This window comes from Mercenaria mercenaria, chromosome 8 (genome assembly GCF_021730395.1).
Source record: "Mercenaria mercenaria strain notata chromosome 8, MADL_Memer_1, whole genome shotgun sequence".
Lineage (NCBI taxonomy): Eukaryota > Metazoa > Mollusca > Bivalvia > Venerida > Veneridae > Mercenaria > Mercenaria mercenaria.
Window position 1 is genome coordinate 57,244,991 of NC_069368.1, and position 144,179 is coordinate 57,389,169.

A 144,179-nucleotide genomic window follows, 5' to 3' on the forward strand; every position below is an offset into this window, starting at 1 on the left:
TTTACGCGAGGAGTAATGTATCAGACGTCATGCAGCAATTTGACGTCATAATTGACGTCATAATGCTCTCGCGCGTCAACCGTTGTTTATCGCAGAATATATAGAGCTTGATTTTCTTCTTTGTTTATTAATAACTGGAAATCAAATCAAGCCATGTTAGAATAGTGTAATAAAGCTTTGACGTCGACGTCGTTTAAAGTATCGGAGACGTTGGTCAAATTGCCTTGTTTATAATAGTAAAAGAAAGTAGATTTTTTATGTTTCGGCTGGAAAAGCTTACATGTGATAAAAAGAATATTACATTTGTGACTTTTCGTATTGAATTTATTAACCTCGTTGAATAAAATTGATAAAATGCTCGGCAGAGCCTCGCATTTTAATATTTTATTCAACTCGTTTTATAAATTCAATATGAAAAGACACTCATGTAATATCCTCTATGGGAATATAACGAGGCTCGACCAAAACAGTAGCCAAGAGCCGGATATTCCCATCTGCAATCGGTGGTAGAATATTTTTCTTGCATACCGTATTTTACAAACTAAAGATTAAATAAAGCAAAACGAAATACGTTTTTGCAGCACACAATAGCGTATTATACAAAGCGCGGGAAGTGACCTCATGACATTTCAATTGCACGCAACAACAGAGTTCTACTTGAATTGTAGCGTTATGTTTTTTCCCATAAAATGGCAATATACTATGAGTCTATCAAGATACTTCATTTTTATCTCATTTTTACATGAAAATGTATAATCAGTACTCGAATTGTTAGTTGTCATTCACAGCATGAGAGTCATCTGGTGCTAGATTATAATATTCTGTCATTGATTGTAGCTGCAGATCGGAATTCCGGGTTTTGGCGGTAACGAGGCTCTGTCGAGTTACCGCCTAAACAGTTGTCTTTAAGCCGGATATTCCCATTTTCTTCGGCGGGACAACGTTGGGCGTTGCGCCAAAACGACGTTCTGCAAGGGCACCATAACGTTGTTGTGTCGCTGCGACAGAACGAAATAACGAAATTGCACAAATCACCCCGCATAGGAGTCAGTCCGAATATGAATACCTATACATGAATTAAAATGCTGTTATACTAGCTAATATCAAATTGATTCAAAATACAAACCTTTTTACAAAAATGTCATTTGGCCATTAAGCTTATGTAATTACGGAACTATTGAGGCAGCATGACTATCTGCTGCCATGCCTTCCTGGAGATCCAGAGTGGAGTTATCATAATATGACAAAACCATGTATTCCAACGCAGGGTATAGGATATTACGAAATCTGACATTTGTCTGCCATTACTGAACTTGGCCTGGATCATATCTACGTCACATTTTAAGTCGCCTGGTACAAATGTTTATTTTACGGTCTTTGAAACACCACGCCGCAAAGGAGTTATATTCAGGCTGGAGGTTCAACAAAGGAGCTATGTATTACGAACGTTTGCTCCGAATACTGCGAGTCCTTTATCAACTTTGGAGTCGTTTATATTTATAATGGATCGTGTACCTAAGAATAAAATGGGTAATATGAAAACATATAGGAAAACATGGAAACCTGTACAATTAACCCAGTCCCAGAAACTTTCACCCTAGCCTAAAAAGGAACTACAGAAATACGTACTGTAAATCAATATACATTGGCTCTTCCTAACCTTAAAATAGTTTTTAAACAATTATAGATCTACCCGAAAAATTTACAAGTAAAAAAATCTACATGTACACACATGTTTATTTGAAATTTAATCTTCTTCTACTCTCCTTCCTTCGTTGAAATGATTTAATCCATTTTCAGCTAGATCTACGACAGACCACTCTTGCATCCAATCCAAGATAATCATGATTTGTTCAACTTAAGGTAATATGCGCCACCTACTATTTTTGAACGGACATCCAAGATGGAACTAACTCGATTTGACTGCCAGTTTGGTCCAGTTAGGTATATTCTGCGATAAACAAGAGGAGCGGTGATCTAGTGGTTAAGGTGTCGGCCGCTGAACCCGAGGGTCGTGGGTTCGAGCCCCACTGGGGTCACGACCATGACTTCTCATATGACACCAGTAATGGTTTTTCCAGGAAGCGGACTCGAGTGTGGTTCAAATAAACTTTAAGCTTTCATCACAATCGAGCTAAAATAAATTAGTATAAACTAAACAACGTTTGGCGCGTTGACCGGTAAGTGAACATTATGACGTCAATTATGACGTAAGATTGCCGCATGAAGTCCGGTTCATTACTTTTCGGATAAATGAAGTGCAGCATAATTAGATCTATTACATAATTATCATCTGAATATTTTAAAACAGCATGTAAGAAACATCTTCTTGTGGTTTATCATTCAGATGCTTGGATATTTAACCGCTCAGGCTAACGCCCTCGTGGTTCAATTCCTGCGAATCTGAACTTTGGACCGTAATAAAGCAGACGAAAAACCACTCGAAGGCCTTTATACACGTCTACTAAACTCTAGCCCCACTATAAAGGAAAGAGCTATCGACATTTCCCTGGTGCAACTATTGCCTGTTTCAACTTGTAAACACGTGGATAATATTTCTATTTTATCTTATATTTTTATTAATAGAACTTATTCGAAAATCGGAGAATGTAGTGCCGTATAACAACAGCACATTGTGATGCCAAGAGCTTTTCTCCCGAATCTGACATTGGAACATTTTGGTATCGGCCAGTATTCAAACACGATAATACCGATGCATAGAAATTGGTGGTGGCGCTGTGTTATTACTCGATAAGTAAATGGAGTAGCGCGACAGTACGATGGTGACAACACGACAGTGCGATGGTGAAGCGCGACAGTACGATGGCGAAGCGCGACAGTACGATGGTGACAGTCCGTCTTACTGTCGCGGTTCGCCATCGTACTGTCGCACTTCACCATCGTAGTGTCGCGCTTCGCCATCGCACTGTCGCGCTTCACCATCGTAGTGTCACCATCGTACTGTCGCGCTTCGCCATCGTACTGTCACGCTTCGCCATCGCACTGTCGCGCTTCACCATCGTAGTGTCACCATCGTACTGTCGCGCTTCGCCATCGTACTGTCGCGCTTCACCATCGTACTGTCGCGCTTCACCATCGTACTGTCGCGCTTCACCATCGTAGTGTCAACATCGTACTGTCGCGCTTCGCCATCGTATTGTCGCATTTCACTATCTTTTCTCTGTTTACTTAAGGGCCGACTTTAGTTAAACTCTTTATTGTATAGTATTGTCAACTCTGTCCAATGATCAAATAATTGGACCGCTTTTCGGCACGGACCGGTATTATTGAAATGAATATCACCAGACCTGATATTATTCAAATGAAAATTCCCCGGCAGAGTGTCACTCAAATGAATATCATCTGGCATGATGTCATGTCTTAATATTGTTTGAAATGTATTATTCCAAAATAGGCTCCGTTGGTCTATGGCTATTTAACATGGATAATAAAAACGAACATCACCCAACCGAGTGTTATTTATGAACAAAATAACATTGTTTTCAAAATTGCTCTCTGTGTGGAAAAATAAATGATAATGTATTTACATGTAATTAACTGTTTTGTGAGAAAATGTTATTTAATCAGCTCATATACGTTAAAAAGTATATATTGTCAGCTAAAAGTAATAAAAATGCACTGTTGTACACATTTTGCTTATAAAGCTTTTGAGTAAATTTTATGCAAAAGTGTTAATTAGGTCTAGAATACACTTGTTTGTTCCGCTTACCAGACCGACCCTGTCTTTTTACCACTGACCCTAAAGATTTAACTGAAGACACGTATTGGATAAAAATGTAGATTTATGTTAAACAAGATTATTAGTAAGTAATTCCAAAGCACGTCCCTCCGTCTGACCGTACAATTTTATACATTAAAGTCGGCCCTTAAGTAAACAGAGAAAAGTTGTTTAAGCGCGACAGTACGATGGCGAAGCGCGACACTACGATGGTGACAGTACGATAATGAAGCACGACATTGCGATGGCGAAGAGCGACAGTACGATGGCGAAGCGCGACAGTACGATGGTGACACTATGATGGTGAAGTGCGACAGTGCGATGGCGAAGCGCGACAGTACGATGGCGAAGCGCGATAGTACGATGGTGACACTACGATAGTGAAGCGCGACATTGCGATGGCGAAGCACAACACTACGATTGTGAAGCGCGACAGTACGATGGCGAAGCGCGAAGCGGACTGTCACCATCGTACTGTCGCGCTTCGCCATCGTACAGTCGCGCTTCGCCATCGCACTGTCGTGTTGTCACCATCGTATTGTCGCGCTTCGCCATCGTACCGTCGTACCTTCGCACTTCGCGTTGACAGGGAGCAGGCGCTGGCCCTAACGGAGCACCGTAAGCACACACATAAGACAATTATATTTTAAATATTTATCTTCTGTTCTTTTGAAATACAAATTGAAAATGATTTAATGTTAAATGCACCATTTCAATAGGGATGTCTGCAAGAGGAAAATGAGACTGGTATTAATATTATCGTTCGAATGATTTATTTAGAAGTATAAGTTAAAGTGGAAGATCTTTGACGCAAAAAGGCGTCGAGTTTCGACAAAAATTTGCATATTAATGCAGGAAAAAATCAATTTCAGCGTTGATACATCAAATCAAACTTAAAAGTTTTGCTATCAGATCTGCGAACTTTAATTTCTCCTATCCCTTGCAACAAGTGATACGTTTTCAATCCACACAATTATATTTCCTCGGAATGTTTTGCATTTATCTTCAGATATAATATTTATCAGAAGGAACAGGATATTAAAATATGTATAATTGCAATGATAATAGTGATAACAACTACAACGAAAACAACAACAACAACAACATATACAGCAGCAATATTAATTACAACAGTAATTTCTAAATGTAGGAATTCATAAATAGCTTTATGGAACCCTCTAAAGAATGTAGAGGATGAGTTCGCTTGTTATCATCAAAATAACAACTTCATAGGCACATCCAGGATTTTGTGGTAGGCAAGGGAAAGGAATGCTCAAACTAGAGAACGTTTTCATGATGATCGGTATGTACAGCGATGCCTGACTAATCGGAGAGCGCAACTGAACAGCGGTGTCCTCTTATTATATGCCAGAAACCCATAAAAGAATAATGTAAAAAAGCAGGAGTGATCAGTAGATATCGCGGATATCGATCCCTAGATTAAAATTCCGTTAAGATAAGACCAAGATTATTCTTTCTGACAAATAACGCAATTGAAAACGCACACAACTGTACGTGTCGAAGTTTTTAAGGAAAACATAGTTTTTACTTTTGGCCGGAAAATCAAAGGGTACGCACCGGCTATGACTCTCTATGATTCTTCCCTCAAGCCCTGTTTACTAACCATACTTTACGAGTCTTAGACTGCGGACAAATCAAAGATATGATCGCGTAAAATGTAGTCGCGTGCAGTTTATTTTTCTGATTTTTTTTAATTTCTAGTCAAAATAATGTGCAAGTTCGAATCTGAGGTAGATGATACCACAACATGTTTAATGTTCTTTGTACATTTACCTTTTTATATAGGTGAAAATTCTAGTTCTTCTGGTAAATGAACAGATTGATATTTTGACTGTAGTGTAGGTCAATCTTCATATCTTTCAAATTTTGCAAATTCAGAAAAAGTTCCATCTCGTGCAATAAAAAAGCCTCCCGGGCAACTCCACATGTAGACCACAATACTTTAAAAGGACACAGTATAATATTTCGTTCGATACCCGGACCTAGTGACCGTTCTCAGTTACGATTTGATAAAATTAATTTCAGTGAATGTCTGCATTCATTACCTTTTCATATGAGGAATGTGTCATTTACTCCTGAATTTTGAGTCAGTATTGGGATATTGAAACTCATCAGAATCCTAACAAACAGGCTAAAAGCAAACAAGAGAAGATATATCTATGCAGAGGTGTACTATGAAAAAAGTCCGCCATTTCCGCAACAATGGTTAAATACAAGACATAATCATTCATATCATATTTCATTTTAAAAAGGTCTGATGCTGTTAATAAGAACTTTTTAACCTTTACCCTGCTAAATTTCTAAAATGGACTGGTACATCAGTCAATTTGGGCAATACCACTTCTTATTCGAAGGGGAGAGGGGTCATTGCAAATTTACTGACGTATCGCAAAGAAAGAATCATTTGCCACCAGCAGGCTAAAGGGTAAAGGTTCAAAATACCTTGCTCAGTTTTGTATTGTCAAAGACATTGTGATGAGGTATTTTTCATTGACAAAAATTTCAGTCAAGTGTTCCCCCTATTGTTTTTTTTTCTTTCAAATTTGACTTATTTTAGATTGCTTGCTATAAAACTTTCAGGATATGTTAGATAGCATAAAGGCAACATTTCTATGCAAACATTTGGTAAGAAATCGAAATAAAATGTTTATGGGTCAAAATTTGACATAGTTTAAACTTTAATCTACCAGTTGTATTTTATCTTATCCAGATTAAGTTTAGAAACGTTCTAAAACGCATGATAAAATAAGCTGCATTGTACGGACAGATATTTTGTGAATTATGAAAAATTAAGCACAAGAACCTATACATTATATCTGGCGGCCGTATGATTGAAAATATATAAATATACAATTATGAAAATTATGGAACTTTTTCTGTACCCGAAATGTCATCAAAATGCGACTTACCCATTTTCAAAATTGACCAAAGGACCAATATCAAACACAACCTCAAGTACACGACCCTATCGTTTTTCTTCTGATACAAGTATTTTTTAATAAAATTTACATTGTAGGGCAATGTTTCTGTCAAACGTTGCAGAGCTACCTTAATCAAAGATAGGTTATAAACGTTTATAAACATTTTCTAGATGATGATTGCTGGCGACTTTTGCTTGCAAAATGTACAAGCTGATAATCTATGCCGTAAATGTACGTTTTCTGGCATGTGTATTATTCTGTCATTAAAAGAACTTGACAAGGAAGTTTTTTTTTCAACTAAATGTAGTCCCTTATCATACACACATGTTTTGAAACTGTAGGCGAAACTTGAATTCGAGCCTCACTCGAGGCGTTGAATTCTTCGTGTGAGAAAGGTCGGTTCTACCAAAGTGCCCGCTTGGCGTCCCCCCCCCCACCATCAAATATAGAAAGTCGCCATATGACATATACTTGTGTCTGTGTGACGTTATTATTATACCAGATTTATATCACGTTAAACTAGTTTTAAACTTATATTGATGTACTATAAATTAAAACATGTTGTCTGTGACATACGTGTACGCCAGTGGTCATGCTTGGTATCAAAAGAAGCAAAAGTGAATTAAAAAGGGAGGAAGTTTTTTGCTAAATTAAAGTGACATTATGCGCATCTAATCGCAAACAGTGTGTTTTTGGTGAATGTTTTATAAAAGCAATTTTCGGTTGCTGTGCATTTAAATGTGTTAAATTAACGACAATGCCGCATAAGTATTTAAAGTTGATTCTTTAGAAATAAAGAAATCGGACTAATAAAATAATAGTTCTTTTCTTCAGTCTTCTGCGTAGTGATCTCCCTTACATGTAGGTAGAGATTTCTGAAGTTGAAGGGAAGCAACTCCTGCGCGCAGTTTGACTTTTCTTAAAAAGACTGCCCCAGTCAAAATAAGAAAAGTCATATTTGGAAAGTTATTATTTCGTACTGGCAACAGGAAGAGTTTCGTATAGTGGTTTGAAAGCTACAATTTCCCCCACCCTTTTTACACAGACATCTATTTCAGCTGGATTTTTGCTTGAGAAATGCGTATAATTCCACTTTAATAAATTACGAGTGTACTTCATGTTGAAATGTGAATACTGTCGGGGAAAATATAATATTGAATGTTAGTATTTGCGTGCAGTCCCAAAGGACCCTTCTTGGGGAAGCAAAATGGCCGGATGGGGGAGGTGTGTAAAACTAACTCTTGATTGATGAACGACGTCGATTTCGCGGGTGCGTTTTTAGATATATGAGACGAAACGCTAGGTTATTTCCTCAAGTTGACAATGATACCGTACGATTTAAACAATTTAATAAAAAAAATTAACAGGAAAATGGTTGCTATGTCTGACAAACATCCTGATCCGGAAATATTAGACACAAATACACTCCTCTTGTTTATAATTTGAAGCAGACACATAACTTCTTAGTTGGATACAGTACGCATTGTATATGACATAATGCTCAGGAATCTGGTAAGGTTGCTTAATGAAACTATTCTTCCTCATAACATTCTTGTCCGGTTTGAACATCGCTATACATTGGACTTTACCAACCTTCTTTAAAAATATCTTTTCTCGATTGCTAACCGTCGACTTATTGGGGATTTTCCCCTTATTATTGAACTATGTTTTTATGAAAAACACAGTTTCCTTAAATACACTAGCGAAATGATTCAAATACAGAATGGGTTCACGAACAAATTCCGTCATTCTAGAGCATCCTTGTGATACAAGCTATATTATATTCACATGCTTCATCAAGTTTCTTGTTATCTAAAATAGGCGCGTATAGCTGATATTATATCATAAATTGTTCAAAACCATGTAAACATTCGGCTCCAAGGGATTAGGGCGGACTCAAGTTTGGTCATTCTGTGGTTATATACATTAATTGAATTATCATTAGATTGTTCAAAATTATTTAGATCAGTAACTTCAAATTGTGTTAAAGACTAAAGATGTAAATTTGACATTGTTATTGTCAAAGTGTGTTGCTGTCTGAAGATTGTACCGTTAACCATATTTTCTCCTGTCCAACTGATAATATTTGATTTTCCCCCAGTACTTGTGTACTTTGACATACCGGCCAATGGTGAGAAAAAAAATAGCATATGCGTTTTAAAGTAGAAAAAATTTGTTTTATTAGAAACCATCCATTATCATTGAAAAAAAATGAAACATTATTAGGGACGCAAGTAATACGATAGTTTCACAATTTCCCATTCGAGTAACATATTGGACTTTTTAACACTCCATAAAATTCAACGTACAGATGCAAATTTCAAAAAGAGGGTACCATGTTTACATTAAGCTAGATGTTTTTCTTTAACATTGACGGAATAACATATTTTTTCTTAAAAAATGATAAATATTTGATAAAGTAAAAATATCAATATTACTAAGAAGAAAACAGTTTTGAATACACATGTATATATACATAAAAATGCCCACTTTATTCAAAATTCCAAAGCAGTTTTGCACATTTTGTACTGCAGGGGCGCATATAAAATATGAATGATATTTAGGCCAATATGAATACACTAAGGAAGGTCACTGAATACAAAGATTAAAAAAAATGAAATTTATTGTACCAGAAAATGTAAAAGATTTTCACGAACTATTTTTAACAACTGAAAATGTATATTCTTGTAATATTGTTCACTAAAAGATCTTTGTTCTAAACGCAGTTGATAAGCCTCAGTTTTGGTCAGGCTACAGTCATATCATTTTACTCAAATGTCACCGTCATCAAAAAGGAAGCATAATTTGAATTTAAAGAAATACAAGCCAAAAGCCTAATTTTAAGAGCAACTTTTCTGAAATCGCATTCAATACTTTAGGCTTTGTCTGAAATTCTATTAAAATTTGATAAATTACAGGCAATTTCTTTTATTTTCTATGATCGAACTAACGAAATATTTCTTTGAAAATTAAGTAAAACTTATAATAATATTTTTGTAACTTTTTGGTATCTTAATAATTTACTTCATTTTTTTTAAACAAGTTTTTAAAAAAAAAACTTTTGTCACTGTGTTAAACCTGTAATATATAATATATGTCTTAAATAAGCGTTTCAATGAAGTGGTCCTACAACTGATTGCACGACAAATGGAAACATAAAGTAGAAAATTAACTGAAAATATACAACTAAATGCTTTCTTAGAGTTATGAATATTGTTATTTCAATAAACGGGAATATATTACTAATAACACGAATAATGCCGTTATCGGTTATCGGTCCTGTGTGCGATGTTTGGTCAATTTATCTAGCCGCGTGACGGTGTTTTAAACGTCTAAAGTGTGTTTATACTCTCTGTAATATATTTCCATGTGAATTCCATCATAGCTTGAATATCTTGCCAACCAAGACATACCATACGCCATTTCTAAATTGAAATATGGAGTTTGTGGTGTTTTAACTTCATTCCTGAAGCTATAAAGGCGACGCAAAACATAACATAAGGTCGAAGTTTGAACATCAGATTGTAAACATCTTGTTTGATCTTTGAAATGAGTCTGTCTACATTCTTTTAATAGGATAGTGTATAAATTGTAAGAGTTTGTATGAGAGGTATTATCTAGACAAGGATATCAAAATTCTATTGGATATAACATTGCGCTGGGTGATAACAGATTAGGAAACAAGAAGAAAGATGCAGCGAAGGGCGCAACTGTTTGCGTGTAGATAATCATCCTCTTAACATACGATAACTTACACTAAGTAGAGGATTTGAAACAATAAAGTGCTGTTGAATTTAATTGGAAATTAATTGTATTCCCCTTTTGCGCTAACATATCGCGAAGGTGTCACATTTTAGAATTTCCATAAAACTACATAACATTTGTTTCTAGACGTAGACGGACCCGTACAGTATCTAAGGCAAGATGAATAATTCAAAGCAGGTGTATTTGGTGGTTGTCTGTCTTTTGTCGTACATTGTAAGCGCCAGTGCTATGTCACAGTGCTCATTGAAGGTTCCAGTTCCAGATCTAACGTATTGTGACGCAACCGGCACGCTAGAGGAACACATCGATGCGGACGTGCACGAGACACGGGGACGGGTAAAAGCGGTACAAGACTACCAACACGACTCGTTCAAGTTATTTGACCAGCAGTTAAACACCATAGTAGAGGATTCCACTACTGATATGGATATTCTGGATGTGGTGGAAGAAATTCAAACTTTAAAACGATTTGTAACCAGTTTGTCTGAACAACAGGAGCTACCGGAAATAAGCGACAAGAGACAAAAACGAGCAGCACCATCGACTCCTAACCAAACGCAACAGTTGCTAAATTCGGCTCAAGCAACTTTTCAAAAGAACTTAGCTAGCATTAAACAAAAACTGGCAAGCATTTCCAGCTCCATCGCAAAAGATGCCGCTCAAAGTTCGGCAATTCATACAAAACTCCTGCAAGACTTAGCTAAAAATCAGCAATCACTGACTGCCACAGAACAACAACTACAGACACTCGACACAGCAGTCAGGAATGCTCTTACATCTACAGGAACAGGTATCAAGTTTCATATTGCTTTTCATGATTGTACGCCATTTCTATTAACAGAGCAAGCATCTACAAATAAAGTGGCGACAAGTGAGGCGTCTGGTTTTCATCACGGCTCTGTTGACGCCACCAGTCCTCTTATAAATGAACAAAATCTTCTGCGGGGAACTTTTAAAAACGGAAACTAATATAACAAGGTTTTTTAAACCAATACAATCTTTAAGTATGCGTTCTATACTCATTATGTTCACTATTGGAGACAGAAAGAAACGGGGATCTCAAGCGTTAATTAGCTCATATTTTTCTGACGATTAACTTTTCAGATTGTCTTTTTAGAAATAGAAGTAAACGACTTTGCAAAAAAACAAAAAAAAAAAAAAAACAAAAAACCCCGAATTTGTAAACTGGATGTTTATCATTTCCAAATTTGACATACGCTCATTCTTATTGAACAAGTCCAGTCTATTTTAGATATGTATCAAACTGAAACTGAAGCTTATTTACAATGTAATTGATTAATTAAACGCCTATTTCTATACAACGACATATTCAATAGCGTTGAACATTAACAAACCTTAAAGTATTAATAATAAAATGCAAAACTATCAAATTTCAGGTGTGAGCGGTGTAAGTTTGTCGACCGTCACCCAAGAAGTCACTGATCTGGTAATTAATGCCACAGTATCAGAACAGATAATACAACGACAGCTTGATGACCTGGAAAAACTGGTACTTTGCTAAGAAATAAATCTAGTTTAGCTATGTATCAAACTGAAACTGAAACTTATTTATTTGATTAAACGCCTATTTCTATACAATGACATATTCAATAGCGTTGTGCATTAACAAACCTTAAAATAGACATTATATGGTAAAGTACACATCTCATTTGATGGCGTAAATATGTAAACAATCAAATTTTCATCGAAAGAAGCGTGTTTTAAACGGTAGATATATAACGATGGATAAAAAAATCCCGAATAAAACAACAGTCAACACGCAAAAAGTGTCCATAAATAAGAGAAATATCAGCTAGCAAACCAATAAAACACATGTATCTGACACTTTTTCGAAGCTTTTGATACTTAATTTTGTAAAAGAACGTTGGATATGCTGCCCTTAATCGATAGAAATGGGTTACATTTAGGCTGCTCGTTGGTAAATTAATCAAAGATGCAAATCTTTTCATAATGAAAATACCAATTTCCTTGTGCTTCATTGTGTGTTTGCTGTGTTTTGTTAAAAGCTTAAAATAAATTACAAATGTTAAAGCTATTAATATCGCAAGATGACCTTTGTTATGACAAGTGTTTGAAAAACTTCACTTTCTGTTTCTATGGCAAATCAATACAACACAAAAATTCTCTGGCATCTAGTGGGCTTTCAAGAACATCTTAAACGCAACATAAAAATGTGAACACAAACACTGTGATATAACGAATATTATGTCACATAAAACTGGGGCGAAAGCAAAAATAAACTAAACAATTAAAGAGCATTTTGCTTTAAATGTTCTTTAAAACTTTGCATGATGATTGTTTAATAATGCTTCTGTTCGTTGAATAAAAATTTTGACTGTGCTCGTTTGGTGAAAAAAAAACACTGCATGTTATACCAAATAGCGACAGTCACTAGCATTATTATTTACATTCGCTATATATTTTGTATGGAAAGAAACGAGCGTTTATTATCGTATGAACAACATTGATGTAGACTGCCCTTTCCGTGAGATTGCACGTGCAACCTGACGTCATTCACAGAAAACATTTACAAAATGGCGTCGTTCGAAAAATTATTTCAAAATTTTACGCCAAAATTTCAAAAATAACATTACATTAAGCTGAAACTAATTTTCTGATGGTAAAGATCAAAATTGAATCAACATGACTGTATGATTTTTCACTGGATTTACCGATATTTTACTGTATTTTCATCGGAAGGCAAATTTCAAAACGTGGGCTGGTCTTTTTTTATTTTTCTATTTAGATGTTGAAAAGATGGATATTCTGATATTTATTATAATTTTCTGATACTCTTGGAAAGTAAACCACTTATTTATATAGCAAACTACAGTAAAAATGTAAATATAAGAATTGAATTCTATTTTTTGTGCGTTTATAAGTGAACAAACCACATTGGGACTTCTTGCGAATCATTCAAGAATCGCTAGCGCGATTCGTGATATTGCAAGAAATACCACTGTGGTTTATACCCTTATAAACGCGCAAAAATAGCAGAAATTTTATTCTTAAATGATAGCACTGATACGATAGAAAGCAATGTTTGTATGACAATGCCTACGTATTACATGTTGAATGTACTGTTTGTAATTTTGCTTACATCCTAGCATCACATATATCTCAAGTATCAACGAAAAAAAAATTATTATGCGGAACACATCTGTAAGACATAACTTATGATATATTACATGTACACAATATGTGTCCGTATTTCAGCTTTTTTGACAGAACTGTTATATTTTCATCGACATGCAGGGAGTAGCAAGAAAGTTTCACCAGGTTCTAACATTGTTCTATGAAGATTTTTTTTCTGAAACAGAGACCTGAAAACGCACATAGATTGAGAAAAAAATCTGGAATTCGATATATGTATTTCAGGACAAACAACTGGAAGCGAGTGAACAGGTTACTACGTCAAGGCTGGGAACATTGACAACAGACTTGAACGATCTTGACAAGCGGTTAACTAATGCAACACAACAGACAGCGGTTCTTAAAGGTATATTTGTTGTACATTGTAGTTCAATTAATTATATACAGTTAAACGCCTTTACTTTTTGTATTGCTTAAGATTTAAAAAGTTAAAATGAATTATATATGAATCATACTGGTTCTACCACTTTTTACCAGTATTATTTTTTTATAATTATCTTAAAATGCGTGTTGTACCAGTTGTGTCGCTGTTTTCGGACGTTTTGAATACTTTAAATTCTACGTCATCCCGTGTTTAACAGAAATAGCTTCAGTTGATATAATAATCTGAGCCGCACCATGAGAAAACCAACATAGTGCATTTGCGACCAGCATGGGTCCAGACCACCAGCCTGATCTATGCTGTTCGCTTTCAAAACCTATTGCAATTAGAGAAACCGTTAGCGAACAGTATGGATCCTGACCAGACTACGCGGATCCATGCGCAGGCTGGTCTGGATCCATGCTGGTCGCAAAAGCACTATGTTGGTTTTCTCATGGTACAGCTCAAATTTATTATAATTTATTAACTATCCAAAACACTTCACAGAAATCTGGCGACGGGGGAGTACGCGCATTTGTTTTATTCTATACTTATCTGCAGTTCTCTATAATTCCTGTATAGACAAATGTTACTGACTTACGTAATATCAAATACTGAAGAAATTGCTATGTATTATAGGTGGTGAACATATTTACGAAGATCGAGTTGGCACATTTATCAGCAACACGACACGTGACGTGGCCAACCTGAGAGCTGAACTAGCTTCAGCACAGCAGTCTGTATCACAGGTTGGGTATATCTAATTATCAGCTATTCTATTTTTTTTCGTTGTCAGCTAGCTAGACCCCGTATTCATAAATATTTACTGGTCTGAAATTTAATTTTGGACATAAAAGTAAGGTACTCGTCACGTTTGGAGTTTTAACATTATTGTAAATACACAAAAGGTATCAACAACTTATTACAAATATATGCACTCATAACATAAATCCTCAATATATGTGTGAAAATATTTAATTACAACATTGTGAATGGCCCTTGTTCGTGTCAGGGGATTAAAACAGTGGGAATTCTTTTGTGATATGTATAGAGTAAATTGCATTAAAGTGACATTATGCGCATCTAATCGCACACAGTGTGTTTTTGGTGAATGTTTTATAAAAGCAATTTTCGGTTGCTGTGCATTTAAATGTGTTAAATTAACGACAATGCCGCATAAGTATTTAAAGTTGATTCTTTAGAAATAAAGAAATCGGACTAATAAAATAATAGTTCTTTTCTTCAGTCTTCTGCGTAGTGATCTCCCTTACATGTAGGTAGAGATTTCTGAAGTTGAAGGGAAGCAACTCCTACGCGCAGTTTGACTTTTCTTAAAAAGACTGCCCCAGTCAAAATAAGAAAAGTCATATTTGGAAAGTTATTATTTCGTACTGGCAACAGGAAGAGTTTCGTATAGTGGTTTGAAAGCTACAATTTCCCCCACCCTTTTTACACAGACATCTATTTCAGCTGGATTTTTGCTTGAGAAATGCGTATAATTCCACTTTAAGTTAGCAGCCGATTACTTTTTTTTTCAATTCTTGAGTTGAAAGTTACACTGTAGGAGGACCTTTTAAAAATTGAATAGGAAAAGTAGAAATGATAGCAAACTTTAGATTACGCTATCAGTCATCTGGTACCTCTCCTTTTCTTCGTTTGCATTGTTTTTGTAAATAACTTGGTATGGGGGTGAAGCGTATAACATCACAATACATTCAATATAAATATATCTCTGCTTGAAATTCTTTTGTTGAGCTTAATGCGTATGAATGGTTCCTTTCTGATGTATAAAGAAAACTCATTTGGTTGACTTTTTATGTTTTCATTTCTAGAAACAACTTTTTGTCACTTAAAGGAAGCTTTAAGTGTGACGCGACCTTAAAGTAGATTCTGTTAGATTATTGCAAATATTAACCGCGAAGACATTAAAATGACCGGGTATGGATCTACGTTGCACACACAGAACCAGTAACTATTTAATAAAAATACATGTATATAAACCTTGCACATTATAACTGTTTTTTTTTAAAGGAAAATAAATAATAATCCAGTATTTGCCACTCCGCTTAATTTCCCCTCAGAGGTAAGGCTGATCCTGTAGAGTCTGCTGCATATACCCTAAAACTGTAAACGTGTTTTTTTTTTTTTTTTTTTTTTCCAAAATAGTTAATTTTCGTTTGAACTCTTCCCCGTAGTGTTCTTTGTAATCTTCCGTTATTATTTGTTACAAAATACGCTATTGTTGCTAATCATTTTCTTCTTAATATTTATTGTTTATTCTTAAATTATTTAATATCTTGTAGGTGGGGAGATCCGCGTTCAACACAACAATGGCAGTTGGACAATTTGAAATCAAGTTAACGGCGTTCAGGTAATAGTTATTAGTGTTTCTGTAACTTTTAAACAGATTTTAGGGTCATTTTTTTTACTTATTAGTCCAGTTAACATGTTGCCATACAGAACAAACTATGGACCGGCGATATAGAGTCATGTCATGATATACACTTATTGAGTAACTTGCCGATCAAAACCATTGCCCGGGTCCGATTTTTTACTTATTAGCCCAGTAAACAGACTGATTATAAAACACAAACTACGGACCGGCAACGGGTCATGTAATAATATCTCATATGCATATGTTTTATACAATTATTACTCTGATGAAGATATTTATTCATTTATCTATAGGAAAGATGTAGACGGCATACAGAGCGCCGTGACTTTCTCACAGCCACTACAACAATCACAGATAGGGCAAATTCTCAAATTGAAGAAAACACTAGCAGACGACATTAATGTTCTGAAGTATGCGTTCGGACTTACGAAAACACCGCCATAATATTGTGGTTTTTTTTTGTCAACACCATCTTCAGTTTAAACCTCGTTTGTGAAAATTTAATTGTATATATTTGAAACTGTAATAGATTAAATTAACACTTTGTTTTTATCGTAATTGTTATTAGGAGAAATTACGAGTTGTTGGCAAAGTGGTTCAGCCGTAATATCCTAGAATTAGTCGTAAGACACTGAACTATGCTGCTAGAGGCCGCAGGTTTGATCCACACTACTTCAAACTTACATGACTAATACTACTACAGTGCTGTGCAAGCGTGTTTTTTGTTTTGTTTGTTTATTTAGCGCCGCTTCTCAACATTTACCAGGTCGTCACCAAAGAGATAATACACGCTTTTTTTGGTTATTAACGTTTGCAGAAGACCTTGGGATATGTCTGTGACCTCGACCGCAGAAGCCCTTGGGATAGGATATGTTTGTGACCGAGACCAAAGGTCGAAGTCACAAACATATTCCAATGGCTTCACGTTAATACAAAAATCAAACGTGTATTGTCGATATTCTTGCATAAAAAGGACATGACACGACGACTAAATTTATTATTTTCATATGTGATGATTTTACGATTCCGGTACAATTTTTAATGACCATTCTGATGTTCTTGGAAACGGTAACATATTAGATAAAAACATACCGACTGATACTTCCCAAAATCATTAATATGATTCCTAAAAACAATGCAATACCTTCACGGTATTCGACAAAACCTGAACCGTCGCGCGGAGTTAAAAAAAAAAGGGAGTAAACAGAGGGAGAAGCGTGTAAGTTCACTGTCGGAGCAGTGCGTTTAGGGTTGGTAACTAATACAGTAGCAAAACATAATATGGATTAGACAGCATTCTTTATGCTACTAAGAGGTAATTATGGAAGAAATAAGACGTAGTGATCAGATGTCCATCAGCGCATAGGCCCGTCCCTGGCAACGCATTTCAAAATTGACAGCACGCGAATTGCCTTTTTTCCCCGCTAATGTATAGGCGAATCCAGTATAAAAAGTAGTTTTAATGCATGAGTTAACCTAAACAAGTTCTTTTCCGATTACAGACTTGCGCTTAACCTACTGAGCCAACCGCTCTTGTCTTTGCACGGATGTTTTACGTCAATCTTGAAAAACGTAAGGTAATATTTTTCTGACTGAGTTTTCTTCCATATCATGCTCGAACCTTATTTATCAAAACGCTAAAAATAGAAATTAAACTTAAACTATCACTGAATTAATATCTCTGCAGAAACGATTTGTTTGATGAAGTCATTGTCAAATCGCAATCTAATACCGATTTTATATGCATATTTTTTAGACTCTAATTGCGACAGAGCAGACTAAGAAATTGCGCTTTTATACCAAACACTCCGTAAATGCTATGTACAATGGCAGATCTGATCTGCCAAGAACTATGCATAAGCGAACGTGGACTGAACCTCGACATTGTCAATTCAGCAATTTTTACGTTTGTATCTCGCGTTTCTTGTCACATTATGGCATCTTTTGTAAGCAACTATATCCAGTTTTATTATATATACATATTTAGAAAACAGTGATGGCTTTATCAATTTATTTCGTCATTTTTTGTGCATATGCCGTTCCAATATTTTATGATATCATTATCGTTTAAAGTAAAACTACATATTTTTAAACTGAACTGTTCATGTTGTAAGTGTTTGAAGTTTAAAAGATATTTAATATAATACGAAAGTTTATTTTTTATAAGATGTAGCTATTTACATGCACATTATTTTCGAGGTCTTTTTGTGTTCTGGGTGTTTTGACGGACCCGAATTCTTGTAGTTTGCATGGGCACCATCCGCCAACTCCTTTAAACTTAATGACCGGGGTAATGACCGAGAAGGGCTCCCAGTTGATCCAGTAATTGTAAACAAGTGTTGTTTTTTTTTGTAGAAATAAAAATTTCTGTATAAACTGTTTTTATACTGTGAGCTCGAAAGAACGAACCGGTAGTGCGAAAAGTCAATAACGAAAGTACGATGGTGAAAACTCGAAACTACGATGGTGAAATGTCGAAATTATTTCGTACTTTTCACCATCGTAGTTTCGATTTTCACCATCGTAGTTTCGAGTTTTCACCATCGTAGTATGACTTCCTGATGCCCATGCGCATGTCTGTTTACCAATACACGAGGAAAAACGTTAAAATGGTACAGCTTCTTTGCAAATAGGGAAACCCATCACAGGCACATCCTGCTAAATTTCTATAATGAACTTGTCCATCTTTCAACTTGGACAGTACCGTTAACTGTTAAAAGGGATGCTTACCTAAAAGATACTGACTGAATAGCGAACAGTGCAGACCATGATCAGACTGCACGGATGTGCAGGCTGATCTTGGTCTGCACTGGTCGCAAAGGCAGAATCCCTTGCCGCCAGCAGCTAAGGGTTAAACAAATATAGCTTATTCATGACAAAGCGTCCGCCCATACAGTCAGATTGTACACTCATTCTTAGAACAAGAAAAGCTTATCCAAACTTGAGCATCCACCTTATTCTCCTGACCTAAGTCCCTGCGACTTTTTTCCTATTTCCCTGGCTAAAGAAAATTTTCGCGGATAAACGCTATGCCACTAGAAATGTCATTGTCTCTGCAATGTTTCAATGCTTAAGAAACTACGATGTTGAAAACTCAAAACTACGATGTTGAAAAGTCGAAACAACTATGGTGAAAAGTCGAAAGTACGATAATTTCGACTTTGATCGTAGTTTCGACTTTTCACCATCGTACTATCGTGTTATCATCATCGTGGTTTCGACTTTCACCATCGTACTTTCGTTATTTTGACTTTTCAACATCGCAGTATCGTTAACAACACACCAAGAGACTACTTTGCAGGGTTTAATTCGTGAAAAGTGTGCTTTTGTGACGTGAGAATACTTTGAACGGATAACGATCTAACTGATAATTTAGGCTAACGGAGACCGATGTATATTTTCCAAGCCACACAAATACTAAACCATGACTGCTACAAGAGGGCGATCAATTCGTAGTTTGTTTTTGTTCAGCACCGTTTTTCAACAGTATTCATTTATGTAACAGTTGGCAGTTAAACTAACCAGTGTTCCTGGATTTTTCACCAGTACTAACCTGTTCTCCGCAAGTATGTGTCAACTTCTTCACATGAATCAGAGATGGAGGACGAATGATTTCAGACACATTGTCTCATAAACAAATCGTCACGGAGAACATATGCCTCGCCCGGCAATCGGACCCGCGACCCCGCTGTCCGTAGATTTGCGCTCTCCCTATGAAGCTAAGCGAGCGGGCTATAAACAGCCATGCAAATACTAACAGTTGTACATGATTTATATACAAAATGATTTATTTACATGTTTAAGAACGGTTTGAACTGGGAGGAAGATAGCAAACAGGCAGAAAACAATTCCATATTGTACCGTGTTGAAATCCAGTCCCGTATCATGCGTGTGGGCTTCTTTAATAAATGTTCATGACCGTTTGTATAAATTGTTCGAACATAAAATGTTTAAAAAACATAAATACTGAAATATTTCACCATTTCTGGAATTCGAGTCCCTACCACCGGAACATACCATAGATGTAAATGTAGATATATATATATCTTGGATGCAGTTTGAAATCTGGAGGCAAGGGTAAGTCAAACATCGATGTATTGTAGTAAATGGTCAAATCATTCATATTGATGTGTAGGTACATGCATCAACTTTACATTTTTACTGTCGAAGGGTCAATGAACGGTAGAAAATTAACATTTTGCAGCTTTTACAGGTGGACACACGTTCAAATTTTGCAGTATAAATAAGATACCAAATATCTCGGATTTTTGGGTTAATACATAATATTCACCTGGCACTAATACTTTTCTGTAATTCATTTTAGAAATAAATCCCATTATATAATCGGAGCAAGTGAATCCAACGCGTGATACTGGCCGGATGTAGTATTCGGTCCATTTTCGGCTCTCGTAGATTTTACCAGACCGGAATACAATTCACCAGATCAAACAACTGTTAAAGCAACCCCATTTTATTGTACAGCTTTGGATATTTTCACAGCTACAACTACATTTTGTACTAGTATTCTACAGATGTAAACTGGTGGCCATTTTGATGATCAAGACTATCTATTCTGTTGAAAATGGAACACCTTTAAATGACTGTACGGCAATTGTGTGTGCATTATTGAATACTTTCAAACGCTGCCTATTCTTATGTATGGTTCCTGGCCTTTTGAAATGTACGACCATTAATTAGCACATGAACTTTGCTCACATATAATATTATCCCCCTTGACCCAGTAAAAAGCTTGTTATTCAAAAAGCATTAAAATTAGAATCACCATACCTCACATGATTAATTAGCACAAGACATTATCCCCCTCTATCCAGTAAAAGCACGAGTTTTCTCCTTGATTTGATGGGAAGTGGTTCAGCACAATTTTGTCAGGATCTTCATTAACCATAGTTGTGCCATAATATGACCAAACTTCAATTTTAAGGAAAGATTATTTTTAGCCAAAATCTGGAGGTCTGCCTTTAAAGAGGGACCGTTTTGGTCCACCTCAAATTTGAAACTCAAAATGTCACGATAAAGCTGTTATGTTATTACCATTAGCACTATTTTACCAGCAGATTCTATGATTCATTAGTTGATATGTATTATATTTATATGCATGTTGTCTCTAAACATGTTTCATGAAATGGTTAATTAATTAATTTATTTATTTGGGTTTTACGGCGCACCAACACAGTATAGGTTATATGGCGCCAAACAGGACTACAAATTTTGGTTTCTCATCTCATTTGCATCGAAATAAAAACATGAGGTATGGAACATGAAATCGTTAAAGTCACTGACAAACACATACAGGTACACAGAACAAGTTTTCAAATTTCAGGCTAAAACTAGAACTGTCACAGGAGTGACTCATACCCCCACCATACGGTCTTGTCACAGAAGAATGGAAACCATAAGGAATCTTAAAAATACTTTGGAGTACTTCATCCTGGGCTTCCACATGTAAGTAATACTAGTATAATACTAGTATAGTAATACAAGTAAATATATTAAATCTCTAATATTAGAGATACACTAAAAGTGAATACAAAAAGGGTCTTACCGACCTATGTTACCACAGAAAAATGTTTTTACTTTCTACATAGGACTTATAATAAAAAAGTTAGAAAAATACATAAAATACTGAAAATCTAAAAACAGGGTTTCTAAAAATAGACTAATTCCTGGAATTTAAGGGGAAGAAACTCAGTACAAAAGTTAAAAAAAGGTTACTTCCCTTTGGCTCTAAGCCAATCAGAATGAGATATAGTGAAAATACATCAAAATTAACCTTAAATTCTAGGTAAAAGGGGAAACAATTCAAGAAAAATTAGTGTCAGAGTTATGCACCTTGTGTCACATGATGTGGGTGATGAGGTGGAACATCTATTTTAAGTCTGGATCGAATCCATTCAGTAGTTACTGAGATATAGTGAAAATACATCAAAATTTACCTTAAATTCTAAGTAAAAAGGGGCATAATTCATGAAAAATTGGTGTCAGAGTTATGCACCTTGTGTCACATGATGTGGGTGATGAGGTGGAACATCTATTTTAACTGTGAATCAAATCCATTTTGTAATAATTGAGATATAGTGAAAATACATCAAAATCAACCTTAAATTTAAAGTAAAAGGGGACATAATTCATAAAAAATTTAAGTCAGAGTTCAGCACCTTATGTCACATCATCTGGGTGATGAGGTGGAACAACTATTTTAAGTTTGAATCAAATCCATTTAGTAATAACTGAGATATAGTGAAAATACAACAAAATTAACCTTAAATTCAAAGTAAAAGGGGACATAATTCATGAAAACTTGGTGTCAGAGTTATGCACCTTGTGTCACATGATGTGGGCACATGATGTGGGTGATGAGGTGGAATATCTATTTTAAGTTTGAATCAAATCCATTTAGTAATAACTGAGATATAGTGAAAATACAACAAAATTAACCTTAAATTCTAAGTAAAAGGGGACATAATTCATGAAAACTTGGTGTCAAGAGTTATGCACCTTGTGTCACATGATGTGGGTGATAAGGTGGAACATGTATTTTAAGTTTGAATCAAATCCATTTGGTAATAACTGAGATAATAGATTTCGGGACGCGACGGGACGGGACGCGACAAAACTGCCTCCTATATACCCCCCCTCAAACATGTTTGGTGGGGGTATAATAAGAAAGAAGTAACACATTTAAAATCACTAATGATTTTATGCAATAAATATATAATTGTGTGACATTTAATTCAAAATCTTTCACAACTAGAGTAAAAGTTCAGTAAAGGCTGCATTAGATGAACTGGATGAAATGACTGAGAAATTAGAGCGAGAAAAACCGTCACAATGAATCTTTCCTTAATGGAACAACAATAACAAGCTGAATACATTGACAACTGTAAAGCAATCTAAATACTAATGTTTCACACTATTTCTATATATTTTCTTTTATGACACTTAAGGTAGGGCAAACAAGGAAAACAACTAGGTCATGAATATTCCTATTTGACTAAAAAGTGGAAATTTGAGCAGAATTACACTAATACTAGACATACAAGAGGTAAGAAAGCAACAGTATACAGTAGAAATACAGACAATGGATGAATGTAAAAGGGTGAATTTTACAGGTAGATAGGGGTGTTCTTGTGTGTTTATGGTTAATGAATAATTTAATTAAAATGGACAGTGACCTTATCCCATGATTACATAACAACAATGTGTATTTCAAAGCTAAAAATATTACAATGTCATACCTTCCTTTAATTCACAAAACCTGTCTATTGAAGAAACCTTTAAAATACCAGAATGTCCTATTTTATGATCTGAAGGGCAGAATCACAAGAAAGGTCTCCTCAGAAACAAATAAGTGTATAAAGTATTGCTACAGAGTCCCCTACTGGAAGGGAACTATTTATCGCAACTGTATTTTAACCTATCTGCCAATAATGTATATATGTATACAGTTTTATCCTAAAAATACAATATGCTATAATGCAAAATGCTTGGATTTGAATGTGCATGTCTAAACATCTACAACAGATAACTGCTTTAAGCATCTATCAATATATAACATTTAATTTTTAATTAAAACAGTTGGACAAACAGAGCAAGAATATCTAATCAAAATAAAAAATTCATCAAAATTTTTTTTACATGACAAATCATGTTCTGTTTTTAAATATTCATACAAGCATAAAAAGTGACACAATAGACAAGAAAAAGCACCTAAAATCTTTTTAACAAGGTATCTTTAAATGGATAAAGGAAGTAAGCACTTACAAAGCAATCAACACAAAACACTGATGCATTATTTAGATGTAATAAAATTAACATTAGCAAACTATTATGGTATAAACAACTGCTATTTAAATTACAAAAAAATAACACTTCTTTTTTTAAATTGTCTCTAATGAAGTTTTAACTGATATTATTTATGTTATAATGAACAGCCTTGAATCATTTCTATACAAACTTTTAAACACATCGCTGTTTTACTTAATAAGATACATGTGATGGATGCAAAATACAATAAATGTATGTTTAAGCCATATTTTGCAACCTTGTACAAAAAAAGTTTCTAAACGATTATATTTTGAAATTGTGTAAGTGTCTTCATACGCAGGTTTTCCCATTTGGTAACTGCCATTTGCGCCAATATGCCATTGTTATTTTCATTCACGAATTACGTCTTGCTCAACTGCTGAGATATGGACTAATTATACAGTTTCCATTGACAATACATTTAAAACTGTTCCTCAGCATCGAGACATCTGGTTTCCTTGAAACTGTTAAATCTCTCTATGATTTTTTCAATAGAATGTTCCCCATGCACTTTGTTGTCACGTGTACGTACATTTGCTGACTTGGATTCCACTTCTTTCTCTCCAACAACTGAAAACACAATGAAGTTATTCATACTTTAAATCAAACATGAGAGGATTCTACATCCAAAGTGAGGTTTGAAATCTAACTTGTATATTGAAAACAAAACTTTATCCAAAGTGTGATGCGGACCACACATCAAAATGGATATCTTGGCAAGTAGAACAGCTCTCACTATACTTCGAAGTCATTAGCTAAAAAATCATACTAGATGTCTTGGAGCAGCAGCTGAAACTTGACAGATGTAATAAGTCAAAGGGTTGAAAATCAAGCCGTCAGAAAGCTGGACATATGTAAGCACATTTTATTGGAAAGCATCATTTCACATTGTCTGCCTGTTTCTTTTTAAATAGTAAGTTTGACTATCTGTCTAAAACATTTTGTGTCTCAATTATAACTTGCAAATGATTCCAATGAAACTTTAAACAAAAGTTAAAAACAGACATATGTCATGCATAGGTGTCCAGTCTGTAGCACCAAGGTCAAGATCACAGGCAAGTGCCCAAATCTACAGACAAAGGGATGTTAGTCACTTATTGTGACGTTTCGTCCGAAAATGCTCGTATCAGTTATACAACAATCTAGACATTTAGTTTTTTACTTACCCAGAATAAAATTATACTGTGCAAGTTGCGAGTTTCTAACTTTTTTGTTGAGTGTATTTGATGGATCCAATTCTGCATCACATAAAAATCCTGCATCAAAGATCTGTTGCTTCACCTGAGAAATATAAAAACATCAGTAAAAAGTATCTTCTGAAACAAGCTGTAATCATGAAGAGATTCCCTGGGTGGATATACATAAGTTAACGATTGCCCGTCACTCTGAAAGTTTGAGTTAAGCTAAAATTTCACCAATGCTTCTTTGATACACAACCAATATAAGCAAGATGGCATATGCATTTTGTGAACAGTAGACATTTTTTTTTTAAATTGAACTGTTAAGTAGCTGCCTTATCAACAAGGTAACATAATATTCTGTGAACTGCATGCATGTTAGTAGGAAACACATAAGCATGTAAGGTGTGTGTTTTGACGTCAGAGTAGCTCCCTATCTAAGATACCAACTGAAAATACTGCCTGTCAGTATGTATACTGTATGCACACTGTCTGTATCATACCACTTATAAAAGTTTTAAGAATATGTATTCCACGTCCTCACCTGCATTGCATATTCATCAAAGGCTGATGCTACAGGTATAACTATTGCTTGTCTAGGTGATAACCAGAATGGCCTAAAAAACAAAATACATCAGTTCTTAGATATACATATGGCAGTACTTCTAAAAACATGACTGTTATACAGTGCCCAATTTTTGCACAACTATTCCATACTTAAATTTATATTTATCAGTTTACAGTATTCTAAAAGTTCTGTAGAATTTATTATTCTCATACAAAGGGGCATTTTATATGTACATAGTAACATACATATCCTTAAAATAGGACCTAAGGATCTATATTTTTCAATACTGATGTGCAAGTTTCATACAAGATGTATTACATCATTTTCTTGTGTCATATATTATGTTGCACCCCTAAAGATGAGCAACATCTCCGGAATAGAACTTATGCATACTTTACAACACAAATCAAATAACCTATAAACATTTTTGTAAGAAATAATTATTGAAGCATATTTCTGACAGAAATGAAAACCCTCGTTTTATCCCTAGAACCATTTGAAAGCCAAATATGAAACATCATATTCTATACTGCATCATATACAACATACCTGCTTATGTTCAGATTTAACAAAAGGCTGAAATGAGTCGATGTAACCAAAGTTTTGGTTTTGGCATGAGCAAGTCTCCAACTTTATTTGTTGGGTTAAAAGTCACATCAACACAAATAAGGTTATATGGTGATAGTGACTTTCAAGATGGAGTAAGTATGTGGGTATCCTGGCATTATTTCAGGGAAGGGCCAGCATCTGGGTAGAACCATCAACCGTCTGTAAACCAGTGGGATTACCTCCTCACATGTATTAATTCTACATCCAAAAGCGAGGTTAACTAACCCGTACCGTTGACTGGCAAATAATACAAATAACAACTGTGTCAACATTAACAAAGTCCACATAGTCCAGAGCTCTTGTTTTGTCTAATACTTACCACTTTCCACCGTAACTTTCACAGAGGATAGCCATCATTCTCTCTACAGAGCCGAGGATTGCACGATGTATGATCACAGGTCGCAGTTTCTCACCATCACCTGATGCACTGTGAAAACAAATAAATCTCTACATATTTACACTGATTCTGTAATTGCAACTAAAATCATAAGTGACCAACATGTTTACAATTTCTAATGAATTAAGAGGACTATGATGTTAAGTTGCGGTGGTCAGAATGCTTCACTGGCTAATAAAGTTTACATATGCCATGTCATTGTGACATTAACACATCTCACCAGACATTAACAATGGGAAGTGGGCATTGTGATGCATCCCAAGAATGCTTGCTATCTAACAGCAACTTTGTTACATAATTTTGTCATTTCAGAGAACTTTAATTGCTAAATGCATGTATAAACTTTGGTATTAAAACAATTTCCATTGATAAATCCAAAACTTCATAATCTCAACAACTTAAAAATGTCATATTCTGTTAAGTCATTTAAATTCATGGGCGTGGATTTTCATGGTTTAGGCCAAAAATGATTATTCTGTGGGGATATGGATTTGTGGATTCCAACCTTTGAGACAAAATGAACAGAATTTTGTGAATTGGGATTTTATTTCATAGACTTCGCAAATTGTATTCATCAGGTCAAGCGGATCATTTTCAACAATATTCCCCTGATATGCTCACAATCATCAAGTAAGCTCATCATTTGTTGCAATAATTGCCTGACTGATCAGAAATAGTAGCAATATGTTTTAGTTTTGGTATAATATCTATGCCACTGAACAGAAGAAAACATACCCAATGTAGCCAAGGTTGAACCTGATTGGTAGCTGGAAGTCAAGCTGTATAGTGGCACACTGGTGGGGTCTTCTCAATGCATCCGTAATGGTGATGTCAATCTATGGAGATAATGTAAAAATTCAGTTTACAAATTTCAGGTTACTTTAATAACTTAGCACTACTTTTTGCCATTTTTACTGTATTTTAGCCTCTTTTGTGTCCCTACTTTCTTGCGTTAGATGCTGCTACTGCAACCTGTTCTTAGGCATGACTTGACTACACTTATTTCTCTATGTTTAATACATCAAACACTTACATAGCCTGTTTACACATTTCTAGCTCTTAAATTCTCTGTGAATTGGTTTGATCAGTTTTTATTTATAAAACTGCATAAACAATACCAATTAACTTTGTATATGTATGGATTAGAAAACATAAATAAACTTTTCTCCATTAGGAATATAATTATGTTTATACATGTAAGCTTTACAAAGACATGTTTATAACATTATCATATGACAAATTAAAAGGCTGCATTAGCCCATGAGAAAACAGATCTAGAAAAACCTTTTTATGTTTTTCCCTTGTCTGCCCATCAGAAAAGATTAAAATCTATACATACCTTGGGACCATAGAAAGCTCCATCTCCTGGGTTCAACTCCCACTTATAGCCAAACTTATCCAACGTGGTAGCCAGATCCTACAATGAATGTATTCATTCCAAAGTTCAAAAACATTGTTTATAGTGCAAATTAACTTGTAGCCACATGAAGTACATTTTCAAAATGTTTACAAGACATTAATGCAAGAACCTCAAATTTTGTTGCACACCTGCGATATAATTATAAGGTTTATCAATTTAAAACATTCATCTGTGACAATTGGGAAGATACTATATTATGCACATTTTGTACATGTCTTACTTTTTCTGCTGTTTCCCACAATGCCGGGTCACCAAGGAAACCGTCAGGTCTGGTGGAGAGCTTCAACTCAAATGTGAAACCAAACACACCGTACACAAACTTGAGGAATTCTAAACATCCTAGAACTTCCTGCTCAATCTGTAAAGTCAACAAATATTCTGCTGTAAGGGTATGATATGTACCATGCAAATATGACAACCGAATGAATAAGTAAATCTGCGCCTTTTCATCATCCTATCTGCACTAAGCAAACTAACTACTTTCATATAACCTTGGGTTGAGAGATGTAAATCATCAGGGGGGGTGTTGGGGCATACAGATATTATAAATCATTAAGAAACACAAGAAACTGATGGGAAGGTAAGCAAGGAGTGGGGATTGCACAACTTCATATACTGAATAACATTCCTGTAGCTTCATCATCCAAGGATATGCATACAAGAGAAAAGAGGCTAGCTAGTAACCAAAGTCACACTTACCTCATTTTTCGGAAATGATATTAATCCAAAACTTTTTTGAAAGATCATTAAAAATTCTAGAAAAACCTGTAGAAGCAAAGTTCACCTACCTGTTCAGGCGTACAGAATATATGAGCATCATCCTGCTGGAACCTGCGTACACGTGTCAGCCCACTCAGTGCACCAGACAACTCATTTCTGTGTAGAACACCAAAATCTGCCATCCTCAAGGGTAACTCTTTATGTGATCTTATACGGTGGTCAAACATCAAGCTGTAAGATCAATTAATACTTTTTAAGCTGCTTACATAGAATGCTTGCCAAAGTATGAGCCAGTCAATCTGACTAAAGTACATCTCCTATTACGCTACGCATAGGATCTGAAAACGACCTATTCATTGCCTCGTTCTGACGGCCCTTTCACTAGCCAATCAGAGCCTAGCTTACAACATCTTGCAAATCTACCTCTAGCATTGACTTTTGATATTTACAATTCTTATGTCGTAATGTATCAGATAGCCGGTTAGCTCAGTCGGTAGGCCACTTGCTTTGTAAGCGAGGGGTCCCGGGTTCGAGTCCTGGAATAACTGCATATTTTTCTTACTCTTTGACAATCGAACAAGTCGCCTGATTGGATAACATAAAAATAGCAATAATGGAAATCCAAAATATACAGAAGACGAATGTGAATGGGTCGTTCTCAGATCTTCGTTTAGAAGATCAAGTACTTTAGTCAGATTGATGAGCCAGTTGTTTAAATGACCAAACTACTGGCATTTTATACATGTGTGGTAAGTTATAGCCATTCAGTATGTATGAGGAAGCAGTGACGTTGCCATAGACTTCTAATGCAGAGGTAGCTGGTCTGACTCCCAGTATGAGCTGAATTTGATCATTGGTCTTCAAATCCCTTACCTAGTCACAAACAGATTATACTGGAAAATCCAGGATGCAGCAATCAAGAGAAGTTAACTGTTAATTTCAGAAAGCAGCCATGGAGGAAAGTTAATTGGTTATTCCAGGAAGCAGTCACTGAAAAAAGTTAATGATTAATTTCAGGCAGCCATTACAGAAGGTTAACTGTCAAGGAAGCAATAATCTGGAAAAGTTAATTGGTCATTCCAGGAAGCAGTCATCTGGAGAAGTTAACCAGTACTTTCAGGTTGGACATATAACTGGTAATTTCAAGAAGCAGGCATTGGGGAAATTCAAAGTTCTGGTAATAACAAGAAGCAGCCATTTAGGGAAGTTAACTGGTCATTCCAGTAAGAGGTCATCGAAAGACATTAACTGGATACTATAGGTAGCAGCCATCAAACAAAGTTAATTGGTAATTCCAGGAAATAATCACTGAGAGAATTTCACTGGTAATTTCAGGAAGCAGCCATAACCAGAAGTTACCTGGTTACTCCAGGAAACAGTCATCAAGAAAAGTTAACTGATAATTCAAGTAAACAGTCATTTAAATAAGTTAAGAACTTTCTCTACAATCCATGTAAATCTGCAAATTAAAACAGTTAAATATATATTTGAATACTGAAGGCTGTTTTTTTTTACATATTAGATACAATATCTGAAAATTTTCACTCTAACTTTGTTCCAGTTTAAAGTAACCATCAAATACTGCAGAACCATTGTATAAGTATAGGAGATATAAAAGGTGATGTCCTCTCAACCCTGAGGTTGCGAGTTTTAGATCTGCTTAGCTCATCACTGCACTTCCTAATATAACACTCTTAACACTGCACTTCTGATATAACACTCTGCACTTCCTGATATAACACTCTAACACTTCCTGATATAACACTCTGCACTTCCTGATATAACACTCTTAACACTCTGCACTTCCTGATATAACAGTCCAGTACTGCCTTTTCCATAAAATCAGAGTAATTTAATTAAGCTTAAAGCTTTTCTCCAATCAGGCTTAAATAAACTGATGTAAACCTGTAAAAGTTCTGGGGATAGAACTTGGTAGAGGAAGGATGGTCAGATGTTGCTGGATGAGAAAAGTTTTTGCTAAATTGTGAGACAAACCTACATACCAATGTCCTGGACAATTCATGGGTTTGAGAGCATATTTTTCCTTCTCTACATCAAACTGGAACATGTTCTCCTGAAAATGCAAAATGCTAAAATACAATATGTGAATCTAACAGCAAAATAAAACAGTATTTTAGACGTTACTCTAGCTAGACCTACATAGAAATGACTGGTTTAATTTGTTTACTTTCATAGCTTAAATTTACTTTCTAATTCTGTTTTGTAGTTTAAAGTTTTACATAAAGCTGGAGTAAAACTGCACCACACAAATAAATTACAACTATATATCAACTATATCCACAAACTAAGTCGGTAATATTAAAATTCCTGTTCTCTTCAATCATGCCTAATTTATCACACTTTATACTGTTCAGACCATTGCAGAAACTTCTTTTCTTCCCTTGAATACTGAATACATTATAATAGGATATATATATGAGCTATATGCTAATGGTGAAATATAAATAAAGCACAAACTTTAAAGCTAAAATAAAATTAAAACTACATAATTTTCTGAATTCAATAATCAGTTAAAGTTTAAAGGGAAAACAGGAAAAATTACATAGGTATAGGCTATGACTCTGCTATTAAAAATTAGTTAACTGTAACTTCATCTGTATATTTATCCTCATTGAACTTTTGTTCAATAAAAATGGCGAAAAAAATCTGAAGTTTGACAGAATGGAAGGACATACACCAGACAATTTAAGTTGACAAGGGTGATCCAATGGTAAATAAGCTCACTTTATTGTTTAAACACTAAAAAAAAATGAACGCAAAATCCAAACTTGTGTACATTAAATCTACTACTCAAGGTTAAGCCGGATGTAAAGACTGAACAAATATTTTCTTGATAAAGAATAATGTTTCACTCATACGGTTTATGAGAGGTGTATTGAATTAAATATATATGTCCCACACATTAAGACTTGAGAAAGAAATCTACAAACAACTTACAGCATAGTGCTGCCAATGTCCTGATGTTTCCCACAGTCTGTGATTGTAGATGTTTGGTGATACAACCTCATGGAAACCACGCTTTCTGTACTCTGACTATATAACATGTAAAACATGACCATTTACAAACATATTTCTGTAACAATAATACAGAGGTCTTATACAGCGCTTTGTGTAAATGACAAAAGCTCCAAATAAATCTGAGGTGAAAGAATCTAGGTGAATAACTTGTAGAGATATTATCTCTGGTCCATCATGGAGAACATTTACTCCACAAAATGATAAAATGTAACACCTCTAGACTGGTACAAAGTTCCCTCTCTAGACTGGAATAAAAGTTGTCCCTCTAGACTGGTACAGGTATGTTCTTCCTGCTGAATTAACCCTGCCCTCTCCCTGTTCCCTGTTCACAGGCAGACAACAGTAATGTTGTATCTACATATATTATCATCTGTTTAACTTACTTATAGGGAGCTAGAAGCTTATCCCATCCCAAAGAAGACAGCAGATACAAGAGTGCTTACACTTCTCTATCTGTTTATAACCAATCAACAAAGACCCGAGTGTAAAAGAAACACTTGTATTTTTTGTTTATTGAAATTAAACAGTTACCTAGCTTTGTTAGAACTCACAATTACATGAATTGAATGCTTGTTTTCAATTTATCCACAAAATGATTCATTTGAAAAATGTGGAACTATGATAGAACTTGAAATTGAGTTTAGATATATTTTTAAAATTAACAGAAAATTTCTACAGAATTCAAGTTCACCTTCATCATTAATTAGGACTATTATACTATCAACTAACCTTCATGAAATCTACAAGTGTGTTGTATATATGTGCTCCCTTGGGTAAGAAGAAACAGCTACCAGGACTTAATTCATGGAAGAAGAATAACTCCTGATCCTGAAATATAATACATTTCAACATCAGTAATAGAGAAAAACTTTTACTTACTAAAAAATTAAAGAAGCACCACAAAAAGTATTGAACAAAGCTGAAACAGCCAATTCTTTATATTATAAACCTAAATACAGTCAGTCTTATCTAAAATCTGCCGCTTCTGCTTAACACTGATAGGGCAGAAATAACATTTGAAAATAAGTAAAATTTCGACCTGCTGTTGAATGTGCATAGCTTTTTAAGTGTATTGTTTTCTTTCTGATAGTTCAAAATGAATGAGGCATATTCTTGGATATTGAAAATCTGTCTCCTTTCATTTATTCAGACTCACAAAGAACACTGTAGCATGACTTGCTTGTTCAAAACTATTGATACATGCAGAATACAAGGCCAATAAATACCTGAAACTTTAGTATAACTAAAATTTAGCAATTTAAGCAGAAAACCAAATTATAAAACAGGAATACGAAACCTTTGTAAGATCTTCAAACAGTTTTTCGGAGTAAAAAAAACAACTTGACTTGTGAAAAAAGAGCTATGATTGCTGCATGTATCCTATTTACCTGTCCGATTTTTCTGTGATTTCTTTTTGCAGCCTCTTCTTGAAAATGTTTCCATTCTTTCATCTGTTTGGGATCTGGGAAAGAGATTCCGTAAATTCTTTGTAGAGACTCTGCATCAGCCTTGCCCTCCCAATATGTGGATGAATTCTGAAGTAAGAATATATAACTATCATTTCTGCTCTTTTTGAAACTCTACATTCAAGCATTTCATAATACCTAGCTTTCATCAATGTATAAAACATATGAATAAATAATACTTTGGCATAAAAATTCATTATCCTGAATGAATGGATTTTTTAAAATTTCTTTGACCCTAGTACATACCTATAGACACTATTATGTTAAAATCCTTTTCTCCACAGTAATGATTTAACTTGAAACAGGACATACTGTGAAATCACTTAATTTTGTGGGCAAGAAATTTCAAGGTTTTCGCCAAAGCAGATATTTTGTGAGGATATGAAAGCACAGATTTCGTGTGGAGATTGTGGAGATAAGTTCATTGTTTTCAGGAAGATATGCATGCATAGATTTCATGAGGATGTGTTCATGGATTTCATGAGGATATGTGTTCATGGGTTTCATGATGATGAGTTCATGGATTTCATGAGGATACGAGTTCATGGATTTCATGAGAATATGAGTTCATGGATTTCATGATATGAGTTCATGGATTTCATGAGGATATGTGTTCATGGGTTTCATGAGGATATGAGTTCATGGATTTCATGAAGATATGAGTTCATGCATTCCTCAATGATATGCATGGAGTGTTACAAAATTAATGAGAATTTATATGTTTCTTTTGATGAAATTTTAAGAATTTGTACAACCACTGAATGTTAATGATTACAATCTTTTTATCGTCCATTGTTCAAAAAATTTCAACTTAGTCAAAGCAGCTGTCCAAAGCCGAACAATGTGATTATAAATACTTAATAATAAACATTTTCCATACACATGGACACAACTTACTTTAGTGACAGCCATTGACTTGATTTTACCAGTATGACGTACATGAGGTCCTCTACACAGATCTATCAATGGTCCACATCTACAAACAACAAGAACTGTGTAATGACAGTGTGCTTGGCTATTTGAAGCCCTTCCACCTAATGTCAGCTTACAAATAAAAGGTTTTGCAAAATTTTAGGAAATGCTAGTCCATACACTTATTTTATCTTTTCTTTCACAATTCTTATCGCCTAAGATTTTTTAACATTGTTTACATTCAGATTTCCCTTGGAATTATGACGTTTGCCTGAAATTGTACAGACTAGCTGAAATTTATAGGCAAGTGCTTTTCAAAGCCACTTGCTGTTGTAAACTTCTACCGGCTTTGACAGAGAATGTGTGTCTAAATCTGAACCCTGCCGCAGGAATTGATCAATCCCTGCTGACATTGGAATTTCATGGTTAAGTGGGCATAGTCACACATAATACTTATGCTAACAATTCAGGTAAAAACAAGAAAATGAATAAACCGTTCTGTCAGTAGCAACCTCAGCATTAGCCGTAATCTTTTGACCATCAAACCCGCAGGAATATCTCTATCACTGCTGAACTCAAGTGGGCAAAACAAAACTTTTGACCTCCCAAGTGTTACCTTGACCTTGGAGCCAGTGCTTCAGGTCTTACATGCTACTCACTTTCTCTTTATGGGGAATATTTGTGCCTAGTAGTTTCAAAGAGTTCTGATGAATGGCAGAGCTATGAGCTGGACACAAAACAGATCCTGTCAACTGTTGACCTCCAAGTGTGACCTTGACCTATGATCTAGGAGTCTGGGTATTGCATGCCAAACATTGTCTCATTATGGGGAACATTTGTGTAAAGTAATTTTAAAATCCCTTGATGGACAGCAGTAAATGAACGGACATGAAGTGTGACAGACGGACAGGATGTAGCCCATTTCTTTATCTCCCCCCCCCCCCACTTTTTCCTTCCAAAAAGGAAACTTAATAATAAAAGGTTTAAGTATTAGAAATAAATTAATGTACAATCCTGAACTTTTTTTATTTTTCAGGCATAACATGTAAGCACTTTTTAAGACAATGGCAACCCTGCAATATTCTGGAACTTTTTTTTTTTACAATCAATAATTCCTACAAGGTGTGCTTCTTATGACAGAAGTTACTTACTTGTATACAGTAGTTGTTGGAGTGTCAATCTTTTGATTTATGATCCTCTGTTTGAACTCATTGTACTAAAATATAATGACATAAATATCTTTAATATCAAGATCCATATTAACCTTTAGCTGCTGGCAGCAAGTGATTGTGCCTTTGCGGCCAATGCAGACCATGGTCAGCCTGCACGGACAACCAAGATCAGCCTGCACGGACGTGCAGGCTGATCATGGTCTGCACTGTTTGCTATTCAGTCAACAGATTTTCACTGAACACACCTTCCAATAATAAGTGGTACTGCCCTAAGTGAAAGATGGACCAGTCCATTTTAGAAATTTAGCAGGCTAAAGGTAAAAAGGTAAGACTATTTCATACTGATAAGCCTCTTGTATTTAAGCCTTTCTGTTACTGCCTACGATGTTGTCAGTGATATATGTTAAGACTTTAATCATGATCTGTTCGTAAGAAAAGTTAATTTTCAGAAATTTTCCTACATTCTGTACTTTTGGGACATTTTGGTTCAATTGTATTTATGCCAACCATAAATAAATGGTAGTAACAAGAATTTTTTATAGGATAAAATATGCCAAGTTTGTCATAATTCACTTCATACTTAAATGATGAAATGAATATGTTTATCTCTTCTATTTTTCATTAAGTCACTTGCTTAACATTTTGTTTTTGTAGGGTTTAACATCATACCAACACAATTATAGGTTAAATGTTAAATGGTAACTTTCGAGCTTTTCGAGGGGCAGGATGGCCCCAAGTACCCCTCTAGGCATTAATTTAGGCATGGGTGGGCATCTGTGTTTAACCACTGTTTTTCCATAAGCCAGGTGGATGGCTTTTTCACATGAAAGAATTCTATATCCATGAGAGGTTTCAAACCCCTCAAGGTAAGAGACAAGTGATTTGAAATCAGTGACCTTACCACTCAGCCATAGAGGTCCCTCCTTAAATCTTAAATAACATTAAGCTGACATACATTGGTGTCTCACAGAACTGCAAATGTATAATCTACAATTTTGCATTTAAAGTACTACAACAACATTATCATCATCATTGCTATCAACAAATCAAAATTTCGGTTATATATTAAAGCATTCTCAACCAGCCTGTTTACTAGAATATTGTGTTTTTACCTCAAACATTTTAAGAAGGTTTTCTTTTGTCATCACAAGTCTCTCAAAAGGTTGTTTTTCCTTCACAATTTGTTTCACACGACTCTCTATCACAGGGTAATCATTGCTGGATACCTGTCTGAAAGTTAAGATTTTGTATACAACTAAATCATTGATAAAAGATTCCATGGGTTAGACCAAAAATGGCTATTAACAGATTCTTACATTTCAAATTTAAAGAATAATTAAATGGGAATCACTTGGATAGTTTGGTTCTTCATGTAACCCATGAAATTTTTGTCACACCAACAGATATAGATTACGTAACACATTTCTTTCTATATATTAATCACCTGTGGCTTTTACTTACATAATTATATTCCCACTCCCTCCCCACTCACTGGTCAATTAACATCATAACATACTTGTTTACAGATTTCTAACTAGTACTGCCTTATTCTAAACAAGCCTCTACAGCTAACATAAACAAGAGCTGTCACTAATGGTGACAAATGCCCCCGCAGCACCTTGACCTTTGACCCCGAAGTCAGTAGGGGTTGTGTACTCAATAAGTACTATCAGCATGTGAAGTCTGAAGATCCTGGGTGCAGTGGTTCGCGAGTAAAGTGCCTTCATGCAAAAAGTTAACATTGTGACGAACGAACTAACGAACGGACAGTTGAAAACTAATATGCCCCCAAAGGGGGGCATAAAAACAATTTAAAGACTTACAAAACCATTCAGATACAGTACTAATACAGCAGCTGCACCAATGAATTAAGAATGTAGGTGAAACATACATATGTATTAAGATACCTGTCTGACCACATATCATAGTAGAAACCACTTTCAATGGGAGGGCCGTAACACAGATGTCCTCCGTATAAACATTCCATTGCCTCACCAAGTATATGTGCACTAGAATGCCAGAATACATATTCACCTGTAAAAAAGACATAGATAACATGTTAAAGTGACAAACAGTACAGAAACAAACTAAAATAGTAAATAGAAATAAAATAGTTAATCTAGTCTGGGTACTCACCAGATTTGTTTATTTCTTATTTTTCATCCATTCATTTACAGTTTACAAATAATCCTACTGGACTCTCATGGGAAGAAAATGTATAAAATAATTGCCTAAATAATCATAGAAGAAATCTGCCAAGTTTCAAAACAGAAGAACAGACCAAGTCATCCCTGCAAAATCTGTATAAGAAAAGTTTTTTTACCATCTTTATCGTCAAACTTGAGCAACTGTAACTTGGCATCTTGTTCAAGCGGTCTGTCAAGGTCCCACAGTACATCATTGACCTTTGCTATCACAGTGTTATCCGCCAATCCTTGACTGAATAGAAGAACAATGTTATAATGATACAATACAGAATAAGGAAGAAGCAATAATAAACAAGGTCATTTTAATACACAAATTTTCATGTCCCCATAGATGCTAAAGTGGCCTTTCATAGTTCTTTGTATGTAATATTTAGTCTAAAGTATGCTGATACCTTGACCTTTGACCTGTTAAACAATAGCGGCATCTACAGGAAACCAACAATCACCTTAAAAAGTTTGATGACATTGTGTCAGTGTTCTCCACTTACTACCAAGATCACTTTGACCTGAACGTCTGATGTACTGACCCCATAAACAATCACAGTCATGAACTCAGGAAAACTATGCTATGAAGTTTGACAACACGGTATAAACTACTGGTTAACAGAATAACAAAAATCAACTTGTTTAAAATTTACCATCCTAATTGAATATGTTGAAAATGATCAAAGAATCAATGATTAGAAGATTCATTTTTTTTCAAAACATGCACAGAATGTACAAACAAAAAGATGACTGAAATCCCTCACCTGATTCCCTTGGCAACATCGTATGGGGTAGTTTCCCATGCCTTGCCTTCCACAACCTTCCCGTCAGGAAGTGTGACTTTAATGGATACTCGCTCCTGCGCCGCCACCCAGTCATCATACTCTTTCTTTAACTGGTCCCATAATTGTTGTCTTGAGGCCAGAAACTCTGGTGGTGGATCCATCTAATAAATAATGTCCAATTATTTAAAATTATTCCTTTTTCATCCATAAATAAAGGCATTCAGAGAAATTTGCCTATTTATAAACTTCAAGCAAAAAATATTTTTTCTTTAAAAGTCAAAGGGTAATGGAAATATTAAAGACCTAGTTCTTTGTTAAGATAATTTCTTTTTCTCTCTCCTCAAAATTTGATATTATTTAATAATGTATTGGGAGAACAAACAAATTCATGAGAGAACTGGGCCAAACAATACATCAAAAGACAGCCATGAACAGGCTATACATATCACCAGGCCCTTCCCCAGCCGCATAAGGCGCCGCGCTACCGCGGCGCTTAAAACACGAAATACAGCTTCCCGCAGCGCTTAATTATCCCGCGCGGTGCCTCAATTATTAGCGCAGCGTCTTAAATCAGTATGCGATTTCATCCCTGTGAGATACCTCAGGTAAATATCGATCGGGGAAGTTTATGAATACACAGTGTAGCTAGCTGTTTACCGCGTACTGATAAGGGTTTAAAGATTCACAATATATATAATCCCTATTAAGTTGTTGTCTGCATGACATAAATTTTACAGTTTGCAAAACATACCTAAATACACTACTCCGACATAAAACATTGGTCATGAAAAAAATTGTGTAACATATTATTCAAAAGCCAAAACTAAGGTAGAAAATACCAAAAATGTATTACCCTCATTTAGAGTTTAATGTATACCAGAAATAAAATAATCATCAGGCCTGGGACTTTGTTTGAAAACCTACTTTTAACAGCCTGAAAATTAATGTCCTTTTCAACAGATATGATACATATAAAAATTCAAGCAGTCAAAAGCCTGAAATCAGGATCAGTCCTGAAAAATCCCAGACTTGAATCCTCTTATTATCTTCATTCAACATATCAAATCAGGGATATAAATTAGCAGGGGACCAGTAGCCCATGGCCCCTACGTTTTGGGACTGGGCCCCAAAATTGTTGGAGAAAATGCCCATATTCCTAATGTTAAAACTTTTTTTTTTTTTTGACAGTCTTGGCCCCTTAATAAAAATAGCTAGTTTATATCCCTGTTAAATACAGCATTGTTTGTCAGGGTTCTAATTTAGACAAGCATACAAGCTAAATGCTAGTGGAATTTTAGAACAGCTAGTGGCCTTGCAATGTACTAGCTAATTTTAGCTACTCAAAATCAATTTTGTTCTGCACAAACACATTTTTTCGTCAAATAAGGAAGTTATTATTCGGGTTTATAAATGATTTTTTATTGTTCAACAGAACTCGTGCATGATATACACAATAGAATCACAAGTAACATAATAATGCAAAATTAGAATAGTTTGCATTACTGCAACAATTCAAGGTTAACTGGATATGCTATTTTTCACTTTAGCTGTTAATTTGATAAAAATGGTGTTAGCAATTTTAAGCTAGTAGAAAATACTTTTGTTTGTAACTGGTATCTTACACAGATTAGTTATTTTGTGTGTTTGAGTCAGTAAAAATAAAATATTAATAAAATAAGGCCATATTCAGTGTTCCCAGAAACCCCCAAACGGGAGCTTTTCATCCCAAGAATGGTACTTTGCACCCCCAGTACTGGAGAAAGCTGTTATATATCTCTAAGTGAGGGGGTACAAAAGTGCAAGAAAAACTGTTTTCACCCCCCAACTTTAAATGCCCGTGGGAACATTGTCTGTTACTGCTTAACTTTAATTACACTTAGTAGCATTTCCTTATAGCTAGTGAACAAAAAAGGCAATAGCTAATAATAACTAGTAGAAAATACTGCTAAATCAGATCTGTTAACTTACTGCAGTCAGTTTATCTCCCTGGTCACCAGCAGCTTCTGCCTTTGCTTTCTTCCCTTTCTGTGAAGGAAAATACAAACAAAATATAACATTTGCTAAACAATCTCCCAATAATTATATTACTTTGCACTGTTTGCAGTACAGACAGCACACATTGGCTTTTTAAACAGAAAAGCTTTAAATTGAACACAACATAAATCTGACATCTCACAGTTTCAACTTCAATGCTGGATCCAACCACTGCTATACATTATTAATGCTTAGCATGCTAGATAAATTGTCGTCTGCTGGAAATGTCGTCTGCTAAAATTGTAAGTTCATTCAATTTGCTCCAAAATTGGAAGAAATATTGTCAGAGTAGCAAACAGCTTGGAACCTGATCAGACGCCGATTTAATCGGCGTCTGATCTGGTTCCAAGCTGTTTGCAAAGGCTGTTAAATTCGCCTGCAGCAGGCTAAGAGTTAATGCAGATCTTGAAGATTATGTGTACTGTCTGATTCTGATTTAGATAAACTGGTTTTCAAAGACATGACAAGAACTAGAATGCGTCTGTAGGACACAGGGTGTACCCTCAACTAGTACATGTACATATGTCACAAGTAAGATTCAAATTTTTGCAGTCTTAAGGGGGTATAGCCTCAACAAACATTTTATATAAAGGATTCATTATTATAGCCCATATACTTCTTGAGTTATGAGCATCACAAATAAAAAATCCACTATTTTGGCTATTTCAAAGTCTGTACATGTTACTCTGTAATTAGCGCTAAAATCTCAAGAAGAATGCCAAGTGTGCAAGGTCACATCATGATAAAGACTCATGCAGGGTTCCATGCGCCAGGCACATCATTAGGTGAAAATGTGCATTTTTTACTATTTCAGGGGCCATAACTTTGGAAATACATATATGTAGGGGATGAAGCCAGACAAAAAATAAGAGATGCGCAAGTTAATATCATGATAAAGATTCGTGCAAGGTTTCATCAATTTATATCAAATACTTTTTGAGCTAGGCGCACCATAAGGTAAAAATGTGCATTTTTGACTATTTCAACTATTTCAGGGGCCATAACTCTAAAACAGGGGGCGGAGGCAGACGAAAAATCACTAAAATCTCAAGAAGAATGCCAAGTGTGCAAGGTCACATCATGATAAAGACTTGTGCACGGTTTCATGCACTAAGCACGTCATTAGATAAAAATGTGCATTTTTTACTATTTCAGGGGCCATAACTTTGAAAACAGGGGTGGAGCCAGACAAAAAATAGGAGGTGCCCAAGTTTATATCATGATAAAGACTCATGCAAGTTTTCCTCAATTTATAAGAAATACTTTATGAGCTAGGCACGTCACAATGTGAAAATGTGCATTCTGCCTATTTCAGGGGATATAACTCTGGAAATAGGAGGCAGAGCCAGAAGAAAAATAGGAAATGCCCAAGTTCACATCATGACAAAGACTCATGCAAGGTTTCATCAATTTATATCAAATACTTCTAAAGCTAAGAGCGTCAGAAAGTGAAAATAAGCATTTTTGACTATTTCAGGGGCCATAACTCTTGAAATAGGGGGCGGAACCTGACGAAAAATAGGAGGTGTGCAAGTTCATATCATGATAAAGATTCATGCAAGGTTTCATGAAGTTATATCAAATACTTCTTGAGCTTGGCGTGTCACAAACTTCAAACGGACAGAAACACAGACGTACAGACAAGATTAAATCTATATGCCCCCTCCACTCACAAAAAGTAATTATAATATAAGCCTGAGCAACAAGACATTTTTGAACTGCATTGTGTATTGTTGCTTCCAACTAATGAGTGTATTGTATACTGACATCAATATTTTTTTTATCACATTCACCTTATCGCTATTAACACAATATAGATTTGTATGAATGAATAATAAACAAAAGCTGTCTCCATAGGATGACACATGCCCCCGATGGCACTTTGAATGAATAGTTATGGCCGATGTTAGAGTTTAGGACCTTTGACCTACGGACCTGGGCACGCGACACATCGTCTTACTGTGGTACACATTCATGCCCAATAATTTTAAAATCCATGCATGAATGACAAAGATATGGACCTGACACGCCCATAAATGCACTATCATGAAATATGACCTTTAACGTCTAAGTGTGACCTTGACCTTTGAGCTACGGACCTGGGTCTTGCGCACGACACGTCGTCTTACTGTGGTACATATTCGTGCCAAGTTATTTGAAAATCCATCCATCGACGACAAAGATATGGACCGGACACGAAAATTGCGGACAGACTGACAGACCGTTCAAAAACTATATGCCTCCCTTTGGGGGCATAAAAATAATCTAGGGGATATAACTTGTCTAAAGGATAAAATATTGGACTCTGAACCCTATTTCCCAGGAATTCCAGCCATCCTGGTAAATACAAGCTGGAATGCAAAACCTGTTTTTTTTCTCCAAAATTAAAGTATCAGGATGGAGTACTGATAAAAATACATGACTGTATTCTAAATGGAAAGATAACACTATGTGATGCAATGGATATCAAAAACTTATTACCTAACTTTGACAGAGATGAACTTGGATTTAAAGTGTCAAATAATATAGTAAATGTCGGAGTACCTGGTATCACAATCGGAAGTAGCTTGGGATCCGGTAACCGGACCTCTAGACCCGGAGTCTAAAGGTCCGGTAATCAATATATATGTACTATTATGTACTGTATTCCTAGTGTATAAGGTAATCACTGGTAAAAGTTGTGATAAGTTGTCATGAAGTTGCTGTTATTACGTGCTTTTTGGTAAATATTTTAATTATAATTAATCTCACTCAGGTTTGAGGCATATATATTGAATATGAAATTTTAACAGCGATTTCCAGAAATCAACGTTATTTGTTTACTCAAGCAGTAAAATTTAACAATTTATGAGCACAATCCACGTCTTAAATACTGCATTAAATGATTAAGTTTATTATTTAAATTTATAAGTCCAAAAAACAAGAATTTGATAAAAGCTTCCGATTGCGGCATACAAATTGCTAATTGCAATCGCATTTTTCTCAGGATTAAAAAATTATATTCTACTTGTTTCCTGTCACTTACAATGTATTTAAAATGATGAGAATAATAAAAGAGCAAACATCTGAAATCATCTCCCGGTCTGAAAGATAAAATACAGTCTCCTCTTTGTAAATATCGTTCTCAGTATTCATATTGATTACCGGACCTCTAGCCAGCTATCAGGGCTTTTTCTAGGGTTTTTGGGGAAAAGGCCCCTGGTTAAAAATTTTTAACGCGGCAAAATTTTCCTTTGGATTGGAAATCTTTTGCTACAGATTGGGAAAAATGAAGCACTGGGAATGGGGCTGAATATCTGCCCTGTGAGACTGGCAGAAAAAGCCGTGTCTATAGGGGTTGTCTAGTGGTCTGGTAACTGGACTTCTAGACTCCGGGTCTAGAGGTCCGGCTACCGGACCCCTAGCCACTGCCATATGAGATTATTTAAACTGTTACATAGTAACTCGGGTCTCAGTCGGTAAACTTAGTCTCTGTATATAACCAGGGGTTTTTTTACTAGAGGGGAAGAGGCCCAGGCCTGTGATTTGGGGGAAAAAATAGCTCGATATTTGGGCAAAGGGGAATAAAAAACCTGATGTAAAGTTAATTTTTGAAAACTGCATGATTTTACAGAAATTTTTTAAGATGAAGGGGAGCTATTAACGGCGGGCCCATAATATGACGGAAAAAAAAGCCCTGAAAATAAGCGACATGACCAATGTGATACAATTAACATCTCACCGTTACAGAGAACAAAATCGCTTTGGCTTTAGCAAACCTATTCACACAGAAAACATGATTTTAAATTCCTCTTTTAATAATAACAAGAAATTGTTGCTACAGTCGATTAGTCAGTTCTGGATCACTAAGGGCTATATTTGTTACTGAGCTTCGAAAATATATTTTTTAAAACACAATTTTGCACAGGGAGAACGGAAAATCCTTTTGCTTTTTAAATCACCACATTTAGTTTGAAAATGCAAAGTAAATAATTATACTGTAGGAGCAACAGTGGTGTCACCACTATGGTCAGTTACGAATCATTTTGATCTATCCCAAATCATTTTAGAATAAAATTTAACGCACTGGGACATCTGTGAAATAATAGTTGTTTCTCTCATCCGACCAATTCATTACACATTGGCAAGTTGGAAATATAAAAAATTTTTCTTGTTTAAAAATAATTTCTAGATTGTGTTTTGTGCCTGTTGTGTGAGTTCCGGATCACATAGATTGACAAAATACGAATTTTCTTCACATTCCAGCAATCTGCAAAATCTGAGGTTATATTTTGGTATGTTATTTCTTTCATTGAACAGTTGAAGCGAATATTCATGATAAAAACTAAATGATTATCTTCATCATATAAGTGTTAACAGGATCTGTAAACAGTGCTGTGATCTGGAACCACCCATGATCCGGAACTGACTAATCGACTACCTATTTTCGGACACAACCCGTATTCAGCCGGCCCTGGTAATGTTTCAGTTTTGGAAGTGTCTAGGGGTACGGATCCATACCTCTAGAATCTGATTCTAGCGGTACGGATCCGTACCTCTAGACAAGCCTGTTAGGGGTTTTCTAGGGGTATGGACCTCCGTTTTTCTAGAGATTAAGGGTCATTTACATTTCAAATTTTGTTGAAAATGAAATAACAAATAACACTTCATCAAAATTCACCTTGGACTTGGATCTAAATGGTTTACAGATTAACAACAATCATCCGATTTGTTACATTTTCTTTCGGAACGTAAATAACAGAGGAACACCAAATAAATCACGAGGATTCGAACTGGCAGAAAAAAGATTAAACAAAATAATGTTACATATGTTGGGATAAAACTTTTTTTAATTTCTTATTAACCCTTAGTGTATTTATGTTTTTCACACATTTGGTAGCCGTTATGAGATACAAGAGACGTTTTCACAAATAGTTTCTTTTACTTAATGTCGCTTAATTGATTATTAAACAATCAGTTCCGTGCCGATTATCATTATACCTTGTTAAAGGTCCATTACTAAAACCCGAACGAGTATTATATGAAAACCAGAGTTTGTAGCTGAGACTTTCTATTTACTGAAAATATGGTCCACTGCATCGGTTCTGACCAAATAGTCATGAATATGTTCAAGAATACATGTAACTAACAAATAAACAAAAAATGTTGCCTATGTCAAACCGAAAGTATGCTTTCCGACTGCTTACGAACCCGTCGAGCATCTTTTGACTTTTTCGGAAGAATCCTCTGAAACGAGGCTATAATTCATAAATAGATGCAAAATATATCATATGCCCAAATGATAACGTGATTTTTACAAACTTAGCACATGGAATTCCAACAATTTTGTAAGTCACAAAAACTTCATGAAAATCATTCTTATAATACAGGTAATATACAGCTATACTACAAGTTTTCATAAGGACAATTCAGGCCCTTCCCGAATAAAAGTGTTTTTACAACTTCGTCTGTAAATTTTTTCAGTTAATCTCTTTTCAGTATAATTTTAAGAATATAAATGAGTAACTGTCTTACACTGCAGAAACAAAGTATGATTGAAATTTACCTAAATACACTTATTTATGTACACATGGCTACATTAATTTAATAAGATTTTAGACATTAAACACATTTTCTTGGCCTAATATATGTCACTGTCAATTTTAAATTTAAATTTTGTACATCTCATATTTTTCGTGCAAGTCGTGCATAATTACCATCATGGAAATACAGTTATTTTGTTGCGCGTCTTAAATGGATATTCGTTTGAAACAATTTTAAAATCATGTGATCCCAAAGAATTTCCGACCGATTACGGAAAAGCGATAAACACGAAAGTAGGACAAAATGACCCCCCATGTCAGTCTAAGAAAATACAGAAACAATCATTTGTTTCTCTGTACATTTGTTGGTTTCAAGGGAATATTGCACGGCTATCGTAATGTTTAGTACTATATTTCAAAATGAGTAGTCTTTTTTTAAGATTTATGTCTATTCATTTGTCTTTATTTTGCACCTTTAAATAACAAAATAAATAGGTGCATATCATTATGCCTAATTTATTCATTTATTTTTGTTTGCTAAGTTTCAAACAGAATTCATTTAAGAGATAGATTCATTCACTAATCTAGCTGTTATCAACAATTTATTTTACGATAAACTAATTGGCATAGATAAGCGAGTGTGTTGATTTGGAATTCCTCAGTTATTTAGGTTTTGAAAGAGAAGGTAAACAATCAGGTGAACGCTGGTATCTGTAAACCAATTAGATCCAAGTTTTAAGAGAAGACTGTTTAAGTCTTACTTGTTATTTCATTTTCAACAAAATTTAAGATATAAATAACCCTAAATCTCTAGAAAAAGGCGGTCCGTACCCCTAGAAAACCCCTAACAGGCTTGTCTAGAGGTACGGATCCGTACCTCTAGAATCAGATTCCAGAGGTACGAATCCATACCCCTAGACACTTCCTTTAGTTTTCCTGGAAAACACGCCCCTTCCGGTTTCCCTCACGCATGCTTTGTTTATAAACACCATACAAATGTCACGCTGGTAGTTTTGAAGAAAAATGGAAATTAAAATGGTTAGCAAATGGTAAAAACTTACATACTGTTATATTTTTAATAATTAAATTTTTTTTTCACTATTCCCAAAATATCACGTCGACTTCATATTAAATTTCAAAATCTAATAAATATCAAAGTATCATGTGTTTGATTTTACCATGCTATCTAACTCCATTCCTTGAATTCACACACACAAATGATAGACATTTATGATCTACTGAATAAACAAATCTTGACTTGTTTTTCATATTGATTTTATGGATGATGCAATCACAGGTGTCATTTCATTTTCTATTTAAAGAAAGTGAACAAAATGATGACACGCGTCGAAATACAGGGTACACAACTACAGTGTGGACAATGTTTCAACGACGGAAGAGCAATATTGCTTGAGTTTTATTAAGAAACCAAATCTTAATTTCTTTTCAATTTTTAACGAAAACTGTCAAAATCATTTATCACACACCCGGCTACTGAATCGAATAAAAGTTCTTCCAAGACGGCTCCGAAGGGAGGAAAGTGAAAATCTTGAAAGCATGTTAAGCTTTAATTAAAAGAAAAGCGTCATGCCTTTTTCTTCTCTGAAATTTCCATGTTTTGAAGTTTATTTTCCACGTTGTCGGCCATGCTTAGTTTTAGCGGTCTCTGCGCATGCGCCACCCGGCGCAGGTTGTGCATGAATCCAGACCCCGGAATCCGGAATCAAAAGTATATTGTTGTAATTGAGTAATATTCTTGTCCATGATTCAAGAATGAAAGCTCTGTGTGACATGACCTGTGCTATTGTAGTTCAAGATACTACTGCCCATAATGCAACATAAGTTTTTCAACCGACTATGGAAATCAACAAAATATGACAAGTACATAAAACTCAGGCCAAGAATTTATTAATTAATCTCTACTGGAATGTGCTCCTGTTTCCAAGGTTAATTTAAAGATTTTAGCAAGGAAAGAGGATAGCTTGTGTTGTAGCTCTTAATGTATTTTAGTCATACTTCATCAGGGCCGCAGGCTTTGTTGGGTGATAGTTAAACACATACCTTCTACAGATATTGAAATCCCGGGCATCTTAGGTGTTGATGTTGGGAAATCAGTTTCCTAATTCAATAAATCTGAACATTACGGACTGATATGGAATGGAGGACAGTTACAAATGTTTGTTTTTGATGACCTTAAATGAAACTAATATTCAAATTTTCGGTTAACCATTTGGTAGGATGAAAGGTGTATTTTAAAGATCATACAGTACAAGCTAGGATAATAGATTTTATAATCTGTCTACTCTCATGATGTTATTGGACATTTAAAAGTTAATACGTTCGGAGTAGTGTGAATTCATGGATTAAGTATCCGCTCCTTTGGCACAACCAATATTATGAGATGTAAGGACGTCCCAAAAAATGAAGGCAGTGGCAAGAGAACCGGAATCGGTTCCCTAGACAGCGAACTTATTCGTCCGGAACCGGTACTGTAGCCAAAGTACCGTGCATAGTCTAGGGAACCGGAATTTTATTTCTATGTATAATACTGTCGAAATTCCTTTTGTTTCTTTTGGTAAGTATCTTGTGCATGTTCTTATCTTAATAAGTTAATAAATTTTACTATTTTATTAAGCTATGCCCTTTTATTTATTTGTGTTTACTGTGTCTCTAGAAGTGTACTCGCCGCATATATACTGTCTGCCGTATTGAAATGATAAAATAAACTAGTATGAATGAATGCGAAATCGTCGACACTGGAGCCGAAATCAACTTGAAATTTAAACTTAAAAGGTATAAGACAATAAAAGAAACGATTTTAAACAAATTAAGTAATTTCTGTTAATTAGTATTGATTACATATCTTTGAACGTGAAATGTCGAGGTGTTACAAACCAGTATTTAAACATGTAATGACGCAAATACAAACCAATATTATTTTATATTTAAATAATTTAAACACAGTACACGTTTAAAGCAAAATTTAATAACATTTAAAAACTGCAAAGTAGTTTTCACGCATTCATTCGTACTAGTTCATATCATTCCAATACGGCAGACACGGTATATATGCGGCGAGTACACTTTTAGAGACAGTAAACGCAGATAAATGCAAGGGCCTAGTAAAATTAATTAAGATAATAATATGCATGACACTTACCAAGAAACAAAGTGGATATCGGCAGCATTATGCATAGAAATAAAATTCCGGTTCCCTAGCCTATGCACGGTACTTTGCTTAGAGAACCGGTTCCGGACGAATAAGTTCGCAGTCTAGGGAACCGATTCCGGCTATCTAGCCACTGCCGAAAATGGAAATGATCGGGACTGGAAATCCATCTACCATGCAGCACTGTAAATCGATGTTAGTAAGAAATAAAGAAAAAACACACACATGCCTTTTAGAGATTGTCTGAAGGTGGATTTTTCCGGGCCGTGTAATTGATTGATTTGAACTTCATAACGTCTCATGATGTTACACTTTATCTGTGAAACCTATATTAGGCAAACATAGTCAGGAGAGATCGCCGTGACGTCACGCATTAACATCTGTTTATCTGGTGGTGGGCAAAACAAATGTTTTTACATGTAGTTTGTGTCTGGGATCGGAATTTTTAATTTTAATATCTTTTTTGAACATTTATGGATTTTCAAAATTCAAAAAGTTTTGAAATACTTACAATTTTCATATTTTCGTATTCAAATATCTTTTTTGAATGAATAACCGTTTTAAATGACATTCAATTTCAACAGCGGGGTAGTGATGTTCAAAACTTTTAGAAAAACACTGTAAGTTAAGCGTTCATAATTAATCCATTTTATTTCGAAATAATAATTAAAAGTAAGTAATAAATTGCTTGTTTTATAATCTTTCCATTGATAAAAAAAATATTGATATAAAATTTTTGTGTTTTAAGAAAGTTTAGGCCGCTAGAAAAACATCACTGTTTACAAAAAAACATGGACATTCGGCTTCTGCCCACCCTAGCACTGTCTTATCAGTTCTAAAAATAGAAAATACAACGGATTTGTATACAAACACGATCTCTCAAAATGAGGAATGCAGTAACAGTACAAAATACCGTTTCCAGATGAAAATAGGTTAAGATAGGTAGCAAAATCTGTCATTTAATATCATTGTATCATAGCTCGGTGTTTTTTCTTAACAAATTTGCTGCAGGTAAATCTTATACACTGACTACAGGGTGCGGTAACTAAAAGTGTGCAGGTATTTAATACCCGCACGCTAGTTACCGCACTGCTGGATAGGAAAGTATGCCAGGGTGTCTGGAACAGTAGACAGCGAAGTGTATTTTATTGATTTTCTGCTCTCCCATTGGTTTGTTTTACCTGGGCTTTACACATTTGTAAAGCAAGGATTTTAAGTACTCACTGAACTGCTGTATATGGCAATGAGGAACGCCTACAACTACCATATATGGAAGGCTATGATACAAAACAGAAAGAACATTAAAACTCTCTGGTAAACGATTTATACTCGGGGGCTACGCCCCCTCGTACAAATCGTTTACCCGCGAGTTAGAATGCTCTTTCTATTACTTAGTATATCATAGGGATTAGAACCAAACACTTTGAATATTTCTATACTAAGATATTATAGCTTACTAGAATAATGATATATATATATACAATGGTTGATCCAGATATAATGTCGATCGTCCGTCATGATTCGTGTCTGGAGCATAACTCAATGACGTGTGTGTGTGTTTACGTTTGTTTATCCTCGCCTCCGGATAACACCATATACATTCTCTGTGCCGAAGCACCAATTATGTTGACTGTGCTGAAGCACCAAATAAGTTGTCTGCGTAGTTAAATTGCTGCGTTGATTATAGTTCTGCGTTGTTACTGATTCTGCGTTGTTAATGATGTGCGATGTTAATGGTCTGCGTTGTTACATCCCTCTTTCTTATGTGATCGTCTCACAGCATAATTCAATGACTTTCTGGCTTTTGACGACATCTCCATTTAGTATCTAGCGTTGTTAGTTTCTACACCTTCGTTCTCTGCTAACTTAAGTGTTGTGCCGCGCCGTTCTTGATGTCTGATGTCTAAGTTTAAACGTCTGATTGATCAGTGTGCAGCTGGCCGATGTGCCTGGTCCCCGGAGTGCAGGCGTCTTTCGTCGCCGATGAACCAGCTCAAGGCCAGATTCAGTAAAACAAAGCACCGACTTAGGAGACTCCAACCCGCCAGGTTCATGGCGTGACCCAGCGTTGTTCTTCGCTCCAAGTGACTGTCGGCCCGGAGTGCTGGTCTCTAGCATTCTTCATCCCGTCGTTGACAAGTCCGGTCGGTACCAAAGGTGTTTCTCCGGTGTCAGTTCGGGTTGGGGGGATGTCTACCAGGTCCCAACACCCCGGTTCCTGGAGAAAGGACCAACACCAGATCAGACGACCAGCCGCACACGAATCGATAGTTGTTCCCTTTCTAAGGCCACTACCGCCGATGTTCGTCATGTGTCGCTAACTAGGTCAGGCATGACCAGTAACCGACATATGTCCCCTCACCACAACGTGGACGTCTCGGCGGTTCCGGTGATGTAACTCAATAACCATTCAAGATATTAACTTTAAACTCGGTTAATAAGTAGATGGCGATGAGACGATGTGCAGAGCACATAATCCAGGTCGGTAGGTTAAAGGTGAAGGTCATAAATGAAGCTCAAGTGTCAAATGTGACCCTAATATTTGTGTCTGGAGAATAACTTAATAACTATATAAGGTACTGACTTTAAACTTAGCAAATAGGTAGGTGGCGATGGTGGGGAGACTGAAATTTATTCTTGGACGAAGAAAGTCCTCATTACGTCCTTTAAACTTGCATTTGGTCTTCAGCAACTCATGCAGTTGATCTATCTATGTCCGAGAGATTATTAAAGTCATCATCCTAATTAGGCACAATTTTCAGTATTCTAGATAAGGAAGATAACTCGGAGAGGGAGTCTTCATCATTTTCATGGGGCTTGTTGTAGGTACTTGTATAGTTATTTTGGAATCTCTGACATACATGAGACATTACTTTTATAATATTAGCCATTGCATTCTATCAAAATGAATTCGATTCTCAGAATATGTGATCATACAAAATTATAGAAGTTATAAAGCATCCTTTTCATGATAAGCACGTTCAGGTATGTTTTACATACATACATACATACATACATAAAACTATATATTCACATACATACAAACGCAGCCATCCGTTGGGAAATTCATCCAGTACAAGTGCAGATACAGCATTGTCTAACCGGAGGAACAGGGTGAGACCGGTCTATAGAAAAAGAGAAATCTGAGATACAGTGAGTGAGTGAGTTGGGTATTACGGCGAATCGACACAAAATGGTCATATATCGCCGACTGAGATACAGGCCCGTCTGGCTTACTTAGCTCTCTTTGAACAAGCAGTCTGTCCTGTGTACAGTATCAATACACATAATCTCTTCACTAGTACTGAAGTTCTGCTCTTTAGACTATATCCATCTCAAAAACATTTTCAAGGCAAGTAACTCCAATAAAAATCACTTATGAATTCAGGTTAATGTGACAAACTGACAAATATAGTGGATACGGAGCAACTTCATCTATTCGTTATAGTCAATGCAGAACTTGTGTGTCTGTATGTTTCTAACTGCTTGGCAGATGATGAATTTTGAAGGAAAAAATCATCTTTGGTAGCAAGCAGAACTATCCTATATTTGAAAATGAGGCATGGTATATCTAAAGTGTGTGTACGCGCGCGCGTGCGTGTGTGCGTTAGGTTTAAATTTAACGGCTTTTTCAAGAAGTTTTCAATCACTTAAACGACAATGTCTATTTGTAGCATTGACCACAATATCCAGCCTCACTGGTATGGGGGATAATCAAAATCCTCACCACTGAAAAATGGGTAACAAAATCCCCTTAATAGATTTGCAAGGGGTATCATAAAAATACCAGAGCTATAATAATCCTTTGTATAAAAATTACAGGTCTATCAAAACCCCAGTTTTTATTATTAAGGAGATAATGTCTAGAATGTCACGCTAGACACGCGACACGATACCCACCCGATCACATTATACTAACACCGTATCCTCTTAACGCTGAGCGCCAAGAGAGGAAAGTACCATTTTTCATGTCTTCCGTATAACGTGACCAGGGAGCTAACCTTTGACCTCTCACATTCTACCACTAGGCTACCAAGGCCGTTGGCATATTTGAAGTAAATATCTATTATCTGGAAAGAGTTTTTGTAATGTACGTTATCTGTGATTAAGAACAGGTGCAAATATAGACCATTTTTGACTCTCACTACATGTTCGACTGTATTTTTCAAACTAAACGTCTGGCGGGCATTTTGTGCAGCGATCCGTCGGACAAGAAAGTACTTTAGAAAGACAAGAAGGTCATGATGGTCTAAGATTGCTCACCTGAGTTTTACGTCACTCGGCTATGGGTTTAAACAAATTCACATGATTTAACTATTTCAATTAAGGGTCTCCCAATGAACGTTGTGTGAAATTATACTGAAATTGAATGGTTTCAGACAAGATGATTTTCAAATTGCACCCTATAAAAATAGAAGTCCAGCTTATTGCTGTAACTGAGATATATTCAAGAATATTTCTGCAAACTACCGGTATCTAGTATTCTGAAACCTGGACAGCAATTTCAAACAAGATTTTCAAGCATAAGTGCAATCAAGTGGAAACATTTGAATAAACTTGAGAAAGGTTATATTCCCAGGCCATTACAGACCAAGTTAAATGCAGATTCATTTAGGTGTTCTTGAAAAGAAGTGGTTTAAATTTTCCCTCCTATTTTTAGCACTTTTTACCATTGTATGTAGTCAAGGCAAACCATTTTGCTGAGGATCCATTCAGTGGTTTATGAGAAGAATTTATGAAAAGGTTTTTTTCTTCTATTTTTAGCTCTGCAGTCTGGCACCCCCTGCATACAACCTGGGTGTCAGGCGAGCAGACATTTATACACTAACCCCTTTGATCAATGAGCTGTTGATAAACCTAAATACACTTTTGACGCGTTCTCAGTTAACCTGGTCAATTGAGGTATTAGAAAGTGAAATTTTTCACTTCTTCTGATTTGTATTTAAGAATTACCAGCGGTGTAAATAATATATCTCGTGCCTAAATGTGAATTTTTACCAGCTACACTAAAAAGGTTTTCAAGATATATATGTTCAAGAATGACATGCTGTGCTCAAAAATTATAAACTTTACAACAAGACTGGCATTCATTAATATGCAGTTATGATGCAAGTTGTGACAAAAATATGTATGTCAATTATTAAAGCTACAGAGTATGGTCTAAACTTTTGTTTAGTATAAGTTACTGTATTGATATTATTACGTAACTTTTACTTTTGGACGAATAAAACATGAAATATTTGTTTTTTACTCCATTTTTCAAGATACCTTCTTTTTTGATTTAAATAAAATAATAATAAGCAAACACATATATTTAGCATGCAGTCTAAGTGAATCAATAATATATCCATATTCTCAGGCGACTGAGCTGGATTTGCCAAAGATACAATGATAATGATACAACGTCTTTTTTCATTGTCTCGTAGATTACTCTAGTTTGGCTCGTAGATTATCAGGTTATCGATTCAGCTATAAGTATAAAACTATTCATATCAAAGTTACAGTAAAACAATTAACCATTTAACATAATAGGTGAATTATGCAAAAATACTCAAGAACCATCATCTTCTATAATGAAATACTTAAATGACAGAGGAATGCCACAAAATACCAACACAGTATGCAAAGTAAATATTGTATATAAGTCTTATTACTTTCTCTGATATTTTATGTATATTATTAAGGAAAGACTCTGTCTTACATAAAAGAGATCAGTGAACTATAACCTACAATCCAGTAAATCCAGTTTGTCCCGTAGATTATATAAACATCTAGCTTTGTAACACCTGAATGTCTAATCACGGTTATATATACTTCTATTACAATTATCATTCTGTTTGATGGTACTGAAATGTGTTCAAATTATCATCAAAATTTCTGATGATAATTTGTGGATACAATGTGTACGATGCATCTCCAAAATAATCAAAGTGAATATTTTGATGCTCTATTGTATTTCTTTGTCGTTTCAGTTTCTACAAAACAAGCATTTTAAGGCATTATGCGGGACTTATTATCTGGTTCTAAACCACACTAAAATATCTGTAATTTCCTTTCACTATTCTATCAGATTTGACTTTAAACAGGTGCTTGTGATTGCTTTCCTTCCATTCGAAGATGTCAATTTTTAATTTCCACGGTGTATTCCATTCTGTACTTTTTCATAGTTTTTCCAGTGGCTTCCTTAAGCACAATCTTTTTTGTACAACTTTTGTCTTGGGTATCCTTTCCCAACTTTCCTCGATCGAGTATTCTCCAAAACTCAACCATTTACGGCTATCTTATTTCTGGAACTTTCTTAGGACTTTTCAGTAGTTGCCAGATTTACTTCTTGGTTTGAGTGTTTCCTTTTGGCATCTAAACATTACAAAATACTCCTGTACTTACCAATTAGTACACGCCTAAAGGGTCGTTTTATGTTATGACACCAGTGTCTGTCCGTTCGTCCCATTGTTAGCAATTTCGTGACAGATCTGTAACTCAAACCCCTTGCAAGATTTTGAAGACACTTGACTCAAATGTTCACCACATCAGGAGAAAGTGTAGAGTGCATGTTCTGGATGCATTGGTTTGCTTCAAGATCAGGTCAAGGTCACACTGGGTTCATGTGACCTTTTTCGTGTTCTCTCTGTAACTCTTGAACTGCTTGAAAGATTTTTAAAAAACTTGGCACAATTGTTTACCAAATTGAGACGACATGCTGAGCGCAGGTTTCGGATGGTTTGCTCCAAGGTCAAGGTCACCGGGGTCAAAGATCATACTTTCTGGTGTATATTGCTCAGCATTGTGGTGCTCTTGTTCTCCATTTTTAAAATCTTTGCTATTCTGTAGTAAACGGAGTGCGCTCAGACAATTTAATGGAAGAATGTTGCTCAGGAGCAAACAAGTTTAATTATCTCTATAATGTACGCGACATTTTTCTTCACGTATTTCACTAATCACTCTGACCTACATTTAGTTATACTGACTTTTAGTAAACCTAGACATTAAACATAACTACGGCGAATTCTTAACGTTGATTCAAGCTATGTTGTAATATAAATTTGTAGAGCTCTATATTATATTAAATAATATAATAATATTTTGCTAACTTCTTAAATGCCCTAAAGGCAAGCGACATATCCTAGAATTTAGGTGTTAAACAGAACTCACGATTTCTGCGAAACATTACAGAAAGGAAAGAATTAGGATTTGCTACAACTCTTATAATTTAATTGTCAAACTTTCCATCATTCTACCCCCTAATCTACGGGACACTTCTTTATAATAAATGGGACATCGTTTCAATGAAAAAAGCAACCCACATAAAAACTGCAGTAGCATTGACTATACGTTTTGAAAGAAAGTAAATATATACAGCATCTATCTCACATAAACAATTTCAAAAGTACTGTTCGAAAAATTCGTATCAGACCTTGATTATGTGCCTGTACAGTGTCCAGAATTAAAATATTAAGCAAATAGATACCCTGGAAGCAGACGATATTTGTATGCACCTGGTTTGAGTAGGAGGGTATTAACGAATATAAAGAACTTTACAAATGGCAAAAAGTAACACCTTTCAACCAGCATAAGATGGGGTTAGTCTTGTAGATTATGTTTTAGAATATTTAACTGAAATTAATATAAAATTTCACTTTGTGTTGTAGTAACGAGAACAATAACCTATAAAATATGCAACCAACTAACATCCAAGTCTTATTTTAGATAATTATATAAACCAGTTTTAAGCAATTTGTTATTGAGACACAGGTACCTTAAAACACGCCTCGTAGATTATAGATTAATAATTACGTTTAAGATGTAAATTGTTGGACACTTCAAATAAAATCAAGAGAAAAGATTATAGTAAAGTGATTAATTTTTATTCTTGGAAATGTATTAGACTCTTGAAAATCACACAATATGTTAATTAGGTTTATTATGTTCAAACGATATATGGTCCACATTGTATTTTTGTCCCGGAGATTTCCGAAATTTGGCGACATGGGACTATTAGACACGAAAATGTACACAATTTATTCTTTTCTTAAACTTTCATGTCTCTTCCTAAAGTCTAGCATACCATTACATAAAACAATGCATAAGTTTATTCTACTGCGGACGTTTTGCACACATACAACTATTTAAATGTAATGAAAGTCCACCGGCGACAGTGAGTTTTCGAGACCCATGCTTTCCTATTACCATTATGAGCCATACTGAAATTGATGCAAAATATACTAAACCACTGTTAATTTTCGGTGGTAAGGTTGTTCTTAACAATAACAGTGATTACTTCTCTCATGAATCTGTTTAGGTGGAAATAAACAATACTACAGGTCGGCGATGTCAATTGACCAGGTTAACTGAAAATGCATCTTTTACAGCTGTTTGATGGGATATGTGAGAAAACTCAACCCATCTTTTAACAGCGTTTTTCTAATTTAGCCTGTAAACCCTAAGTCAAACCATATTGAGAAAAGATGTTTGGATGACTCTGTGTTAGGCCTGGTGAACTTTAATCAAGCAGTTTACAAGAAGTCATTTAAATGTTTATTTCTACATTTAGTTCTTACGGCCATTAAATGCAATAAGACCATTCAAACTTATTTGAGAAAGGGAACAACTACCAGGATGCTACAGACCAAATTCGGTGATGATCAATTTATGTTTCTTAAGAAGTTGTTTAAAGGGTTTCATCTATTTTAAGCTCTAACAAACTTGAGAAATGCCATACAAGTTTGGCAAACATCCATCAAATTCGTTCTTGAGAAGACGTAGCTTAAATGTTTCATCTGTTTTTAGCTCTTGTAGCCACTAACTGTAGTCAAGTGAAACCTGGACAAATTTGATAAAAGGTTCAGCCAAAGATACCAGGGACTAATTTTGGTGCAATTCTGTTTCAGAGGATAAAATGTTAAAGTAAAAATGTTCAACCCTGACTGGTGGAAGACAGACACAGGTGATCACACAAACACACTGACTGCTCAGAAGAGCTACAAATGGTTAAAATCTACAAAAGGTTAACAAGTTAAATTTTTTTAGTTTAATTTCCTTTTATTTTTAATAACATAATATACTATATAATGATCGCCATCCACAAGCAGTAACATAGAACAAGAGCTGTCCATAAGACAGCGAGCTCCACTATTCGGCAATTTGACAGTAAAATGAATGTATGTCTCAATAAGAGACCACTACTTTAAAAGGAAGATACAACAAGATCTAAAAGGACCCGACTACTCATAGGCGTTTAAGGTCAAGTACAGAAGGGGTACCGACATTCTTTATTTTGATGGAATTAAACTATAGCAGAAAAAACAGTCCAAGAAACTACATGCACGTAAGTATAAAGACTTTGCTAAACTCAAATTATATTATAATAAAGATATATTTTAAGTTTCAAGTCATTATCTTATACAGTACCAAAAAAGTTATGTCCAGAAAACGAAGTTTGTCAAAAAAGTTAAGTATGAAAGGGGCATAATTTGGTCAAAAATACAAATCAGTGTTATGGGGATTGTTACACACATGCAGATGATGATGATAAAGATACCTTTTAAGTTTCAAGTCATTATTTTATATTGTACTTAAAAAGTTATATACAGAAAGTGAAGATTGCCAAAAAAACTTTAAAGTATGAAAGGGGCATAATTCTGTCAAAAATACAATTAGAGTTATGGGGATTGTAACCACACATGCAGATGATGATTATAATGAAATATTTTTAATTTCAAGTCATTATCTTTTGAAGTACCAAAGAGATGTCTATAAACAAAGCTTTCGAAAAAATTTAACATGAAAATAATTCCAAGTATAACAACTTGGTGACCTTGACCTTGGGTATAATGGGTCCAGCCGCTGCATATACTTTACTTGTATGCTGGACAATGTTTATGTGAACTAACAGTAAGATATAAGCAATAGTACCAAAGACATGACAGAAAAACAAAGGTTGCCGGAAAACTTTAACCTTAAAAATAACCTAAGTATAACACCTTGGTGATCTTGACCTTGGGTATAATGGGCCCAGCCACTGCACATACTTTGTTTGTATGCTGGACAATGTTTATGTGAACCTACAGTAAGATATAAGCAATACACGGGAAACAGAAAGGCAACTCCTACGACAAAAAAGACTTGAAGTAAACAATGCAGAAACCATCGAATGCTTGACTAAAGAGAATAATTCCCTAAAAGAACAACAAAATGAACAGGAAAAAAATGAAACCAAATCACTTGAGCAAAAGAAACTTCAAGCACAAAAGACTGCAAGTTATTACAAAGTGAGGGCTACAAAACTCAGAGAGAAACTGAAAAACAATGTGAAAGATAGTGACCTTGTAAAATCTTTGAAATCCAAAATTAATGAAAATAAGGCAAAAATCCGTGAACTTGAAATAAACACAGACATATTGAAGGAGCAGATAAATCAAAATGCATGTGAAACAAAAAATTGTGATGGTACCTTCAATGACAACTTGCGCATGTGCATAATTGAACTTAGTGGACTTGAGGTTGCGGTTGAAAAAGTACCGAGTGTTATCAAGACAGTTTCTAAACATCTTTTTGGTAAGGAGCTGCGTAAAACAGACTTGCCTTCAAGCACGACAGTACAAACTATTGTAGATGAAGGTCACTATTTGGCCAAAACTTTCATTTCTGAACAGCTGTCTGAAGCCGAAAACTGGGGACTTAACCGGGATGGAACTACACGAAGAAAACAGAAGATCCTAGACACCACAGTAACGCTCTCTTCAGGAGATGTCCTCAGCTTGGGATTTAACAGAGTGGCCCATGAAACTGCAGACACAATAAACAATGTAACAAAGAATCATTTGAATGAACTAGCCAATTTGAATACAAGTGTTAACAGTGATGTTGATGTGGATTCTTATGTGAAGAGTTCTCTAGAAAAGCTTGCCTTCACAATGAGTGACCGTGCCAGTAATGAAAAAAAGGCCGACAAACTCCTTGATGATTGGCGCGATGAGATATTGAGCAGTTGCGATGACACCAAACACGGCGAAGTCCTTCATTTCCACTGCATGGCTCACGTTCTTTTAGGGTTTCACAGGTATATTTGTATGGACTTCAAAGAACATGAATCATCAATATCCGCAGAACACGGTCCACTAGGTCGTGATGCTTTGTCAGTTTTTAAGTTCTGGAAAACTAAAGGAACAGTGGTTGAACGAACATTACGGACAGTGTCGGAGGTCTTCGGTCCAGCTGGTGACCACCATGGAGTTCGCGACTTGTGGGAAGCACACTGTGCGGCAAACGGGTTAAAGTCTGTGATAGGAAATTACAAGGACAACCGCTTCAACGCACTATTCCAGACAGCAGCTGAAATATACCTACACAGGGCAGATTTCATTCATGTCCTGGAAGCAGTGAAAACCCCAAACTTGAAGCTGAAATCCGTGCTTGCAGATTTGAAATCTGATGCAATTATGACTCTAGTTCAGTGTCTAGGCTTATTCTATATAAAGATTACTGGACCCTACTGGGTTCTACTTACAAGCAACAAAGTACCGTACGTCGAGCTGTACAGGGAGATAAATGACTTGAGGAACTTTCTGGAAATTTGTGAACAAGAACCAGCAAACATATGGAATATCAGCACTCACTGGAGTGAGAATGATCCTCATGAAATTCGCAATGTTGCATACAGACAGCTTTTGACATCTAAACTATCGGTAATAAGCGAAGCAGAGAACGGAATACCATGTCGAGAAATTTTGCTAAACACTGTAAAATTAGTGGCCACTTCCATGAAAAGAACTATCGACAAACAATTGGTTGACTTTTTGCCTGAGGGTAAATTTGGTGCAGAACCATCTAAAGACAGTCTACAAAGAACGGCGTATGCACATGTGACGAACTTAAGTTGTGAACACCACTTTGGAGACTTGGATAGTAGTCAGCGGCGTAGACCAAGCGCATCAATGCATCACCATTCATCAGTTCAGTTACTGAAACGCAACAGACTTCGAATGATAAATTGGTTGGATGACATGCCCGAGGGTAAACTACAACAGGTTATGAAAAAAGCTAGGAAAGGAGGAAAGGAACTGCGAGACAAACACCGAAGACAAGAGAAAAGTGTTTTAAGAGAAATAAATGCTGACATGTGTAAAATTAAAGTGTCTAAGGGAAAGAAAAGAAGGGTAAATCATGAGGTAAACAAAACTTCAAAAAAACAAAAGTACATTGAACATGACAATAGTGAGGATGAAAATGATTTCGAAGAGGAAAATGAACTAAGGCAAATCTTTCCTACAAATGAAACAATTAAAGAAAACATCTATGTTGCCATAGCCTATCAGGATGCGTGGTATCCTGGTATTGTGTCAACTGTTAATGCCAACGAAACTTTTGTTGTCAAGTTTATGTCTCCGGCAAGAAAAGCAGGACATTTCTGCTGGCCTTCACGTGAGGACATTCAAACAGTTGAAAAAGACTTTATCTTGAAAAAAGGATTTGTACCAAACTGTGTAAACTCCGGCCGCATGTGGCAAATCGAAGAAATGAGTGAAATTGAAAAATTGTTTGTGAAATTCAAAAAATTCTATTTCTAGAAAGTCAATGTTAGACTGATATTTGATGCTGTAAATTGTCAGTATTTATTACTCCTTTGATAGATAGCTAAGCTTATATTTTACTGTGTAGAAGTATATGTTGAAGGTGTTAAATTGAACACAGACTTACCATTTTATTGAATTTAATGTTCAAATGTATGAGCAGAATTTAATTAAAGTTTCTTTGTTAACTGTGATAACAGATTACTTTTAACTGCATTCTTTGCTCTGATAGGTATGTAAATGATGCTTAAAAACTCTGTGATAAAATGTGTTGATACATGATTCAGTTGCATATGTTTAAATCCATTTGTCCATTTTGCGACAAAAAATAAAATAAAATTGATGTCACTGTTAATAGGTGTTGTTGATCTCTTTATGGCAGTAGTAAGTGAATTTGACTGAAAAAAGACAGACATATGCAGCATAGATTTATCTTGCAGCATTCCAAATTTCATCAGGATATCTCAAAAAACAAAAAAGTTGTGGCATTTTTACTGTAAGTGTAGCGGTTAATCGTAAAACTTCGGTGCCGTCTGCGAACCATGCTTTATAAGCAAATATATAGCCAAGAATTTCTGAAATTAAACCGCTATTTGAAGATTTTAAAATTCCATAACTTTTTTATTTTTTGACATATTTTAAAAAGAAAAACTGTTTTGAAAAGCTCTCTTTGAGACCTTTCTAATAGAATTATTTTTTTCATAAAAGAAGCTAGTTTGAAAAATGAGTTGGGGTTGCTAAATACAGTAACAAAGATATGACAGAAAAACAAAGGTTGCCGAAAAACTTTAACCTTAAAAATAACCTAAGTATAACACCTTGGTGATCTTGACCTTGGGTAAAATGGGCCCAGCCCCTGCACATACTTTGTTTCTATGCTGGACAATGTTTACGTGAACTTACAGTAAGATATAAGCAATATAGTAACAAAGATATGACAGAAAAACAAAGGTTGCCGAAAAACTTTAACCTTAAAAATAACCTAAGTATAACACCTTGGTGACCTTGACCTTATGTATAATGGGCCCAGCCCCTGCACATAACTTTGTTTGCATGCTGAACAATGTAAATGTGAAGTTACAGTAAGATATAAGCAAAGGTTGCCGAAAAACTTTAACCAAGAAAGCTCACGCTGACGCGAGTAGAATAGCACCCCTATTCTCTGAATAGTGGAGCTAAAAATTGCATGTTTACATCATTGAAACCGATAGAAAAAATGTTAAAAATACTGCAAACCAGTTATTTAATCATAAATTAAACTGCAACCAGTTATTTCATCATCAATCAAACTGCAAACCTGTTATTTCATTATCAATTTAACTGCAAACCAGTTATTTCATTATCAAACTGTATCCATAGGTAAAAATTTGACTCAATATCATGTGATGAATATCAAAGACAAAATTGTCAGTTTAAAAATACAATTTAAGATTATGCATTTAAGATGAATGATGTTCTTTAAAATGATTCTATGCCACTGTAACTTATTAAGGTAGTGGACCCATAATGATAGTTGGCAAATGAAGCATTCTCCCTAATAGTATACTGTTTCAGCATTTTCCGTATTTACGGAAAGTCATGCATACTTTGAACTATATTTTTACATGGGAGGAATGCAGAACTGCTTAACATGATTACGTAATCACTTTGTAATTACCAAATGTCATTAACCTTTAGCCTGCTAAATTTCTAAAATGAAATGGGCCATCATTCAATTTGGACAGTACCATTTATTATTCGAAGGGGTGTTCAATGAAAATTTACTGACTGAATAGCGAACAGTGCAGACCATGATCAGACTGCACGGATGTGCAGGCTGATCTTGGTCTGCACTGGTCGCAAAGGCAGACTTCCTTGCCACCAGCAGGCTAAAGGTTCAATACCTTAAACTGTACCGTTTATGGCAGTATAAACTACATCACTACATACGAGATTCTACACATTTTGTTTTAAAGAATTAGTGGGACATATAAATATTTGAACATTTTCTTTTGTACACTGTTTTATATAAAATATATATCTGACATTCTGCAACATCAACAGGAACAAGAACCAGCGTTGATTGCTTCTAAAATCCAGTGTAGAATGCTGCTTTTCCTTCCAAAGTTTTTTTTGCTATTTAAAGAGATATTCTGAAATAGCATATGCCAGTTTTACAAGATGCAGTATATAGCAAATCTACTCCAATGATTACATGAATGACCTTTGAATAAATTTGTTGAAGTAATAACAAATATTATGTTATATGGAACGATCATTTAGTTGATAAATTACAGGAAAAGATGGCCAGGGTCAGGTTACATCTTTACGAATTCTACAAATATTGCAAATACATTGATGTTTGCTAACCTCTTACCAAAATATAACAATAGCCATCAGAGCACAGCAACATTCAACTATTTAAAAGCATTGTCACTTAAAAACAAATGAAAACACAGACATTAACAAGTAGAAAAGGAGCAAAAATTTTGAGTCATAGAATTTTCCCTTCTTATGATGCTTAATTAGGTAACAGATTTCACCTAAAAAAAAATTTGCTATATAGTAAAAGGCGCACAACTTTGTGAATATGCAAAACAGGGTTACAAGACCTGTCTATTGCAAGTCATATCATCACAGGGAGCAAGTGTGTGAATCCATTCCCACAAATGATTACCGACACAATAGCCTATATACAAAAATTGCAAGAACAAGAGCTGTCTCCGTAGGATGACACATGCCCCCGATGGCACTTTGAATGAATAGTTATGGCCGATGTTAGAGTTTAGGACCTTTGACCTACGGAGCTGGGTCTTGCGCGAGACACATCATCTTACTGTGTCACACATTCATGCATAGTTATTTTAAAATCCATGCATGAATGACAAAGATATGGACCGGACATGCCCATCAAAGCACTATCATGAAAAATGATCTTTAACGTCTAAGTGTGACCTTGACCTTTGAGCTACGGACCTGGGTCTTGCGTGTGACATGTCGTCTTATTGTGGTACACATTCATGCCAAGTCATTTGAAAATCCATCCATCGATGACAAAGATATGGACCGGACACGCCCATCAATGCACTATCCTTTAACATCTAAGTGTGACCTTGACCTTTGAGCTACGAACCTGGGTCTTGCGCATGACACGTCGTCTTACTGTGGTACACATTTATGCCAAGTTATTTGAAAATCCATCCATCGATGACAAAGATATGGACCGGACACGCCAATCAATGCACTATCCTTTAACGTCTAAGTGTGACCTTGACCTTTGAGCTACGGACCTGGGTCTTGCGCACTGCACGTCGTCTTACTGTGGTACACATTCATGCCAAGTTATTTGAAAATCCATCCATCGATGACAAAGATATGGACCGGACATGCCAATCAATGCACTATCCTTTAACGTCTAAGTGCGACCTTGACCTTTGAGCTACGGACCTCGGTCTTGCGCACTGCATGTAGTCTTACTGTGGTACACATTCATGCCAAGTTATTTGAAAATCCATCCATCGATGACAAAGATATGGACCGGACACGCCCATCAATGCACTATCCTTTAACGTCTAAGTGTGACCTTGACCTTTGAGCTACGGACCTGGGTCTTGCGCACTGCACGTCGTCTTACTGTGGTACACATTCATGCCAAGTTATTTGAAAATCCATCCATCGATGACAAAGATATGGACCGGACACGAAAATTGCGGACAGACTGACAGACCGACAGACAGACAGACGGTTCAAAAACTATATGCCTCCCTTCGGGGGCATAAAAATTACTAAATCGAAATAAAAGGCATAACTTTGTAAAATTGCAAAACAAAGTTATAAAACCGGAGGTTTCAATCCATTTCCACAAGCCATTACTGCAACATCAGCTAACATACTAAACTTAAACAAATCAGGATGAATACTAGTAGACGAATACAAGAGCTCCACTACTTGAAAAAAATTCAAATAGTCAAGCTAAAAATGATAGTAAAATAGGCATATTCAATTCATAGCGCACATTTTTTTCTCTTTTTTTTTATATTTATTGTTTCTTACTTAAACATGTTTCAAGACTCTTTTTTTTTTAGTAAAACTCTTGTAAAAGACAACTCTGAAGGAGATACCTCCTTAATACAGGCAGATAGTTTCTTTCTGGCCATACTTGTTTCTTTGTGAATGTACTTCTTTTAAGCAAAACAAATAATGTAACATGGGCAGCTGTGGTCTAGAGGTTAGGGTACTAGCCACTCAACAATGAAGTAATGAGTTTCCCACTGGTGTAATGAAAATGTCTTCTCATAATATTATGACATACTGGTTTTTCCAGGAAGCGGATTTGAGAGTTATTAAAATAAGCTTCAAGCTTTCAAACAAGTGAGCTAAAATACATTAGTACATACTAAATTACTAACAGTTTTCCAAGGGGTGTTGCTTCTACAGAGGTTAAACAGTTCAAGTTCGAGGGGGCGTCAGAGGTGTTGCACATCCCATTACCTCTCATGATCAGACTCAATCAAACCGAGTCTGTCATTATTATTCTTGGTTGCATTCTATGCTTTCAAAGGATCTTTTTACAGATTTTATTAACTATCACAACAGCAATCTTTAAGTGCCCTGTGGTGGCTGTAAAAAGTCTCCCCATACTTGGATTCAGTGTTGTTATATTTTCTGGTCCTTTGGGATCATGGAGTCTATCAACATATGTGTAATAGAGTTCCGCTTAACCCGGTGCTAGGGGGCGTGAGAGGTGTTGCACCTTTCATTACCTCTCATGAACAGACTCAATCAAACCGAGTCTGCTATTAATATTCTTGGTTGCATTCTATGCTTCCAAAGGATCTTTTTACAGATTTTATTAAACATAACACATTTATCATATTTTGCATCCACATTATGACATCCTTCAAAACACAGTTCAATTCTTTCACAATCTTACCTAAAAAGGATTATTTAACAATAACTTTAATTTTCTTACAACCGAATCCAAAGGATTATTAATAACTTTCAGTGTTTCACAATCTAACCAAACAGACCATAGAGACATTCAGTGTTATTTTACACTGTAACACAACCAATCACTAGTAACTTTGTTCTTATTATATTCCAACCAATCACTCCAACAAATTATTGCTTTAAGTAAGTTTCATTTTTTTCCTTTCAGTCTAACTCAAAGGATCATCGTCATCTATAACTTCCAGTCGTATAAGTCCGCTCACAAAAGCGTATGTAACCATCGTTGTTACAGCAAACACTCCTGCTAGCACCATGTTTCTCTTCCTGTTGGGAAATTCCTGACTGTCTGACTCAGCATCTTTCTTTCTTTGTTCTTCTTTATGTTTGGCTTCCATTTCTGATAAATATACAGCATTAAGTAGATTATTATCAAAGATCTAGAAGCCGTTAATCACAACAAGGCTATAGCGGCCAGACAATACTAAAGGAACCAGCTTGGGAGCTATCTGGTCTAGTCGTATAAAGACAGACAGGTTTTTGAACACTCATTTTTCACTAGGCACTGCCAAAGAGGTCTAAATTATAGCTGATTTTTTTTTAAATTTCACATTTGGTAGAAAAGATTGGAGAGAAGGTTTTATTTAGGGAAGTTAAAGTCAATTTTAGTACAAGTAGTACTACCAGGTCACACCAAGTCACAGTAGTGTGATTTCGATGTGATTTTACAATCAGCAAATGTGACAAGAGAAATCTCTATTAGAAGTCACATGACCTTTACATCTTCAATTTTTATTTTTTTTCACAATTCTTCAAAATGAGGTAGGGATTTGTTCTCTGAAAAGGGTCTAGCTGTATGTTTGGCAGCTCTTTAAAAATTGTCAGTTTTAATTCATATTGAATACATATGGGATACTATTTAGTCGTATGTGACCTAGTGCCCTAAGTCGCTAACCTTGACCTTGAATATATGTATGATACACCAAATCATGAATGGTAACAACTGTGTTTAGCATAAACTAGTGGCCCCTAACAGGGGCTAAGTGCCTCCATTTGAATACTTTGATCAGTTGATATCCTACTAAAAACTGTTATTTCTTCTTCAACTGTACGCCTTACATTCAAGGGCACTTACCTTCTTGAGACAGGGGAAAGAACTCTCTTGTTATACGTGTACATAATATACACAAATTATCACAATTTGATCGTAGATGAGTGGTCACTTGGTTACTGTTCAGTGGAGCATTTAGTAAAGGAGCCACATATCCAAACACCAGAGCATCCAGTGACGAAGGCCTGAAAGACAAGCAAGATTTCACACAATGGAAAGTACTCAATGACTCCAACTTGATTCCATGCTATTTGGGTACCAACTGAAAATATCATGATAACAGATCATTCTTTTTTCATTGCATCAAATCAAATGGGCTTTCCTATGCCAGAGCAAATCTGTCTATCATTGTACTTAACCTGCTGCTGGACACTTACAATTGTATCATTAATGTCAACACTGAAAGTGAACTTTTAATAGTGTCTTTCAATATAAAATAGTACTGTACATTGTACTATAAAGACAATATAAGTACCGTACAAGCACATCCTTATACATATATACAGAACCGAAAGAAGAGAAGTAATTTAAGCAAACTAATCATTAGGTTGCACCTTTGCACCCAGCAGAGATCATCACTAACACTTCAACTTGCACCCTTTTAAAATCCACAAAGGAGCAGTGATATGAAGAGTTTGCAAGGTTTTTTGCCCCCAAAGAGTAGTTAGAATGAATAATAACAGTCTCTAAACTACAGTATTACCAGGGCTCCAGATAATTTTTTTGGCCAATGAGTATTTACTCAACATATTTTTTGTGAATGAGTAAAATGGTAAAATCTGAAATTTACTAGAAGTAATTTTACTCCTGAAAATTTATTGTGATAAAAAACAGAAATCAGTTTTATAACATACTTATTGGGTGTTAAACCCATGCATTTGTTTGCAGTTTAGTTTCAGTTCATCATTTAAGTTTTTGCTTCTTTTTTTCCCTTGGCTTGCTTTGGCTTCACACTCGCTACTGAATAAAATAGAATATTCAATATACCTTTAGCTATGTTTTGGGGATCAGTCTTGTTGGTTTAAGAATAAGTAGTGTTTGTTCACTTACACATTCTTAGAAAGAGACATTTTTGTTTATTCCGCGCTGGAAGTTGATATTTTAAATCGGCACCGCTTTAAAATACACTACCGTACCAACAATATTAATTCCCAACTATTTGATATAGGCAGACATCGAGTGTAAAAAAAAGTTTAACCTAGGTTTATAGATTACCATTCAATGCATGTGTACCTTCCGGACGATTCAGATTTTCTTTACGCCAGTAAAAAGTCATTGCGTGCGTTTCTGTTATTTTGTATACTTTTTTTATACGCTTAAAAATTATCAGACATGCGTATATGCATTATTTCAAAGCGTAATTTACGCTAATACGCATCTTATCTGGAGCCCTGTATTACTATTTGACAGTTCTTCGATGCTACAGCCGTCCATATTCTAATACCAGAAAAATCGGTCAACTTACAAATTTCCAAAGAAATATTCTTTATCCCCAAGTTTTGCTGACAGCAGTGATAAACAGATTTTTGCATCATTATAAATCTGAAATGAAATTTTCAACTGAAGTAAAAAGGTTTTATAGGAGAGATCGTGTTTGTAAACAAATCCATTGTATTTTCTATTTTTAGAACTGATAAGACAAAGACCATGTGGGCAGACGCTGAGCGTCCATGTTTTTTGTAAACAGTGATGTTTTTCTAACGGCTTAAACTTTCTTAAAACACAAATAATATCAATAATTTTTTGAACAATGAAAAGTGTATAAAACAAGCAATTTATTGATTACTTTTGATTATAATTTCGAAATTAAATGGATTAATTATGAACGCTTAACTTACAGTGGTTTTTTCAAAAAGTTTGGAGGATCGCTACGCCGCTATTAAAATCTTATGTCATTTAAACGGTTATTCATTTTAAAAAGATATTTAAATGGGAAAATATGAAAATCGTAACCATTTCAAAACTTTTTGAATTTTTAAAATCCATAAATGAGCGAAAAAGTTATTAAAAATTAAAAATTCAGATCCCATACACAAACGATGTAAAAACATTTGTTTTACCCACCACCAGATAAACAGGTATTTATGCGTGACGTCATGGCGATCTCTCCTATAGTTCAGTAACACAATAACTAGCAGTTAACCTAACTTTTTTCTTGTGACAGTCTGTCTCCTTGTCAGAGACCATTTTACAAGAGATACAGAATATCTATCATAACAGTTATCCCAGATCGATAGTGGAAGTTGTTAAGCACAAGTCAAAACTAGAGCTGTTACTTAATGTGATTTACATTCCGTATACTGCAGTGTCAAAGGTAAAAAGACATTTGGTCAAATTTCAAGGGCACATAATTTGCAATTTTTCAACAGACAAATCATTAATTCTCCCTGTAGTGGGGGGAGTGGGTATTGCTTTGGTTGGGCCCTTTTAGCAACATTAAAAATATTTTTGACTAAGTAAAGGACCGTACCTCTGAGCCAGCCAACTAAAATCCAAAAGAAGACCCTAGGTGCATAAATTCTTATGCTGAATAATATTTCTGCAAGGTTTAATAACCCAATTCAAACACTTTTTGATATACATGTGACACAGACTTGTATGCCCTTTATCAATATCTTTTACTAAATTAAGGGCCATAATTCTGGTCTGGCTAAATGAAATCTCCAAAAGAACCTACGTGTGCAACAACATTCCTTAATGTTTAATTACCCTAGGTCAACTTCTAGTGGTGATGTGCATTTAGTTTCACTGGGATCCCTTTTAAAGTGTTCTGACCCTGCCAAAAATTTTCCGGGTTTAGCTACAGCATGTAGAGGGCAAAATCCAGAAAGTCCCTACTCACTTTAAATAAATTGGTGAACAAATTATCCCCAATCTTGTTTTTTTTTTCAAAATAATATTAATTATATATTAAAGTGAACATGAGAAGGATGTATGTGTCTGTACAGGAATAAGAGATGGGTGGGGTTTGTGAGTGGTGGAGGGGGGGGGGGAAAGAAGAAAGAAGTGGAGTAACAATCACACAGGTTGTACAAGTTTATTTTAGTAAACACTCAGCTATGGGCACAGTTTTTCTACTTACGCTTCCCTGTTAAATGAAAGAAATATGCACTTTTTACTTTGTAAATTGACACCATTAATAACTTCACACATAATATGGATTCTTATATACAGTAAAACTGTGTTAATACTTAATTGATGACATTAGAACAGTTGTGGATAGTATAACATATTTAACTTGCCAGTACCAGCTTTCATACTATATTATCTGCAGAAAATAGTTTGGGCTCTATGACCTGTCTAAATTCATTACATGTTACTGGACTAACAGGCATATTCAGTCAATTTATTCAGTGTGTTGATTTTCCCCCCACAAAAATGAAGGGGAAAGCTCTGCCGTATCATGACCTATATTTGTATCAAGTTTTACGAAGACCCATCAGCGGGTTACTTCGTTTTGCTGACATTCATGAATTTCAAAACAATTAATTCAAAAGGGTAATAGCTCTGCAGTCCTGATGAAAGATACACATGCTCCACAGCCCTATAGTCATCTATATTTGTATTAAATTTCACGAAGATCCATTAATGGATTACTTTGTAAAGTGGGAATGTATGGATTGTAAAATAATTAAAGGACAATATGAGAATTGATTCTGACGAAACTGCACATGCACCATTGCACTACAGTGATCTAGATTTGTGTAAAATTTTGTGAAGATCTATCAATAGGTTACTTAGATTAAGTCCCTTTTTTACCAAACAAAGGGGAAAATCCCTGCTTTGACTTAGTCAAGGGGGATAACTCTAAGTGTGAGCAAAGGTCATGTGCTAATAAGTCATTATGCGAGGTTTGGTGATTCTAATTAAAATACTTTTTGAATTATAATCATTTTCATTTTTTTTTTACTAAATTAAAGGAGAAAACTCTGCTTTTCCTGGGTCAAAGGGGACAATACAACATGTGAGCCAAGGTCATCTGCTAATTAATAATTATGTATGGTTTGGTGTTTTTAGCTGAAATACTTTTTGAATTATAAGCATGTTCAACTTTTTTTTCTTTCACCAAAACAAGGGGAAAAACTCTGCTTGGTCAAGGGTATAGTACTGTATGTAAGCAATGGTCATGTGCTAACTAATAAATATGTGAGGGTTTGTGATTTGAGCTTATCATAAGTATTTTCAATTTTGGACAGACAGATGGATGAACAGGCAACATCAAAACAATATTCCTCCACATTCGGCTGGGTATAGTAAGTCAACAATTTAAAAATAAAAACTGGAAAAATTACTTTCTCTTGTTATGTAATAAAACACTCATTGAACGGCTTGCTGGTCAATAGTAAAAACTGCTGGCCTTCAGTCCTTCGGCAATAGTTTTGACTATTGACTGGCAAGCCATTCAATATGTTTATAACGTATAAACCTTGCCAACATCAACTTCAGTGCTTTATGTTGTGTCCTTTTCACAGCTTTACCTTGTAAACTTCCAGGTAACCATAGTTTTAATGGGAATGGTGTTTCTCTTGTGTACCATAGTCATGTTATATCTGAATAGTTCTCACTTTCTAACCACCACAAATGTAACTAAAAGAAAGAAGTTACGTAATTACCTTTGTGTCTATATCTGCCTCTGTGATGTTTTCTGTTCCCTGTGCTACATACACCCTTTTTTCAGCTTTACTATGAAAAGTCCCCGGTAACCATAGTTTAAATGGAAATGGAGTTGCCCTTGTGTACCATGGTCGTGTAATATTTGAGTAGGTCTCACTCTCTAACCACCACAAATGTAACTAAAATGAGAACAGCAAAGCTCTAATGTATATAAGTTCTATTTTATGTATATATATATAGAGGAACATAACATTTTGAGGGCTTGAAAGCAAAAATGTAAATACTGATATTACTGAAATATAAGATATGATTCATTTTGAATACTGATCTGCTGCAACTGCAGGGAACTACCCATAGTCACTGTTAGCCAATGTCAGGCATCTAAAATTTGTTTTGCTTGTTTTGTACACAAAATGATATGACAAACAAGTGTTTTTTCAAACACTAATCTTGCTGTGTATTATAAATTGTTAGAATAACTTAGCTTACGCAGTACATTGTACTTCTGAATTCAGACACTAATATGATGGATAAATGTTCATCATACCAATCCTGGGAGTAGTTTCTCTTCAAGCAAGGCCATATAGGCAACAACATCAGCACTCTCTTTAGTAGACAGGTTAAAATCTGATCCCCAGTTCTAAAAATAGAATCAGTGTTAAAAAGTTACTATAGACCATGACATTACCAAAGTGTTTTAAATGAGATTACTTCAAAGGTTTAAAAAAATCTTAAGTGAAATGATGCTGCTGTATTTAAAACTCAGGAGAAAAGCTTTATCTGAGCTGTATTTCATTTTTTACAATTATACTTTATAATCAAATAGATAAAAGGAAAAGATAAATCTTGTTAAAAGGCCTGATCCTGTCATACCTCAAAATTGAGCTGGCTTGTGAAGGTAAGGGAAGACTTCAAGAGTTTTAACTTCTAATAGTTTACAGTAGGTCAATCAAGGCTTTCACGAGGCTGGATAATGGTTTTCATTTGCCACTTTTTGCCTAAAAAGCCTTTAGAGTGAAATTTGGCCATTTTTATTTGAATTTTTTTTCAGCCAATTTATTTCGCCTTTTTAAGGTAGTTCTACAAGTTGATTAAGGCTTGATTTTTCAAAATTTATTAATATACTTAGAAAATCTAGTTGAGTGCTTAAAATTTTGCTAGACTGGTTTGAAAAAATTGGGCCCAAACACAACTTTTGATAATGGGAGTCAAACTTGACATTTTTTTTTCAACAAGTGCAATGTAGATTTTAATAAAAAATCTACCAGTTGTTTATACATATGGTCTGTTGTGATTTGTGTGTCCTTTTGCAGAGTCTAGGCTTTATACTTTATCTGAAAAAACATAACTTCAGGCTCGTCAAACTTAAGAACTTTATCTCATTCTGCAACCGATGAAATACAAAGAAGGTCCTGTTAACTTTAAAATGTAATGACTTATTAGGTATGTCAAGCTTAGTCTATTACCAAAACATACAAACAACTTCTTTATGTATTTAATGTAAACCAACCATGTTTTACTTATTATCATACTGACTTTTTTTGACCTTAAGAACCTTTTGTGGCAAATGAAACAATTACTGACCTGTTTTCTAAGATAACTGAAGATATTTGCTACTTTGGTCTCATTATTGTCATTGTGTCTCAGCCAAGGGAAGTTTCCTGAAATATTCAAGAAAAACTATAATAAACATCTAATCTTTAAAACATCCCAAAAATCTGAGAAAGAATGCTGTAGAAATGATAATGTCTGGATATATTATCCACTTCAACTACAGTCAGAATGTTTGAAAACAATTGCAGCATTTTCATTGGTAAATTTATGACAACAGTGTTAAAAACTTAGGTGTATACATAACATCTTATACTGAGACATTGGTTCCAGTCTTTTCCAACATTAATTTTAGGAATTGACGGAAATGCAGACAAATTATGTAAATTAGTGTAGGTAATCATGCTGCAAGTTGCAGTATCAATTCATATCTTTAAATCTATTGAGCAACTCGTTATATTTAAACAGAAAATACAGAATGAAATATGTATACTGGGTATACTAATTATCGTGAGTCTTATATTCAGTTGGCTCTATCTATAACAAAATCATTATTTGAAAGGATGAAATTCACCCTGTTTAATTTATTTATATCTTAGCTGTATACATTTGCCATTGGTGCCTAAGTCATCAATACCAAGGGTAAAAGTCCCACTTTAATCCTACAGAAAAAGATGGTGGGGAATTTTTGCATATTCCGGCATATACAAATATCCCTATTACCATGAATTTTTTCAATCAAAGGCAGTTCTTTAACTGACCTGAGATAATAAGAGCAGTTCTTTTTCACATTTGGTTTAACCAAATATGAAACAGAAATTGTAGAAATTAATAAACAATTTAATTCAAAATTAATAGAGGAAAATTGCAAAGATAAACCACTGTGACTAGCAGCTTAGCTGAATTCTTTGAATTTTAGGATCAGAGTAAAATATATTGAGAGAAAATTTGTCAAGTAAGTTTCATGATTAGTCTCAAAACATAACATTCCCGGTGATAAGTATATCATGGTAATTGGTATATGTAGTATATATGTACCTGAAGGTGATTTCCATGGGCTGGTGTTTTTGTGAACTTTAACAGGAACACCAGAAAACCTACAGTACGCCTGCAAAAAATCAAATTTGTACAGTGTATTTATATAGTCAATATTTGCTGGTTGTCAAATTTAATTTTATTATCATGCAGCATGTGCACATGACACAGCATACAGACGTGGAGGTGGACTGATGCTCCTTTCTTGAAATAATTATTCCTTTGGGGTAATTTCAGTCATTTGAAAACTGTTAATTACAACAGAATTCAGTTTATAACAAGGCATATTTGATGATCGAGACATAGGTATGCTCAGTGTATTAAAATAATAAAATATTGGTTGAAATTAGCAGGTGCAGGTTATAACACACTAAATAGTAAACAGTTGTTGTTCTTTATTCTATATAAAATTGACCTAATTCCAATGACCGCAGCACACATCAGGACCCATTTTAAATTTCTATAACCTACATTTTCTTGAAGAATATTGTCAGTATACTAACTAAAAATCAAAAGAAAAGTGGGGGTCATGCTTGATGCAAGAAAAATAACTTCAGTCAAACACACAAACTGCAAAATCAGCTAAAAAATGAGACCCCAATTTATACTGGTGGTGTATGATCTACGTTTCCATGAAAAATTTTGTAATGTTGTTATTTCATTATGAAAATGCTACCTACATGTCAAGCATAGATCAGTCATGTGATTTTAGCAAAAAAATTGCAAAGAAAATAAGGAAAATAGCTCTACAGAACAAAAAATCTGAGGACTATTTGTATCCACCATTATGCAACTACCATTTTTTTCGTGCGCCATTTTTCTATTTAGTGTCTGTATGCCTGCAGAGCTGTGAGGGGGCCTGACTTCATACAACGTGTCCATGTGCTGGACCACTTTCAAGTTATTGTGTCAAATTTCAGACTCCACTGCAGGTTAATTTTCAAAATAGGGTTCATTTAGCTCAGCGATATGTTGCAGTAGCTATATAAACATTTCATATGCAGACATTTTAGGTATAACTCCTCCACCAAGTGCAAGTGCAAAGAAGTGGGTGGAGAGAGAGGTCAACAAGATTCATTAACCAAATTAACGACTAACAAAGAAAATTTATTCTTGAAAAGAAAAATATAAAAATGGAAGATTTAATATACCAACCAAGGCTGCCAGACAATTTGGATCAACTGAAGGCAGGTCCCAATCACCTCCCCAAACATTCAAATGTACGATGTTGTCTTCCATTTTGAATGTCTGCAACCATTAGTAACACAACGATGAAGAACTACAGAAAAGAAGAAAAACTGGAGTAATGATGTTAGAGGCAAACAATTGACCGTATTTTTAAGAATGAATTTGTTTTGCTATTTTTCAATGTTTTTGCCACGATTTAGATATTGCACTCACAAACTTAGTCTTATTTGTTATTTCATTTTTTTTTCAACAAAATTTGAAATGTAAATAACCATAATCTCTAGAAAAACGGAGGCCTCGATCTTAACCTACTTTTGCTGGTAGCCAGCAGCAGGGCTACCAACTTGTGAAATCAAGTAGCCCGACCAGGTTTCTGGTAGTCCCATTTTGGAAAAGAGAAAAATATATTACAGTCTTCACCTTATTTTTTTTTCAGCAATTGTCCTTTCGGGCAAGTAAGTTAAGAAAACCATTTGCCAGAAAACATTTTTAATTGCCCGAAATTATTTTGTTTGTAAATATGATGTATTTTAGTTTATGCTTGATTCAACATTCAGTTATTTAAATGGTAGGCAACAAACCTACCCACACCATCCATGGGCAGGCTAAGCCAACGTAAGTGGATAACCATGTTACAATATTCAAGTAACTAGCAGACAGAAATTATGGGAGAAAACTGTAGAAAAAAAGTAAGACCTATACCAGTATCTAGATGCCAGGCGTGGGGTTCAAATTTGCACTACCCTTCTAAAACTTACTTTTTTAGCCAGGGCCTTTAAAATATAATCTAGCTGTTCAAATTTAACTGCAATAATGGATCAGCCTGGTTAGCCCCCCGCCCCCAACCCCCAAAAAATGTTGTTTCTGGTGGCATGGCCAAAAAAAGTAGGGTCGGTAGGTCGGTATTTATTTTTTTTTTTGCATTATGATCAAGTAAATGTAGCCTATTATCACAGTCTGGGGCGACGTGGACACAATAATCATCATCAACCCACCCGTGTTTAAAGCGAAAAAAAACATTAACAATTATCGGTAATTATTCTGTTGATAAACAAGTAATTGGCCTTGTTTTCATCATCAATTAAAACCCCCTCAAAGAGCTAAAAGAAGTGTGTCGGTATCCTGTCATCTAAAGTGGAGATCAAAGGGGTTTAGTTGCCCGAGATTGTCATGGCATTACGTCATCTTTTCGCGCCATGTGACACATCACTGTCTGATCGTACGGCCTCGGTTCTTTAAATTGCTGAGAAGAAATCAGTAAAAAAGTATCTTCTTTAATTTTTTTTAAAAGCGAATGCGCAATATCCCGTACAAACTGACAGGTAAATGTGTCAAACGTTAATAGTTGATATCCTACCTCTGTGACCTATTTGCCCTCAAGGAATTTACATTATTGTTTGAAAAGAATATCTAACATAGTGTCGAGTCAAAAAAGACATGTACAAAGATTCATTTACTTATTAAACTTATTAAAAACCACAGCCACATCATACTGCTTTATTTTAAAACAATCATTGTTTTTATTTACGTTCACGAGGTCCCGTAACCTATTCATCCGCACTTGCAGAAATCTGTTTGCCAAAAATCGTTTTACTCGATGTATTTAAATTGCTGCCGCTTTTTCATTATTTAAAGATTTTTTGATTCTGTTTTTTGTACTTTCTTGTCAAAAGTCTGAATTTTATGACCATAGTATGTATTATTTATTTACTTTTAGAAATAAATAAATAATTAAGATCGCGCTGTTTGAAATTTTACAAATAATTTATGAAACTTCTATCGTTTTTATAGAATTTTGCCTACATTTCTGTCGACATCTTATTAAAATCGTTATAGAATTCAAACTGTTTTATTTCTGAAGCGGTAGTGAAAATTTGAAGCGATTATATTAAAAAATGAATGCACTACAAGCATTTTTTGTGTACCTGTCGATAAACATTTAAGTAACGGCGATACGATAGGTCGCACGTGCTCGTGGAATGGAAAATTACTGGCATGACGTTTTGATATCTTTACGATTCGCGGGTAAATTCCAGTCAATCCAGGTAATTTTTAGGGATGTAATTTCTGAATTTTGTAAAGTTACTTTATATATTGCAAATCTGAAGTCATCAATTCATGCATAAATATACGAAAGCTAGTATCTAGGATGTACATTTCAGATTCATGAAGTTCTTTTTGTAATTATTGTGAAAATTAAGGGATTTAAATTTCGGAAAAATGGCCGACCGGTGTTATGCGGACCGAAAATATCGTTGTCATTTAAAAGGAAACATCAGATAAATCGGTGAAATTTCACGCTTTTATTATTAACATGTTTGAAAACTTAGTAGCCCGACGGACTACCCAGCTTGGGAAATTCGGTAGTCCTTCTGAAAAACTGGTAGCCTCGGGCTACCGGGCTACCGTCAAGATCGAGGCCTGTCCGTACCAGAACAGAACATATGTTTTATTAGAATTAAGCATAAAGAGCTCATCTTCTTTAATAATACAATATATTTGCATGCATACGAAACTGGTATGTATTAAAGTAACTAAGCATTGAGCGAGAGTGAATAAAACCATCGGACTACAATTTAGGAGGATATTTTCTCCAACACAGTACATATATATTTACACTCTAATGATATTTTCTAAACCTTTATGGGTACAATTTCGGCATTCTATACATAGAGCGTGACGTCATTCATTCCGTTTGTCAGTGCGACAGTATGAAAGCGCTACCGTAGTGTACACAATGTGCGAAAGTATGAAAGCGCTACCGTTGTGTACACAATGCAATTTCGGTGTATCAAAGTTTTACTGTATGCACATGTAAAATTGTGAACGTGCAGTGATTCGCACGAAAAAAAATTTTCCGATGAAATGATTGTAAGAACAACTCGATGAACCTGTGCATCCCATGAGTGACCGATATTTAGCATAGCAGTGTGCGGTTTACGAAAACCGCCAGAAAACCCTAACAGGCTTGTCTAGAGGTACCGATCCGTACCCATAGACACTTCCTACAAACTAAGATCCCTTCCCATTAAAACTGTAAACTTGTTATGTTCAATTTATGATTCAAAATACTTGAATATATCTTAGTCACCTTGGTATGGTTAAATTAGTCAAATCATACGTTCCTACACAGCAAAATATTTTCTGTTATACGTGGTTATTGTTCTCCATCAGCAGTAAGTTTGGGCATAATTAAGTTACAAAAATCTCATGTTTTAAATAGGCCGTGACTATAAAATTGAAACTCCATTTCAATAAAACTTCAAAAAGAACAGCTTTAAATAAGCAATTTTAGCTTGTAACTTTAAATTTAGTGTCTAATCGCTTTCATCAGCTGAAAATGTCAAAATTACCAAAGAATGTCCAACTTATAGCCGTATATAAATGCCAAATTTATTACATAGAAAAATACCTACAAGTGATTAACATAAGGGAAACAGGCCGGACAAGACCAAGCACATCAATCATAAAGCACTAACGCCCATGCGGTTCAATTCCTGAACACCAGCCTAAAATCCCCTTTAAATTTAGTGTCTAATCGCTTTCATCAGCTGAAAATGTCAAAATTACCAAAGAATGTCCAACTTATAGCCGTATATAAATGCCAAATTTATTACATAGAAAAATACCTACAAGTGATTAACATAAGGGAAACAGGCCGGACAAGACCAAGCACATCAATCATAAAGCACTAACGCCCATGCGGTTCAATTCCTGAACACCAGCTGAACCGAGATAAATAAGACGAAAAACACTCGAAGGCTTTGACTATTTGTTAAATCAAAAGTTTTGTAGTTAGAAGTCTCTGTAGGGCTTCCATAGTTTTGCTTTGCTCAATGAAACAATGTTCTATATAGATAATTATCAAATTTAGATAACAACATCCTTCTAAATATCATATGTAATTCAATGATGGGAAGAAATAAGGCATTATTATTTTCCAGCACCCACACTTAGACTAGATATGAGCCGTGCCATGAGAAAACCAACATAGTGGCTTTGCGACCAGCATGGATCCAGACCAGCCTGCGCATCCGAAGATCCATGCTGTTCGCTAATGGTTTCGCTAATTGCAGTAGGCTTTAAAAGCGAACAGCATGGATCCTGACCAGACTGCGCGGATGCGCAGGCTGGTCTGGATCCTTGCTGGTCGCAAACCCACTAATTTGGTTTTCTCATGGCACGGCTCATATATATTTATGTTCCTGTCATTGTCTTAATTTGGACATTGATGCTCTGTAAATATCTAATCTTGTAAATTAATATAAACAACCTACATATGCCACTGGCGAGCTTTATCAGACTGAATAAGAATAAAACAACAAATTACATGTGCACATTTTGTACCCTGTTTGATATTGCACATTGATAAGAACGCCCACAACAACAGCTCAGTAGGTTGTGTTTTCTTTCCTGAAACACGAATTTAACAACTTCTACAGGTGCAACGCATATAGACAAAATAAGCATTTATCCACAGTCGTAATGCAATTATCTTTCTCTTCGACTGCCGTTTAGAAAGAAATATGAAAGAGTTCTTTTTTTCAGTAACGTTGTTTTTCCCGATAGATCAAACACCAGCCATGTTCCGATATTCATTATTTTTCTATTGATGGCTGGGGTCTTTCAAAAATGAAATGAAATTATGACATCTGCAAGCGTATTTAAAAAAAAGGAAACGATACTTCATAAAAATAGTCATTATTTCTGTTACAAAGATACATGTAACGTCATATAAAAATATGGTAGTTATCAACCTGCCTCTGAGTGAATTGTAGCAGAACGGTATTTGGCCCAGTTTCGTTCACTAACTGATTAAAATTTATTAATCAAAGGCTTGGGAAGACTGATGGAGGCGGGTTGTTGCAGACTTCTTTCGTTGGCTGTTTAGAGTTAATGCCACTCGTTTACACATCAGATGATGCAGAGAATGATTGCATTTACAGGTTGTCTGTTAACAAATACAATGAGGGACTTTGGTTAGTTTCAAATTGTCTCCCTTATTGGATTATGTCCAAGATAATAAAATCGTAAGTAGGTCCCATCATTTGAAATCCTCTGACTTTATCGCTGTTTTGCCTATGAGATATCTTGCATTTTTGTTAAATTAAATGTCTGGAATGTCAAAATTAGACACTTGAGTGTTTATAGAATATGTAGCTGAAGGCATTTTTAAATCAACAGTCATGATGATCAATAACTCAGCTTCATTTACATCATATTGTTACAAATAACATAGTGATAACAACAGAGTAATCCAATTGAAAGGACCTACTTACTTTAATAGAGTATGAAAGGGAGAAAACTGACCAAAGTCTCCCATTGCATTAAACGTTTCATAGGACACATTTCATCTCGAGAAAAGAAACAAACAGATTAAACGCTTGAGATAAAAACAGTCACATTAAGTTATTATCCACTCCTCCAAAATGGCACATATAGGCATATGATGTTCTATTAATACCACACTAATAAATAATTATTGTGCCATCAAATTACAATATTTAAAGTAACAAACCGAACACCAATGTATATATTATTATGAAACATCAGCAAGTCTAAATACTTTGTAAGCATTTTTGAAAAGCTCAATATAAACACATTTATTGATCATTTAATCCTCTGATATGATAACATCTACATTGTACACATTCACAAATCATCCCCTGTATCTATTTTTAGAATGACTCTATAATAGCCAGGTTTATAGGTAAATGATTCTGACAAACATTGAGAGAGCTGTGTGTTGTTTATATAAACTCAGTGTACTGGTTGTATGGTGTTAGACATATGAGCCGTGCCATGGAAAAACCAACAAAGTGGGTATGCGACCAGCATGGATCCAGACCAGCTTGCGCATCCGCGCAGTCTGGTCAGGATCCATGCTGTTCGCTAACAGTTTCACCAATTCCAATAGGCTTTAAAAGCGAACAGCATGGAGCCTGACCAGACTGCACGGATGCGCAGGCTGGTCTGGATCCATGCTTGTCGCAAACCCACTATGTTGGTTTTCCCATGGCACGGCTCATATTCTTTTTGTTTAAGTAATGTAAAAACATTTCAAACATGTCCTAGAACTGGGCAGACCGGATTACAGAAAATGCTTATTTTAACTTCTGTGATGAATAACATGCAATAAACTTCTTTCAGACCCAATAGCTCCTGTTAGGTAGATTATCTGATTTATGCTGAATTTTAGATTGATTTTACTGAGATTTATGACATTAGTTTTAAGAAATAATATTTCAGAAAAACTCTCAAAAAATTAAATCACATGTTCTGCATTGCCATTGGTGAAAGAAAACAAAAATTATACTGAGGAGAAAATAAAGTTTCTGTTACGTGACACTTTAAAGAATACCATTTGTTTGAAATCTATGTTTATCAAAAAGAAAATAATTATATGAAAGTTACATACAGTAATTTGTTAATATAATTTTTTTTTTGAAAACAAGAGTGGGGAAAACAAAATTCTCGTTCATAAACATCTTTCTTATTTTGTAAGAAAGTTTTATGCTAACATTATCAGCATATGAGCCAACTCAAAATGTTGCGAGTTCAAACTTAGATAGTGACAATGTGACCAGAGAGAATTTGTTCTCAACTCAAATTTTGTGGAGAAGTTGAATGCTACATTGGTTTAAGTTAATTGACTCTTGATAACATAACCAGCTGAATAGTATTTTAGCTGTGTCAAACAATAAACAACCAGCATCTGTCAGAATGGGTGTTCTTAAGTTAAATATGTAACGAAAATAAAACATTATATATATTTTTTTTTTGTTATTTATAGTAACAAGATAAATAATCGGTGTAATAGTTTACAACTTCAAAATTAATCCGTCAAAATACTTCTTTAATCTTTTGTCATTTTTCGTCGATGTAAAGCAATGATTGATAAAAATACAATCTCTGAATATATCAAAATATTATCTTATAACATCATGGAAAACATCATGGAAAATAATAGTTTGGAAAGTTTCGCATAGCTTCACTTGTTATATGAAATAGCTTGAAATGTATAGTAAACTATCCATTTATTTCTTTGATTTATAACTTTTGTCACTACACTATTTGTTCAAAGTCAAATGATACTAGTGTACATTTGAGCCTGCATGACAACACATAGTGGGTTTGCGACGCATGGATCCAGACCAGCTGCGCTCGCCAGTCTGGTCAGGATCCATGTTTCGCTAACAGTTTTCTATTCCTACTTTAAAAGCGAACAGCATGGAGCCTGACCAGACTGCGCGGATGCGCAGGCTGGTCTGGATCCATGCTGGTCGCAAACCCACTATGTTGGTTTTCCCATGGCACGGCTCATTTATTTATATTATGCAGATGTTCATATTTTAACTGTCTCTTTTCATTTATTGTTAGAATATTTCATGAGCGTTTTCTTTTATTAAATTAAAACTATTCGCAAAAAGTCTCATATTTATATAGGGATATTACATTAAAATAGCGGATATACCAACAAAATGTACGAAACATTCAAACTATTTCAGTGCTTTAATTAAAAAATAATTTTGCATCACTGGCAAGGTACAGATTAGAATGTGCAAATACAATACTAACAGTAGTTAATTTTATGTGCTATAGAATTCTACTGTCCAAAATCTCTGTTGAATGAATGTTTGTTACTACTAGTAGACCTTTCTAACGTAAACGTAAATCGGAAACGGAATACTGAATTCGTACAATATTTATTTTCAATAATGCTCTAAGGTAGTTGTACTATTGCATTACTTATTGGATAAATTGTCTCCTAGACCACCAATTAGCTAAAAATTTAGCGAAATTCATATTTCCGTTTCGTAATACGTTTACTTTAGAAAGGTCTAATTTGTGACTGATACCTGTAATCTGGAAATGTGCTATTCAAGAAGTTTAATCAATACCTGGTCCATAACAAATAAACCTGTTTGTACTGATTTACTAAACATGAAGGTTATTCTTAATCATTAATACCTCAGACCAACTGGAACTTACATAATCTAAACTGAAGTCAGCGATGTAATCGTTGGCTGGACTATTTTATCATTGATAAATCTTACGTAATCTAAATGGTCAGTTTGAATTGTAACCAGGGCTGGAACACTACTTTATCATTGAAAATTCACCCGCATTACTCATGAAAGGAACTATTTGATGTAGCGCAGAAATTTAGATGTTGTTTGGAATAAAATAAGTACTACCTGATTTCAGAAAGTAAGTATTAATTTTGGAAACGGGTAAAACCCACCTCTAAAAATAGATTAATATATTTAATATTCTGTACGTTTTTACATGAGACTACAAAGCTTAATTGTGAAAATGTCTGAATTCGATACATTGTACGCAAACAGCAACATATCAGTCCCACGATTGTTCTTTGCCAATCGTAGTAGATCGTAGGTAGTCTTTGGTGATGGTACGACAAACCCTCATGGTCTTGTGACCAGTCATGCTTTCGGTTCGCAGGCGAGTCGGGGACAGTTCTTATTGTATGACTTCCAGGCTGGCATAGAAGAAAACCCTGCTTAGGTCACATGACTGACACGATCGAGGGTAATCGCTGTCGCAGTGCGACTGTGGCATTACTAGTAATCTACTCATCTACACCATGAGCTAAGGCTTTTAACAAAATTCATTTAAAAGAACGCAGTTAATAAATATAATTGTGGAATGTCCCCATTTCATAAGGTGACTGTTTTGCGCCTTTTCGTTATGTAGTTTCGCACAGTTAAATGCCACCCCACCGACCGTCGTTATGGCGCCGCACCGAACGTCGCCCGCCGAATGCCTCTGCGCCGAATGTTGTCGCACAGAACGTCGCTCTGCCTAACGTCTCTCTTTGAAACGTCGTTATGTTGCTCTACTTAACGTCGCCCCGCCAGATATTGCTCTGTAAAACATGTAAAAGCCTTGTAAATTGATGATAAAGGTAACTAAAATGGTACGACTTATAGAATATTTGTGAGTCCCCCATCTCAATTATACAGCTAGTGCCATGCGACGTTTTGCGGGGTGTCATTACGACGTTACACGGTGCTATGTTTGGCGTCGTGACATTCCTCGTGGTGCCATAACGAAATGGCACAAATCAGTCACCATAGCTTCACCATATTGCTTCGTTTTACATGTTACTAGATTGAAAACATATTTTTCAAAAAGCGGAAATTTGTAACTCAAGCTATTAAAATATCTCGAAACGAATCATTACAAATATAGTTTTGCATGTAAATGACATTTTTTTCTGAATTATGAAATCAAAAGTAATGGCACAAGGGGATATTTGAACACTGGATTAAGTTATGAAAATAAAATATAAAAAACACGCTCAACCTCAATATGACTGACGTTGAATGACGGAGAGGAAATTAAAAGAAGAAGTTTGATTGATTAAGACATGTCAAGGAATTGTCAGTTTTGGTGATGAGGCATGTTTCGATGTTGTAAATTCTTGACACAGTTTTAATACAATCATCAAAATATTTTATTTGTAAAAGTGCACTATGACATAAAGTAAGAACGTGCTGACATGTCTTTCAATACTTGATTTTAAGGTATAATACAGGATAAACAAATACATAAAAAGTTAGTGCTTCAACACTCCTAACGTATGCCGTATTTGGTATTTACATGTACTAAATTCGTCAAGGTGAAACCATCAGTGTTGAAATTGTTGCAATTTATTCCCTTAATAAACAGATAGCTTTAACTAGATCGTTCCCCGTCTTTTTAAAAACTTCTTTATACATCTATATAAGTACGTTGATACATTATGTCGCGCTTTTGTCGTATGAACAGATACATTTAAACAAATGTGTCCTTTTGTTGAAAAATAATACTGCACTCTTCACTTTTGTTTGTTTGTTTGTTTATTTTGGATTTAACGCTATTTAACAGTATTTCAGTCATGTAACGCCGCGGGCAATTAACCTTACTAGTGTTCTTTGACTCTGTACCAGTATTAACCTGTTCTCCGTAAGTAAATGCCAACAAATTCACATTTACAGAGGCGAAAGACGAACTGTCTTCTTACTATTATAAATCGCCACGGAGAACGTACGTCTCGCTCGAGGATGAACAAATGACGCCGATATACGTAGATCTGTGCTCTCCCTACTGAGCTGAGTAGACGGGATGCACTTTTCACTACATATGAGTTTAGCCATCATTTTGTTTCGTAAAATAAGGTACAGAGGTTTGCTATTTACCAAATTTGTACAAAGTTAACAAAGTTTATGTCCTTTACTTGTAATTATCGTTTTCTAAAGGAATTACTATTACCGAACTTATTGTTTGTGTTTCTGCAGGTTTGGTTAAATACATAAGCACAGCAAATTATTTTTCATTGGCGGAAAGAAGCACGTAGTTAAATACATGTCATCTTCATTGCTGCGCTTGGTGTTTTAAAAATATATACAAAGTCAGAAGAATAATGTACGCACCGATATTAAACTCTATGCTATATTTTGAGGAATACAAAAATCTAACAATAGATGTAATAGTAGAAATCCATCCCAATTTGATAGAAAATCAAAACAAATTAAGGCACAAGTAAAAGATAAAAGGTAACGGTAGACTTCCAGGAAGCACAGAACACACCAAACACATCCATACAGCCATTCATAGCAAAGTAGGTCTGCAAAAACAAAAACATATTTATTCTCAGTTATATATGTACAACCGCCCGCTTAGCTAAATAGAGAGAGCACCGATCTACGGATCGCGGAGCCGTGAGCTCGATTCTCGGGCGGGCATTATGTTCTCCGTGACGATTTGATAAATTACTTTGTATCTGATATCATTCGTCCTCCATCTCTGATTCATATGGGCAAGTTGGCAGTTACTTGAGGAGAAAAGGTTTGTACAAGTACAGAATCCGGTAACAGGCCAGTGTTGTTATATTTTCTGGACCTTCGGGATCATTGATTTCAACTCATTTAGATTTGAAGATTGAAAATACTGCTTAAGACTGTGCTAGGGGGCGTGGGCAGTGTTGCATTTTCCATTACTGCTCATGAACAGACTCAATCAAATCGAGTCTGCAATTTTCACTGTTCGCCTTGTTCTCGGTGCTTCCGAGGGATCTACTTTCCAGATTTTATTTAGGTTAGCTGCCCGCCGTTACATAACTGAAATACTGTTGAAAAACGGCGTTAACCCAAAACAAACAAACAAACAAACATAAATGATTGTATAAACTTACAAAATACTTTTTACAAATGCTTTGGTGTTGGAGTTGTATTAGGACAAGACTTAGAAAACAAGAAAACAAACAAACTAGGAAATAATTGTACAGAAATACCAAAAGTAATTAAGAAATGATGAAAACTTTACATACATTTATTGTATTTGAAACAAAACGACGAATATATGAGAAGGAAGAAAAAATAAAGAAAGGTATAACATGTTTCATGGGAACCGTAATGTAAACCAAAGGAATCTCTTGCTGTCAGATATGTAGGTAGGCGAATATATAATAGTGATTTCCCGATCAAAAAAGTTTGGGTTAGCCAACAGAACCGTGTCAAAATCAATATCGAATTCGTGCAAACTATTTAAGAAAACGTTAAAACACGTGTAATTAGTGAGATTCAAGTTTTCCACATCGACACAATGGTGTTGGGGATATATTTGTAGTAAAAGATGATATATAAGCGGAGAACATTAAGTGCGCAGTTCTGTGTGGAGCACTTGGAGTTCCTTGTTACCAAAGTAACGGAGTGCGTTGATTTTTGAAAGGAAGATAAAGTTTTAGAGTTGCTAATGACTGGTGCAAGTATGTTCAAATTTCGTATAGAAGTGGGCAGAAAAGAATTGTAAACGAAAGTTTTTATAGCAGGACCGACATTAAAATGTTCAGAATTTGTAATATTGTAACGTGAATTCCCCGAGTCAGGAACAAGAGAGGATAGGTAGGCTGGTGTAAGGTTATACTTTATTTTAAAGAAAATAATTAGTTTGTGTATTGTTTGTCGGACAGAGCTTCCCAATTTGCATTTTTACATAATTTTTCCAACGATACATGGTTGGTAGCACCGTAGGCGATGCGTGTACATTCATTTTGTATTTGTCCTGTTGATTAAATTCATATTTAGTGCAGTTGCTCCTATTACGTCAGCGTATTCGAGGATAGTATCTTATAAAAAATTATTAATTGTTTCAAGAGGGCGACAGTCCATTGACAACTTCAATTTGCGCATCATTTTTACCCTGTTGTATACGTTTTCTATATGTCTCTATAAGAGTGATAAAATCAATCCTTTGCAGGAAGATTCCTAGATGTTAATGTTAAAGAAAATCGGGTATGTGTTGATTGGCGAACATTTGGAGGGGAGGTGGGGTTGACGATTCCATTTTCTAAAGATGTGAAGAGATTTGGATTTAATGGGATTGAAAGTCACTAGCCATTTCTCTGCTCATGTCGAAATTGTTCCGTCGGTCTGATAAACAATTATATGTAGTCTTAGTACTAGATCTGTATTCTTCGACGATGTCATTAATAAAATAAGAAAGAGTAAAGGGCCAAAACCGATTCCTCGGGAACAACAGTCTTTACGAAAGCCCGTGTAGATTTTTATTTTTTTTTGCCTCATATCAGTTTCTAATATAAAGGAATTCAGTTCATATAATATATATATATGCACACACACACACATGTGTCACGAAAGCCCGTGTAGATTTTTTATTTTTTTGCATCATATCAGTATTTAATATAAAGGAATTCAGTTCATATATTATATATATATGCACACACACACACATGTGTCACGAAAGCCCGTGTAGATTTTTATTTTTTTTTGCATCATATCAGTATCTAATATAAATGAATTCAGTTCATATATTATATATATATGCACACACACACGTGTCATTTCATATTAGATTGATATCAGCAAAACAGCAATACAAGGGTTACAATGAAATGTCTTACTACACGTACATATAGATAACATTATATTGTGTACTTTTTAAAAAAAAACTTTTCCGTAACACAGAGTTCAAACGAAGTTCGAAACAAGATCTCTGTGTTTAGGATAGTTTTAAAAGAATCTATTGACTTGTTGCGTTTTACACTACGGATCTTACAAGTAAAATATATATGTATGCTCGAAAGAATGTAAGATCAACATAACACATAACCCATGAGGGTTTAAAAGCACGTGGCGTTCAATTGAAAAATACTTTGGAAACCATATAGATATAGATCTTGTTACTCAAGCGTATCCCGGTTTGGAAAGCACACGTTTATGCCAGAGTTTGTCAAATCCCTGTGATATCGAAGAAGACAACTTGCACTTATAAACTATTATAGAATGCCCCACAGAAAGTTAATACGAAAACATCATGAATGAATGAAACTATACTGGACACACTGGACACTGGAGTACGAAAACGGGAATCAAATAGATAGTTAAATATTTGGTTGAAAACATATGGTGTTCAATGGCCTTTGCAAAAAAAGTATTTAACAGTGACATTGATCTCGGTGCTTTAGAGAGAGGCGTCATCTTTCGTTTACACTGGACTAACATGATATTCTGTCTAGATACTTAGCACCATTCATTAATAGCTATAAAGAAGCATTAAACAGGACAAAGAGGAGAGGAAAAGACATTTCGTATGACTCTGTTATTTAAACCATTGATACATGTAACCTAATGACCCTATAAGGACTCTAGATCATTATCAGTCTCATTCGGGTTAAGGTAGATTTCACTTAAAAGGCGGAGAATCTGATGATCTAAGATTAGGTACTTCTCTTTTATCACAATCAATTTTTCAAGAGGAGCAAAACGGTTTAACTTTTGTTTGATTTATGTAGGTAGGGATATTGTTACTGGCTGCTTTTAAGATAAATGATTTAACATTTATTTCATTTCATTTTTATTGGCATATTCCTCAAAATAATTTGCCTTTGGCCATTTACAGATGCATACAAGAATGGCAAAGACAACAAACATATATACATGTATAGCAAAACACATACAGTATTATATCATATCAAATATCATAAGAAACAGTCATAGCATCCAGGATTTAACAATAACCCACCAGTTGTGGAGGAAAGATACCCTTTTGATGTTTGTTAGAAATTTCAAGAAGTATTTAGATTCGGCCTCTATTGGATGAGCGTAACAGAAATTGGGCAACGATAATTATAGATAAAGTCAACAGTAATTATTATGTGTCAAAAGTGTTTGTGTCGATAACCAGATGGACTCATCTAGGAGATTGTAAAAGAAGTTTGACCTAAGAGTTACTGTAATTTGTTCAACCATCTTGCATTTACTGTACCGAAGGCTAAAATAGTCATAATAGATCAAATATGAAGTACGAAATGTACAAATGTATTGATATATATAGAAATGCGCGTTTCACAAACAAGTACATATGTTTTGCCATAAATTGTACAAGACAGAAAGACGAGGTTCATGGGGTAACAAAGAAAACAAATGGTAAGACTAGACATGATGTGCTAACTTTTTCGTTATTGGGAATAAACAGACAAACATGTACACCATATGTACGCCAGATAAACAAGAGACGACTTTCTACTGACATTGACAGTACATGTATATCAATTCGCAAATTTTCAAGAACGTGGTCACTGTCTGATATAATCTGCCAAGTTGACTTCCAGCAATTCCTTGAATAATTGATTCCTTGAATAATTGCTGAAGTAATATACGCTAAAATATTATTTTATCATCAGTAGCTTTAGAAAAGTCTTTTTAGCTATAGCTTTCGCTAGAAATGAAAGAGAGAAACACACGCTCTTTAATTTCTTAACCAGTACATCGAGACTTTAATGTAAAGTGTCAACATTCTGTTCTAATGGACACAAACAAGCCTTACAACATATCACTAACCTAACAGCAGCTCATGTCAACAATAAATTGCAATCTGAAAACTATGTCATATGTGACTTCAAGGTACTAAAAGATGAAAATAACTGTTTTACTGTATAAAATTAATTTAAATAGATAGTTGTTGCTTTTAGAAATACATGTACTTTAACTAGATTTGAATAACACTTTGCAGGCTTAATTCCATTGATTATATGCCCTTTAATAAAATCAATGTAGCCAATTGGTTTGATTTTAAACAGTCGCTACGCTTTTAAACATTCTATGAGTATCAGGTATTAATTTATAAAAGTGCATTTTATAATTAGTTTAAAATAAATATATGTCATATAGACACCTTTCCATTTACGAATTTAATTGCAAACACATTAGATATCACAAGAAATAAGCCTTTTCACAATAACAATATACACTTATCACAAATATACCAAATAGTAAACCGAAAGCTTTGAGAACAAATTAACAACTTCATAATAAATGCATGAAAAAGAAGCATAAAGAAATAGTTCATATAAAGGTAATGACACGTTCGCTCTTGTCAACAATATTTTGAAGTTAGTTTTTACGTTCACATATCTGTATCCATGGCAACTGGTTTTCACATATCTGTATCCACGACATCTGGTGTATCAATCATTGCATCAGAGTCCATATATTGAAACATCCTTGGGTAGGAACGAAGGAAATGTAATGGACTAAACCGAAATGCGGAAAAGTCGTACTCTATTGGAAGATCATCTGCAATAAGAAAACTGCCCATATATTCTGATATTCTGTAGTATTTGTTTTGTTTCAAGGATTTGAATTGGTTATCTTTTACAAAAAATAAACAAAAATACTTTTAATACATTACATTTTTCATTAAATTATTCTAATATCCCCGCTTGGAAACGCATTTTATGTTTATCAAGGCATTTTGGTTTAAGGACTTAAAATTACAGCCGTAAAAGACATGTAAGTGAAAAATTACCAAAATTACAGCTGTAACATTTTTTATTGAGGGAAACATGAGTATTGTTAGCCATTTTTAATGCATTTTGGCGGGAAATAACTGAACTTCACAGAGACAGTTTTAACATTTCGTATTTTTCAAAAAAAAAGTAGCTAACCCGAACCTGATCGATACGGGTACCAAACGATTCTTCTTATCATTGCGATTAACTCCGCCTTGTGTATACAGCATTGACGAGCAAAACAATGCATGCTTATTGTCGGGGGCAACCGGATACCACCAATATGTTTTTTATAATTATAAAGTACATTGTATTTGGATATTGCCGACACTGTTGTTAAAATATTGTTGGAATCAAGTATAGGCGTCTGCTACAACTGAATTAACGTAACATAACGCGATGTCTGACATAAAAGGTATCAATGGAATCTTATACATATTTCTCTAATTCCGTGATAACCATTATTATCATGATAATTTTTGCATATCTTTTGTAACCAATAACCAACAAATTATCAATAAAATGGGCCTGCCGTACTGGCATGTCGTCATCATGAGACATGCGCAAAGTTACCCGCGAGGTCCTTGTCAAATTTTCCTATTATTTTTATGAGTTTGCTCAGTCGTGTATGAAACATTTTGAAAGGAAATTAACGCCAAATAGAATGTTCTAGTTTAGTGTTAAAGATAAACATTAACATATAATATCATAAAATATGTTTGAAATTAGGTTATTATTCTTCTGCAAATATGTATTTAAAGCATTTAGCAAGTTTAGATAATGTTTATTTATTGTCCATATTACTCTTACATGATACTTTTACCGACTGTCTTTAAAACAGAAAAAAGTGGAAACACTACTTCAAAAAGTTACCCGTAAATGGCAGAGGGTTGCTTGCTGCCAAAATAACACACAAACAAATGATTCCGATATGTGCTTTCATGTTTGATCTGAAAAAAAAAAACAACAACAACAATGCCATAGAAAACTGATGTGTGCAGATCATGTTTATTTGGGTTTTACGGTGCACCAACACAGTATAGGTTATATGGCGCCAAAGTGTGCAGATCAATTCAAGTTTGTGCAGATCAATTCAAGTTTGTAAATGTGTGGCGTAACGCAATATTCCCATGAGTACATGCAGTCACGCCTCAATGTATTTAGTCGACTTTTGCTGAAGTATGTCAATGTAACACAAAACGGCATTCGGTGCTCGATTTGATTAGAATTATCATTAATTAGTTAGATCTTTAATGAACATTTTTATTTTTGAACAGATGAAATTCCTATACATACTAAATACAAAGCAATGCATCTTTAATTCAATTTTAAACACCTATCGTACAATTTCAAACTAAATAATAAATTCTTCTCCTACCTGCGGTTTCAATCCACTGTCTTGACAAATTGATTTCATAAACTGCAATGAAAGAAAACCTATTGATATCTTATAAAATAGTGTTACCTTGGAAATGAAATTAACTTATTGTCATCAGTCGTATAGTTACCTTGGAAATAAGTATTTCATCTAAATATATTCAGTCTCTGGAGCTCACTATCGACTTTCTGATGTGAAAGAGATGAACTATGCGATAAATCAGGATGTTTGTTAGCTAATTGTTCTAGACTTAGATAGTCAGTTATACAGAACATATTTTAAATTTGAAATAAAGCTAACTTTGCTCATTCATTAATAATTGTATTGGTTTCGTTTTGTTTTTATATATAGGTGGTCAGTCACATATAAACAAGATTTTGTGACATTATTCAGTTTTCTTACATTCTGTTAGATATCTATTTAAATCCTTGGAACAAAAAGACCCATTACATAGGGTGTTTTACTGTGATATATGTAGGTTAACTTAGATAGATGTATTTCGGTAAGGAGTGCACATACATGGACAATTAACAACAACATGTATAGTAAATACAACATAATAACATAATACATACAATGATACATGAACTTATAAATAGACATGACAGGCACACCGTTTAATCTTATTAATCTAATTTAATCAGTCTCTCCATTTTGGTATAGAATTGTACACAACTGAAGTATAAGATTTAGGGTAAAGATAAGAACTCCTTTCTCTTGATTTTTGAATGTTTATAAGAGATCAAGATAAGTAACTAGAAGTTTTCTTTTCTTTTTTTTTATTTTGTTGGGTTTAGCGTCGCATCGACACAATTATAGGTCATTTTATCACGAGCGGGCACCTGGGTAGAACCACCGACCTTCCGTAAGCCAGCTGGATGGCTTCCTCACATGCAGAATTCAACGCCCCGAATATGGCTCGAACCCACACCGATGAGGGGCAAGTGATTTGAAGTCAGCAACCTTAAACACGTCCATACTGTTCGCGAATAATTCGTAATATTCATAACCGGAAGTGTTTGTTACGACATCGTTTCTAATGTAAGGATAACGCATGTGTTTTCGTGTTATAACATCTGCAGACTCCCGAGGGATCTGTTGGTACAAGAAAAGAACGTGCGCTAACGCTATTCAAGCATAAATCGCGTAAAAAACCAAGTAAATAAATACATTGTCCCTCAACGTCATTAAGGTAGTTCTGCACGTTTGATAAGCCGGAAGTGATGGCGTAACGTCACTTGTCCGGAAAACGTAGAATAAAGCCTGGATTCGGCGTACGGAAATGAAAATCATTTTATGAATTAATGGCAACCTGTGCGTTAATTTATTAAAATGGGACAGTTACTATATTTCTAAAGTTAAAATATCTTATTAAAACATGTGACACGTTAAATAATTCAAAATAATGTCTTAAAATTCGCTTGAAATAGGCGGTTCACTTTAATCATGGCCAAATATCACAAAAATAAGCACACGGACCTATACATTTTATTTCACCACATTATAGGCCATATGTTTATTTACGACTGTGAGAAGTTTCATTAAAATCTACATTTTAGAAAAAAAATTATTCGCGAAAATGTTATGAAAGTTGCGATTTTCCCATAGGCTCCCATTATGAAAAATTGCGTGCGGTCCAAACTTTTCAAATCAGTCTAGCAAAAAATCAAGCATACGACCCTATCGTTTTTATTTGCTGATTTTTCTAAGTATATTCCGAAGTTTTGAAAATTCAGAGTTTAATCAAATTCTACATTGTAGAAAAAATTTCGATCCAAAAGTGCAGAACTACCTTAAATGTCCATGAAATGTGCGGTAAAGTATACGTTTTTTTTTCACGTTGACGTCATTTCCTTTTGAATTATCGGTTTTGGGGCCGTAACACGTTTATGCTTTGCCACGGAACGCGCATATATAAAAAGGTGTTATAACAGCACGTGAGCGCGAGAATCTTTCTGTTAACATACGTTTTCATTCCTGTTAAATCACCCCCGAAAAGTGACAATAACAGCAGTTTTATGCTAGAATTAATTCTAAAGGAATGTGTCGTATATAGTCGTTATACTTGATGGTAATCTTCTTGCGTACCTACCGCTCGGTGTTCAAATTCACGCTACTCCTTTCGTTTGGAAAAACCCTGTCTTACACAGGCAGTCATATAAGATTCTCCTTGTACTCTTAAATAAATTACACAAATCAGAGAGATCTACTGAAATGCCAAGAAAATATCAGTACTAAAGTGTCTCTAATCGATATGTATATGATTAAGCAGCAGCAGCAGTCAACATTGTTATGAACGACAGGTAAACTGAAAAGAGCTTTCCGTGTACACCATACTTTTCACAGAAATTGAAGCAAATTAGTATGTGAATCATCATTACATCTATGCACACTAAACATCAGTTCAATACTTGCAATTATTACATACTCGTTTCTATTCCCCGTTAAGTTACACTGGTACCGGAAACGTCAATATTTTTCCATATACTGACGCCTGAATTTTATATCGGGTGCGTGACGTAATTCAGTGTGTGTTGTTGCACTATTTTTCTCTGTTTATTTCAGTATTGTCAATCCTATTCAGGCTATTGAACATATTTATGATAATTACATAATATTTATACGTGTAGATGCGTATGTAATAAAAAGGTTATTATCTTTGCATCGGGAAATATGCACTCGTTCTTCTGCGGAAGAATATTGCGCTCCTAAAGTCGCGCAATATTTCCGCTGAAGAACTCGTGCATATTTCCCGATACAAAGCTAATAACCTATAATAATTTCGAAAAACAATCTGGACGAACAAAATAATTTCACAGATGTACAGGTTGTATGTAGCAACAATATAATATGTCTTGTATACGAACACTTTAAACGTTAAAGTAAATCAATTTACAAATGATAAACAAATATTAGAAATGGTGTGTGGCGAAAGTCTTACGAATAATCTAGTGACAGTCTATCATATATTTAACACTTATGTGTAAATGGTCACTTGTTAAAGCATTGAACAACTACGTTACTTGGCCATATAAATAGAAATCTGACTAGGCCAGCACTAAAATGGGATTTTCAGACATTTTCTATTATCATTTAAATAAATTCATTAGACATTCTTCTGCCAGATGAAACAACATCTGTTTCAACAGTTCATGTATAAAATCTTAATTCAATGAATTTTCAGGATAAGCGGTAAAAATTTTACTTGCTATTTACAGGCTATTCATCTAGGGTATTTGGATTTGAAATGTGAAAATGATAAGGTTCATCCAATGCCATTTATAATTTATTGCCTAGTGTAAGCAGAATTACATGAGTGCTTTTCAATGAATAAGATTAAAGTACTATGACTGGCGTAATATTAGTTCTCTTTTAGCGGGCGTTTCAACAGGAGTATAATTGTGCCCTCTGGTAAAAGAATTTTATATGAAGTATCAAAATATTGAGCTGAAAAAAGCTTTTATACTAACAATGTTCTTATTAAGATTGATATCACCAATCCACGCATTTTTAAGCATTTTTAAGGTATTTAAGGGAAATCAAATTACTAACAGACGTACATTAATTGTATATTTGTATAAGATAGTTCCGCTTAAACCGGTACTAAGGACGTGAGAGGTGTAGAACATTCCATTGACTCATTTATAGCGAGTATGCTATTTTTTGCTTGATTGTGTTCTGCGCTTGCAATGCTCTTCTTTTAAATTTCACCAGAAATAGAATTTGGTAGATTGTCTGCAACTGTGAGAGGCATTCACTTTTTAAAGAAAGTTGTAAGTTTTCGTTCGCATAAAATGTTAGAATTTGAAAAAAGTGAATTTCACTTACATCATATAGAAAAAGGACAACCACATTAAACGCACCGAACTATTCAAACTACGAAAAGTCGAGTTAACTGCTTCTTTGGTTGGAAAATCTATTAAATTACGTGTTGCTGATGCTTATATTCTGTTATGACTGCCATGTTTATCTTAAAAATACGTAAAATGGCCAAATTTAAAGAACTTGCCTATATGTTCAGTAAAGATTTAAAAACGGCAATAATACAACTTATTGAATTCTGTTTATCTAGTTAATTTTGCCGAAATCAATGGATTATTAGGCTGACTTTCAACTTCCGAATCTTACCACAGGGCTTTCGCGTCACAACACAAACGTTACAAACATATATTTCTTTCGAACTGTCACTTTCTTTGTTACTCAGAATAAATTGTCTTCTCTGTTTGTCTTAATCAGAACTGGTATATAAATCCTTAAATAACCAAATAACATTAAATGAATATTAAATCTACATGCAGCTGATCTAAATTACCATGGCTGTCTTTGACGAATGAATAAATAATAAATATGAGGACCCAATTATATAATGAAAGACATGCATGGAGTCATAGTCTTGAATTGCCCTGTAAATTCTTAGAGGTAAATGCGTCCAAATCGCCTTAACATTTTGTTTTTACTTTCATTTTGAAAGAAATATTGACGTCTGCTTAAGATCAAAGAAACACGTATTGACATAAATGAACGAATCCCTCTCATTAAACATACGAAAAGACATTTAGATACAATAAACCCTGCATGTCTGAAAGAAAATCATTTCAGAGCGGCATTTTGTGCAATTTGTTTCAGCATGTGTTCAGTAAAAGAAATATTAATTCAATTGTAGTGATAAATGATTTTAATCAATACATTTGTCAATTCGGCAGCCTCACATTGAATTGGTGCTGAATTATTTTCAGATCGATTTTCAAAATTGAGCCGTGCCATGGGAAAACCAACATAGTGGGTTTGCGACCAGCATGGATCCAGACCAGCCTGCGCATCCGCGCAGTCTGGTCAGGCTCCATGCTGTTCGCTTTTAAAGCCTATTGGAATTAGAGAAACTGTTAGCGAACAGCATGGATCCTGACCAGACTGCGCGGATGCGCAGGCTGGTCTGGATCCATGCTGGTCGCAAACCCACTATGTTGGTTTTCCCATGGCACGGCTCAAATAATGATTCCACTGTTGATGACAAAAGCAATACAACCATAGATTAGTGCAAAATGATTACAATGAAAATATGAAGATAGAGATGAAGCGAAGTTATGTAATAAAAAAGATCAATATACGGCTAGTTGTGCCTTCTAGTCATAATGGCACACTTAGTTTCATAATAGCCATCTGGCAACTCTGATACTAGGTGTGCCAGTATGGCAAGAAGGCACAACCAAGCCGTATATTAACGTCTTGGTAATAAACTTTTTATTTTTCATGAAGAATCTCTAATATTTGAATCATAAATATTTTATTGTTATTTCCACTTTAAAAACAAAATACTGGGCAAGTCGCTTTGGAAGTTTATGTATCATTTGACAAAGTTATGTAATGATGATTTTACGTGTATTATCTTAAATTCTTGCATAAAAACTACTTTTTTCACTGGATCCGCCCATGTATAAACAGGAGAAAAATCGTGTGCAAACAAGGCAATTCACGTGCTGTTAATACATGATTTTTATTTTTGAAATGCTTTGCCAGGGACGTATGTATGTATTTCTGCGCAGACTGATATTTGGCATCTGCATCTTGTTTCTTCCATAATAACCTCTTCTTGTAGCATTATAGATACAATGTAATCCATAGTATGTTTAGCTGTATCAGTTTCCAACCCCAAACGTACTGCCCCCATCTATGTACGCACTAGCTTCTCTTAGAGTTTACTCCCTTTACAAAGCGTCTGAACAGTTACTGTAAATAAATGTGAATAAAAAAGTATCGCGTGTAACTTGTGCTATTGCCCGTTTTTAGGTATTATATTAATGATTTTTGTTAGTATCAGTCGGTTTGTTTTTACCTGATTGTTCGCAGAATTCATATAATAAACCTCGAAAACTAGTCACTAGCTTCGTACTCATCCGTACTCTGTTTGTTCGTACTCAAAATAATTCGAATGTAAAGTTGTTACTCTTAAAATAATTGGGTTCCTGTTTATCAGATTTTTAAGTTATATGCAAAATTATGTGTAATGTAACGTTTGTAATAACTAAAAATAAAAATAAAATGCTCAAAAACCTTCAAATCACGCTTTTAGTAGTGTTGTTGTTATGTGTGCCCCGGTTATGGATATTTAAAACATGTTACAGTTTCCAAGAACAACAAGAATGGTAAATAAAAAATGTACCGGAATCGTCAAGTCATCACATATAAAACAATGCATTTAGTCGTCGTGTAATGTTTTTTTATGCAAGAATAGCGACAATACACGTTTGTTATGTGTATTAACGCCTGCAGAAGCCATTGGGATATGTTTGTGACCTCGACCTTCGGTCTCGGTCACAAACAATCCCGCGGGCTTCTGCAGACGTTAATACACAAAAAAAAACGTGTATTATCCCTACATAATAACATCTGCATTAATTTACTTTGAACAAATGTATTAAGAAGTATGTATTATAGTTGAACCTACAAAGACGTCGTCATATTTTCAAATACGTTTGTATGCGCCAATTGTTGTGTCTTAACGTCGACGTCCGTTTGGTGTGCCGACGTCATTTCTGTTTTTCTAATATTGTATGTTTGTCTATTGAAGAAGCTCATTAAAACATCTAATGTATATTTTATACAATGAATTAAGTACAAGAATATGTTTTGTAGAATACTGATTCATTTCACAATTAATGAGTGTTAAAACACTTTTTACCATATGCACGTACGTAATAATAATACACGAACACGACTCAAAAAGCCTTAAACCGCTCAATCAAACCGAGCCTGCAACATTTTCGTATTTGTCGTGTTGAACGACCTGTGAAGTTTCCACTTTTTCTATTTTGTTTTGCCCAAGACTATGTTGGTTTCTGAATTTATGTGATGATATCTTGTTGTACGGTAAATGTCATAATTCGTTCGCCGCTCCAACAGTAACAATAGAACGATAAGTAGTTGTATTTTTCGTTATGTTTCTATCTCGTTATGTTGCTCTCGACATAACGTGAGTTGTTTCGTTATCTCGATGTGTCAAACATACCGAAACGACCGATAACTGCGCTTTTTAAGTGTCGACTTGTTCTGCCGTTTGTGCTCTTCATATTATGGAGGAAATAAAAGTATCTATCTATCTATCTTGGTAGATCGAGACAATAGAAGAACAAAACACTGCAAAATGGTGTTCTATTTGTGTGATTGGGGCAAAAGAACAGAACAATCATGATTAAAGAAGAAAATAAGTAAAACTAAATTAGCAAAATATCGCAGTGGATGGGCCGAAAGATAGCAAGATGAAATTGGCTGAAATCAGCCACCATACATTATTCTGTATTATGTAATCAGCAGTACTGACATGAGTGGATATTTGAATATTAGACTCAGTTCCAGAAATTAAAAAAATACGATCGACCTCAGCATGACTGAAGATAGGGAATGACGTAAAGTGACTGACAGAAAATTGATGAAAAATGTTTGATTGATTAAAACATGTCAAGAAGTTGTCTTTGATGATCAGGCAGGTTTTGATCTTGTAAACTCTTGACAAAATTTTAAAACAGTCATACAGCAGTTGTAATAGCATCATTTAGTTGTTCAAGTACTTGCATACACTTTGCTTTTTGAGTCGTGTTCGTGTTTTATTAATACGTACGTGTATAGGGTAAAAAGTGTTTTAACACTCCTTAATTGTGAAATGAATATATATTCTACAAAACATATTCTTGTACTTAATTCATTGTATAAAATATACATTAGATGTCCAAACATGGGCATCACGGAGTTACAAATGTTATAAGAAATTTTCTTAGTACACCAGTATTTTAAACAAGTTCATTCTTTGTCTTTGGCATAATGATAACATTTTCTAATTAAATACTATTTATCTACGTTGCAAATATTTTCTTTATGAACTCAGCTGGCATCTAAACGATAAATACGATTATGAGTCTATCGCATGCGGTATCTTTGTTTACATACATAGATCAAACTCCAATGGCCTATTACTGCCAGATTTTTACTTTAAAATATTCACTGACAGGACTAGTTTATCAGCAGAAGTTTTACAAATTACCAGGAAAAGAATGATAGTGTTCTGCAATTCATTCATTTGCATTTTGACAAAGAAACACACTTCTTCCGAAACATGATCACTATTTTGTTCAACCTGCCAAATGTTTGCATAAACCGGACCCAGAAACGCATAAAAAAGAATTTATTTCTTGACAACTTCCTGGACAAAATCACTTAATTTTGCAATATACCAGCTTCATTACATCGAGTAATGCAATGCGTGAAATGCAATACTGTTTATTTGCAGCAGCAGATAGATTAATGGTAATTAAAGTGCATAGGTCATTTTATAAATACAGGCGAACCTGTATTAAGCAGTCAGTCAAAGAAGAGACACAATCGCACTATTAAAGGCAGGTGACTGCTTAAGACAAGTTGATTTCAGAACAAAAAGTCAGTTTGGAAAGTGAACTGACTGGTTATTAAACACGGGTGGCCGCTAAATTAAATGTATTTTCAAATGTATATGCTACGTTAATGCAACTTTTCTAATCGAATAAATATACTTACTTTACTTTACTTTATTAAAGTTATATAGACCACTGGGAAGGTTTTAAAATATTAAAACCTGTACGAAGATCCATGGAACCAAGCAAAACAGAAAACAAACTCGGTTTGAATGAGTCATAACAGATTATAAAGTGTCACACCAGTCATGCCCCTCGGCACCGACGTAAGCAGAATTCTATGACATAGATACTGAATGAACTCCATGATCCCAAAGGACAAGAAAATGTAACAGCACTGAATCCAAGTACGTGGGCATGTTTAATGATAGCCACACGGCACTTAAAGATTACTGTTATGATAGTCAATAACACCTATAAAAAGATCCTTTGGAATCATAGAACGTAACCACGTAAAATGGAGAAAAAATAGCAGGCATAGTTTGATTAACCTTGTTCATGACAGGTAAAGGAGAGTGCAACACCCCTTATGCCCCCTTGCACCGGCTTAAATATAACAACACTGAATCCAAGCACGTGGAGACATTTCACGGGCATCACACGGTACCTAAAGATAATTTGCTGTTGCGAAAAAAATATAAAGTCATGTTTACAAATTTGAATAACAAGCGTCCTCCTATTGCAAAAACTTACACTGCATACAAAAGAGCAATGCTGGAACGCAACAGCCAAGTAATACAAAATACTTTTTATGTACATGTTCAGATATTACGGAAGAGCGTTAGTGCCAGGTGTGTGTTATTTACTAACTCAAAATTTCAAGTTACTAAGTCAAAATTTCGAGTTACATATATCTAAGTTTCGAGTTACTAAGTCGAAGTTTTGAGTTACTACGTCGAAATATTTCAAGTAACTAAGTCGAAATTTCGAGTTATGTATCTTGCCTTTTTATCCGCAAAATTTAAGCTAAGGGTTAATCATATGACCCTGTAGGGCTACCCGATGGATACACCAGGCACCTAATGTTGGCCAGGACCTATATCCTTAGGACGGCCAGCACATATTTATGCAACCTCGCCAGGTATATGTATGTTTTTGACAACACAGAAAATGACGTCACTTGACCTTCAGCTATTTCCGGAAGTAAATAAAATGAAAGTAGAAATGCTAAACTTGAAAACGAAAGCCGCATTTTGATTCGTAGATAGTCAGGGGTCACGCGCAGGGGTCACCCCGTGTAAATGTATGCGCGTGTACTTCTATTTTTTTTTTCTTTTTTGCTGTTGGGGAGCCAATTTTCAGCACTTTATCACGAATTGAAATTACCTGGGCTTTAGTACAGCATGTCAGCTTTTAAAGACACTGATTCTGGTATGCCTGGTATGTGGCCTATGGAGATGATAAGGTCTGCGTATTGGCGATAAGGGCCAATACACAAGTCAGGACCATTGGTAGACTTGCTTCTGTTTATCATAATAAGCTACTGTATAGCTACTGTGCAGTAAATAAATTGCAGGTGATATTTCTCACCTTTATAGCAAATCAGTTCTCACCTTTATAACGAGTTTAGAAAGCTTGATTGAATTAGGGCTAAATAAACAAAGTGATCAGATACAACAGTGTTTTATCATATTTTTAATAAAGTAAGTTTTTTTAACAATTACAACTCATTATTGCTGTTTTTTATTATCAAAAATATAAAAAATGCATTCAGGCACATAGCTTTTAGAAGTAATAAATTATTGTGTATTTTGAACATTGATATATCTTTATTGCTGGATTTTATTATACATAAAAGAAAGTTAACATTATTTAGACAACACAAGAGGAATTAAGCATTTTTAATATATAACATCCTTCTGTCTATATACCTTCTTTATCTATTAAAAATGCAACTGAACGCTTCTTTAATTTCTAATAAAATCCAGCAATTATCTTTTTTTTTTTTCGTTTTTATTTTGTTACTTTTGATAAAAAGATCATAATCATTGAATAAACAAACTTGTAATTTCTCTTATTAAGTTTTGGATAATTATTTTATAGTGAGAAATGCTTTGCTATAAGAGTTATAATTTAATTGGCCAGGACATTACTCAACATGACTGAGCAATCAAAATTAGTATCTTATCAATTAAAATAATTTTGTGTACATGCTGAAAAAAGACTTAAAAAAAACAGCATTTCAATTAATAAAATGCAAAACACAGGAAATAACCAATTTACCTGTAGGCAATAAAATTTATGATTCTCTGACAATAATTAGGCTACATGTCAAGTCTACAGGGGTTTTATGGACCCTTATCAGACTGGACCAGACAGGATCTGGTATATTGGGGATTAAAAAGTCTGGTATTTGGGGGGGGGGGGGGGGGGGGTCACTTATATAGGAGATTTTCTTTGCCTTTAATCTGTTAAAAAGTATTTGAGCTCTGGATAAACACAAATCCCATAGGGGTCCGTAACGGACCAAGGGTACATTGATTATTTCGCAACTTCATCAAATCGCTCAAATTGTCATTTTTGATGTTGTCTGAGAGTGTCAGTATATGCTTCAGATGTAAGATATAATCGTATTTGAGAGCTGCAAACCTAGACATTTCAGAAATATTTTCGAAATAAGTTTCGTGTAATAAATGTTCTTTCTACGGAAGCGTGAAAGGGCCATCAGACGCTAATACGTTTTAGTACGTTAAGGCTGCGGAAAGGATATATCAACGTAAATTATTGTAGTTAGTAAGTCAAAATTTCGAGTTGATATCTCGAAATGTTGAGTTAATATCTCGAAATTTCGAGTAACTAACTCGAAATTTCAAGATATGTAACTCGAAATTTCGAGTTAGCGACTCCAAATTTCGAGTCAATAAATAAGATACACCTGGCACTAATGCTTAGTAACTCGAAATGTCGAGATACGTAACTCGAAATTTTCGACTTAGTAACTCGAAATGTCAAGATATGTAACTCGAAATTCCGAGTTAGTAACTCGAAAGTTCGACATAGTTACTCGAAATTTCGGGTTAGCGACTCCAAATTTCGAGTCAATAAATAAGATACACCTGGCACTAATGCTCGTCCGTAAGATAATGACCAACTTAAGGAAATGGTTTTCTTCAACAATTCTATAACAACGCTATAAATTCTTGTTCAAAATCGGGAAAAACATTCACAAAATTCAATTAGTGATATACTTATTTTGTACTGTTTTAAATCTAAAGTCTTTTCTAGACAGTAGTGTTCGAACAGTGAAAGATATATGGAATTTGCAAACACGTACAATTAATAGCGACGATGAACTTGAAAACTTACAAAACTGGATTTTGATATTTTACAAGTTTCCCTAAACAAAGAAAAAGCATCACTCGAAAACAACAACAGCTCAAAATGGTTATCGGACAGGTGAATTCAAAGAACTATCCTGTGAAACTAAATGGGAAAGAAAACTTTCTTTCTTTCATTAAGCAGACAGATGGGAATATGTAGGCGCAACTTTCATCAGTGTTTTCCTCACTGAAAGTCAAACAGTTTCAGTTTATTTTTTTGTAACGTTATTTTCACTGAGCAGCGCTTCGCATGATTGTCTGCCCTTCAAACGGTTTACTGATATTAAAAAATACTGCCTTTAATTAGTATGATATTTGACTATAAAAAAAATGAAAACACCACAATTTCGAACTATTTGTAAACATTGCCCTGCAGAAAAGCACGCATTAGAATCAAGTGTAGCTTATATACTTTTTATTTTGAAAGATAATTTGAAATATTTACATTCACTATACATTTTATTTTCGTAAAACAACATTTGAGCCTCCATGAGAAAACCAACATAGTGCATTTGCGACCAGCATGGATCCAGACCAGCCTGCGCATCCGTGCAGTCTGGTCAGGATCCTTGCTGTTCGCTTTCAAAGCCTATTGTAATTAGAGAAAGCGTTAGCGAACAGCATAGATCCTGACCAGACTGCACGGATGCGAGGCTGGTCTGGATCCATGCTGGTCGCAAATGCACTATATTAGTTTTCTCATGGTGCGGCTCATTTGTGTAATAATATCAAGGACTGTCTTTTCCGCTAGAATACACGCCTAATCTGAGGCAATATTAATTCACAAACAACATAAACAAATGGCATCGTTCAAAACTTCTTTCAGACCTTGGGCGCCAAAATTTCAAAAAGAGATTCAATTATAGCTTTTACTAAATGTTATGACGGTAAGAGATCAAAACTGAAACGACACGACTGTATGATTTTTCACTAGATTTAACAAAAAAAAACAAGGAACGTGGATAATAATTGAACGGGCGGATCATTTTGGCTACATTGCTTAGATGTCAAAACGGTCGATATCTTGACATTTATTTTGATTTTTTGATACACCTAGAAAGCAAACAACTCATTGTTGTAGCGAGCTACCGTAAAAATGTAAATATACGACGTGAAAGCTATTTTTTGTGCGTTTATACAATACTAATTACATTGGGACTTTTTGCAAATCATCCTAGAATCACAAGAAGTCACACTTTTGTTTATAACCGTCTTAACGCATAGAACAATAGCGTTTAATTCTTAAGTATAAACAATTAGTAAATGGGACAGAAGTATTCGGGATGTCCTTTATATTAGTTATATTAGTATTTTCAAGCAAACATTTCTTTGTCACTTTGTTCGAAAGAAGGGAAAACACCGTGTTCAGCATTCACCTTACATGGAGCTAGCAGGTTATCTCCCTTGTGTCAAATGTTCAGTGTTCACTGACTATGTACTTTCATGTATTTACAATAATGCTATCATTTCTATCAAGTGATAAAACAAACAGTATATATACAATATGCATGAAATAGACCAAAATGCTGTTGAAATATATTTTCTACCCGTGATACACGACTTACATGACTTTAATAAGAACGCTTTCTAATGGATAAAATATCAAATAATCGTTTTATGCAGGGGTCACACTGGGAATTTTTTTCTCTGAGCCACTGCTTTTTCCGAAGATAAAATTATGAGGCCAACAACGGCGAAGCGCATAGCATTGACGTTCTTGTAGGACTACATTATATGTACCAAAGTACTCATACTACTCAAGAAATTAATGTAGTTATTACATATTTCTTAGTAACCCTTTAAAAAGCTATTTAGAAAATCAATTTGTGTTAATTTCTAAAATTATCATTTTTATAAACATCTGCCATTTAATAAAAACAATCTGAAAATCACATTTAAAATAAAGATGTCAAAAAAGAAAAAAAATTGTTTAAAAAAAAACAGTGTCTTATTTTGCACATTGTCTATAAGTGGGTGGGGTTCGATGCCTTCGCATGTTTTATTCTCGAAAAATACTTTAAAATAAGAGCTCCTTTTGCAACAGTTGTCATATTTTTCTTAAATGTACGACTTTTTATTGGCTTTTTATTAAGATTGCACTAAAAAATCTCGTCAGAAATGACAGAAATATCCGAAAATCACGGTCGCGAAAACTTTTGACAAATTCGGAAAACGTAAGTTGGAATTAAATATTTGATAAAATACCTATGTTTTATTGCTTCTCTATCATCATAGCTATTCAATACTTACAATTTTTGCTTGTCTAAAGCATTTTTATTTGTTTTTGCCCAAACTAACCCTCGGCAATCATAGAAAATTTGTCTAACGGCCGACTGCTCATAAAATCGTATTATGTAAGTGGTGTTTTGGGATGCTTATCGTCTCTTTGTAGTTCATGTTATGGGGAACAGTAAAGAGTTTTAAGAAGTTATAGTTGTGATAGTTGATTAAACCTGTAAGAAGCTCCATTTGAAGTAACCAAGCAAAAAAAAAAGCAGGCTCGGCTTGATTGAGTCTATTCATGAGAGACAAAAGTGCAGCACCCTAACGCCCCCTAGTACCGGGTAAGAATCAGGGAAAGGATTAACGTAAGCTATTAATCCTCTGTCCAATTCCGTTATCACTTTCATTGTAAACTATTCATGAAATTATTTAAATAAATAAAGTATTTTTAAACCAATCAGAAAGTTCTGTTATTATCTTTATTCTCCATTTTCAAGTATGTTTGCAGTAAAGCGACATACATGTTGTATATATCCCAAAATTTATTAACTCAATGAACCACATGTTTACATCAAATTGTTATTATCTGTACTATTTCTATGACAATTAAACAAGAAAACAAGGTTACAATATGTCTCAGATGGAAAAATTAAATTAATACTACTCGGTGCAGTTCAATTTAGCCCCCAAAACAACAACAAATTTAAGTAAACGACACTCATCTTTTCGTAGATACTATCTATCATATATAATAAAATAAAAAGTTCTATAAGTAAACACAATTAATATAATTTTGTCTTTGATAAATGATTATTTATAATCAAAACCAATTTACTGAATTGATGGAATGATATACCCCATACAATTTAAGCCTAATAACATTTAGAATGATTGTTGCCTCTATAAAATCAGGTTATTAAATGTAATCAGATTGCAAGAAATAAATATAATAACAAAAAATGCTCAATGCTTAGACAGTCTGTCGCCAAAAGCCAGACCTTCTTTTGAAAAGATCATTTTGCAAAATAGGAAAATTAAATTTTAAATCACAGACAACATAAAAAGTTTGGAAAGCAAACATTAAAGTGACATTATGCGCATCTAATCGCAAACAGTGTGTTTTTGGTGAATGTTTTATAAAAGCAATTTTCGGTTGCTGTGCATTTAAATGTGTTAAATTAACGACAATGCCGCATAAGTATTTAAAGTTGATTCTTTAGAAATAAAAACGTCATAATAAAAAATTAATCTATTTTCGTCTTTGCGTAAGTGATTACTTATCAAATTAAAACATTTCTGAAGTTGATGGAAGAAACTCCTCATTTAGCTTACTTAAGAATGATTGTGCCTCAGTAAAACAGGTATAAATGTCATCAATTGGAAATAATTTTAATAGCAAAAAAGCTCTAATGCTTAGACAGTCTTTTCCCAAGCCACCTTTTTACACAGAATCATTTGCAATGGAAATTTTTTATCAGAAATAGTTTAAAGTCAACTTAATATTAACATATAAATGAGCCGCGCCATGAGAAAACCAACATAGTGGCTTTGCGACCAGCATGGATCCAGACCAACCTGCGCATCCGCGCAGTTTGGTCAGGATCCATGCTGTTCGCTAACGGTTTCTATAATTGCAATAGGTATTGATAGCGAAAAGCATGGATCCTGACCAGACTGCGCGGATGCGCAGGCTGGTCTGGATCCATGCTGGTCGCAAACCCACTATGTTGGCTTTCTCATGGCACGGCTCAAATGATCAATTTTGTGCTTCCTTAGCTGAGTGGTTAAGGTAATTGGCTTCAAACAATTGTCACTCACCAATTTTTGTTCGAAACCTCGCTTGTGATGCACAATTCCTAAATCAAACATGCAGAAGTACGGAGGAGTGACAAGATGATAATTAATATTTTCTTTCATGCAACGTCATTTTTTAAAAAAATGTTCTTTGAAGTCGTAGAGATGAAACCAAGAACATTTTCGAGATTTTCTCAGAGGAATGATTGTAATCGATAATATATCAAAATGGAATAAAAAGCATCAATTTAAAGTTACAAAAAAGAACAAGCCTAACCTATTTAATATTCATGCTTTCAACTGTTTCGTCTGCAAACTCACATTCAAACAAGAAATATCTTTAAAAACGATGGTCGGCGAATTGTAATAAGGAAAGAAGTTTATGAATTTTTCATCTAACATTCATCTTTCATCTAACATTTTTCAAATTGCAAAACTAAACACCGCACTTTAACAATTTAAATGGTTCTCTTTTAATTTTTCGCAAAGGCTTCGTAGGGTTGCAATTTTGTTTCGTTTATCCTTAGACGAATAATTACAACAGTAGTTTGATGAAGATTCATGAAGCGGTTCATGAGAAGAGGTCATTAAACGTGTTTATATTTTTTGCTAAATTGGTCTCTATCCCCATTTGTAACAAAATAGCAGGAGACCTTACGATATTGTTACACATCGAGTTTGATAAAAATCCATTACATTTTAGTGGTTAATGCAAAGACAGGCATATCTACTTTTAGCTATAGTGGTCCCTAATAGGGCCCAAGTTCCTATATAAATAAATTTGGAAGAGGACCTTATAATGATGCTCCAGACCAAGTATTACAAAGATCCACCAAGCTGTTCATGAGACGCTGTATAAAGGCATTTCTAGTTTTAGCTCTAGCAGCCCCTAAAAGGGGTCAAATGTCCCAGCTGAACAAAGTTGGCTGCGGGCCTAATAAAGATGCTACAAATCAAGTTTGATTAGAATACATGAGAAAAAATCAATTAAAGAATTTTATTTATTATTTTTATTTATTTCTAAAATAGGCCAACTGATCCCGCTTTAACAAAAGCATATTCGCTATTCATGAATCTTTGGAGAATGACGTCACACCTATAAAAAAGTGAAGGTCAAGCAAAACATACAAATGTAGTTATTTCAATATTTCTGTTTCATAAGCAAAGTTTGACCGTAGTCATATCACATAGATAAACTGTATGCAGCGTACCTTCATTTCAGTGTAATGAGATTCAGTCATTATATAGCATATATATAATGAAACAGATTTCAACTGAGTTCAATATTTGCATACAATACTAAAGAAAAATATTCATATATAACAAATCAGTTAAATAATATATAACAAATATATCAAAGCAAACAAGTACTCATTTTAATATGCAATCTGAATAAGTCACAAAAGCAAGAAACCTTTTCATATACAGACGACAATTGTAACAAGAAAAATCTTTTAAAAAGCACTTCTCTACATAAAAGACTCTTATCACACCCTTATTCATGTGATACGCAGACCGTATGCAGCTCTTTCTTTAATTTGATATATGTTGGTATTTGAACATGTTTTTATCATATTTATTAAACTTACTTATCATTTTGAGATATATCAATATTTTTACTAAATATACTGAGCCAAAGTTAGCTTTAAAACTGTGAACAGCGTCGTTTAGGATAAACGCTTTGTCTACATTTCACTCAGCGTAGCACAATCAACAGAGTGAAAGAAATTGACACTTTCGTCCAATCAGGCAGAGAGTTGCATAAATCTTCCATATTGATAAATTATCTATAATACGTTATCAAGTAGTTTGATTTGCAAACTGAAGTCACGTGGCATAGGTAACGAAAACGAATTTAGACGGCGTCGCCGAAAAACTATAGAGCGACATGCAAGTACTTAAAATACTATTAATATTAAATAAATGGTTCAGTTTGTACATGTAAAACAACTTGCTGAATTGAAAGACGGATTTCTTTCCATTTATCGAAAATAATCAAATGATTATTAAATCATAAATATTTTTGATTTTGTTTTAACAAAATCAGTGATTAATTTTCTTAAGAAAAGCCTCTACTTCGTACCTGATTAAAGAGTAAATCATTCAAATAAGTCAGTTGCGCTGTAAGATCTTCTCTTTAAATGCACGATGTTCTCTACAAGCCAGAATGAGAAAAAAAAATGACTTCATTGTCTGTAAACCATATTGTTTAAATGGTCCTATTGGCTTAATTATAGTAAAGGAACCAGCGTGGAGCCATCTGGTCTAGTCGCGTAATGGCGGACAGGTTTTTGAACACCAATTCTTCACTTGACATGACCACAGAGGTCTAACTTAAAGCTGTTTTCTGTTTAAATTTCATTTTCGTTGACTGCTAAGCATTTCTTGTATGTGACGATTTAGTAAGTACCTTCATCAAGAAACCAAACGGACGAAGTCACCTTGCCATACATTTAGAACTGCACAATTATTGACAGATTGCTTAATTCTAGATGCCTGGAGATAATCACCGCTGTGTGACCATCTGGAGAAACATCAATTATACAACCAGACATCGGAGCCTTGCTGCACACTACATCTGTACACTTGTCACTTCTAAGACGTCATAGAATATAATTTGCAGAATGTGAGAAGTGAAACTTGTTCGATTATACGTTTCGTAGGAAGCGATTATTTTGTTAGCTGAACAATATAAACGTTTCAAAACGTATTTACCGACATTCCTGCAAATCTGTCGTAAAGTGAGGAGTAAAATTCAAATTGATACTGGTTAAATTTGGTCTAAACTGTTCTTTGGACATGATATTGTCTGTGAAAAAGAACACGTTTTTATACGTCTGTCCGTCCGTCCGTCCGTTAGCATTTTCGTGTCCGCTCTGTAACTCTTGAACCCCTTGAAGGATTTCAAAGAAACTTGAAACAAATGTTCACCACACCAAGACGACATACAGAGCGCATGTTTTGGATGTCACATTTCAAGGTCAAGGTCACACTTAGGGGTCAAAGGTCATATGAGTGTGTTTCGTGTCCGCTCTGTAACTCTTGAACTGCTTGAAGGATTTCAAAGAAACTTGGCACAAATTTTCATCACACTGAGACGACGTGCAGAGCGCTTGTTGTTTCGGATGACTAGCTTCAAGGTCAAGGTCAGACTTAGGAGTGAAAGGTCATATATGGCTTTGCTGTGTCCGCTCTATAACTCTTGAACTGCATGAAGGATTTCAAAGAAACTTGGCACAAATGTTCATCACACTGAGGCGACGTGCAGAGCCCATGTTTTGGATGACTCGCTTCAAGGTCAAGGTCATACTTAGGGGTCAAAAGTCATATATGACTTTGCTTTGTGTATATTGCTCTGCATTGCAGTGCTCTTGTTTTTATTTGGCAAAATACCTTTTTGTTCTCTTACAATAATTTGTTTTTGAATTACTTCCCTTTTTTGTTACTATAAGTAGTTTATTTTGAACTTTTTTATTATTGGCAGTAGGGAATAACTGAGACCACTTTTCTGTGGTACATCCAATATTTAGATGTATTTTGACATAACTTTACCTAGTAAGAATATTTTCATGTCCTTTGGGCTTCAACATTCAAGTTCTTTAAATTTTGCTCCCATCCTCTGATGTAACCCTTCGGGCATATATTGCCCCGCTTGGCGCTCTTGTTATTCAACTATGTTCGTTTTATTCTACGGACAGATCTTTTAAAAAAATTTACATTTATCTACAATAATAATTACTCCATACATTTCAACGAACACATTCAGTGAAATCTTACGGTGTGTAGCAAACACTGAATTCAATGAAATAACTTTAGATTTAACACATCTGCATTGAATTACTGAAACACTTTTCTTTTAAAACTGTACGAGTTAAAAACCTAAAGTTTGCCACAACGAGTAAAACACACATCCAGAAAGATGACCTAATTCTATATGCCTGATTTAGATTTTCTACGCAAAGTAACTGTCTAGACACACGAATGATATAAAACACAAGTCCCTGTTAACAGGCCATTTTCCTATATTCTGCCAGAACAATCCTTAATCCTACGATTAGCTTTTTTATAGATAAAATCATAAATAGCGCCATACCAAAGAATACATTTTTATCAAGATATCACGGAATAAACAAAAATGTTTTAGTTTCTATGGTGACTGACTGCGCCCCATCCATAACTGATTTATTCGAGATTTCATGTTCAGTTTGTCCTGTGAGACCTAGTTTGACGTTACTGAAGCGTTTAAACGCATTTATCAAGAAAGAATTCTTACTAAACAAACATATTTAGAGGCGTCAGTTTTGACCTTATTTGTAATTTAGAAGCAAACATAATATTATATTGTAATAAAGACGTTTTAATTTTGAGGCTGTCTAATTCCCCCTCCGGATAGAGATGTGCCGAGAACGATCAGTCACTTTAAATTTGTCAACGCATTCCGGTGAAAACGAATCTATGCTAGTTGCTGATAAGGGTATGATACGCACATGTAACTGCTGTGTACGAGTCCAAATGAATTCAGTATTGTTCTCAACACTGTTGAATTACCTCTTTATTTCTCGTAAAAAGTCGCCCCGACTTCATCTCAGTGTTGTTATATTTTCTGGTCCTTCGGGATAATTGATTTCAACTCATTTAGATTTGAAGATTGAATACTGCTTAAGCCGGTGCTAGGGGGCGTGGGCAGTGTTGCATTTCCATTACTGCTCATGAACAGACTCAATCAAACCGAGTCTGCAATTTTCACTGTTTGCCTTGTTCTCGGTGCTTCCGAGGGATCTACTTTCCAGATTTTATTTACTTCACAACAGCGGGTGTTTAGTGCTGTGTGGCGGCCGTAAAAAGTCGCCCCGACTTCATCTCAGTGTTGTTATATTTTCTGGTCCTTCGGGATCATTGATTTCAACTCGTTTAAATCTGAAGATTGAATACTGCTTAAGCCGGTGCTAGGGGGCGTGGGCAGTGTTGCTTTTTCCATTACTGCTCATGAACAGACTCAATCAAACGGAGTCTGCAATTTTCACTGTTTGCCTTGTTCTCGGTGCTTCCGAGGGATCTACTTTCCAGATTTTATTTACTTCACAACAGCGGGTGTTAAGTGCTGTGTGGCGGCCGTAAAAAGTCGCCCCGACTTCATCTCAGTGTTGTTGTATTTTCTGGTCCTTCGGGATCATTGATTTCAACTCATTTAGATTTGAAGATTGAATACTGCTTAAGCCGGTGCTAGAGGGCGTGAGCAGTGTTGCATTTTCCATTACTGCTCATGAACAGACTCAATCAAATCGAGTCTGCAATTTTCACTGTTTGCCTTGTTCTCGGTGCTTCCGAGGGATCTACTTTCCAGATTTTATTACCATAATAATTGACGATTGGAAACAACAACAAACATTAATAGATAGTTATCTTCATGTTCTTCTCAGATAATACGTATGTTTATCTACAGGTGTACTTTATAAGGCAGAGTTTTACATGCATGAACACCTGAGATGTAATTCTTATAACTCCAGATAAACCCATTTAAGCCATGATCTTTCAATATTTTCTCCCAGTGCAAAATAAAATTAAAAACAAGTTTTAATTGAATTTTGAATTACGGAATTGGAAGAGCTGTCCCGTCAAATATGAAAAAGATATGGACTCGAGTCCAATACGGCAAAAATATCGAAGTTTGGACTGTAGGTTTTGAATTTTACTAAGTATACTTAGAAGCTGTGAATGCATTTTAAACCACATAGTACACTACTGGTTTCTGTTGTGTGGTCGTGCTAAAGAAAGAAGAAACGTTTTCAATTGCTTAAAAATATATAGGTGTGAAATAATATGTATATATATAAATGTATAATGCAATTTGTCTGCCTTGCATAAATCGTTTAACCTTTACACAATAAAGCGTTGCTAATTTCGCAGTTCGAAGTCCGACATAGCAACATCAACAACATTCTTTTAGACAAAATGAATGCTTGTGTCAACATTAAAAAATGAATCTGGCACTAATAAGAAAGCTGAAAGCAATATCCAAAATGCTCTTATAACAAAAAACTTTAAAACAACACTCACATATGAACCTACTTGTCAATGAGGGATTTGGAAAAATCAAATGTTTGTCTTTTAAAACTTTTTCTGCGTCTGTGTTGTCAGAAATTGCCACAATTTATTTTCCTTAAACCTGATATCATGTTTGGACATTTGTGTCATTTCAACTTCCTCGTTAAAGCAGTTTGCTGACTTCGTTATTTGTCAGTTACCGTTAGCCTCATGGTGTTCAAATTACATAGTGTATACCTGATCTTTTTTCGTTTCTTTATTCATTTTTAATCAAGTTACGGTACGGAGTGTAATACATCAACATAAGTGCGTTTTCAATGTAAGCCGCCACTCGTAGTTTCTCATATGTACGAAAAACATTTTAGAGTTTATCTGAAAAATCGTTAAATGGACAAATAACCGATAAAACACTATAAACAAGGTTCTTGACTCCTTCTAACAGCTTTTTAATCGATAAAGTGTTCATTCACAAATCGGTTTCAATTTCGTGACAGTTTATAAAAGGATTTAAGAAATTAATGACGCCGGGATTAAGAAACCCAACAATAAATTTATGCTTTAAGTTACTTTTTTCACACGATCGTTTATGTTATCACGTTTTATTATAAAATAAAATATCGAAGCTATTAGACATTGAAAAATTATGTTGATATTTTGTATCAGATACCATGCACATTACACCATTTTACAAAGTAAATGCACCTATCAAACTAAATTGTATCTGACTTGTGTTTCTAAAATCAGGCATATGATATCATTGCCGTAACGGGGGCAAAGTTAATTTTAATATTTGCCAGTGGTTTCAATCTTGTTCTATGAAAGTTCTACATTATCAAATGATTCTCCACTTTTGGAGCCAGTAACCAAACGCTGTGTTTTAGCTTATTTTATAATCAGTGTTCCATAAGGCTTTTAATTTCATGTTAAAAACTGAAATGCTGCTCAGTGTCCATTCAGAGACTACACATAATTGAATAGTTAAGAAAACTATTCATAGTACTTTCTATTATGTTAAGCATATAGTCAAACCTAAGACAAGTACATGAGAAGACAGTCATCAAACATTGGATTTAACAAGAGAATAATATATCTTATGTTCAGAACAACATACGCGACAGCCACATTTTAATTAAAGGCATTATGACCCTTTAATGTATATTTATAAAGTAACTTACAGAATGGCAATTGAGCTATTGTTTACTAGTTTTCTCTGCATGAGGTGTCTCATATTATACATAGTATTTCGGGGCTTATCCTAGTAATACGTTTTTAGATATGTCTCTATGGTAACCATTTTACGTCTTTCGTGCACTATGAAATCATATTCAAATATATTAAATTGTGGTGGTTTTCGTATCCCTTTTCCTTCTTTAAAGATTCATGATGTACTTTTCCTTGTTTATGTAGGCAGTGTTAATGTCAGTAACATTGTGTTTATTGGAGTATTATTATTTATTATGTAGTTTGCTGTGGTTTTCAACACTCATTGAATGGTATTCCTTTGCCTAATATGTAAAGAACAATTTAGAATTTTCTTTTAGGTTCATAAACAGAATATTTTGTGACATCATGGAAACTTCCAGTATCTTCGTTTCCAAATAAGGCACATATATCTATATAATTATGTTATAAACAAATATTTTTTAGGTACCAGAAAGTACTAGAAATATTTTATTTTTATGTATACGGAAACGTTTTTCTAATCTTGTTATCGTTGGAATAAAAATCCAAAAGCAAAAATTTGTGGTTACAAATTAAATACAGTGTTTAACCTGCATTAGTGGACATCTGTTTATAGCCTAGCCCTGTTTAGAACGGTCACCTTCTCGTCTGACTGTGTGTGTTCCAGAATGACTTCAAAATTTCAAACTGATATGAGCGAAATCTTCAATATGTAATAAAACATGTTTCCATTATAAATGTTTCACAAAAGAAAAGGAATTGTCAGCTATGGACAGGAATATCTGTGTCTCAGAAAGGAAATACTCTTTTAATAACAAGACAAATGAGTACCTCATAAATCACGACAGCAAGACACAATGTCTGGGAGTCTATTAAACGTATCACAGCGAGACACAAACACAACGGCATTTGTACGAGTCGGATCGTGTAGGCTTTAGCTAGTGATAAAACATTTTTTTATGTTGTTGTGTTTATTGTCACGCCGACACAGTCATAGGTCATATGGTTACTTTCAGGCGTTTCGTGGTGGTGGAAGACCCCAGGTGCCCCCAGGCATTATTTCACAACAGGTGGACACCTGAGAAGGACTGGCTACCTTACGTTATCCAGCTGGGTGGCTTCCTCACATAAAGAATTCTACGCCTCAAGTGAGGCTTAAACCCACATCGGTATGGGGCAAGTAATTCCAAGCCAGTGACTTTAACCACTCGGCCTCGGAGAACTTCTAATAATACAGTAAAGAATTGTGTAGCAAGAACAAATAACATCACTGGAACTAATAAAATCACAAATAACATTATTTAATCGTTGCGCCAGACATTTAGTCTTACTTCTACGTAACACGTACTGTTTGTTGTTGCACACACGTGAGCATTTGAGTATAATATCATATGAAATATGACAATGGATAACAGACATTTATTGAGTAATGAAGCTTATTTTTGCAAGCAGTAAAACAAGTATGTCTGGACCCTAATAAAGAAATAAATACAATGTACATTGACCGAAATGCTTGCTTTTGTCGTTGGAAAAAATTATTAGACACAACACGAACGCACGAAATAAATAAATTTGTTTTTCTCTTATTGTCATAGACTTTGTTTGAAAACAATGTACAATCCCCAATGTGATATAAAATATTGAATACACTACATAATTTTGCATCTTACCTCAAATGATAATGTTAGTAATAAAGAAAACGATAATGGTAAATAGCTTTTGTGTGTGACCACATTTTTAGCAATATTAGGCTATATTTCATTTCCTCCCTTTGAAGAAGATGGCGTATATCAATTTTTTTATGTAGACCGTAGACAAATTTATTTTCCGATCAATGACTAATGAACTTGTCACACTTCCTAAGACGAGTGTTTATGATCAATAGATGATCTCTGTTATTTTGAAGTTAATGTGTCAACGGTCAAGGTCACAGTGTTCAGTGACTACTGTGCTCAAACATGATAGGATGATTGCCTGTAGCCAATTCATTACCCATAATGCCTTTGTGATCAGTAGCTCAAAGATTACAATGGCCTTCAGACTGAAACCATTTTGGGGGTTCCAAAGCTTTGGAGCAGTGAACGAAGAGCTCCGACTGCCATACATCATGGTTTTAGTTTTTGGCGTAACTAGTGACATCGTGTCTTGTGATCTTAGGTTTCTGACCGTTTTATAAACTTGTATCATATCCCTAATATAGACAGGGGACTGATTGAGTAAAGCCTTAAAGGTGTGGGACAGAACCTTGTACTGCACCCTGTATTTCACTGGCAATCAATGGAGCTCCTTTAGAACCGGTGTTATATGATTGCGACGAGGTGTCTTAGTAATGACGCGAGCTGCCGTGTTCTGGACATGTTGCAACTTGTGAAGTGTGCTGTTTGGAATACCACTTAACAAGGCATTACAGTGGTCTAACCGTGAAGTAACCAGGCTGTTGATAAGGGTCTTTGTGGCATCACCGGTAACATACCGTCTGATGTGACCTATTCTGTGTAGTTGTGCATATCCATCCAGGCATACAGAGTTGACTTGTTGTTCCATATCCATACTGTTGTCAAATACTGCCCCAAGATTCCTAACATATTTTGTTGATTTTATCACAGTCACCGACCTTCACCGAGACGTCATCAATGTACTTGGAGTTATGCTTTGATGTGAATAACATTACCTCCGTTTTATCAGCATTGAGCTTCAGTGTGTTGCAATGCATCCACGAAACAATTTCAACCAGACAGCTCTCAATGCGGCTCAAAGCCTCACTTCTAGCCACAGCCTCATCGGCGTAGAAATGACGAAGAAGTACATGACGTCTGCATATGGCACCCACGGGTTTAGTGTATATGATATAGTTCTTTGGACCAAGTACTTATCCCTGGGCACACTGTATTTCATCAACATAGGCGTCGACAACTCACCGTGAACGCACACAGTTTGATAGCGGTCACTAAGATATGATGACATCCATGCATTGGCAAGTGCTTTGTCTGTGACTCCAAAATGATGTTCGAGCCGGTATAACAGTATTTGGTGGCCAGTCGTGTCGAAAGCTGCAGACAGATCGAGTAGCACGAGAACTGTTACAGAATTTAGGCCGAGAGATGTGAGGATGTCATTCTATACCTTTATCAAAGCTGACTCAGTTGACTGAAACTTTCTGCAAGCAGACTGCAGTCCCTCATGTAGCTTATTTTCACTCAAGTGCCGCTCAAGACGCACATCTACCTTTTCTAAGTTTTTGAAATGAACGGGATATTAGACACATAGTTTTTGAGAATATTTGCTTCAAGGCCTGGTTTCTCAAGCAGGGGTCTTTGGGTACATAGCCTAATTCCATTGATGTATTTATGATACAGTTTACCTCCTGTAACCCGTTAAAAACGTATTTCAACTTTGAACGGAAAAACTAGTGATACCTATTTTTTTTCTTTTTTCTTGTTGTCGTACAATATGGAGGTCAGTGCCTTTAATAACTAATGTGTTTTAAAAATACAGGCAATACAATTACAACTTTCACCATTCACATCGTGAAAATTATATCCAATGTAACTGTAAATACCGAATAACATGAGCATCGCAAGACATTATGTAACGCCTAACCGTTTATGCTAACAAAATATGATATCTTATGAAAGTGGCCTGTACAGAACAGACATGATTGAATAATGTGGCTGAATTTTGCCGGTAGTCAAACGAGTATGTATGGATAATAAGAAAATTGAATACATTGATCGAAAGGCTTGTTTTATCATTGGAAAAGACATATTAGACTTGACACGCACGAAATACATTTCTTTGATCTGTTTTTGTCATAGATGGTTCTGAAAACATAATGCTACTATAAGAGTTATATTGTACCTTATCTTAAATGATACTGTTGGTAATAAAGAAAACGCAAATAATATGTAGTTTTGCGTGGCTCCTCTTTCTTTTTGGTCTGATTCATAGATAGATGATCGTGTATGATCAATAGGTTGGCTCTTTTATCTTGGGGTAGGTGTGCCATTTGGCAAGGTCAGATTGTTCATAGTTAAGTAATAAAACATCATAGTTATACATTACCCATGAAGCTTTTCAGATTTTGATCAGTAGCTCAAACATCACAGTGACATCGAGATTGAAAAACAGTTTCTGATCCAAAACTTGGAAAGTCAGATTTGTAGAATGATTAGCTGTGGTTAGTATTATTATCTTATTTGTATTCCCATCTTATTTTGGGATCAGTATGATCAAGGTCAAGATTACAGTGATATCAAGACTAATGCGGTTTCTGGTCAATCGATGAAGAAAGCTTTTGCCTATGTCCACCACACTTATAACATCATTATCAATGGCATTTTCAGATATTATAATATATCTATGATAACGCCTATTATGTTCTGGTTAAAAAGTCAATCTGATAACGGCATTAAGACTTAAATTTGTTAAGAACCTAAATATCTAAGGACCTTGAGAACACGTTGACCTATTGCCGTCAAACTTCATAGCATTAGCGATTGCCTTTAGTTAACAGATGAACCTTTTATTTTGGGTTCCAGGACTCAGTATACTTGTGACTGCAAATACCAAACACACGTACCTCAGATATGCCGTCAAAAGTACATAATTGTTCTACAAGCATATCTTATTTGTATACGATCACTTTTTACTAGACGTAACATAATATGATCAATGAAACTATTTTTATAAGATTTCTAAATGATAAAGTTTTTCCACATTTCTGTCGACTCTATAACTGGTTCTGATGGTTTTTGTTTAGATGTGTAATTTTGACCTTAATCTTGCTACAAACGTCTTTCAAATACCTTCATATCTTTATAACCGATGTGTTAAAGACTTGTACCATGTACGTACCGATAAGTATGTCCAATGTAACTGTAAATACAACATAATTTATCTTCCCCAATCTTAGATAGAGTCGATTTGCAATTTAATGTCTGGAATACATTACGAATACTAGTAATTCCAGTTTGAACGACTTTAAGCTTAATTATTGAATCTTACTTCAAAGATGATGTCCATGTCTAGTAAAGACGATAATTCCTGTGGCTATTAACAGCGCTATCCCGGTGTACCTCGTGGCTAGCAATAACTGATATAATAATATTAACAATAAGTAACATAGTGATTGCCATTAAATGAGACAAGGCTTAGTGTCTAATCCTGCTTTTCTAATACAAGGGAAGAAACAGTTTTATATGGTACTTAGTCATCAAACATTGTATCCCCGTGCAAGCAGTATAACGAAAACAAATTTGACACTTTAAATTTCAATATGGCTTATCCAAATTTGTTGGTATGAATAAGAATTGTCGTGTTATTTGTTCAGTGAAGAGTTTCAGCCATCGAAACAGAATGTTCATGCACTAATTTCTCCAACACGAGTTTAATTAAAATCTGTTATACAGAGATAGTCACTCCATTAACTTAAGACGTCTTTCCCGTAGGATACCATTTACTCAAACGATTTGCATGAGATGATGTGTGATTGATTTAGCGTCTCTTGTCTACAAATTCATTTAATGAAAGTCTGAACCAGTTATCTAACAAACTTCTGTATTAAGCAACGATGTATTTACATACGAGTTTATGAAGACATGTTATATTTATGATTTACTACATTCGAACATAACTTGCTAATTGATTTACTTACAACTACATCAAGACGATTGTAGGTACATATTGCAGCCAATATTTTGGCCGTTTTTTAATGTATTGCAATTTCTCGTTCTAAACGTACTGCGTTTCCGCGTCCAGTATAATTTATGGTCTTAACTTACAAATTGTAAAAGGAAAATGAATTTGCTTTAAAGGAAACATTTGCATACCGTATCTGACTGTACATATATATTTGCAGTAAATTTTATCAAATAGAGTAAACTATTGTTGTATCGGACACCCCGGGTTCATCGGACAATACGAAAATTGCACCCCGACGTTTAATCTAACCACTAGCTACGCCCAATGTTTTTCTTGTTTACATTTTGACTAATAAACATAATGTGGAATGTATGCGGTAAAATGATTGGTCAACATTTTGTAACGGCAATTTTGGTTGGAAGAGAAGAGTTTCCTCAGAGTGACGCCCCTTTCACGACCTTGACGAAAGTCACTACTGGCGCGCGATTTGAAACGTCATATTGAACACACAAAGTACGTAGCAATAACGAAACATCTTTGTATTATTTTGTAAACGATATATGAATATATGGTCCAGGAGCATGTAAACATGACACAAATGCCTAAAAAATGATATCTCTTCCTAAAATATACAAAATATAAACTGTCCGATAATCCCCAGTTGTTAAAATTCAAAGTTTCTTCCGTTTGGGTTTATCAGACAGTCTTATGCCGCCTTTAAACTGAGTATATCATTAATCTATGGCCAGTTTGAACTTACTGTGCTTATTTTTTTTTTGTCTAGATGGGTTCATCAAACATTCTTGTATCACTTCGTAACGAAGAAATTGGAATTAGATCTACAGTACCTAGATCCGCAATTAGAATGCAATCCTTACTGTAAAAGAACTTGAAGAGTTGTACCAGCATGAATGGTGTTTTGACCACCCCTTTTTGTTTCACTTGCACTTAAAACTCGCAAAACTTGTGATGAAATATGTTGGTGTTTCGGACATTGTTATGCACACGTTAAAAAGATGGAAAAGTGATAAAATCAGATCAACAAGATATGAAATTGTTACGGATAGTCATGTATTCCTAGTTCCTAAAGTAGCCCCGCTTGTGACTGGAGAAGAGCGCAATAGTTTGCTTGAACTTTCTGATGATATAAGAATGCATTCATTGTGAGCATTCCCGAAATCAAGCAGTTGACATTCAATAATTGAAAACATAATGACAAAATTATTCATACTTTACTAAGGAATAACAATAAATGAAAAGAAACTTTATTTTTCTTTTTGCATTTATTCCATTAAATAATATATGCCCATACATATAGATCTACATAATTGAGAGCTAACATTTTGAACCAGCATAATTGGGATGTTTGCTTCATCATTATTCTAATTAAAGACCTGCTCCAGTTTTACCCTGTTATTGTCACTGAAAAAGCATAGAAATTCGGAGTATGAACAATGACGCATATCAAAATAGTTAATATTTGATCTATATATATAATTCTATATGAAATACCTGAGGTTTTGCGTGCTAAAGTGCGGCGCGTGGCCGTTAACTGTTACCTATTGTAATATCGGGTTGCATATATATGCACAATAGAATTTGAATAGCCGCGGAGCAGGGCTTTAAGGCAAACGTGTTCATTAATGCCATTGTATATTCCAAGGCGAAAACCCCTTCTACTGGACTTTTTCCTTTTGCGACCTAAACGTGTGCCACTAAAACTGTGACTTCTTGCCCTATAATTAGCAAGTTTCATTTAATGGTTATATTGTTCCAGATATGCCCAAAAAGGGGAAAGGGATGAGATGCCAGTATGACAGGGGTGATATGGAACGGGCGGTTACAGAGGTTAACGTCGGCAACATGAGTCTACGCAAAGCGGCTGCTACATTTAATGTTCCCCGGTCAACTTTGCATGACAGGATAAGTGGTCGAGTGGAGACCACGGCCACACCGGGAAAGCAGCCCGTTTTTCCTGCCCATGCTGAACGTATGCTTGCCGATAAGGTTAAGGAGGCGGCAGAAATGGGTTTTGGTATTGATAAGCAGCAATTGAAAGCGAAGGCCGCACGACTAGCAACAGCCATGCATCTCAAAACACCGTTTAAAAACGGCGTTCCTGGTGATGACTGGGTAAACAGTTTCATCAAGAGAAATTCTATTAGTCTCAGATCGCAAATAGCACTGTCTACGGTTCGAAGTCGAATGTTGAATCAAACTGTGACCAATAAATACTTTAAAGAGCTCGAAGATACAATTAACAATTTGAACTTAAACGATAAACCCAATTGCATATGGAATATGGACGAGACGTCCGTTTCTTTAACACATAAACCTACACGCGTGTCGCGGCGAAGGGGATGCGCAATGTTCCTGGGCGGGTTGGGAATTCAAGAGAATCTGTTACTGTTACGGCATGCGTTAATGCCGCAGGTCAAGACGTCCCGCCTATGGTCGTGGTCAAAGGGAAAACAAAAAAGTCACTCAACGCATTTAATGTGACCGAGGGTCCATTTGGTACAAAATGGACATATCAATCAAAGGGGTGGATGGAGGAATCTCTCGGTACTGAATGGTTCAAAGGTGTCTTTGTTCCCAACATAGGCCAGCACAGACCCCAGATTCTGATTTTAGATAGTCATAGCTCCCATGAGACCTTGGACATCATATAATGCGCTAGAGCGGACAACATAACATTGTTTGCACTTCCTCCGCACACTACGCAATGGCTGAATCCTCTCGATAAGACAGTGTTTGGACCCTTTTCTAAGCAGTACAACCGGAAATGTACCGAGTTCATGTCACAATCTCCGAGCAATTTGGTATGTAAATGGGTGTGGCCTAGTCTTTTCAAGTACGCTTATGAAAGGACATTTACAAAACATAACATAACGAAAGGCTTCTCGGCATGTGGCATTTATCCACCTGACAAATCAGCCATACCCGATAACGCATTTATGCCTTCTAATGCTTTCGACACCTTTACCAGTGAAATGGACACCGCCGCGTTCAGCAATGCCCTCGACGAGTCTGCTTCGAACAGAGACCAAGAGCACCCCATGCAAAAGAATGAAATGGTCAACGAGCCTAAGAGTCAGCTTGAAGAGAGAAACCCGTACGATGTAAGTACCTGATGTGGATTTTACATATGCATATATAATAACATATTAAAAAGTAAAATGTTCATTACATAATAACTCCTATAAACGTAATTATTACATGCACCAGAAATAATAATATAGGTTTATAATTATAATAGTCGATTGACCTGGGATGTTGTATTCGGCTCCAGTAAATTTTTCCAGATTTGATCTCACGAGGCGCGCAAGCGCTGAGTGTGATCCGATCTTACAAAATCCACGAGAGCCGAATACAAAATCCCAGATCTAGCTTCTGTTATAATGAGCCTTTTATTATATATCACCACCTTTTTGTTTGTTGTAATGTTATCGAACGAATTTTTCAATGTTTATTGATGCTAATCTGTGTCGGGTTATACATATCTTATGAAAGTAGTCCGGCAGCATACAATACAAAAGGTACAAAACGGCATGTTCATATATACTTGTGAAATACAAACCGAGTTTTTGACACACATGTTATTTATATAGGTTTATGATAAAATACAATATTCTTCCTCCGTCATTGATACTATAACTGAAAATGAGAGTTAACAGTAAAAATGAACTTGCCGCTATTCTTTGCACGGGCATCTACATTAGCCCGTCAACTTATTCAGTACTGCAACTGCTACTGCTACCGTTGGCGCTACAGTCAACCACTATCACCACTACAGCTTGTAGTATTATATGTTGAAAAAAATAAATAAAATCAATGTTGTATGTTAGTAATACGATTTTTATCATCATTATTATAAAAACACTGTTTTATTTAGGAATTGGATGCTGAACTTCTGGGAACAGCAGATGACAGCGGAACATTAACTTTAGAGTCGGTAACTGCAGCAGAAGTGTTGGATGCAATAATGCGGTCCGAAATGAATGTCAACGCTGAAGGCAGTGGGATTTTACAAGAATCAAATGAACACACAATAGAACCGCACAATTTCACCATAATGGAATCGCCTACTTCCTCAATCGGTCAGGCACCGGATAATGTGGGTCAAATCCCCACGCCCGAGTTGCTACAAGATACTCATACAATATCGGTAAAAGTAACATCTCCTAGCGAAGAAATTGATCGCATATTTGCTCTCCCCAAGCCAATTACGTCAGTAGGCAAGTCTTCAAAAAGAAAGTTGACGTCCCGCAGGTATGCATGAGAACTTTCAAATTGTATAAACGTTTATAACATTCAAAATCGGCCAAAATGCTCATCTTAAAATATCATACATAGGAAATAATATCCTTGTGTTTGCCGATCAAGTTATAGCTAAACTAAAATCGAAATGTACAGACTTAAAACGTTCTATATCGCCGACAGGTTTTAACCATGTTAAGGGTGTTTTGGCGTAAAAAATGTTTGTTACCGGTATCCCGACCTACCATATTTTTTTTGCCCTATTCTTAATGTTTTAATGTTAACAAAAAGTTTCAAAACTGCACTTCCTATGCTTTAAACATGGTCCGAGATGTTAGAAATTAATTTACTGATGCTCTAAAGGCATAACCCCTTTATTTGTATTCATTTATTTTGACAGAAAAGTCTCAATTAATAATAAAAATGAAAAAAAACCCCTCTAACCTGCTTAACCTATTTTCAGCATGTTACCGGAAGCAAAAAATATTAAGGCCTTATATATATATATATATATATATATATATATATATATATATATATATATATATATATATATATATATATATCAGAATAGCATTGCTTTGTGTTTCTGAAGCATAAACAGGGTAAATATCATCATTGCAACAAATCACAAAGTTCAATATTCCTAATAATTGCGATCGATTTTTAACGAGCACTGATCGATTTGTTCGTGTAAGTTTCCGTCATCGTGTGTTATATATTCTTTTTTCTTGTTCAGGTTACTCACCAGTGATGAAATTGTTAGGGAGAAGATGGAAATAAAGAAGAAGAAAGAAGAAGAAGCATTAAAGAAGGAGGAAAGAAAACTAGCCAGACTAATGAAACAGGCCATGAAAGAAAATATCAAGCCGATTCGCAAACGTTTAATATAAGGAACATAAACTGTGAAGTGGACATTGTGAAATTTGGAAATGGAAATGAAAGCTAGATTGTCAACGTTAAATTTTACAAAACACACATGTTTAATATGATGTTAACTGAGATAATCTTTGAGATCTAAATAAAATATGTTGCTTTTTTTTTAAAAAGTCGAAAGTGTCCGATAAACCCCGCCAAAAATTTACCGTCCGGTTAACCCCGTTTTGCTGTCCGATACACCCCAGTAAACGTCCGATACTCCCCTTCAATATGTTTACAGACAAAAACATTTATAACCTATGAAGTAACTTGGCCATTATCGGACTGTGCGTTTAATTTGCTCGAGCAATATCAGCTGTACGTAAAAGACAAAGGTATGCCGAAGTTAACCGTGACGTAGCTCGTATATGTTACCACGTTCCTGGAGGTGTCCGATACAACCCCAGTTTTCTCTAAACTCGTCGATTGATTCAACAATGGAGAATCAAAACAAAGGTCCAGGTCGAAATTTCAGAATTGAAACCCGAATGAGTATGAATCATGTACGCAGTAACTGCACGAATTTGTTCGTTCACATCTTCTTTCTAAAGTACAAGGGATAACTTTATTTCTGCTCAGATGCCTGAGCTTAAAAGAAAGTAGGTCAATCCTTATTTGTGTTAAAATAACCGGCAGATTCGAAGAGAAGAGTGTAATAATTACTGTCATGGGACCGTTTAGTTTCATGAAGGCACTGAACAAATAAGACGATGTATGAGACGTGTCTGTTTTGTCTGCGCAATTTGCAGACAAGAAATTTGTGTCTCTTAGGACGATTGTGTTATTATCAATTAAGTGTTGAAACATTATCTAACACTGGAAGTATTGTTAAACGTCTGTTGAATATTAGCTGAAGATATTTAACAATACTGAAATATTTATTATACTTTGTATGATAACAATTGGAGGGCACGGTGGGTTTTCAAGTTTGTAAATAATTACACCATTTACAGACATTACTTTGGAGTTATTAGTAGTTATTTATTCTCAGACTATGGGAATGTCATTTGTCTCGTCGTTCTAAACAGAAGAAACGAAAACATGTAAACCCAGTATCTAAATTATAGTTTTATACATTCAGCAGAGAATTTTGTATCAGTTGAAAGAAAATATCCACTTTTTCAAAAAAGAAATTGATTCTGGAGAGTTGTCATTACTGGAAGTAATTGAGTGTTTTGGTTATTCTCGGCCCTTTTGAAATTGATACATTGTAGTGTACTTTTCGTATGCTGTATAAGAAGCATTTGCAATAAATATCAATAGCCATTATGTGTATATATTGAGATTACAATTATGAATACTTTGCAATTATTCAACCTCAGCCGTTTGTCTTATAACAACATATATATGGAAGGTTACAGACATTAAATCCAATTTCAAAGATTTTACTCCTCATAAACTTCAGTGGTAATGTCAATGATTTTGGTATCAGTTACTTCATTCTCAGACTCGGTGATACCAGATATCCTAAGACATCTGCGACTGTTGAACTGTTCTGCGGCGTCAGACTGAAATTCTAAAATGTCAACTCTGATCAGCATTTTCTGAGGGAAGCATTTCCTTTTCAGCTTGCAATGAGTTGATTTTACTGTGGAGACCGCCCATAACTTTTGCAATGGACTCGATTGTAGATTGCAGCATACCACTTAATAGTCTTTCAGTGTTGTAGCTATAGCTTGAATTTTTGTTTTATCTAAGATGAGAGCGGTTTGGACAGGTGATAATGGAATTATCTGAGAAGTTGTTTGATGTGTAAACATATTTGCATCTGTAGATTCGCATCCTATTTTTTTTCTTTGGCACTAATAGATCATCAGGAGAAGACAAATCTCTTTTATTACTTGAAGATATTTCTAATGTAGACGCACGTGAGTTCATTACGTTTCTATATATGGATATACTTAAAACCAGCACGACTTGCAAAACGTTTCGAGTACAGTACAGTAGGCGAAAATAACGGGTGTTCCTAACTCTGCGGACCATAGCATTCCGACAAAGTTTATAGGATTCAATCAACGTAATTACATAAAGCAGGTTTATAAATCCAATATCTTTCTAAATGTCACTTATTTACATATACTCCAGTAGAATTAACGTTTTTCAAAGATCCATCAAAGGCACGAAATCATGAAAATACATAAGCAACATGTCCGCCATTTTGTTAACGGAATTATTTATTAAACAAAAAGGGAGTGTGAAGGCAGAGACACAGACAATAAACTAGACAATATACATAACTTATAAATCGAAAACAGACAAAAAGCAAGTTGAAAATAGGACGGTCATTAACCTATATCAAGATGTGTTAGAATAGGGGAAGGTGTGTGTGTGAGGGGTGCGGGGGGAGGGTGTACACGTTTTCAGTTACCATATTTTCAACTCCACAGAAAAGACTGTTAATAGTAAAAGATAAATCCGCTGAGACAAAATCAAGCACCAGTGACAAACACCAGACTGTTTAAAGTAAAACATATAAATCCGAGATATCAGTACACTAATGCATTCACAAACTTGACTGAAAACAATGTACCACAGAATTACTTTAAGGGCACTAGTCAAGTCGCAAGACAAAACCCCGCTAATATCGTTCGCTTTTGTAAGATCTCGGAGAAAAGCATCACAGTCTTGAGTGAATGATCGCACTATCAAGTAGGAAGTCGTAGCGACTTACTGCAGAGGTATCAGTCACGAGATATCTATTGTGCTTCACAATGTATGCATTGTATACTCTGTCGTTAACAGTCTTATAGACTAAGTGCTGTATTTCTTTAAAAGCTCAGGCGTTCTGTGATAAAATTTAGTGAAAGGCTCCCGTAGTTTGTATTAGCGATAACCCTAATCTACTATTTCAGAATCTTTACATTTTGTAGATGTACGTCCAAAACATACACTTCTAAATATGAGGTATATGCTTTGTTCAGTTATTCAGTAATTATTTTAGATAGATGTATTTCACCGTTTCTATAACGTGTAGTTTGCCCATTTGTAAGATGTCTTCTTACCTTGAGGTGTTAAGTTTTAATAATGTTAAACTGGGTCTCAGTAGGCACAATAAGCATGAAATCTTGCCTTTTAACAATTTAGAAATTAATCAGGAAAGAAGGGATACAATTAGTCCCCATATGGATACCAATTACTTGTCTGTGTTTTACTACCAAATTTAATAAATATTTTATCCAACAGAAACCACTTGTTTCACATACCTGGTCACAGATCCAGAAGTGTATTTGTAAAACTTATTGTTTAATGCTATTTTCTACATTACAGGCCAAACAAATTACCTTTTCTCTTACAAGTGTTTTATCAGTTAAAACTTTCTGTTTTCTTTTTTCAAATTATGTGGTAAATCAGTATAAAGGGAAGAAAATCGTAATTGCAGTGATAATTATCGAGCTACAGTCATTCTTTTATGAAGTTTAGAATATATTGGAAAATGCACATAACGAACTATTAATTGTACAGCACATTGTTGTACGCACAACACAAACCGGAATGACTGTACGTAATAAAATAAAAGATATCATGTCAAGGCAGTCTAGGCGTTCCATATCTGTGTTTCATTCCAATATGTGCGTGCCAGATTCAATTAGTACTTTTAATAACAGAAAACACATTTTACACACTACAAGAGAAAGTAATTTTGCCATCAGTATTGCCAGTGGAAATAGTTTAATTCAATAGAGTTATACAATAATAACACAATATAATAACTCCAAGATAAATCTCTTGCGCCTATAGCTTAAATGACGGAAAATTGTTTCTCTAACAGTGACATCCATTTATGTAATTGGTGACACTGTAATACCTCCTCATATTGTATGTGACTTCTCATATTCTATTTAATATGTCAGCATGACCTCGCTTCTATATTTGACTTTGGTTTGGAAAATGGATTAAATACTTGGTCACACGGAATATGTTTTCCGGTATATAGAACGAACTGAATTCGTACCATCTATATTCCAAATATATATTATTATACACGAACAAATCTGTGTTTGATTAAATTCTTAAATGTTGTTTCCTCTCAAAAGCTCAGAGTACTGCACTTTCTTCTGGAACAGACGTATTACGGCAGACACTTGACACTCCATTGTACAATGTCTTAACAAAAATATAATTTCTTAGTGTAATTATGCATACCATGAAATATACAAACAAAACGAGTTAACATGATAATTATTATATTTCCATGTGTTTTGTTCTTTGTCAGTGTTGCTTGTTGTCATGTATTTTAACTGTGTCTGAAAGTTCAATAATACTGTTAATATCGAGGAGATACAAAACTGTCCTCCCGGGTTGTTCACCTGTGACAAAAACATTTGCATAATTCTAACCGAACATTATCTTACACGTTAAATCTAGACAATTATCGTACCTCAGTACGGTACGGTTGCTAAACTGTTATTGGATTTATTTTTGTTAATACTTGCAAACGATGTTACACGTGAATTCAAAATATTCGTGAATAGCAAGGTGCATCACGTCCTATTGCACGAATACTGAACACCGCGAAAACGAAATTGCTGAATAAATCATGCGCAAAAGTTATACGATCTACAGTATGATGCCATCATGTTTACATAACCGATGGTTGACCTTTACTGCTTGTTGGCTGCAATATTCTACAGTAAATGGTAAAGTTTGACTTAGTTTTTCCTATAATATCGTCGTTTTAGAGTAAAACAAGAGTATTGTCAAAACAGGAACACACTTAACAAAGTTTGCCGGTCAATAATCAAAACTATTTTGTGCCTCTGTATGATTACATAAGTTGGCAATTATCTATATGAATCTTGGTCTTCTATCACATTGACGTGGTCTACTTGTATGCCGACTCCATTCAATTCAAGAGATCTAGTCATTGTGAGAACAAATATTTGATTGATTAGCCCCAATCCCTGCAGGGTCCAATTTGCGGGAAACAAATTGGAGTCTTAGTTACACCTAATACAATACGGTTAACGTTTTATCTGAAAGATCTGACAAAATATGATGAAAATTCTTTCAGAATAACTATTAAATTACGATCTTTTCCTTCGTTTGTGTTCCATCATTTAAGTTACGAACGCGTCGTAAATAGAAGCTATGCATTTATTATTTATCGTTTGTATAGCGCGAAAAGCGTTGTATAATTAGTTTCTGTGCATATTATCGGTATTGTTGCAGAGAAAAGAGGACATTCAAAACATTTAAACTACGTTTCCAATTTCAAATGGTACTTTTGAGGTATTCAAATAAGTGTTACTTTGTGGTCTTCAGATTCAAGTTTAAGTTGCACATTAAATATCCGGATAAATTAACTACTGAGCCTGACATACGCCATAAAACAAGCCACACGTAATAACCATTGTAGTAATTGATATATTAGCGACGTATGAATTGTGCTTCTTAATATTTTCCCAGTACTTTCAACAGTTTTTATCATACATTGGAAAATCGAATTCAAATTTGCAAAAACAAATTTGGTTCGAAGTGGTGCTAAATGCAGATTTGAAATTCAGCTTTGTTTGTAGAGTCATTCTTTCCTTTACATTATTGACATACCGCGAACAAATGTAAGTTACACAATATACCCGTGTATTGATAATTTTGATATGTTCTATCACTGCAGTAGTGCAAATTATTAAGAAATAATTCTGAAAAGGAAATATTCAAGCGTATACTTGTTGGCAGACATACAATGTCTACTATCGTCTGTAGATTTATAATATAAAATTGTTTCACTCGTATCCGCCTCAGGGGTAACTATTTAGGTTGAATAATCATTTCCTTGCGTGCCATATTCAAACAATAATAGTAACAAATAAAATTCTTTATAACACTATTTAGTTGCGGTATGACATTTAAATAAATGCTGGAAATTAACAGCTACAGGGAGGATCCAACGATCAATAACGTCGAGTTCCGGTTACTGCAGGATATTGGCGTACAAAAGCACTTTAAGTTTAGTTCAGTATGCGTTCATCTTTCACTCCAGATGTAAGATAGATTTTTTCAGCACGGAAGAACACACCGGAGGCTGTTGTTCAGCTATGCAAGAAATGTTGTTCCCAGTCAAATTTCAAGCCTTAGTAACTATGTTTTTGTCGATTCAGTTCCCATGTCCAGCTATAACAATATATATATATATATATGTCTTTATTTTGCACTTGTTACTCTGTACAAATTCCAAAATTCTACGAAAGTTTGTATAGCACTCCTCTCCCCTTCAGTGGCCAGTATATATTTGGAAATGAATATTAAAATATAAGAAAAGGCTTGCTGAAAATTTATTGTAATATACATGTATTATTTACAATATATTTTCTGATTTAATTTGTCACATGTTGTAAAAATGATTAAAAGCTATAAAGAACAAGTTATTACGTTGTTGTATTTTATTCTCTTTAGAGTACAAACACAGATAACAACATTTCATATTATATACAATATTAAGGTAGTTCTGCACGTTTGGATCAAACTTTTTCTACAATGAAGAATTTGATTAAACCATGATTTTTCTAAAGTTCAAAGTGTACTTAGAAAATTCAGCAATTAAAAAAGTTAGGGTCGTGTGCTTGATTTTTTTGCTAGACAGATTTGAAAAATTTGAACCTCACGCAGTTTTTCATAATGGGAGCCTATGGAAAGTTACAACTTTCATAACGTTTTCGCGTATAGACATTTTTCTACAATGTAGATTTTAATGAAACGTCTCACAGTTGTAAGTAAACATATGGTCTATAATGTGGTGAATTAAATGTATAGGTCCGTGTGCTTATTTTTGAGATATTTGACCATGCCTGAAGTGAACCGCAATTTTCAAGCTAATTTTAAGGCATTATTTTGAATTATTTAACATGTCAGATGTACATGTTTAAATATCATATTTTAACTTTAGAAAGATAATAACAGTGACACTGTAATAAATTTACTCACAGACTGCCATTTATTCATAAAATTATTTTCATTTCCGTACGCCGAATCCTGGCTTTTACTCTACGTTTTCCGGATAAATGGCGGCAGCGTAAGCAAAAATTCAACAGTTGGAAAAAATATATTAGCTTTGCCTAAATTAAACTAAAAGTGGTGAAAATGTTATAAAACTAAAGATGACTAAACGCTGAAAGAGATACAAACGATTAAATAAGAGGTGCATAAACTATAACGGGTCTATTAGCTTGATATGCGCATGGAGGTGAAAATCCTTTGTTTACACTATCCGAAAATTGTGTATTTCTATATAAGTGGAACATCATTCAGCAAATAGATACATAATAAACATTGATTATTGTGTAGAGGACGTTACTGAATATGTCAAATCACGATCTAAAAGGTACACCATCTGTGAAACGTCCGATTTGCGATACAGTTAGCCCATCCCAGGCAGGTCTGGACCATGTCGGTGCACCAGATCCGACCAGAACGAGAATACAATCCCCGGGTTCTGAATCTCAGACTATTATATTGAATAATATGGAACCTCAACCAGAAAGTATTAATCTGACAGACCTGGTGAAAACTGCAATTGCCAGTGAAGAAGTCACTGTTGCTCTGACTGCTGCTATGGTCCCTGCCCTATCAAATATAGTAGAAAGAATTCTCCAGCCAATAACTGATTCAATGAACGCCCGCATAAACTCTCTTGAAATGGTTCAATCCAGTCAAAGTGAAACCATTGATGAACAAAAAGGTAGAATTAAAACACTAGAAACTGAAAACAGAAAGCTAAGGCAAGATCTGAAGTCAGTTAAAGATGATATTGATAATTTATACATGAAAAATGATGACTTGGAACAGTATGGAAGAAGATCCACAATCAGGTTCCACAATGTACCAATCAACAACAATGAGGATGGAACAACTCCAACCACTGATGATATTATCATTGACATTTGCCAAAAAATGAAAATAAATCCCACCATTACATGTGATGATATAGACAGAAGCCATGTAATTGGAAAGAAAAACAACAAAGGCAACTTTCAAATTATTTGCAAGTTCAAGATTTGGAAGCAGAAAGATACTGTATTTAGGTCAAAGTCAAATCTGAAAACATGTAAAACAAACTCATTCAATGTTTTCATCACAGAGGATCTCACTAGAAATAGACAATACACTGTAAAGAGATTAGCAGATCTCAAAAAAATAAACAAAGTACATTCATTCTGGACCATGGATGGCAGAATCTTTTACAAACTGTCTGAGAAGGGCTCTGCCAAGATGTTTAGACACACTGAAGAGCTTGATCATTTGTCACCAGACCCAACAGATGAAATGATGCAAAACCCTTGGTAATATACTATCAATGACCAAGGATCTAGGACAGTCATTTTTCATGTTCTGAGCTCAATATTCTCCTATTAAGTTTTTACTAAGTATGATAATAAATGTATCAATTCATCCTGACATGAATTTAGAAATTCCTTGTAAATTAATACAGTTGGCATGATCCAAATTATTTGAAATGTTATTTGTTTCTTCTTTGTTAGTGAAAATAAAGTTATTTTTAGTCTATGTTGTAAACATGCCAATCAAATTTTGTTTAATTCAGCAAAAATGTTACAAGTTATTTGAAATGTTATTTATTTCTTCTCTGCTAGTGAAAATATAGTTCTTTTTTGTTTAGATTATGTTGTAAACATGTCAATAAAATTTTGTTCAGTTCATCAAAATTACTATATGAAATAAAAGATAAGTTTATATAAATTACAAAAATTGTCCATTTGACACTATATGCTTGGGGTATTATTACAAAACTCATACCACAATTGTGTATTTTCATTCTGCTTTAATTACATGATAAATTTCTGTATTATTTATCACGCACACCTCAACATTCTATAAATAGAAATGTCTTTTTTCATTGTACATTAATATCATGATTAATATCTGTAATAATCAATATGTATTCCTCTACATTTGATAATTGGAACTTTAAATTAATCTGTTTCGAGTATCATTACAAAAACACACCACATTTCTTTTTTTACATTTTAACTACATGATAATCATTCGCATACCTCCAATTTTTATGAATTGATCTATGAACATACTTGCAATCTTTTGAGTATTATTACATTAAACATTATTCCACGTTTGTTTATTCAACATCACAATAAATAATACGATAAATAATTTGTATAAGTTTATGCATAGCAAACCTTTACATTCTATAAAAAATAGTTCTGCTTAGAGTATTATTAATTAATCTCATACCGCATTTGTTTGTTTACAATGTGTATGTTACATGACAGATTTTTGTATAAGTACAAGCATACCTCTTCAAATATACTTCGGTAATATTACAAAAACTCATGCCTCATTTATTTATTTACATTTTAACTATATGATAACTATTCGCATACCTCTACTTTCTATGAATTGATCCAATGCTTTGAGTGTTATTACATGAAACATACCACATTTGTTTGTTTACATTGTATATGTTACACGAAGTACACGCATAACTCTTCACTCTGTACTAATTTATACACTTCGGGTATTTTTACTATAGTTCATACCACATTTGTTTATTTACAATGTACATGAAAGATATATGTATTAGTACACGCTAAACTCTACACTCTATGCTAATTAATACAATTCGGGTACTATTACAAAAGCTCATATTTTGTTTGTTTAATTACATTGTATTTATTACACTAAGTCTTACGTTTGTATTAGTAAACGCATACCTAGCGCATTCCATAATAAAAGTGAAGACCAATGATATATCAAAATGCCCATTCTCTACTTTAACAATTCATTAGCTGATTAGTATATCTGCACTAATTTAAACATGCACATGCGTGCCTAATTCGTCCTGAATATATTCAACTATGTTTAGCTTTGATAGAGAAACGACTTTTAACGCTATTTTGTATCACTGTACTGTGCAGGGTTGTATACACTATGGTAGTCAATGTCTAGATTTCTTGACATTTACTGAAGTCGTTAATTGTTTTTGTCATGAATATTTAGATCTCTTATTGATGTAAGCTTTATTATCAGTGATATAAAACACCCTATGCTTGATAATCGTTAAAAATCATACTGTGTTCATTCAGGTGTCATAAGCGGGTATAGAGCAAATGACTTCTTTATTTTTCTTCAAGTGCACGTATACGGGTACGTGCTATAAATACACGTACTGAACACCGAACATTACAGTAACCTTATAGCGAAACTTATAGCGATAAGTAATTACCTCCCTGACCAAAATAGTATACATAATTGTTACTAATGAATTTTTATCTTTTTTCATAGAGTGCACGTATACGTGTACGTGCTGCAAATACACGTAGTGAATAATGTACATTAAAATCAACAGAGTTACCCCATTACGATAATCAATTATCTCCTTGACCAAAATTGTATACATAATTTTTACAAATCAAGTTCAAATCAAATGTCCGTGTAACAACATATTTACATTACTATTTATGTAAAAGAGCATTATTTACATCCATGAGAAAACCGTACTAGTAAAAGTATTAAGAAGGGTTAGGTCACTATGCGATGTGCATGTTTACACACATCATAAAGTGTAAGATATATGTCAAACTCCACACGTATTAGTAAACGTACATGCATAAATACCCGAAAACCATACAAAACATCAACAAGTAAATAAGTACTTTTATAATTCCAAGAAAGCATTTTCCCTTTATAAATAATCCTTGATTCCATTTCTAACACACTCAATATGTAGAGCACTTTTAAAATCTTCATCAAGATTTTTCCGTGATATCCATGCAGATTACTGATAGTGATATATACAAAGAAAACTTTGGTCCATCAATTATTACACTTCAAATCTTGAACAGATTTATAACCCTTCCTTGAGTTAAGATAGATTTTACGTATATGAATATTTTAATACTATAAAGTACACCAAGCTATAACTTTAGTATAGGTATATGTGTTTGATTAGTAAAATATATGTAAATATGTTTATATGTATATTTATATACGTGTGTGTATTAAAAGCTTGATCAAGATTTGTCCGTGATATCCATGCAGATCACTAATAGTCATATATTTAGAGAAAACTCTGGTCCAAGGGAGGCTAATTCAATTATTTCACTTATAACATTAAACAGATTTATATCCCTTCCTTGAATTAAGCTGGAACTTGCGTAAGTACATCTAGCTATGAATTTAGTATAGGTATATTTGTATGATTATGTAAATATATGTAAATATGTACAGATGTATATTTATATATGTGTGTGTATGTATATTTGTATGTGTTGGTATAAGAACGAACGAATATGTTATGTGTTTGAGATAATATACAGTCGTCAAATTGCTCATTTTATGTATCACTTGTAATGTTGTATTTTCCAACTGCTGCAGTTGCTGCTTATTCATAACATGCGACATCTGTGTATGTCGAATGAGCTTATTTTCATGTACATTTTTTTCTTTTATTATTCTCTCTATATTTTCTGTCTGTTCTGCTTGTCCAGCGTCTTAGGGCCTACGATCAATACGCCGCTACAAACCACACTTTCTACATATTTCTATATCCATTTAGGTAATGAATGAACTATGTGTCTATCGAGCGGCAATAGGTCTTTTTTACAACAGTACTCAGAAAATTAAGGGAAGATGTCGTTTTTACTGCCAGCCAATTCTAACCATTGTTAATGCCTTAATACAAATAATACGTGGTACCTTTTGTCTAATAAGACAAATAATGACAATAATTTTTCTTAATTTTGTTAATCTACAAAATGGAATTTTAGTATCCTTTGGAACTATCCATGCTGCTATCAGAGAATTTTACCAGCAGACGATTATTTGTTTTTGAATGTTGAACATGTTTTTTATCTTGATAAAATTATTGATATTATCAGGCGATGTTGAAGAAAATCCTGGTCCGATAAACAATGAGAACTGTCTGTCGGTTTTTCATCAAAATATGAGAAGTATCAGAAACAAACTCGATTTGTAAGAGACAACTGGTTAGATTTTGATTTGCTCTGCTTTACCGAAACTCATTTAGATATTTTAGTTGACACAGAAATGTTGAAGTTAGAAAACTATAGTGAGCCTTATCGCAAGATAATACCAATCATTCAGGAGGCCTTTTATTATATGTCACAGAACATCTCATATCTAGTAGAATTTTTGATCTTGAAATAAATCTACCTGAATCATTGTGGATTAAAGTAAAATGTCGGAATGAAATATATTTAATTGCTACAGTTTTACAGACCGCCTAATGCTACTGTCGATTTTTGGGAGAGACTTAATATTTCTATCGAAAAGCTTTTGATTTAAGCAATAAGATCTTAATTGTAGGTGACATCAACGAGGACCAACTAAATTTGACTAATCATAAATTAAAGATATACTAATGTTAAACGACATGGTTAATGTTATAACAGAACGCGAATAACTCCTCTGTCTACAACTCTTCTTGATCCGATTGTTATTTCAAATGATATTTCAGTTTTGCACCATGGTACATTTGATACTCCGCCAAACATCAGTGATCACTTAGGTACTTTTATTTACGTTAGATTTGACCGACCTCCTCAGTCCCGTATAAACGGCGTGTCTTGAATTATAACGTGCAGATTTCTGTAAATTAAATGATTTGATTAGAATATCTGACTGGTCATTTATAAATTCAAATACTATTGATGAGGCGTCATGCCAATTTACTAACAAATTTATTGAACTTGCGAAGAACTGCATTCCAACCAGTTATATCACAATAAGACCCAATGATAAACCATGGTACGACTCTGAAATTCGTCGTGTGACTCGTCAAAAAGACCGAATGAAACGAAAAGCTCTTACTACAAATAATATATCTGACTGGAAACAGTACACTAAATTACGCAATAAAGCGAGTAACTTAATAAAGCACGCGAAAGAACAATTTTTCAGTAACTTAGAATTTACTCTCAATGAAAATAGTTCAAGCAACCCAAGGTTTTATTGGAAAATGGTGAAAATGCTAGTTAAACAAAACAAAGGTAGTGAAGTTATTCCTCCCCTTGAAGTATACGTAAACAACAACACTTTATATTTTACATCTGATGAAGAAAAAGCAAATTGTTTAAATGATTTTTTTGTTTCAATCTCTACAGTCGACTCTTCTAAATCTAAACTTCCTCAATTTACATTGAAAACTAGGAATATACTAGAAGAATTCGTGATAACTGAAGAAGAAGTTACTGATATTATATCAGTTCTGTTGGTTAACAAAGCGTCAGGCCCGGATGAAATTAGTCATAGGATGTTAAAAGAATGTAAGAATACTATTAATAAGCCATTAAGTATGTTGTATAACAGGTCACTACGCGATTGCGAATACCCGAACATATGGAAGTCGGCTACAGTTATGCCGCTTTTTAAAAAAGGTAACAAAAATACACCCTCCAACTACAGGCCAATTTCGCTTATCAGTTGCATTGGGAAAATTATGGAAAGAATCATGTTTAAACATTTTTATAACCATTTACATCTAAATAATGTATTATACCCAAAGCAGTCAGGTTTCATACCAGGTCATTCGACAGTGTATCAGTTAATAGATATTTACAATCAAATTTGTCAGTCTTTCGATTCTAAAATACCGACATGTATGGTGTTCTGTGACATATCAAAGGCGTTTGATCGAGTATGGCACGAGGGTCTGATTTTCAAACTTAAACAAAATGGTATTAATGATAATCTATTGCTATGGGTTAAAAACTATCTTAAAGAACGTAATCAAAAAGTGTTTGTTGGATCATCTTTTTCTGATACGAAATATGTTACAGCTGGTGTTCCCCAGGGCTCAGTGCTTGGACCTCTCTTCTTTTTAATCTATGTTAACGACATCACCGAAAATTTATTGAGTGTTACACGTTTATTTGCTGATGATAGCTCGTTAGCTGTTTCATCATCAGACATAAACTTTATGCAAAATACTTTAAATTCTGATCTTCAGAAAATTAGTGACTGGTCCCAGCAATGGCTCGTTGAATTCAATCCAAACAAAACTGAAGTAGTATTTTTTACCTTAGGATCAGAACGCAAACCTTCGTTGATATTTAACAATGTTCAACTCGATTTTGTCGAAAGTCATAAACATTTAGGACTGACATTTAGATCAGATGGAAAATGGCATGATCATATTACTAACATCATCTCATCAGCATCGAAAGTTATTGGATCTATGCGAGCTTTAAAGTTTAAAATAAATCGTAATTCACTAAACCAGATATATATTTCGTACTTGAGACCCATATTAGAGTATGCTTCTGTTGTATGGATGGGTGTACTGAATATGAGAAGCAGTCTCTAGAAAAATTGCAGTATGAAGCTGCAAGAGTTGTTACGGGACTAACCCGATCTGTCTCCATTGAAAAATTAATAACAGAAATAGGCTGGGTTTCATTAAAAGACAGACGTATTATTCAAAAACTAACTACTGTATACAAAGCAAGACAAGGAAAGCTTCCAGATTATCTTGCTGATTTATTTCCTGGAACTGTATCCGAATCAAACTCATACGGACTTCGTAATAGCAATGACTACGTGACATTAGCCCGCCGCACCCAGATATATAATTCATCTTTTATTCCATCTGCTACTTCTCTATGGAATAATCTTGAAATAGATATTAAAAACTCAGACTCATTGAATATTTTCAAAACCAGATTGAAAGCGAAATACAAATCAGATACAGTTCCTAAATATTTTTGTATTGGTGACCGAAAATTTTCTGTATATCACGCACGCTTACGCAACGGCTGTAGTAACCTGAATGCTGATCTTTTTAACAATCATTTACGCAACAATTCTTCATGTGAATGTGGTCATCAAAACGAAGACGCTAATCATTTTTTCTTTAACTGTAGAAATTATCATACTCAGAGAACCGTCTTGTTTCACGAGACACGTAAATTTCATCCGCTAAACCTACAAACAATTCTGTTTGGGAATGATCGATATACGGAAGATGAAAACACGTTCATCTTTCTACAAGTTCAAAAATATGTAAAACAGACAGGCAGATTCTAATGACACTTTCTTATATATGAAAATATCTTAACTAATAGACGACACTTTAAAATGCTGGACAAGCCCCAACTCTCTCTCTCTCTCTCTCTCTCTCTCTCTCTCTCCATCAATTAATTAACAAATTATTTCAATATTATTAACACAACTTCGCATATTTATTTTGTTTTCTCCGCCGAGTTATATTAAGTTATTTCTATTGGGAAGGGCCGTTTACTGATGTTGTGAGAACTTGTGGCCCGACCCATTTGCTTATTTTCTTGGCTGTACATGTACATTTTTAATGTTTGTTGTTATAAATGTAAATATTAATAAGCAATAAAATATGATTAAACATAAATGACATTATGCTAACACTTCCGGTTTATCAAACGTGCAGAACTACCTTAAAGGCGTACGCTAGAATTCCCTGTATATGAGATGGGCGAAAATATTCCCAATAACAGAATTTCTTTAAACTTTAGATATTGAAGGACAATCATCTAAGAAACAAAAAAAAATGCAATAAAAATAATAGGTCACCGGATTCGAAAAAGAGTTATCTGCTCTTGAAAACGTCATTTTTGGAGGAAATGCCATTTTCAAGGGCAGATAACTCTTTTCCGATACCGGTGACCTATGATTTTTATTGCATTTTTTTGTTTCTTAGATGATTGTCCTTCAATATCCAAAGTTTGAAGAAATTCTGTTATTGGGAAAGTTTCGCACCAAATTCTAGCATACGTCCTTAAAAGGCAAATGTTATATTTACATAGTTTATTTTACGCTGAATATTAAAAATATTTTTATGTCTTCATACAAGAAACATCAAACAGGTGCACTTCTACATGTTCTAAGACATCCTTAGAAAAAGAAATATCATCCGCGTATGCGGATAAGATGATGCAACTGGGACACTCTGTATATCATGAAATCATCCCTTATTCAAATATGCATTTTAAACTACATGTCTCAGTTAAAATGTAATAAATCAAAATGCTTGATGCATCAGGGGATGTCTTAAACGCTTCTTATCACGCAACTTTATCCAATTATTTTTATAACCAGTAACAGTAATTACATTTGTCTCGTGCAATACGATACTTTAATATTTTACGAGCAGCAAGAATATCTTTTTTGTGTTACCTAATCTTTGACATTGGAAATATTATCTGCGTTTATGATGCAGCGCTTAATAATAGCCTACTTGCAATTGACATGACAGGATAAAAAATACTTTCCACTGACGACATAATGATGCATAACTTCCCTTGAGAAAAGGTGCCTCTACCGCTGATAAATTCGCATGGCATTTTGGGTCCCCTCCACCATAGGAAGTTGCAAAATTACTAGTGTCTTTGTATTTTAAAAACATAGAAATATTCTGTGAGAAAAAAATCAAAGTATAGATAGTAAAGTGAGATAAATAAAAGCGATTTAAACTATGAACTCTATTTGTAGCATTAATAATTTTGAAGACGTAAGAAGAAATTTTTATACTGAAACAGACTCTTTTAATTTCATTGACTGAAAATGAGCTTGTATTCTTTTACTACATGTAATATCCTACTCCTAGTTATACTGTGCGAGTCATGGTACCCAAATGGAAAATGTATTAGCCCATTTTGATCGCGCATTTCTCATCTCAAACACAAGTTCGGCAAATGTGTTCTATGCATATTGAAAAATCCACCATGAACCACTCAATCTTCAAGTTTTCTTATCGCAGAGACACTACGCTTATATTACGTATTCATCAACATTAATAGCATAAACTTCCCTAGTCCAGTTCCGGAACA

The 144,179-nt window shown here is 34.7% G+C and overlaps 4 protein-coding genes and 1 long non-coding RNA gene across 7 annotated transcripts; 2 read left to right on the top strand and 3 right to left on the bottom strand.

Annotated features, from left to right (window-relative positions):
- Positions 1-10,231: 10,231 nt before the first annotated feature.
- Positions 10,232-16,920, top strand: LOC123565722 (uncharacterized). The gene is made up of 6 exons (XM_045359522.2): positions 10,232-11,236; positions 11,844-11,956; positions 13,846-13,966; positions 14,621-14,730; positions 16,285-16,352; positions 16,670-16,920. The coding sequence occupies exons 1-6, from the start codon at positions 10,606-10,608 to the stop codon at positions 16,818-16,820; spliced, it is 1,194 nt and encodes a 397-aa protein (XP_045215457.2). The 5' UTR covers positions 10,232-10,605; the 3' UTR covers positions 16,821-16,920.
- A 6,154-nt stretch (positions 16,921-23,074) lies between these two features.
- Positions 23,075-47,927, bottom strand: LOC123566291 (threonine--tRNA ligase 1, cytoplasmic-like). Of its 3 annotated transcripts, none has more exons than XM_053550054.1 (20): positions 47,806-47,927; positions 40,627-40,683; positions 38,638-38,819; positions 38,005-38,120; positions 37,589-37,715; positions 36,794-36,911; positions 35,661-35,725; positions 34,495-34,573; positions 33,520-33,666; positions 32,861-32,959; positions 32,051-32,146; positions 31,096-31,166; positions 29,161-29,323; positions 28,593-28,730; positions 28,292-28,369; positions 27,688-27,788; positions 26,875-26,982; positions 25,923-25,995; positions 25,367-25,481; positions 23,075-24,770 (listed from the first exon to the last, which is right to left on the bottom strand). In XM_053550054.1, the coding sequence occupies exons 1-20, from the start codon at positions 47,911-47,913 to the stop codon at positions 24,622-24,624; spliced, it is 2,190 nt and encodes a 729-aa protein (XP_053406029.1). In that variant the 5' UTR covers positions 47,914-47,927; the 3' UTR covers positions 23,075-24,621. The 3 variants fall into 3 exon arrangements, with proteins under 3 accessions (XP_053406029.1, XP_053406030.1, XP_045216182.2); XM_053550055.1 differs by having other exon boundaries at positions 47,702-47,843; XM_045360247.2 differs by lacking the exon at positions 47,806-47,927 and adding an exon at positions 47,393-47,493.
- An 18,838-nt stretch (positions 47,928-66,765) lies between these two features.
- LOC123566290 (metaxin-1-like) lies at positions 66,766-76,487 on the bottom strand. The gene is made up of 8 exons (XM_045360246.2): positions 76,345-76,487; positions 75,193-75,262; positions 74,188-74,264; positions 73,151-73,243; positions 72,603-72,782; positions 69,455-69,531; positions 68,014-68,174; positions 66,766-67,278 (listed from the first exon to the last, which is right to left on the bottom strand). The coding sequence occupies exons 1-8, from the start codon at positions 76,426-76,428 to the stop codon at positions 67,091-67,093; spliced, it is 930 nt and encodes a 309-aa protein (XP_045216181.2). The 5' UTR covers positions 76,429-76,487; the 3' UTR covers positions 66,766-67,090.
- Positions 76,488-90,248: 13,761 nt separating this feature from the next.
- On the bottom strand, positions 90,249-93,694 carry LOC123565721 (uncharacterized). The gene is made up of 3 exons (XR_006689217.2): positions 93,570-93,694; positions 93,065-93,141; positions 90,249-91,976 (listed from the first exon to the last, which is right to left on the bottom strand). It is a non-coding gene; the product is annotated as an uncharacterized LOC123565721 (long non-coding RNA).
- Positions 93,695-124,943: 31,249 nt separating this feature from the next.
- LOC123539890 (uncharacterized) lies at positions 124,944-127,367 on the top strand. Its single transcript, XM_053549167.1, has 3 exons — positions 124,944-125,336; positions 126,110-126,486; positions 127,214-127,367. The coding sequence occupies exons 1-3, from the start codon at positions 125,013-125,015 to the stop codon at positions 127,365-127,367; spliced, it is 855 nt and encodes a 284-aa protein (XP_053405142.1). The 5' UTR covers positions 124,944-125,012.
- Positions 127,368-144,179: the final 16,812 nt, after the last annotated feature.

Excerpts from the sequence above, each read along its gene's own strand:
- LOC123565722 (XM_045359522.2), top strand. The coding sequence starts at position 10,606 with ATGAATAATTCAAAGCAGGTGTATTTGGTGGTTGTCTGTCTTTTGTCG. Across the intron at positions 11,957-13,845 it reads TTGATGACCTGGAAAAACTG|GACAAACAACTGGAAGCGAG; the intron begins GTACTTTGCTAA and ends TATGTATTTCAG. Across the intron at positions 13,967-14,620 it reads ACAGACAGCGGTTCTTAAAG|GTGGTGAACATATTTACGAA; the intron begins GTATATTTGTTG and ends TATGTATTATAG.
- LOC123566291 (XM_053550054.1), bottom strand. The coding sequence starts at position 47,913 with ATGCACAACCTGCGCCGGGTGGCGCATGCGCAGAGACCGCTAAAACTA. Across the intron at positions 38,121-38,637 it reads GATGTTGCCAAGGGAATCAG|TCAAGGATTGGCGGATAACA; the intron begins GTGAGGGATTTC and ends TCTTCTATTCAG. Across the intron at positions 24,771-25,366 it reads ACAGTATAATTTTATTCTGG|TTGTTGGAGAGAAAGAAGTG; the intron begins GTAAGTAAAAAA and ends TTGTGTTTTCAG.
- LOC123566290 (XM_045360246.2), bottom strand. The coding sequence starts at position 76,428 with ATGGAAGACAACATCGTACATTTGAATGTTTGGGGAGGTGATTGGGAC. Across the intron at positions 75,263-76,344 it reads CAAATTGTCTGGCAGCCTTG|GCGTACTGTAGGTTTTCTGG; the intron begins GTTGGTATATTA and ends GATTTTTTGCAG. Across the intron at positions 74,265-75,192 it reads CCCATGGAAATCACCTTCAG|GAAACTTCCCTTGGCTGAGA; the intron begins GTACATATATAC and ends TGAATATTTCAG.
- LOC123539890 (XM_053549167.1), top strand. The coding sequence starts at position 125,013 with ATGTCACAATCTCCGAGCAATTTGGTATGTAAATGGGTGTGGCCTAGT. Across the intron at positions 125,337-126,109 it reads AAGAGAGAAACCCGTACGAT|GAATTGGATGCTGAACTTCT; the intron begins GTAAGTACCTGA and ends TGTTTTATTTAG. Across the intron at positions 126,487-127,213 it reads AGAAAGTTGACGTCCCGCAG|GTTACTCACCAGTGATGAAA; the intron begins GTATGCATGAGA and ends TTTCTTGTTCAG.